Raw genomic sequence first — 144,179 nt, 5'->3', positions numbered from 1 at the left:
TGTGTCTCCCAGTCCCTGCCGCTGAAAACATCCCCACAGCATGATGCTGCCTCCACCATGCTTCACTGTAGGGATTGGTATTGGCCAGGTGATGAGTGGTGCCTGGTTTCCTCCAGATGTGACGCTTGGGATTCAGGCCAAAGAATTCAATCTTGATTTCATCACACCATTCCTTCAACCTCATGGCTTGGTTTTTGCTCTGACAACTGTGAGACCTTATGTAGACAGGTGTGTGTCTTTACAAATAATGTCCAATCGATTGAATATACCACAGGTGGACTCCAATTAAGTTGTAGAAACATCTCAAGGAAGATGAATGGAAACAGGATGCACCTGAGCTTAATTTCTAGTCTCATAGCAAAGGGTCTGAATACTTATGTAAATAAGGTATCTTTTTTTTTATTTCAAATACATTTGCAAAAATGTCTAAAAACCTGTTTTCACTTTGTCATTATGGGGTATTGTATGTAGATTGAGGGACAATTTTAATTTAATCAATTTTAGAATAAGGCTGTAACGTAACAAAATGTGGAAAAGGTGAAGGGGTCTGAATACTTGGGTGTCACTGATAGCCCATTTCATGGGTGCACAATCTCTATTTTAGGTTGTACAGTCCAATATGAAGGTTCAATATGCACAATAGGCTATAGTATAGCAGGCTGATTTCCAACAGTTAAAGTTCTCTAATAAGAGCTTAATATTTGTGTGAACTCTACACAGTTGTGTTCTGTGAGTGTCACTGTGTAAGCTGATCACCCATTTCATGGGTGCAACATCCATAGGTTAGGCTGTACAGTGCAATATGAATGTCTGACATGCTGACCAGACCGCTCGCGCGCATGTTGATTTTGTCTACCCACACCAGACACGATCAGGACACGCAGGTTGAAATATCAAAACGAACTCTGAACCAACTACATTAATTTGCAGACAGGTCTAAAAGCATGAAACATTTATGGCAATTTAGCATTTAACCCGAATTTCACTCGGTCCTCTACTCTGACAATTAATCCACAGATATAAGGGTAAACCGAGTTTGTTTCTAGTAATCTCTCCTCCGTCAGGCTTCTTCTTCTTTGGACTTTATATGCCATCTGGCAACCAACTTTAAGGTGCATTACCACTACCAACTGGACTAGAGTGTGAACCTCAGTTTATCTTTCAATCACCCACGTGGGTATATACTCTTAAAAACCAATGAGGAGATGGGAGAGGAGGGACTTGCATCGAGTCAAGCATCACAAATAGAACCAAGTTGTATTTTAGCGCCTGGCTACACAGACGCTTGCAAGCAATGTGAGTGCAATGATTGTATAACATGCATGTGTACACTTATTTTGGAACGCAAGCGGTGTGGTAAGCATGTAATACACAAAATAGACTGACTGGAAAGGTGATTTCCCACAATTTCTGCCATAAGGGTGAAGATGCTAATATTTGTGTTATCTCTAGACAGTTGTGTTCTGTGAGTGTCACTGAGTAGGCTGATTCCTCATTTCATGGGTGCAACATCAATATGTTAGGGTGTACAGTGCATGCCCCCAATGCAATTCTAAAATCAACCAAAAACATTTGTCAAATTAACTTTGTCTTTTGTTTAATTTCTAGTCCAAATATGGCATGATTCCACTATTTGTATCCGTTTGAATCACTTTCAATGGTGGACTTTTATTTTGAAGGCGAACCGCAAATTCCACTATTGTGGCTAAATCCTTGTGTGACTAGCTTCACACAGGTCCCAAATTGTGCCGCTGCATTTACGGGCTGGAAGCTGCTATAGCTAGCTGGCCAAATGTCGTGCAAATACATTTAAGGAATATGTAAGCATATTTTTTATATAGATTAGGCTACCTACGAATAACTATTTTGAGACACATTTAAGATTCTATATTCAAACGGCGTGCATGCAAAATATGCAAACTGACCATCAATCACACTTGACGTGTATTGCAACAAAGAACTTTTTGGGGCATTGCCATTGGCCAAGTGGCTCATTCACCCGTGCCTTGCAGGAAAGCAATGTTGCCTAATGACATCACCATGTTTACGAAAAAACAATGTATATTCTGACGTTGTTGGACCAATCTGTGATTGTACTTGTGCCGGGCAAGCATAGCTAAATTAATATACCAAAGTATGGCCCGTCTTTAAAAGGCGCATGCTAGTTTAAAGGGGTGTATTAGCTGCTGGCTAGTTAGCATCATCACTGGCCATTTTAGAATGTCCAGCTCGTGACAATCTGGAATTTCTCTCGTGCATCTTGGCAAAATGATGAACGCTACCTGGAGCGATAAAGTAAGTCTGTCCAGTAATCCAACATTTAACAAAATAGTAACTTACCACCCAAGTCAGACCCCCGCTTCCTGCTGCGCCGTTGGACATCTTCCTTTTGTTTCCCTAAATGTTCGTGATGCTACTAGCAGATAAAATACTGAAAAGTCCTGCATACAATATAGTCCATAAACTCAGGAATTATTTCAGTCAACGGACCACATTGAGATATTTTCTGTGTTCGTACCAGTTGAAAAATGTCTTGTCAAAATAGTTCCGGATGAGGGAGTGTACCGCGGCTATTGTTAAAATCGACGAGCGGTGGTTAGAACTAGGCCTGAAATCCTCAACAAAGCTTGCTTGCTACTTGCCTAGATGTATAATTTACTGTACAAATTCCAAACGTTAAATAGTTTCACAACATTTCATGTAGTACAAAATCAATTGAAATAATGTATAAATAAAATAGTTTTTTAATACGACTGTAATTTAATACCCTAAATGTTCATTCAGAAATAAAAACACCGCCGCCTGCCTCCATCCGGCTCCACCATCCGCACGGCGACAATCCCAACAGCGTAACCCACCAATCCGGTGCTCGCTTTTCGAGGCGCCGGTAATTCAGCGAATGAAAAAATACATGTACTTGCAATTTGTAACCAGTAGGTGGTAGTAGAAACACACCAACCGCAGTACTTTTTCTTACCAAGGCACCTATGTAGTCCAGGCATTAACTGTATGAAACCACATTTAATCTGTAAATAATACACATTTATCATACTGATTGCACAATTTACATATTTGAACAAGAACACATTAACTCCCACAACAACTTCTCCCTCAATGTGATCAAGATAAAGGAGATGATAGTGGACTACAGGAAAAAGAGGACTGAGCACACCCCCATGCTCATCAAAGGGGCTGCAGTGGAGCAGGTTGAGAGCTTGAAGTTCCTTGGTGTCCACATCACCAACAAACTAACATGGTCCAAGCATACCAAGACAGTCGTGAAGAGAGAACAACAAAACCTATTCCCCCTCAGGAGACTGAAAATATTTGGCATAGGTCCCCAGATCCTCAAAAGGTTCTACAGCTGCACCATCGAGAGCATGGTTGCATCACTGCTTGGTATGGCAACTGCTCGGCCTCTGACCGCAAGGCATTACAGGATAGTGTGAACGGCCCAAGCTCCCTGCCATCCAGGACCTCTATACAAGGCGGTGTCAGAGGAAGGCCCTAAAAATTGTCAAAGACTCCAGCCACCCTAGTCATAGACTGTTCTCTCTGCTACCGCACGGCAAACGGTACCGGAGCGCCAAGTCTAGGTCCAAGAGGCTTCTAAACAGCTTCTACCCCAAAGACATGACTCCTGAACATCAAAACAAATGGCTACCCAGACTATTTGCATTGCCCCTCTCCTCTTTTACACCGCTGCTACTCTCTGTTGTTATCATCTATGCATAGTTACTTTAATAACTCTACCCACATGTACATATTACCTCAACTAACCGGTGCCCCCGCACATTGACTCTGTACCGGTATCCCACTGTATATAGTCTTGCTCTTGTTATTTTACTGCTGCTCTTAAATTACTTGCTATGTTTATTTCTTATTCTTATCTGTATTTTTTCTTTGAACTGCATTGTTGGTTTGGGGCTTGTAAGTAAGCATTTCACTGTCAGTTCTACACCTGTGGTATTCGGTGCATGTGACATGCATTCACCACAAATACATGTAGAATACCAGTATATCCATAACCATAAGTGGATACAGACATAACTCCATAGCAAATGGACTTTAGGCTCACAGGTCATATATCTCTATTCTGTGTCAGGAGCCAGAACCTTGTTATGGCAGGGTGTTACAGCCAGGCCATACTGATCCATAGTCCCCTTTGAGGTGGAAAGCCATGGTGGACGCCATGTGCTCCCAAAGGTTCAAAGAGGATTAAGTCAAGTAAGTAACTCCTCTTTTGGCAGAGACAGTCTAGATAACAAAGGCTTTTGTGTCATACAGAAGCTGGGTCTGGGTCTCAAGACATTACTGGCAGTAAATACCCAAGCAGCATCATTACAAGATCTGTAATCAATACAAGATTATTGATTCAAGACACAGATCCCGAATGATTATTGGACTACCTTACCATCCATCCATACCCACAAACAATATCACCAAACTACTACTCCTCCGTTTATCTCATAAGCACCAAGATGCCTATGAATATACACACTATACATGACTATGAACAGCATCGGTGTATTCAAGGTGATTATCTTGAGCAAGGCACTGAGCAGAATCACTGATCTATACATCATGTTGCATCCCAAAATAACTACTCATTGCTTTATTAAGATTAGCAAACCAATGTAGTGCCTTGCTCAGAGCGATCGAACACACTCATTAAGCGTAGTCCTCCTCCATCTTGACGAGGATTTCAAATGAGGATTCCTTCGGCTCATTCAAAGCCCGCCGGAACATCTGGGAGTGTTGCCATGACGACTCTCCCTCTCCTCCGGCTAGCTCCATCTCCATGACCAGCTCCAAGGATCAAGAAAAGACCCGGAATAGAATGCATCTCCCTGTCTGTGTTCAAAAACATAAAAATTGTTTAGCTGTTGTTATATGCAAGATAAGGAAGAAAACCATGCTGATCAGTTAAGTGCACATGCAAATCAATGTTACAGCTCTCTGACTATCAAATCATAATATCTCTATTACATTTACAAATCACTAAGTACCCATTTACAATTTGCACTTTAAATTGATTTGAAAAAAGGCTTCCAACTTAATCCTGAAAGGTATGGTTCACATAAACCAGACAAATCTATCAATCATCCATCCACCTCCTGAGAACGACGTTGTGTTCTGTCCAGACTGCAGACCCTAGAGGCCAGTTCCAGAGGGAAAGGTCTGGCTGCATGTCCTGACTGAGACTGTCTTTATCTTCATCCCTACAGGAGCACAGTCCAACGTCCAACTGATGTTCCCTGACGATGAACCCTCTGTACGAGCTAGATACACCTGACAGGACATAACGTGTATTTACTGACAGGAAAAAGACAGCATAAATATGGAAACATTTACAGTTGATATACACATATCCTATAGAAGCAACATATCCAAAGTTTGGATACATTGATAAATTCTCAATAAATAATTGATTATTATTTCTGCTAAAAAAAAAGTAATGACCTTGCTTTAACAATCACAAAGACTGACCAATAGAAAAAAGACAGAAAAGCAACACAAATATCCCATTGATGTGTCAATATAAGAACTGCATTGAATCATTAAGAGCATTGCATCTTAATCGTTGATGACATGGATGAAAACAAACCATCTGCCAGTCATTCTTCAGCTTCCTGAACACAGACTCTTTCCTCCATCCCTGGATGTCCTCATTGTCACTGGACACCCTGCAGTAGTGATCCCTGGTGGAGTTGTACCGCAGAGGAAATACTCTCCCACTCTTCACCTTCTCAGTCGGAACAAACACAACCTCTGCTGCAGCAGCCTGGGAGAGAAAGAGAGAGGAACACAAACCCATTGTTTTAAAAAAGCAGGTGTACCCATTGAACCCAAAGTTCAAAGACTCCAAGGACCATTAAAGTGAATAATAAGATACAGTAATAATATATGCAATTTACACTATCATCCAAAACTACTATAGTCAAAGTGAATACAGTCAAAGTGAATACAGTCAGTGACTACAGTCAAAGTGAATACAGTCAAAGTGAATACAGTCAAAGTGAATACAGTCAAAACGACTACAGTCAAAGTGAATACAGTCAAAATGACTACAGTCAAAGTGAATACAGTCAGTGACTACAGTCAAAGCGAATACAGTCAGTGACTACAGTCAAAGTAAATACAGTCAAAGCGAATACAGTCAATGTGACTACAGTCAAAGTAAATACAGTCAAAGCGAATACAGTCAAAGTGAATACAGTCAAAGTGACTACAGTCAGTGACTACAGTCAAAGTAAATACAGTCAAAATGACTACAGTCAAAGTGACTACAGTCAAAGTGAATACAGTCAAAGTGACTACAGTCAAAGCGAATACAGTCAAAATGACTACAGTCAGTGACTACAGTCAAAGTGAATACAGTCGAAGTGATTACAGTTAAAGTGAATACAGTCAAAGTGACTACAGTCAAAGCGAATACAGTCAAAACGACTACAGTAAGTGACTACAGTCAAAATGAATACAGTCAAAGTGAATACAGTCGAAGTGATTACAGTCAAAGTGAATACAGTCAAAACGACTACAGTCAAAGTGACTACAGTCAAAGTGACTACAGTCAAAGCGAATACAGTCAAAGCGACTACAGTCAAAGTGAATACAGTCAAAGTGAATACAGTCGAAGTGATTACAGTCAAAGTGAATACAGTCAAAGTGAATACAGTCATAGTGACTACAGTCAGTGACTACAGTCAAAGTGACTAGTCAAAGTGACTACAGTCAACGTGAATACAGTCAACGTGAATACAGTCAACGTGAATACAGTCAAAGCGAATACAGTCAAAGTGAATACAGTCAAAGTGACTACAGTCAAAGTGAATACAGTTAAAGTGAATACAGTCAAAGTGAATACAGTTAAAGTGAATACAGTCAAAGTGAATACAGTTAAAGTGAATACAGTCAAAGTGAATACAGTCAACGTGAATACAGTTAAAGTGAATACAGTCAAAGTGAATACAATTCAAAGTGAATACAGTTAAAGTGAATACAGTCAAAGTGAATACAGTCAAAGTGAATACAGTTCAAAGTGAATACAGTCAAAGTGAAGTGAATACAGTTAAAGTGAATACAGTTCAAAGTGAATAAAGTGAATACAGTCAAAGTGAATACAGTTAAAGTGAATACAGTGAATACAGTGAATACAGTCAACGTGAATACAGTCAACGTGAATACAGTCAAAGTGAATACAGTTAAAGTGAATACAGTCAAAGTGAATACAGTCAAAGTGAATACAGTCAAAGTGAATACAGTCAAAGTGAATACAGTCAAAGTGAATACAGTCAAAGTGAATACAGTCAACGTGAATACAGTCAAAGTGAATACAGTCAAAGTGAATACAGTCAAAGTGAATACAGTCAAAGTGAATACAGTCAAAGTGAATACAGTCAAAGTGAATACAGTCAAAGTGAATACAGTCAAAGTGACTACAGTCAAAGTGAATACAGTCAAAGTGACTACAGTCAAAGCGACTACAGTCAAAGTGAATACAGTCAAATTGACTACAGTCAAAGTGACTACAGTCAAAGTGAATACAGTCAAAGCGACTACAGTCAAAGTGAATACAGTCAAAGCAATAACAGTCATGCGTGTAAACATTTTCGTATCAGTGCTCCCAGTCGGTCCACAAACATGCAATGAAGTAAGCAGTTATTTGACTTGGTAAAACAGCTGTATATCTCATTAATGGGGCAGTCCCTGGTCCTGTCCCCCGTCTCTTGAGCTGACTGGCAAATTCAGGGCCATTAAGCAAAACAAATCCAGTTAAAAAAATACATTTAACATGCCTCTTGAATGACAGTTCTTGTATGTTTACAATCTAACGTACCAGGTGAGAGGTCTCTACACACATTTCATAAGGTATATGCTCATAACAAGTGAAGCATTATACATGTTTTCACATACAGTGCATTCGGAAAGTATTCAGACCCCTTGACTTTTTCCAAATTGTTATGTTACAGCCTTATTCTAAACTGTATTAAATATTTTTTTCCTCAATACACAATACCCAATCATGACAAAGTAAAAACAGTTTTTTAGACATTTTTGCAAATTTATTAAAAATAACAAATTGAAATATTACATTTACATAAGTATTCAGACCCTTTACTCGGTACTTTGTTGAAGCATCTTTGGAAGCGATTACAGCCTGGAGTCTTCTTGGGTTTGACGCTACAATGAAATGAAACGACATGTCAATCTCGCAAATAGGCCATTTATAACGGTTTGTAGTCTTATCATAACAGCACAATTACCAGAAAATAGCCTAACATTCGTTTTTAAAAGTTTAATAAAGCTGATTTATCTTTTCTATTGCGATATATTCAAATTCCTTTATTAGTTCCATTATCTAGCAATACTAATTATTAAGATGGCAAACCAAATGTTGCTTCTTAGGTCGTTAGAAGGGAAGACGATATTCCTTCTTAACTCGTTCGACTAAGTTATTGGAAAAGGGGCCTAGTTTTCAGGCCTTATGGGCGGGTTTTGACTAGTCATTGGGCTACAAATATCAGCGGAACCTGGCAACCCTGAACAACAGCAACCGCCAATCAAGATGCCTTTGCAATGCCTGAACAAATCATAACTATTCAATAATCTAATTTACTGCAAAATCAGCTAATGATATTTAATAAAATGCACTATTTCCTTGAATCTATGTATACATTGATAATATTCTGTTATGGAAAAAATGTAATCTACATTTCTCTGCGAAATGAGAAATGAGCAGGCAATTGCATAGTATCCCCCTGAAGTGAACTCAGTTCGTTAGTTGCATGGATTTTGTGAGCGTGTGAACGAGACTTGTTTTTTATTTGCAGAGGATTTCAGAGGTATAATGACTATATTCGTAAACACTTGAGCTATCTATCATAGCGTTCACAAGGTAAGTGGCAAATAGATGATTCAAGGAGGTTTATTTCATAGTTAGACAAATTGGACGCTTGGAGTTTGTTGTCATGTGGTGAGGAATCAGTTATAAAAACAAGAGTCGCACACTATGCATCAACTCCCAGTAATTTATTGGGTTAACCCCCAACGTTTCAGCGTCACTGTGTCTTCTTCCTGGGTATTGTCGTTAATGCTTGAACCAGGTTATGTGGACAAAACAGTGCAATTAGTGCAACCAAATCAAATCAAACTATTTGTCACATGCGCCGAATACAAGTGTAGACTTCACCGTGAAATGCTTACATACAAGCCCTTAACCAACAGTGCGGTTCAAGAAGAGTTAAGAAAATATTTACCAAGTAGACTAAAATAAAACATTTATAATAAAATAACACAATAAGAATAACAATAACGAGGCTATACACAGGGGGAACCGGTACCGAGTCGGTGTGCGGGAGTACAGGTTAGTTGAGCTCATTTGTACATGTAGGTGGGGGTGAAGTGACTGCATACATAATAAACAGCGAGTAGTAGCAGTGTACAAGAGGGAGGTGGGGCGGTCAATGTAAATTGTCAGGTGGCGATTGTATTAGTTGTTCAGCAGTCTTATGGCTTGGGGATAGAAGTTGTTGAGGAGCCTTTTGATCCTAGACCTGGCCCTCCGGTACCTCTTGCCATGCGGTAGCAGAGAGAACAGTCTATAACTTGGGTGACTGGAGTCTCTGACAATGTTATGGGCTTTCCTCAGATACCGCCTGGTATAGAGGTCCTGGATAGCAGGAAGCTTGGCCCCAGTGAAGTACTGGGCTGTTTGCACTACCATCTGTAGCGCCTTACGGTCAGATGCCAAGCAGTTGCCATACCAGGCGGTGGTGCAGCTGTGGAACCTTTTGAGGATCTTGGGACCTATGCCAAATCTTTTCAGTCTCCTGAGGGGGGAAAAGGTTTTGTCGTGGCCTCTTCACGACTGTCTTGGTATGTTTGAACCATGATAGTACGTTGGTGATGTGGACACCAAAGAACTTGAGACTCTCGACCCGCTCCAGTGCAGCCCCGTCAATGTTAATGGGGGCCTGTTCGGACCGCCTTTTTCCTGTAGTCCATGATCAGCTCCTTTGTTTTTCTCACATTGAGGGAGAGGTTGCTGTCCTGGCACCACACTGCCAATTCTCTGACCACCTCCCTAATAATATGCCTTCTCGTCTGTGGTCAGGCCTACCACTGTTGCGTCGTCAGCAAACTTAATGATGGTGTTGGAGTCGTGTTCGGCCACGCAGTCATGGGTGAACAGGGAATACATGAGGGGACTAAGTACACACCCCTGAGGGGCCCCAGTGTTAAGGATCAGTGTGGCAGACATGTTGTTGCCTACTCTTAACACCTGTGGATGGCCCGTCAGGAAGTCCAGGATCCAGTTGCAGAGGGAGGTGTTCAGTCCCAGAGTCCTTAGCTTAATGATGATCTTCGTGGCACTATGGTGTTGAACGCTGAGCTGTAGTCAATGAACAGCATTCTCACATAAGTGTTCCTTTTGTCCAGGTGAGAAAGGGCAGTGTGGAATGCGATTGAGATTGTGTCATCTCTGGATCTGTTGGGGGGGTATGAGAATTGGAGTGGGTCTAGGGTGTCCGGGAGGATGCTGTTGATGTGAGCCATGACCAGCCTTTCAAAGCACTTCATGGCTACCGAAGTGAGTTCCATGGGGTGGTAATCTTTTACGCAGGTTACCTTTGCTTCCTTGGATACAGGGACTATGGTGGTCTGCTTGAAATGTGTAGGTATTAAAGACTCGGTCAGGGAGAAGTTGAAAATGTGAGTTATGACACTTGCCAGTTGGTCCGTGCATGCTTTGAGTATACGCCCTGGTAATCCATCTGGCCCAGTGGCTTTGTGAATGTTGACCTGTTTAAAGGTTTTGTTCACATCAGCTACCGAGAGCGTTATCACACAGTTCCAGAACAGCTGGTGCTCTCGTGCATGCTTCAGTGTTGCATGCCTCGAAGTGAGCATAAAAACCATTTAGCTCGTCTGGTAGGCTTGTGTCACTGGGCAGCTCGCTTCTGGGTTTCCCTTTGTAGTCCGTAATATTTTAAGCCCTACAACATTCGATGAGCGTCAGAGCCAGTGTAGCAGGATTCAATCTTAATCCTGTATCGATGCTTTGCCTGTTTGATGATTCATCGGAGGGCATAGATGGATTTCTTATTAGCTTCCGGGTTAAGAGTCCTGCTCCTTGAAAGTGGCAGCTCTACCCTTTAGCTCAGTGAGGATGTTGCCTGTATCCATGGCATCTGGTTGGGGTATGTACATACAGTCTCTGTGGGGATGACGTCCTCAATGCACTTATTGATGTAGCCAGTGAATGATGTGATGTACTGCTCAATGCCATCGGAAGAATCCCGGAACATGTCTGTGCTAGCAAAACACTCCTGTAGTTTAGAATCTGCTTCATCTGACCACTTTTTTTATAGACTAGGTCACTGGTGCTTCCTGCTTTCATTTTTGCTTGTAAGCAGGAATCAGGAGGATAGAATTATGGTCAGATTTGCCAAATGGAGGGTAAGGGAGAGCTTTGTACGTGTCTCTGTGTGTGGACTTTTTTTCCCCTCTGGTTGCACATTTAACATGCTGATATAAATTTGGTAAAACAGATTTAAGTTTCCCTGCATTAAAATCCCCGGCCACTATGAGCGCTGCCCCTGAATGAGCGGTTTCCTGTTTGCTTATGGTGGAATTCAGCTCATTGAGTGCGGTTTTAGTGCCAGCCTTGGTCTGTGGTGGTATGTAGACAGCTACGAAACATACAGATGAAAACTCTAGGTAGATAGTGTGGTCTACAGCTTATCATGAAATACTCTACCTCAGGTGATCAAAACCTTGAGACTTCCTTAGATATTGTGCACTAGCTATTGTTTACAAATATGCATAGGCCTACCGCCGTGGAGGCTGCTGTTCTGTCCTGCTGATAGTCTATAACCCGCCAGCTGTATGTTCTTAATGTCGTCGTTCAACCACGACTCTGTAAAATATAAGATATTACAGTTATTAATGTCCCGTTTGTAGGGTATATGTGCTTTCAGTTGATCCCATTTATTTTATAGCAATTGAACATTAGCTAGAAGAACGGAAGGCAAGGGCAGGTTAGCCACTCATCACCTGATCCTCACAAGGCATCCTGATCTCTTTCCGCAAAACCTAAGTTTCTTTTTTCAGCGAATCACAGGGATCTGGTCGGGTATCCGTAGTATATCCCTCGCGTCCGACTCATTGAAGAAGAACTCCTCGTCCAATTTGAGGTGAGTAATCCCAGTTCTGATGTCCAGAAGCTCTTTTCGGTTATAAGCAGCAACATTATGTACAAAACAAGTGACGAACAACGCGAAAAAACAAACAGAATAGCATGGTTGGTTAAGAGCCGATAAGCTGGCAGCCCTCTCCTCTGGCGCCATCTTGTCAGCTAATCAGCATTCAGGGCTCGAACCATCCAGTTCATAAAAGCATTTGTACTACGTACATACCATTCTGTATTGACATGATTGGTGGGATGTATGGTTCAAGAATGAGTTATGCTGCTAAACTGTTTATTGTTTTTCTCTACACCACAGGATCCACTGTGGGAGATAGCAGAGAAATAAAACAACAGCATGTCATCGTGTTGGCCAAAGCTGCCGTTATATTTGGCTTCACAGCACACAACCAGAACACTTCTCAACAAGAGCACTTGTGTTTGTTCAACGATCCCCAATCTGAGACACTACACCTGTGGAAAGAATCCGTCCAGGAGGAGAGTAGCAATCACTGGAATAGGACTTGTTTCTCCTCTCGGCACAGGGACGACTCTACCTTGGAACCAGCTGATTAGTGGTGCCAGTGGGATCGTCGCCCTTGACTCTGAGATGTATAAGACAGTCCCCTGTAAAGTGGCAGCCCTGGTGCCCCGAGGGGATGCAGAGGGCCAGTTCAAGGATGAGAGATTTGCCACGCGTGGGGAGATCAACAGTATGTCACCAGCCACTGTCATGGCTCTCGGTGCCGCCCAACTGGCACTGGAGGATTCTGGGTGGTATCCCAGCAGCCCTGAGGAGCAGCTGACCACAGGGGTGGCGGTGGGGATGGGCATGGTTTCTCTGGACGAGATCGCCAAGACGTCGGCCATCTTCCAGGCGAAAGGTTACAGTAAGGTCAGTTATGGGGTCCGCTGAAGTGTGCTGTGGTGCTTCCAATCTCTCAGATGTGTGTGTGTGGCAGGGTTGGTAGTTAGGAGTGTGTCCTATTTGCAGAGCAGGGTTGAGAACAAGATAGGTTTAATAAAAGTTGTATTGTATTTTTATTCAAGGTCAGCCCCTTCTTTGTGCCTCGTATCCTGGTCAACATGGCTGCCGGTCACATCAGCATCAAGCACAAACTGAAAGGTCCCAACCACGCCGTTTCCACCGCCTGCACCACTGGAGCCCATGCCCTCGGTGATGCAGCCAGGTTCATCGCCCACGGAGACGCCGTCGCCATGGTAGCGGGTGGGACAGAAGCCTGCGTGGGACCTTTGTCAATCGCGGGGTTTGCCAGGGCGAGGTCAGGCTTGACGATCCCAGGATATTTTTGTTGTTTGTTCGTGTTATTGTTATTGTTGTTGTTGTTAGTATAGATCTAGTCTGTCCTTTGATCAATTCTATGCTATTTGTATGTTCATGGATTTCAGTTTGTATTGACTACTATGCGAGTGTAATTCAACTTGAACTTTTACTTGAAGGGCTCTGAGTACCCACTGGAACGACCAGCCCAGGCTGGCATCGCGGCCCTTCCACCCAGAGAGGGATGGGTTTGTGATGGGTGAAGGGTCTGCGGTGGTGCTCCTGGAGGAGTGGGAGCATGCTGCGGGGAGGGGGGCCAGGGTGTATGCTGAGGTGCTGGGGTACGGCCTGTCAGGGGACGCCAGCCACATCACAGCCCCCACTGCTGATGGAGACGGAGCCTTCAGGTAGTAGTCATGGATGGGGTTTATAGCACTCTTTCACCAGGTGCTTACTATTTGTGTTAGGAGTTAAGGAACCATTGATGTACTGTAGGTTGTACCATTATCTATCAGCTTGACCATGAGATAAATATTTGTAATTTTCTTTTAGCCTGTTTCAAAATGGTTCTGACTTTTTTAAATGAAATGGTGAACATATTTGAAGTCATGACATTTTTACAGTCCATTTTCATTCCCCTCCTGATCTCTTCCAGGTGCATGTCTGCAGCACTCCGAGACGCCGGTGTGGAACCAGCCCATGTGACGTACGTGAACGCACACGCCACCTCTACACCACTAGGTGACGCTGCAGAGAATGCCGCCATCAAGAGACTGTTCCAGCAGCACGCCGCCGCCCTGGCTGTCTCCTCCACTAAAGGGGCCACGGGGCATCTCCTGGGGGCTGCCGGGGCCCTGGAGGCAGCCTTCACTGCCCTGGCCTGTTACCACAGCACTTTGCCACCCACCCTCAACCTGGACCGCACCGAGCCAGAGTTTGACCTGAACTATGTGCCCTGCACAGCACAGCAGTGGAAGACAGAGGGCAGGCGGGTAGCTCTCACAAACTCTTTTGGGTTTGGGGGGACTAACGCGTCACTGTGTCTCGCCAGTGTCTGAAAAGCTTGTCTGAAGGATTCACTTCTTACTGTTTTTTTTTATATTGATTTCACAACAGATTCTTTATAGATACCTAGTATTTCAGTTTCAAAATGTTCTCAATATTATATTGGGACATGTAATGTAAACATCGATCATACAATTCTGATTGAAGTTTCCATTTTCATCATTCAAATACAGATATGCTGTGTGTACTTGAATACAGTAGTGTGTTTATTTATCACCAGCAGGTGGCACTGTCTCACATGGAGGCTACACTGGAGAGGCTATGGGTTATTACCTTTTATACAGACGGTTCAGCTCTAGCCCCTTGGCCTTTATTGTAATAGAAGGCTGTGCTGGTTGGTCATAAAGTGTAATTTCTCAAGCTCCACCATGAGCATAAACATCAGTCACTCATTTGGGTCTCAAAAGCCTTGGTTTGTACTTTCTGTCCTCTAAAACAGGGTTTTTATTGGTGGAATTCAGAGGTTCTCAACCTGGGGTACGGATAAACCAGGGGATACTTGGGAAGACGCATAGGAACATAGGCCTACTGGTATATTGCACATGAGGGGGTACTCCCGGGTTACCCCAGGCTGAGCAAAATGTAATTGCGGATACAGTAACTAAAGAGCCTCTGGTGTAATTCTACAGCCCGATTTAGCACTGTTTATTGGAGGAGTGATGCTCTAACGTTTCCAATAATCTTCTCTCTTTCTGAAAGTACTTTAGTTTCGCTTGTAAAATCAGCAATGCATCCAATTAGGGCATTTTGTGTATTTCCTGGTAGGTAAGGGGTTCATCCATTCAGCCCTGTAAAATATATTCTAGATACTGTGGTGGCCGGTTTCCGGGAAACAGATTAAAAAGCCTTGTCCTGGACTAAAAAGAGCTTTCAATGGAGATTCTCAAGAGAAATTGTCAGGTAAAATGGCCTTCAATGTTTTGGGCTTTGTGTGAACAATATGTCATCAATACCGCAGACAAGAGAGGACTGGAGTGATGTGATCGAGGGGAAGGACATCTGGCCTTATCTATGTCCCAAATGGCACACTATTTCTCTGAGCACCCTACTTTTGACCAGGGCTTATATGTGTGTGCTCTATATAGGGAATAGGTTGCCATTTAGGATGCATACATTATCTCAAGGGAGACAGAGAGGTAATGGGTAAAACATGGGGGGATAAGCTTTCACATTTTGTTACTCCTCTTCTCCATTCCAATGTGTAAAAGCAATACACAGTGCCAGATGCTCTTCTGTGAAAAATAAAAACGGAGTTCTTGAACCAACCTGAGGGGGATGTGAAATGATTGCCGACCTGAGGGGGACGTGAAATGATTGCCGACCTGAGGGGGACGTGAAATGATTACCGACCTGAGGGGACGTGAAATGATTGCCGACCTGGGGGGACGTGAAATGATTACCGACCTGGGGGACGTGAAATGTTTGCCGACCTGGGGGGACGTGAAATGATTACCAACCTGGGGGGATGTGAAATGATTACCAACCTGAGGGGGACGTGAAATGTTTGCCGACCTGGGGGGACGTGAAATGTTTGCCGACCTGGGGGACGTGAAATGTTTGCCGACCTGGGGGATGTGAAATGTTTGCCGACCTGGGGGGACGTGAAATGATTACCAACCTGAGGGGGATGTGAAATGTTTGACCTGGGGGACGTGAAATGATTACCAACCTGGGGGGGACGTGAAATGTTTGCCGACCTGACCTGAAAAGATTGCTGACCTGGGGGGACGTGAAATGATTGCCGACCTGAGGGGATGTGAAAAGATTGCTGACGTGAAATGATTGTGTATGAAGGGTGATTTGGGGGGGGATCTCTTATCCTCTTAATATTCCCTCTGGCTCACTGGATGGGGGTTGCTCAGTCTGAGGGAAAGCTACTATAAGTGTGATTTACTTGAAGAATAGAAGCAGACGAAGACAGTCCTTTTTGCCACGTTCAAAACAACTGGGAACTGAAAAATACGAGGTCAAACATGACGTCTGAATTCCGAGTTGGATGAACGATCAAATCAATTTTTCCCAGTCAGTGCTAGTTTTTTTTTGCTGAGTTCCCAGTTGTTTTGAAAGTGGCAATAGAGAGGTAGACTACATATGAAGTACTAGTAGTGTATTCCACTGTAAATATTGACTGGTAAGAACATCAGTTAATATGAACAAATACAGGCTTTCTATCAATTTATTGGAAACGTACAAAACACTCTTCAGTGTATGAACTCACGAGTCATAACTGAAGTGAATAGCAGATGCAATATGTGAAAATAATTAGCATGATGAATTACAGGGGGATGTCTCTTTCTCAAGGCCATTTTTAGAGAGGATGTTTTATTAACTCTTAGGATGTCATCTTCCACTAATGAATAAATCAATTATTAATTTGCTTTTTAATTAGAAATAATTTTATATGGATACATGAGATGGGAAGCTTTTTTCTAGTTCGAAGGAAGGATATCCCTTGAACCTTTTTAGAGTTTCGTTTTTTACTTTTAAAACTGATCTAACCCAGCAGCAAGTGCTGTTCTCAACGTTATTTGTGGAAGTTAACCCCCTGCCCTGGCTATTGCTACATAATGAATTTGGGCGGCAGTATCTTGGAACGAGATTAGTGGAAAGTGGACATAATGCAGGCTATCAGACAAAACACAGTAAGAAAAGATTCACTGTAGGCAGTCTCATTCAGTAATGACCTGACGTCCCCCTCAACGGCTGCCATTGCATTGCCATCCATCACGTATCAAAAGTACTGACACACTGCAGTATTGTGCTGTTATGACTGATTGTTGATCAAGAGATGCTAATGATCTATTCCAAGTATAGTATAGAAATGTGAGATCACAAATATGGTTTCCAATCGACTTTCCAAAGGTCCATCTGTTGTTTGTTGTTTTTTCTGACAGAGCAGAGCTGCAGCAAGTTTTAGGTCTCCTCATTCCATTCTGCAATGCTGCTTTTTGGTGCATGAAATTGGAGATTGACATTTACTACAGTTCCATTTGTTTTTATAGCGTTATACAAAAGGCTAGCTCCTGCCTACTGCCAGAAGTAGGTGTCCCTGCCTTCCCACCTCACGGCACTGGTACTGTAATGCACTCACACTGCCAGTTATTTCACAGAACGGGAGGTGTTAAAACATTAACAGCTAGAGGGAGGACCCAGAGTATGTAAATGATCTGTGGCGTACAGTAATTTCAGCTTCCAAGGATTTCTCTGCCTAGCCTTTCTACTGTGAGTGGCAATCATCTAAGTGAACGGCTCCTCCGTTGATCTGTATGAACCCCCTCCCTCCCCACTGTCACAAGCCTCTTCTGATTCCTCCCCCTTCGCCTATCGATACTGCCACAACCCGAGCACTGCACTAGGCCAGGGACAATTGCACCCTATTAATGATGATGATCCGATTCATTTTTTTCTCTCTCTTTTCTCCTCTCCATCCATGCTTTCCAATTAGGAGACATCCAAGCTGAATTGCGCTCACCATGGCAACAGAGTCGGCATGTATTCCCTTTGATATCAGGCGGAGCAGACTGACCGTCCCACAGGAGAGCAACTGGTTTTAGTTCATCTACAGACACACGTACGCATGCTAAAATTAGAGCTTCGCTCCCCCGGCTATAACTTGATGGCCGTTCGTTGGAGCCTATTGCTGGTTTAATGAGGGTCAATTTACAGTGGCACCTGATGTAAACGAATCACAACCACAGGCAGAGCCGTTTATATTCGGGTTAAAAGGCTCTGGAATATTATGACGAACTGGACACAGGGAGGGTGGAAGACCATGCACATTCTTCAAAAGACATAGTTCAGATTATGACCTGTGTGTTAGCCTAGACATTTTTACTACAGCGTGGTAATGTATAGAGAGGAATATAAAGAATGGCCAGAGATGTGTTCCACTAACCTCATAAAGACATTAGATGAACCGGGGCCTCCTGAGTGGCACAGCGGTCTAAGGCACTGCATCACAGTTTGATGCATCACTACAGACCCAGGCTGTGTCGCAGCCGGTGGTGACCGGAGGCGCACAATTGGCCCAGCATCGTCCGGGTTAGGGGAGGGTTTGGCGGGCCGGGATTCCCTTGTCCCTTTGCGCTCTAAGGACTCCTTGTGGCAGGCCGGACTCCTGCAAACTGACTGTGGTCGCCAGCTGGAGGGTGTTTCCTCCGACACAGTGGTGCGGCTGGCTTCCGAGTTAAGCGAGCAGTGTGTCAAGAAGCAGTGCGGCTTGGCAGGGTCGTGTTTCGGAGGATGCATGGCTCTCGACCCTCACCTGTCCCGAGTCCATAGGGGAGCTGCAGCGATGGGACAAGACTATAACTACCAATTGGCTATCACAAAAAATGGGGAGAAAAAGGGGTAACAAAAACAAAAGGGTTTTACAGTATAGTGTGAGGCTTTGTTGCTGTGTCCCTGGGTAGTGTTTCCAAAACGGTGGATAAGAACCCATTGGTCTCAGCAAGTTATTTTCCTCCTTTAACAGTGGCTTGGCTACAAACTGGTTTTGTTGACTTGATTGATTTTTATGTTAAAAACACACACACAGTGCATACATTTTACATAGATGACAGGGATATCACAAACTCAGACTTATTGCCATTGTGGTCCCTGAACATTACGACATTACATAGATACATGTATAGATACAGACATTAACATTTATTTTATTGCCTGATCATTAGCCAGCTTTTTACATTATTTTTTAAATTAAGTTATGGTCTGCATGGCTTTGAGTGACTGGTATTTGTGCCACTCAACAGCGCTGGTATATTAAAAGGTGTGACTTTCAGGGTCACATGTAAACTCCAGAGGTGTTGGGTGGGTTGCTCTATTACCTCAGTGTTTCTCAATCCGTTTTGTACCAGGGACAGGCAAACTATGTAATCCTTCCTCCTTGGACCACTACTGACTTAAACTAGAATAAAGCTGGTTGAGAAACGCTTGTCTCCCTCTGCAGCTCCAATATTCCTAATGACCAGCCAATGGCGTCAGTGAGAAGTCCATATGTGAGTTAGTAGCATAAACAGTCATTCATGTCCTGCAAAACAGATTTGATTGGCCAAACAGACGGCTGAACAAACCGTGCTCTCACGGGGCTATAGTGAATAATGTCCGACACATTAATGTTGTTGAACATCTGTTGAGTAGCATTACAAAGCAATATGTTTCCCTGACGTAGACTAGGTATACAGTCTTTGCTCTTGGAGGTTCTCCAGCGAACAACCCACAACGATGATACTAAGCATATTAGTTTCCCCACGTAATGATCTGTGTTATATTTAGAACTGGACGTGACTGTCGAAGTGTTTAGTTTAACTGGTAAGAGCATCAATTAAGGGAAGTAAATTATACTGTGCATTCATTTTATGATCATTCAGTAGCTCTCTCTATCTTGTGTTCCTCAGAAACAGAGTGGTCCTTCCACCAATTCAGTGCCTTTTTGAGAAGTATAACTTGGTCATTGTTTTGTTTTGTTGATTTTACTTAATTTGAACATTCTGTCATAAAGAGCACATGTTCAACTTAATAAAACAAACATGTTTTCCCATCTCAAGAGGTTAAATAAAAAATGACTATACTACGTGCCTATTACGTGCCATATAAAGTAACATGGTTGACAATTTCTTCTTAAATCAGTCATAAATCCCCTTGTGACAGGGGAAATGGAAACTTGTAGTGTGCAACAGGGAGTGGCAATTGAATGAAAGCTTCACCTAAAAAAGGTCATTGTTAAGTCATTTCTAGCCTGTCTTTCTATGGGTAACAGGGTTGACATGTTTCGCTCAATCCTCTGTTTACCATCACAAAACACCAGAAATTGTCCAAAAAGAGTAGAACCAGCTCACCTGCTTTTACTCTATGATTTGACTATTAGATGTTCAATGTTTCTTTTCAATAAAAGTGTTTAAAAAAAATAAGGAATAGTTTCACCATATTAAAACGAGAGTTCAGTTCACATAACAGGGTTGACCTTAAAATGAGGGACAGATGCAGGGCTGGATTAAGAAATCATAGGCCCCTGGGCTTTGGTTTTTTATTGCCAGGGTAGAGGTTCCAAAACCCTTCTATGGATTATACTGTATGTCTATGGCCACAACGCAACAAGCTGTATATTTGGTGTGCATGCTGCCCAAACTGGCTTATCTAACTGTAGGCATACCGGTAACTGACAAAATAAAGGAAACACTTAAGTAAATGAGGGATACAAAGCATATGATATGGTTTGGGGTACATTTTCCTAGCATGGTTTAGGTCCACTTGTAGAATCTATGCCAAGGTGCATTGAAGCTGTTCTGGCAGCTCATGGTGCTGCAACACTCTTTTAAGAGGTGTTATGTTTCCTTAATTTTGGCAGTTACCTGTATGTGCTTGTGATAACTTAATGCGCGGTTATTTTTTTTAAACTATTGATCCTCTGTGGCTAAATTATGCTCTCTATGTATACTCCTGTCCTGTTCAATGTAGTCCTCCTGTGTAATTTGATGTAGTTTCTGTCCTCTGCATGTTCTGACAGGTTCCACTGATGGTGTTTATTTCACAGAATCAAGAAGAGTCTGTCTCCCCCTTCACCCCCATCGTCGTCGTTGTGCTACTGTAGATTACAAGGTTGTTCTAGGAAATAATACATTCAGACCTTTTCTGTGTATTATAATGACTGCATAGGAGGATCATTTTCTGAACTGATTTCTAGGAACTGCCCACAGGTTACTCCAGATGTAGGATCTTAATTTGATCACTTTGTTGCAGGAAAAAACATGTAGTGTACTTGAGGATTAAAAAGGTTTCTGAAATTTAATTTCCACTTTGAAATTTCAGACTTGATTGTCCCCTAAGAAAAATGAATCAACCCCTTCAAAAATGTCCATTAATTATCATCCACATAATAATATACATTTCCTGTTGCTGCTGTAGAAAACTGGCTCAAATTAAGATCCTACATCTGCAATTCAATCCTCTTCATTCCTATGAATATATGACTTCCACACACAAAGCTGCCCTTCAAGATATTGTGTTCAATGGCAGGCCACAGACCTCCACCTGCCTCCCCACTATTCCCCTCTGTTTCCTTAATTTGCTTCTCCACTATTCTCCTCTGTGTTTCCTTCCTTTTAGGACGGTTAATGACCTATGCTCTGTTAAGTGGCGTTATTTATAGCCTCGAGGTAGGAGGGTCCATCTCCATTCACTGATTTAGTGGGGATCAAAAAGTTCAAGTTCCACCTGAGCATTAGAAGCAATTTCCTGTCAAGCAGAAACCTCTGTTTTTCCACACCGCACAATGGCCTTTGTCTATGAAGTGTAGGTGGCTTTTCACAAGTTTCTGAACATTCAAGGTTGTTATGGTTGTACATTTCCTCTGTAGCCTTCTCAGCTCTGTTATGAAACTCTAAAATGACATATTATGGAACTTCTTGGTCAACAGTGATGTTTCTGTCTCCAAACCATGAAGTTGGAGTGCATTGTTTGTGTTCAAATATCAGACACATTGTCAGTTTTGTTATTGTTGCAATACAGCTACCATTTCTGACTTTTTCCCAAGGACAGGAAAAGGTGTTGACTCTACTTTAAGTACAAAAAAGAGGGGAGAGAGAGAGTTTCTTTAGAGGAGCAGAGCTGTTTTATTGTGTGATTTTTTTTTTTGTGTTACATTTCCTGGAAAGTGTGTTGCATCTCATTCCCTCTGCATATCTCATTCCCTCTGCATATCTCATTCCCTCTGCATATCTCATTCCCTCTGCATATCTCATTCCCTCTGCATATCTCATTCCCTCTGCATATCTCATTCCCTCTGCATATCTCATTCCAAACTTCCCTTATCCATCATTCCCATCGCTTCACAATCTCTTACTGGTGTCTCCTTTCCCGTTCAATGTCTGTCTTCATTCATTCCCCCTCTCCCTCATCTTACTCTCTCTGGGACAGTTCCAATGATTCCCTCTGTGTGTGTGTGTTGTGTGTGTGTGTGTGTGTGTGTGTGTGTGTGTGTGTGTGTGTGTGAGAGAGAGAGAGAGAGAGAGAGATGTATTCTTGGTACCTGTTGAGATGTTCAGCTCAGAGAGAGGCTGTTGTTTAGACTTGTTGCAGAGTTTGTGTTCAGTTTCAATGTGAACTGAATCATCTACAAGGACAACCTAGCTAGTTAATAATAATAATATTTTATTTGGCAGATGCCTTTTAGGACACTAGGCCTACAAGTCCAGTTCATAAAATCAAGTGCATATCTGTATGTGTAACTGTTAGGATTAGATCCCGCCAGGTCTGTCGCTGGTCAACTGACCAACAAATCACCTCCTCTACATATGCACCTAGGAAACATGATATCAGAGATTAACAGCACCTATTTCCATGCATATTCCCTCCGATCTAGCCATTGGAGATTCATATGAGATCCAATGGAAAATTTGTCCCATGGCATTTTAATGACCTGAGGCTAGAACAGCAGTGCCGGTGCTCACTGGTACAGAGTATACAGACACCCTGAGTTTTCTACGGCCTGAGTACCGGCACCTCATAGAACATTGCCACTACACCCTTTTCATTCCATCCCCAGAGAGAGAGAACAATGAGAAGTGAGAATAATTCCCAAAGAAGAATCTTGGAGCTCCTGTGGATTCTGGAGTCACAGAGTGGTTAGATAAATGTCCTCATCCCTGTTAAGTCCTTTCTTAGTTGGATGGGAACAACTTCCCGAAAAGAACTCATGGACAATTATGCTATCTCCTTAAAGATTACTGGAATCCTTCTCTCTAAAATACAAGAGTTTTCCAGAGTTGGAGTATTACCCTCAAATACCATGTTTGCTGAATATGTGAAATATGGGTTTTGACAGATGAATTTATGTAGAAATGTGGAATTACTAGCCATTTAATGAATTCCTCTGGTGGAAGGCATGAGAAGGAAATGTAATATTCTGAGTCAGAATGCTACTGGTTCTGTATAGTGGAGTATCCCTCTCCATCCATGTCTGTGGAGGCTGTATCTAGACTATGTTTTATACATGAGAAGCCTGGCTTGGATGAAGGATTCTACTTATAATGAAGAGAACATCAAAATGCTGACATTTAAAGCAGAGAGACCTTTCAAAGCCCTGCGTTCCGAGAGAGGGTGGCACGGGACTTGCAATGCATTCCAGGGAAGAGAGAGAGACCGAGACATCAACCCACTCTATCCCCGTTCCCCTCGTTGTTAAAAGAGCCCATCGTGTTTCAAACCTTACATTACAAAGAGGCAGAAAAAAACGGTGGATGAAAATGTGATGGACAATAACTTATTGGTTATCTCTCTTGGCAGAGAGAGAGAGAGACTTCATCAGACTTCTTAAAAACATACAGGAGCAGGCACATCTCCTGAGCTCAGGCAAACCCCACAACCTTCATTTTGGGATTCAATGCATGGATACACATTTTTGATCGGAGTTGATTTGCAGAAAAACAATTACATATTGTAGTTATTAGTGAGTGCAGTACTGTTTATAGTTTGATTGATTAAACAATTGTGGCAGACAGCTGTGAGGGTGAGAGACATGACCTCACTCTTGTTGTGAATAACAAAATATTGAATCTGTATTGAGCATCTGTACATTTGTTTGACAGGCAGGCAACAAGCATCTTGAGGTCTCTACTGTACATACGATCAACTGGACACGCTAGGTTAGGTCTATATGGGACCACTGGCTGCTGACACTACCGCTATTAACTCTGGTTCACTTCATTTAGTGCCATTGATATTTACATCTATAGTCAACCTCTTTCTCCTCCCTCACCTCATCTGTTCCTCCCTTCTCTTCTCTTCCCTCACCTACTCCTTCTCCTACTCCTCCATCCTCATCCACCTCCCTGGTCATCCCCCTGTCTCATCCTCCTCCTCATCCATTTTGACACCACACTCCACAAAGCAAGTCCTACAGGCTCTAGTTTCATCTTATCTTGATTATTGTCCAGTCATATGGTCAAGTGCGGCAAAGAAAGACCTAGTGTAGTTAAGCCTCAGCTGGACCAGAACAGAGCGGCACGTCTTGCTCTTCATTGTAATCCGAGGCCTGATATTAATACCACGCATGTCAGTCTCTCTTGGCTAAGAGTTGAGGAAAGACTGACTGTGTCACTTCTTTTTATAAGAAACATTGTGTTGGAAATTACAAATCGCTTGCATAGTCAATTTACACACAGCACTGACACACACTTACTCCACCAGACATGCCACCCGAGGTCCTTTCACAGTCCCCAGATCCAGAACAAATTCAAGGAAGCACCGTATTATACAGAGCCATGAGTATATGGGAATCCCATCTAGAGCGCAATTGAACAGCAAACCTGGTTTCAAAAAACAAATAAAGCAACGCCTCTCCCATCTGACCTACTTTTTGTATATATGTACTGACATGTGTAACTGATACATGAACACAAACTACATGTTAATGTTTTTAAATGTAAATTGTTAAGTCTATTGTCTGTAATGTCTTTTTTCGTTATGTGTTGGACCCCAGTAAGACTAGCTGTCTCCATTGGCTAATGGGGATCCTAATAAATCAAATGAAAATCTCCACACTCATTGACAACAGTGAGGACCCAAGGGCATACAGCTGTTGGTCAATTCAAAGACAGTAATTGGCTGATCTAACCTTGAACACATCTCAACATTGAATGTATCAGTGAATATGATTATAAAGGGATGAAAGGACTGAGGGATGGAGAGAAGGAAGAATGAAATGAGGTGGGATAGAACAAAAGGGTGTTTTTAGGGATGGGGGATGGAGAGAAGGAAGAATGAAATGAGAAGGAGGGATAGAAGGAAGGAGGGATGGATGCAGAGGGACGAGGAATGGAGGGAAGAAGAGGTAGAAGGAAGGAGTGATGGAGGGAAGGAAGGTTGAGGGAAAGGAGGGATTAAAGGAACGAGAGAGCCCAGCTGCAATTTACAGTGCACTCAGTCAATGCAGACAGAGATTACAAAATGATATCAAGGAAAGAGAACGTCACGATCCTGGCAAACTACAGAAACCGTCAAACATGACACAGACAAGTTGCTACACAAACACAGCGACAAGTGGCTACAATCTAGGGTTATGATTCCAAGGTCAGTGATTCTCTTCATAATATCCACAAGGTCCCAGACTGACAGACTGGGGATGAATATGTTTCAAATGGCACCCTATTCCCTATGGGCCCTGGTCAAAAGTAGTGCACTATAAAGGAAATAGGGTACCATTTGGGACGAAGACAGTGACTCAATCTGATGTGGCACAGAGCAGGGAGAAATAGGCCATTTGAACTGATCTAATACAAACGCAAAATGGTAATTACCTTATCCACTGAGATTAGATAGCACTCTGCCATGCAGATTAGGAGGAGAGATAAAAACTATGGGCCGTTCTATGTCAATTCAATTTGATCCTCTCTCTGGCTAATGGAGTAGATCCAGTGTATTTAATTTAAGTGTATGCTTTCTAAGTCATTAGTTAAGTTCTGTCTAAGCACTTCAAATGCTAGCTTTCAGGCTTTCGAGGAACCATGCATAGAGATTGGGTTTGTTCTTAGCTGTGCACACAGAAATGGGTTCTCTCTCCATCCTTGTTAGAAGGTATAAATTGTTGAGGTCATTCATTGAGCCAGCCACAGAGTTCTTCTCAACAGGAGTACTGCAGCCCATAGTCCACCATTAAGTAAAATTGAGATGTTTAATTTAACTAGGCATGTCAGTTAAGAACAAATTCTTATTTACAATGGACGGCCTACCCCGGCCAAACCCGGACAACGCTGGGCCAATTGTTCTCCGCCCTATGGGACTCCCAATCACGGCCGGAAGTGATACAGCCTGGATTTGAACCAGGGACTGTAGTGACACCTCTTGTGCTGAGATGCAGTGCATTAGACCGCTACGCCACTCGGGTTTAGTGAACCAAACTCACATGAATTATTTTGCCTCACATGTGAAGACTTCCCTTAGTTCTCCAAGCTAATACCTAACCCATTCTGCTGTGGCGTGCAGATCACCCAGGTTGTTGAATGGACTTGTAGAACAGTCTTACTGTACAAAACTCATCAACTCTCCCTCTACACAGATGTTCTTGCAGCTTACGCTGGCACTGGGCCTTTGAGCTGGATAGGAAAATTTGCCACATCTATAGGGTTTTTCCCCTCCCAGTGTAGAAGCATGAAGAAGAGGAATCGGTCTTTCCACTCCCTCCACATGAGGAATCATAGGACATTTCTCCAATTGTCACGTCTACTCCCAGTTTACTCATTATTACGCACACCTGCCACCATCGTTACGTGCACCTGTGCTTCATGACACTCACCTGGACTCCATCACCTTCCTGATTACCTCCTCTATATCTGTCACTCCCGTTGGTTCTTTACCCAGGTGTTATTGACTCTGTTTCTTGTTTAGTTCCGTGTTCGTTTATTTACTAAATGTTCTTGTTCCCCGATTATTAGTGTACACGTTGCACCAATAAGTTTCCCTTAGTCACTTACTATTGCTAAGTATGTATTGGCTCTACAAATAAAGTGAATATCACTCTAGATGTTTCAGATTCATTAGAAAAGTCGCCACACCAATTTCAAACACACAGTATCATCATATTAGTCTGTATCTGGTATGAAAGCCAGAAGACACTAATGGAATATGTTGTTAAACTTGATTGTGTTAACTTGATTGTGTATTAACCCATTATCACACTCTCAATGATGAGCTTCTATATTGAGTTCAAAGGCACTTAAATCTTCTGTCTTGCCCATTCACCCTCTGAATGGCACACACACAATCCATGCCTCAATTGTCTCAAGGCTTAAAAATCCTTAAAAATCTATAATGATTGAAGTGGATTTAACAAGTGACATCAATAAGGGATTATAGCTTTCACCAGGATTCACCTGATCAGTCTACAACGTCATGGAAAGAGCAGGTCTTCCTAATGTTTTGTACGTGCAGTCTATATGAAATGACAGGCTTGAGAAAATGATTTCTTGAAGGCTTAAACATTGCAATTGAGGAATTATATGTATTGGTAACCATTACATGGCAATTGAGGAATTATTGGCCCATCTCATGACATTTAAATAAACATTATCTATGTTGCGTGCAGAGTTTGATCGCTGTGGTTACCCAGAAAGGCTAATGGCCTGATAGACATGCTTAACAGGTAATATACCTAACCATTCATCCTTCTTTCCCCTCCAAATCATCCATCAGATAACTTCTTATTGGCTGGAAATAATTAAACACTCAGTATGCAAATTACCGTAACAAAACATAACCTTTTAATGGCGAAAAGGACAATGTCTCTTGTCGTGGAGGCAGCTAGACCCAATCAAATGAATCACTGGATGATTTGTGTGTGGTTGATATACCTCAGCTCATCACTAATTGCTTAATATGTGTAAAGGACTGTTGCATGTAAATACAGTGCCTTCGGAATGTTTTGACTTATTCCAAATGTTGTTGTGTTACAGTCTGAATTTCTCTCACCCATCTACACACAATACCCTAAAATGACAAAGTAAAAACATGTTTTAGATTTTTACAAATTTGTTGATTGTGAAATACAGAAATATCTCATTTACATAAGTATTCACAACCCTGAGTCAATGCACCTTTGGCAGAGATTACAGCTGTGAGCCTTCCTGGGTAAGTCTCTAAGAGATTTCCACACCTGGATTGTGCAACATTTGCCCATTATTCTTTCAAAATTCTTCAAGGTCTGTCAAATTGGTTGTTGATCATTGCTAGGCAACCATTTTCAGGTCTTGCCATAGACCTTTAAAGTAGATTTAAGTAAAAACTGTAACTCGGCCACTCAGGAACATTCACTGTCTTTTTGGTAATCTACTCCAGTGTAGATTTAGCCTTGTGATTTAGGTTATTGTCAGTGAGTGGACTGAACCATGTTTTCCTCTAGGATTTTGCCTGTGCTTAGCTATATTCAATTTCTGTTATATCCTGAAAAACTCCCCAGTCCTTAATGATTACAAGCATACCCATAACATGATGCAGCCACCACTATGCTTGAAAATATTGAGAGTGGTACTCAGTAATGTGTTGTGTTGGATTTGCTCCAAACATAACACTTTGTATTCTGGACAAAAATGAATAGCTTTGCCACATTTGTTGGAGTATTAGGGTCTTGTCTCAAACAGGATGCATATTTTGGAAAATTTCAATTCCGTTCAGGCTTCCATCTTTTCACTCTGTCAATTAGGTTAGTATTGTGGAGTAACTACAATGCTGTTGCGCCATCATTAGTTTTCTCCTATCGCAACCATTAAACTATGTAACTGTTTTAAAGTCACCATTGGCCTCATGGTGAAATCCCTGAGAAGTTTCCTTCCTCTCCGGCAACTTAGTTAGGAAGGACTTTGTAGTGACTGGGTGTATTGATACACCATCCAAAGTGTAATTAATAGCTTCACCATGCTCACAGGGTTATTGAATGCCTGTTTATTCTTATTTTTACCCATCTACTAATAGGTTTCCTTCTTTGCGAGGCATTGGAAAACCTGTCTGATGTTTGTGGTTGAATCTGTGTCATAACAAGGGGGTTGAATACTTATTGACTCAAAACATTTTGACTTCAATTTTTTATTATTTTTTGTAAACATTTCTATAAACATAATTCCTCTTCAACATTATGGGGTATTGTTTGTAGGGCTCTGGCTGGGCCACTCAAGGACATTCAGAGACTTGTCCTGAAGCCATTCCTACGTTGTCTTGGCTGTGTGCTTAGGGCCGTTGTCCTGTTGGAAGGTGAACCTTCTCCCCCAGTCTGAGGTCCTGAGCTCTCTGGAGCAGGTTTTCATCAAGGATCTTTCTGTACTGTGCTCTGTTCATCTTTCCCTCTGTCCTGACTAGTCTCCCAATCCTTGCCGTGGAAAAACATCCCCACAGCATGATGCTGCCATCACCATGCTTCACCGTAGAGATGACATTGGCCAGGTGATGAGCGGTGCCTGGTTTCCTCTTGACGTGATGCTTGGCATTCAGACCAAAGAGTTCAATCTTGGTTTCATCAGACCAATGAATCTTGTTTCCCATGGTCTGAGTGTCACACCCTGACCATAGTTTGCTTTGTATGTTTCTATGTTTTTTTTTTGGTCAGGGTGTGATCTGAGTGGGCATTCTATGTTGGATGTCTTGTTTGTCTATTTCTATGTCTGTCCTGATATGGTTCTCAAACAGAGGCAGGTGTTAGTCATTGTCTCTGATTGGGAACCATATTTAGGTAGCCTGGGTTTCACTGTGTGTTTGTGGGTGATTGTTCCTGTCTCTGTGTTTTTCACCAGATAGGGCTGTTTTTGGTTTTCCACGTTTATTGTTTTTGTTAGTTTATTCATGTCTAGTGTCTTTATTAAAAAACATGAATAACCACCACGCTGCGTTTTGGTCCGCCTCTACTTCACCCCGGGAAAACCCTTACAGAATCACCCACCACAACAGGACCAAGCGGCGTGGTAACGGGCAGCAGCAGGAGCAGCGTAATAAGGATTTCTGGACTTGGGAAGAAATCCTCGACGGGAGAGGACCCTGGGCAAAGCCAGGGGAGTGTCGTCGCCCTAAGGTGCAGCACGAGAAACGGCAGCAGGAGCAGCGAAAGGAATGGACATGGGAGGACGGTTTGGACGGCAAGAATATGGACTATACTACTTGGGAGGAAATAGACAGGTGGGCGGTCGACCCAGGGAGAGTGCCGGAGCCCGCCTGGGATTCGATGGAGCAGTGCGCGGAAGGTTACAGGAGAATGAGGTTGGCGAAGCAAGCACTGCGGCGTGGACGGAAGCCCGAGAGTCAGCCCCAAAAATTTCTTGGGGGGGGGCACAGGGGGAGTGTGGCAGAGTCAGGAGTCAGACCTGAGCCAACTCCCCCCGTTTATCGTGAGGAGCCAAGGAGGAGCTCAGAACCAGAGCTGGTGTTGGAGGTGAGCGAAGCAGAGACTGTGAAGGAGTTAATGGGGAAATTGGAGGAGAGAGATATGAGGGAGTTGCTGGTTTGGTGCATGAGGCACGACATTCGCCCGACGGAGCGTGTCAGGGATTTAATGGCACCTGGGTCAGCTCTCCATACTCATCCTGAGGTGCGTGCTAGGGGTCTGGTGAAGACTGTGCCAGCCTCACGCACCAGGCCTCCTGTGCATCTCCCTAGCCTTGCACGTCCTGTGCCATCTCAGCACTACAGTGCTCCTAGCAGTGCTAACCGTGGCGGGTGTGGTGCTGGTCAGGCACCGTGTTATGCAGTGGTTCGCACGGTGTCCCCAGTACGTGTGCTTAGCCCGGTGCGCTACACCCCAGCTTCCCACATCTGCCGGGCTAGGGTGAAGATCCAGCCAGGGCGGTTGGTGCCAGCCCTGCTCTCAAGATCTCCAGTACGCCTTCACGGTCCGGTCCATCCAGTGCCACCTCCACATACCAGCCCTCCGGTGGCAGCTCCCCGCACCAGGCTTCCTGTGCGTGTCCTCGGCCCAGTACCACCAGTGCCAGCAACACGCATCAGGCCTACAGTGCGTTCCACCTGTCCAGCGCTGCCGGAGCCTTCCTCCTCTCCAGTGTTGCCGGAGTCTCCCGCCTGTCCGGCGCTGCTGCCGGAGTCTCCCGCCTGTCCGGCGCTGCTGCCGGAGTCTCCCGCCTGTCCGGCGCTGCTGCCGGAGTCTCCCGCCTGTCCGGCGCTGCTGCCGGAGTCTCCCACCTGTCCGGCGCTGCTGCCGGAGCCCCTCAGCCCAGAGGCGCCAGAGCCCCTCAGCCCAGAGGCGCCAGAGCTTCCGCCCCTCTGTCCCGAGCAGCTGCCCCTCTGTCCCGAGCAGCTGCCCCTCTGTCCCGAGCAGCTGCCCCTCTGTCCCGAGCAGCTGCCCCTCTGTCCCGAGCAGCTGCCCCTCTGTCCCGAGCAGCTGCCCCTCAGTCCCGAGCTGCCGGTGTGTCCCGAGCTGCCCCTCTGTCCAGTGGGGTCATTAAGTAGGGTCGCCGTGGCTAGGAGGCCACGGAAGCGGACAAGGTGGGGGACTAAGACTACGGTGAAGTGGGGGCTACGTCCAGCACCAGAGCCGCCACCGCGGACAGATGCCCACCCAGACCCTCCCCAATAGGTTCAGGTTTTGCGGCCGGAGTCCGCACCTTGGGGGGGACTGTCACACCCTGACCATAGTTTGCTTTGTATGTTTCTATGTTTTGGTTGGTCAGGGTGTGATCTGAGTGGGCATTCTATGTTGGATGTCTTGTTTGTCTATTTCTATGTCTGGCCTGATATGGTTCTCAATCAGAGGCAGGTGTTAGTCATTGTCTCTGATTGGGAACCATATTTAGGTAGCCTGGGTTTCATTGTGTGTTTGTGGGTGATTGTTCCTGTCTCTGTGTTTTGCACCAGATAGGGCTGTTTTTGGTTTTCCATGTTTATTGTTTTTGTTAGTTTATTTATGTCTATTAAAAAACATGAATAACTACCACGCTGCGTTTTGGTCCGCCTCTACTTCACCCCAGGAAAACCCTTACACTGAGAGTCCTTTAGGTGCCTTTTGGCTAACTACAAGTGGGCTGTCATGTGCTTTTTACTGAGGAGTGGCTTCCGTCTGGCTACTGTACCATGAAGGCCTAATTGGTAGAGTGCTGCAGAGATGGTTGTCCTTCTGGAAGGTTCTCCCATCTCCACGGAGGAACACTTGAGCTCTGTCAGAGTTAGCATCTGGCGGCCACCTCTCAGAAGAGTATTGGTGGTTCCAAACGTCTTCCATTTAAGGCCACTGTGTAGTTGGTGACCTTCAATGCTTCAGAAACGGACACTTCCCTTTTGCTCTGACATGCACTGTCAACTGTGGGACCTTATATAGACAAGTATGTGCCTTTACAAATCATGTCAAATCAATTGAATTTACCGCAGGTGGACTCCAATCAAGTTGTAGATATATCCCAAGGATGATCAATGGGAACAGGATGCATCTGAGCTCAATTTCGAGTCTCATAGCAGAGGGTCTGAATACTTATATAAATAAGGTATTTCTGTTTTTGTTTTTTTATACATTTGCTAAAATGTCTGAAAACATGTTTTCGCTTTGTCATTATGGGGTATTGTATGTAGATTGATGAGGAAAAACATTTATTTAATCGATTTTCTAATATATATGTATATAATAATACGTAACCATATGTGTAAAAAGTGAAGGGGTCTGAATACTTTCCGAAGGCACTGTAACTCTAAATGTAATTTTAAACTCTACATATGCTTGCCTGGCCAGGCTATGACCAAACTCAGAAGTCACTTGATGTCATGTGGTGTCTGGCCCCCAGGGAATCTCTAGGGCCCCACATGTCATCGTCACAGTTGGGTGTCTCCAGTCCTGACCATCCAGTGAGTGAGTGCCTGCCTGTTATGTGAGAGAGGGAGGGCGATCCTGCTTGGCCAACATGGGCATGGTGGCTGGTGGCCACCATGGGCATTTTACATATACAGTTCCCTTCAGATTCCCCTGACAGTCACGTGGCAGTGTGACAGCTTCATGTGACAGCTTCATGTGACTCATAAATACCATGGTAAATGTGGGTTACACAGTAAGTACCATGGTAAATGTGGGTTACACAGTAAGTACCATGGTAAATGTGGGTTACACAGTAAGTACCATGGTAAATGTGGGCTACACAGTAAGTACCATGGTAAATGTGGGCTATACAGTAAGTACCATGGTAAATGTGGGCTTTACAGTAAGTACCATGGTAAATGTGGGCTACATATTAAGTACCATGGAAAATGTGGGCTCCTGATCACATTATGTAGGCTACCTGTAGGCCACTTGCTGTGTGAGCAGACTCATAGTCACAGAAAGTCTTTAGTTATATGCGGACCAATGTGATAGACTACAATTCAAACGTGAATCACCGAAAGAGCAATATTTTGGATAATATTTTGGATAATATTTCTACCATTGACTGATTGAAGTGTTATGCAGAGAGAGTGGGATGACTGACCGTGGACACAAATCAAATTTTATTAGTCACATGCTTCGTAAACAACAGGTGTAGACTAACAGTGAAATGCACCAACAATTTGTCTTAACTCAACAGCTCCCCTTTTAGTTTTACGACGATGCAAAAGACCGAACGTATCTGATGATATATTACAAGTGGATTGAATTAGTCAGACGAACCCAACAGACACTGAGGCAACACCTATTGTCTGACTGACCGTTCATCCCCGCGCGCGCTCCGGGTGAACACTGTCGCCTTCAGTGCTCGTCTCGCAAACCCCTCCCTTGCCAGCTTGAGCTCAGTCACACTCCTTTCACGTTCAATACCGAGCAGCAACAAGCAATTGTAAAAATGTGAATTTCAACTGCGCTATTCCAACATTTTTGACGAGGATAGGAAACTACTGGAGAAGGAAGATTGCGTTGGAACGATCCGTTTAGAATGTTAAAGTCGGAAATTGAGAGACTGATGGTTGTTTTTATTGCAGGTGAGAATGGAAACATATGTCGCCTGTTGCTCCGCAGCTCCGCTACACGCGCAGCACACACACATACGTATGTATGAGCTAATTTTCATGCTGGCTTTCCACCTTTCTTTTTCTTTTCAATTGGTGATTGTTGTTAGTCAGATTATGGGGGGAAAAAAGAAAATAGATGGGTTTGGGGTCGTTATATATATCATTTTTTGCGGTTATTTCAAAATCCACCATGTTTTAAATTAATATTATTATTCATGTGTCATGTGACGATTCAATTTGTTGCTTCACAGCTACATTGATGTTCTCTGATCACTCAAATATTGTTTATTGTAGGTAGGTATATCGAATGTATTGTTATTACTCTATTAGAATAATGGTAGTATAGGATACCTGCAATAACATTGCTGTTATGTCCTTGGTAAATACTTGAACATGACATAGTTCCATGGATGACATCTTTACATGAATGCCGCAATGAAATACTGTAGTTTAATCATGGCAGTGATTTTTTTTACATGTAGAAAATAACAGCTGCGCGGGTCAGAAAAGGGGAGCCGGGTACCCTGTAGTACGTCGCATTCAGGCGCCGAGCTCGAGAGCAGGGTTAACGGTTGATGTTTGAGCCACGGAGTGCGCTATAGGAAGAAATTCACCTTGATGACGAGCAGGCTCACACTGCGGGGTGTCCTCCTTATCATTAGTGTTCATATGGAAATTGTTCAGCAGATGTTCACTCATGATATCATATCAAAACTCATACTATAATAATATAATCTAGGAATATCATAATGATAATATATAACCGATAAACTAAAGGCATACATGCATACCTATAGGCCTACCTAAAAAAGTTTACAACTTTGTGTATGCTTGGCTACTCATAAATCATATACTTTACCATGGGGCATGGTTTATTTGTTTGGGAAATGCTATGCCATGCCGTTTATAACACTTGCAGACTATTTTGTTTGAGGAATAGCTTGGCTATTATTTGCTCAGGCCCATTTCTATGTTAATTCGAAATCCCCAGATCCAGCTCAAGACTATTTGCATAAATAGTTAATCCTTAATAATGATGTTTATTTAATTATCACAAAATGTATCAAGTGATGTAGGACTATATGGGTCAAGAAAACACAGTAGGCAAGTCCGCTTTAGGTCTAAATTTGCATCCCAAATTGCACCCTATTTCCTATGTAGTGCACCACAGCTCTGGTAAAAAGTAGTGTACTATGTATGGAATAGGGTGCCACTTTGGATGCATCCACATCTTTGTTGAATTTCATGTTGATGCTATCCCATAAATATGGCCTTGACAGGAACATGCAACTTAAGTAATAGAATGGCCATATGCTATGATAAATGATAGAAATAGGGCCACGTTGTGTCAAAAGACATTTCAACTCCAAGTCTTGGACCAATCAAATTACTCTGCCTTTTAATACAATGATGGTGTACATCACATTTCTCTAAGACCTGTGTAGTAGCACTAATTATTACAGTAATAACATTGATGTTACATAATATTCTAGTGATTCTTTTGTAAATGTATAGTACAATTGACATCATTTATTCTCTGACCTTATGGTAGGGTCATATCCAAGAGATATCTTATTGAACTTTGGACCATTCATTTGTCTTCAGGCTAAATAGTTCCAGTCTGACAGTGTTTTGCGATGGATTACTTTATGTTTCTTTACTACATGATTCATCCTTACTGCCATGTTGAGATTTGTCATAGGAAATAGCCTCACATGTAAGCTTTGGTTGACATCCCTGGAAGTCAAAGCTCTTACAAATCAAATCAAATGTTATTTTTCACATGCGCCGAATACAACAGGTACAACAGGAGACCGCATTGTGAAATGCTTACTTACAAGCCCATTGGGGAGAAAATTATTGAGCAGCCACTACCTAGCCTAAGTGCTATTTACAAAGCCCATGCATGATTGTAGTTGATTGGGAGTCCATCCCAGTTCTAGAGTGCGTGCTAGATTGTGATTACAGACCAATTTACACTGAACAAAAATATAAATGCGTCATGTTTACATTTTTGTAATTTAGCAGACATTCTTATCCAGAGTGACTTACAGTGGGGCAAAAAAGTATTTAGTCAGCCACCAATTGTGCAAGTTCTCCCACTTAAAAAGATGAGAGATGCCTGTAATTTTCATCATAGGTACACTTCAACTATGAAAGACAAAATGAGAAAAATAAATCCAGAAAATCACATTGTAGGATTTTTTATGAATTTATTTGCAAATTATGGTGGAAAATAAGTATTTGGTCAATAACAAAAGTTTATCTCAATACTTGGTTATATACCCTTTGTTGGCAATGACAGAGGTCAAATGTTTCATGTAAGTCTTCACAAGGTTTTCACACACTGCTGCTGGTATTTTGGCCCATTCCTCCATGCAGATCTCCACTGTATGTTTCCCCCATACTGGCCCCCCATGGGAATTGAACCCACAACCCTGCCATTGCAAGCGCCATGCTCTACCTACTGAGCCACACGTGACCTTTTTTCATGCTTTGAAACAAAAGATCCCAGAAATTGTCCATATGCACAAAAAGTGTATTTCTCTACAATTTTGTGCACAAATGTGTTTATATCCCTGTAAGTGAGCATTTATCCTTCGCCAAGATAATCCATCCACTTGATAAGTGTGGCATATACAGAAGATGATTAACCCCCTAGAGTCGATTGACGCACCGGTATGTCAATCTAAGTTACATAACAAAAAAATCCCCATCAAAATCCATCAGTTTAAACTAGAGATATATGCTTTTATTGCATTGGATGCATCTCAATCCACAGCATCCACCAGTGTAACACTTCCTCATCTGTGGTGAAAGGTGGCAGAGCTAGAGCGGTGTTTGTCAGACCATGAGACATCCCGAAAATTGGTAAATCATGTAAACGACCCCCACAAGTGTCACGGGACTCATCTGAAGGTAACCGGTACCGGTTTTAAAAAACGAATGGAAGTACAGTGCATTTGGGCAGTAATTCAGACCCCTTGAATTTTTCCATGTTTTGTTACATTACAGCCTTTTTCTAAAATGTATTCAATCGCTTTCCCCCTCATCAGTCAACACACAATACCCCATAATGACAAAGCAAAAATTTTAGAAATTTTTGCAAATGTATTCAAAATAAAAAATTGAAATATCACATTTACATAAGTATTCAGATCCTTTACTCAGTACTTTGTAGAAGCACTTTTTTACCAGCGATTACAGCCTCAAGTCTTCTTGGGTATGACGCTACAAGCTTGGCACAACTGTATTTGGGGAGTTTCGCCCATTCTTCTCTGCAGATCCTCTCAAATTCTCAGGTTGGATGGGGAGTGTCGCTGCATAGCTATTTTCAGGTCTCTCCAGAGATGTTCGATCGGGTTCAAGTCTGGACTCTTATCCCGAAGACACTCCTGCGTTTTCTTGACTGTGTGCTTAAGGTCGTTGTCCTGTGGGAAGGTGAACCTTCACCCCAGTCTGAGGTCCTGAGTGCTCTGAAGCAGGTTTTCATCAAGGATCTCTCTGTACTTTGCGCCATTCATCTTTCCCTCGATCCTGACTAATCTCCCAGTCCCTGCCACTGAAAAACATCCCCACAGCATGATGCTGCCACCACCATGCTTCACCGTAGGGATGGCATTGGCCAGGTGATGAGCGGTGCCTGGTTTCCTCCAGATGTGACACTTGGCATTCAGGCCATAGAGTTAAATATTTGTTTCATCAGACCAGATAATCTTGTTTTTCATGGTCTGAGAGTCCTATGGGTGCTTTTTGGCAAACTCTAAGCTGGCTGTCATATGCCTTTTAATGAGGAGTGGCTTCCGTCTGGTCATTCTGCCATAAAGGTCTAATTGGTGGAGTGCTGCAGAGATGGTTGTCCTTCTGGAAGGTTCTCCCATTTCCACAGATGAACTCTGGAGCTCTGTCAGAGTAACCATCGGGTTCTTCGTCACCTAACTGACCAAGGCCCTTCTACCCCAATTGCTCAGTTTGACCGGGTGGTCAGCTCTAGGAAGAGACTTGATGGTTCCAAACTTGGAGGTGGAGGTCACTGTGTTCTTGGGGACCTTCAATGCTGCAGATTTGTGCCTCAACACAATCCTGTCTATACACACAACACAATGCCTCAAGTTGAATGTCTCAAGTTAAATGTTAATTTCTCTACCATAAGTTGCCTAAAACATAGTTTTAAGAGAATTTGGCAGTATGTCCAACCAGCCTCACAACTGTAGACCACGAGTAACCACACCAGCCCAGGACCTCCACATCCAGCGTTTTTGCATGTGGGATCGTATGAAACCAGCCACCCAGACAGCTGATGAAGCTGTGGGTTTGCACAACCAAAGAATGTCTGCACAAACTGTCAGAAATCATCTCAGGGAAGCTCATCTGTGTGCTCGTCGTGCAGTTCGGCGTGGTAAAAGACTTCAGTGGGCAAATGCTCACCTTCGATGGCCACTGGCATGCAGGGGAAGTGTTGTCTTCACGGATTAATCCCGGTTTCAACTGTACTGGGCAGATGGCAGACAGCGTGTATGGTGTCGTGTGGGCGAGCGGTCTGCTGAAGTCAACGTTGTGAACAGAGTGCCCCATGGTGGTGGTGGGGTTATGGTATGGGCAGGCTTAAACTACGGAGAATGAACACAATTGCATTTTATCGATGGCCATTTGAATGAGATACCGTGACGAGATCACCTCATGTTTCAGCATGATAATGCATTGCCACATGTCGAAAAGATCTGTACCCAATTCCTCAAAGCTGAAAATGTCCCAGTTCTTCCATGGCCTGCATACTCACCAGACATGTCACGCATTGAGCATGTTTGGGATGCTCTGGAGAAACATGTATGACAGCGTATTCCATTTCCCACCAATATCCAGCAACTTCACACAGCCATTGAAGAGGAGTGGGGCAACATTCCACAGGCCACAATTAACAGCCTGATCAATTCTATGTGAAGGAGATGTGTCGCGCTGCATGAGGAAAATGGTGGTCACACCAGATAATGACTGCTTTTCTGATCCATGTCCCTACCTTTTTTTAAGGTATCTGTGACCAACAGATGCATATCTGTATTCCCAGTCATGTGAAATCCATAGATTAGGGCCTAATTGATTTATTTTAGTTGTCTGATTTCCTTAGATGAACTTTAACTCAGTAAAATCTTAGAAATTGTTACATGTTGCATTTATATTTTTGTTCATGGGTAATTGCATTTAAAAATCAGATTTTTGTAAAGGATTGCTCTTTTTCCAGTAATGGTAAAAAAATCCATTGCCCAGCCTCCACCCCTTAAAATCGTATGATGACAGATATTTATTTTACAAAAATCCAAGTTGACATTGATGACATGATACACTACATGTATGGACCTCACTTTGTGCACGGTAGCATTGTCATGCTGAAACAGGAAATGGCCTTTTCCAAACTGTTGCCACAGAGTAGGAAGCACAGAATCATCTAGAATGTCATTGTATGCTGTAGCATTAAGATTTACCTTCACTGGAACTAAGGAGCCCGAACCATGACAAACAGCCCCAGACCATTATTCCTCCTCCACCAAACTTTACAGTTGACAGTATGCATTCGGACAGGTAGTGTTCTCCTGGCATTTGCCAAACCCAGATTTGTCCGCCGGAATGCCAGATGGTGAAGCGTGATTCATCACTCCAGAGAATGCGTTTCCACTGCTCCAGAGTCCAATGAAGGCAAGCTTTGCCCGGTAGTGAGTGTTGCAACCGAGGACAGACGATTTTTACGTGCTAGGCGCTTCAACACTCTGCAGTCCCGTTCTGTGAGCTTGTGTGGCCTACCACTTCGTGGCTGAACCGGTGTTGCTCCTAGACATTTCCACTTCACTATAACAGCACTTACAGGTAACCGGGGCAGGTCTAGCAGGTCAGAAATTTTACAAACTGACTTGTTGGAAAGGTGCCATCCTATGACGGTGCCATATTGAAAGTCACTGAGCTCTTCAGTAAGGCCATTCTACTGCAATGTTTGTCTATGGAGATTGCAAGGCTGTGTGCTCAATATTATACATCTGTCAGCATCAGGTGTGACTGAAATAGCCAAATCCACTCATTTGAAGGGATGTCCACATACCTTTGCATATATAGTGTAATTGGTCAGATTTTCCACAATTTTCAAAACCATACTGCTAACCAATATGATAATAGAAAGACTGCATGTATAAAGTAAGCACTTTATTCAATTTATGAACGTTTTAATGGTTCCACTGAATCTGAATAACAGGGCAATCATGTCCTTCTTAATTTGTGAAATGAAAATGTAATTGGTGCCAAAAATAGAAATGGTCGCTGCCTCGCGGCTGAGTTCACAGGGGCCTATTTTAACCCAGAATGTGAACAACCTTGTACACTGTGACCAGAGACAGGAGAGGGCCACCAGCTGAATTCAGCCAGGCTGAATTGAAAATGATGGTAGGACTTCAGTCAGTCATTGGACTTGAAAGGACTCAAAGCTCACACACTCCCAGTGACACAGCCTATATTCTCCCCTCCAAGGGCCTCTGAAGATGATGCATTCAAAATCCCTAGTCACTGTGGATACCAACTGTCACTTGTGTTGCTTTGCCATTTTTCTACTCGTCGATGATGGATGACATGCCTGCATGCAATTCAGCTTTTTGGCAGTTGACATTTGAACCTAGACTCACTTGAGCCCCTGTGCCTGGTGCTCACGGGGAAGACGGCCTCATACAGACAACACAGATGCTTCCCAATCTCCATCACTCTGTCTCTCTCTAAACCTTTCTCTCTCTTTCTCTCGCTCTCTTTCTCTCGCTCTCTTTCTCTCTCGCCCTCTCTCTCTCACTCTCTCTCGCTCTTTCTCTTTCTCTCATCATCATAGGCTCTATTAAACAACACAGGCTGTGGGGAGAGACAGGGCTGCTCCCTCAACTTACATAGGTTATTATTATTTCTATGGTTATCAGTATCTCTTTTTCCCAGAAATGGGCAGACGCCCATGTCCATTAACAATCACTGCATTCTAGAGCATCCTACAATGCCTCCCATCAAGCTGCTGGGCAGTATAGGAAAGCTGTACATAATCTGATGCAGAATTGATCATATGCCTTAAGTGGATACATTTTTCACGATCTTATCCTGTTCGAGCTCGGTAATTAATGTGTTTTTATCAACACCTCAGGGAGATCTGACAGACACATGTTAGCAGTGCTTAATTTGAGCCGGATCCTGCCAGAACAGGATCCGGCACCTCTCAGATTTGACTTTGTTCATTCCGGCACCTATTTGCCCAGATCCGGTACCTCTCACAGCATGATTTATTAATTGTTTCACTGTTCGCACTGTAAACATTCTATTAAATCAAGTTGCCTTGTTATTTCTCCTGCCCCCCAGAAAGACCATCATGTAAAAGCGTGGTGATCCTTCTGTGTCATCATCCTATCCTGCCACACTGATTCCAGACCTTCTCATAGAGGTTATGGGGAGGCCGGTGGAGTAAGTAACTGATCTTGACACAGGTCTGGGTAGTGGTGGTCAACTAGTGAAGAGGTCCCTACGTAATCACGTCACGTAGCCTAGGCTAGTTGTCTCCCTACTGAATTTGAAACATGGGAAAGACAAATAAAAAAAATGATTAAAAAAGGCAATCAAGTTTGATGACATTTTTCAAGTCCAAAAATCCAGAGAAAGATGGTGAATCGAACCCAGAACGAGCCAGAGAACTGTCAGTGCCGGAGAAGAGGAGTGAGGGGCAAACTGTTCCTGATGGTGATGCCTGAGCTAGCAGCGTTGCTAACCCCGCCAGTTCAGCATCACCACCGGCACCTCCACTACCTAGTAGGCCTACTAGCGAGTGTGACTCAGCGGGAGAGGGAGACGGGGAGCTGGGGGGGACAGTGCATCCCCCGACGAAGTGCTCGAAGCAGGTGCAATTTGCAGTTCAAGAACAACAAACGTATAACCAAGGGCTTGTCATGTAGAATTCAAAGCTAGGCTGTACAACATGCAAAAAGGTAGGGAGCCTGAGTCTAGAAATGACTGGAGGGATTCAACTAGCTAGCAAAAGAGAGGGTGGAATGTACAGTAACATCCTCTGCCTTTGACATAAAAACAATAACAAAGAGCCCTCAGAATTATATATTTTTTTGAATATGCCTGAACCAAGGCGCATCTGGTGGCAGCAAGCCTTGTAGACGAGGCTAAAAAGGACACCCAGGTTATAGATAACCCTCAAAATGAAAAAATAGACACTACAGCCAGAGTCTTCACAACAGCCTTAGAAGGAGGCTAAACGTCACAGCCACAGGCCCGCTCATGGCTTTGAGCAAGAAATTGACTGTCAGGAGTTAAATGAACTTGACATGGGGAGAGTCATTGTGGGAGGTTTTGAAAACTAAGGTAGGAAAATTGTTTTCCTTTACAAACTTGTTCAGTACTGTGAAGGTAATCTGAACATGTGCTTCATATTATCACATAGGCAGAAGGCCTATATATGTGGGTTCTGCTGAGTCTACAGTAATGCATTTTATTTGAAGTTATATTCTGATATTGTGATATTTGTTCTACTGCTACATTGATGTCTTGAAAATGACATTGGGGTCTTGTGAGCCCCACAGCTGACTATGTGCACATTTGCATGCTTATTTTATCTTTATTTAACCAGGCAAATCAGTTAAGAACAAATTCAATGACTGACTAGGAACAGTGGGTTAACTGCCAGTTCAGCAGCAGAATGACAGATTTGTACTTTGTCAGCTCAGGGGTTTGAACTTGCAACCTTCTAGTTACTAGTCCAACGATCTAACCACTAGGCTACCCTGCCGCCCCATGGTGGGTGTTCTGCAGTGACGTCTAAAATGTTGCTGTACACTGATTCTGACTTGTGTAAGCCCCGCAGCTACACTCATATATGTAGGCATACTGCAGTGATGTCTAAAATGTTGCTGTACACTGATTCTGACTTGTGTAAGGCCCGCAGCTACACTCATATATGTAGGCATACTGCAGTGACGTCTAAAATGTTGTTATACACTGATTCTGACTTGTGTAGGCCCCGCAGCTACACTCATATATGTAGGCATACTGCAGTGACATCTAAAATGCTTTGAATAAATCAGCACCTTGGAGAGTGCTGTCCGTTTAACCACCACAGACAGTAGGCTACATGGCTGTTTACTCTGTCTGCTGAGCTGCCACATTGTGTTCGTCACTTTATTTCTCAATGTGTTCCAGTACCTTAGAGCCCCCTGGGTAACCCCCCCTCTTGCGCTCACTATGTGTTCCGGGACCTCCCAATTTACAAATTAAGCACTGCATGTTAGCATGTGTTTATAAACATGATAGGCAGGATCTCGATATGGGGAAAGTTATGCGACAGAAAATAATTGCATAGCATTTTTATGATTGAATAGGGTTGTATTGTACAGTTTGGTTAATGTAGAGTTCCTGTACTGTTATGAGAAGGTGACATTACAGTGTGACAGAGGGAGAATGAGGGGGGTTTGATGAAACCAGCCTGCTGCATTCCACTGTACTTAGCATTTATCAGATCGAGGCCCAAATAGCACCCTATTCCCTATGGACCCTAGTCAAACGTAGTGCACTACATAGGGAATAGGGTGCCATTTCGAACCAATGTGGCGTTGTTATCCACAGTACACAAGCTTACAATAGAGTAGGTGTGTGTTTGTTTTACTAACGATGCCAATCATATGTCATGAATGGGAACATAAATAAACATTGCTTCGCTTTTCCTATCTAACTGCCCATTACTGTGTACTTACTATATTCTCACTCTTACATAGAAAATAAAATGTACATGTTTGACAGGTCCTCATTGTAAATAAAAATCTGTTCTTAATTGACTAAATAAACAACATAGTTGTAGCTGGTTAGTGTTTGATTGACAGGAGGATTCACAGGTCCATGCTTATTGTCAAGTCTCAGTACAGAGTGTGTGTTCATAAGGATGTGTTGTTGTAGCCCTTTCCTGCAATTAAACCACCCTCTAGTGGCCTCATGGGTGGAATTGTATTAATATTTTTATAATTTCATAATGAATGAATTCTTAAATAAATGCAGAAAACCCTGTGTTTCTATGTCAAACGGTTTTGTTTTATATTTCAGTCTTCTGTGATGACCAACAGTATGTGGACACCTGCTCAGCAAACATCTCATTCATGAGCATTAATATGGAGATGGTCCCCCACTTTGCTGCTATAAGGAGAAAGGAGAAAATAATTTCAGTTTTGCGCTGCACTCGATATAAGCAGTGGCCTGAAGATTGAAATGGAACAATTCACTTTCTAGTGGACCAAACTAATGCACAGTACACTGTGGCCTGAGCCAGTTATCACTTTGTTTTCTATTCTTTTTAAAAACGCTTTTAAAGCCGTATCAGGGTCACAAAACGTGAAGATTTAATTGAAAAACACTCTGATTCCTGCGTCTTAGTTGGAATACTTAAATATTGTAACCAGCCTCTTCTGGGAAGCCTTTCTACTAGATGTTGGAACATTGCTGCATAGACTTGCTTCCATTCAGCCACAAGAGCATTAGTGAGATCTGGCACTGATGTTGGGCAATTAGGCCTGGCTCGCAGTCTGCGTTCCAATTCATCACAAAGGTGTTCGATGGGGTTGAGGTCATGGCTCTGTGCAAGCCAGTCAAGTTCTTCCATACTGATCTCCACCTACCTTTTCTTTTTTTCCTTTTTTTTACCCCTTTTTCTCCCCAATTCCATGGTGTCCAATTGTTTAGTAGCTACTATCTTGTCTCATCGCTACAACTCCCGTACGGGCTCGGGAGAGACGAAGGTTGAAAGTCATGCGTCCGCCGATACACAACCCAACCAAGCCGCACTGCTTCTTAACACAGCGCCATCCAACCCTGAAGCCAGCCGCTCCAATGTGTCGCAGGAAACACCGTGCACCTAGCAACCTTGGATAGCGCGCACTGCACCCGGCCCGCCACAGTAGTCGCTGGTCCGTGATGAGACAAGGATTTCCCTACCGGCCAAACCCTCCCTAACCTGGACGACGCTGGGCCAATTGTGCGTCGCTCCACGGACCTCCCGGTCACGGCCGGTTACGACAGAGCCTGGGAGCGATCCCAGAGTCCTAGCGATCCTAGTGATCCCACCCGGGAGGCTCCACCAACCTTTTCTGTATGGATCTCACTTTGTGCAAGTGGGCATTGTCATGCTGAAACAGGAAAAGGCCTTCCCCAAACTGTTGCCTCAAAGTTGGAAGAACAGAATCATCTAGAATGTCATTGTATGCTGCTGCATTAAGATTTCCCTTCACTGGAATTAAGGGGCCTGAACCATGACAAACAGCCCCAGACCATTATTTCTCCTCCACCAAACTTTACAGTTGGCAGTATGCATTCGGGCAGGTAGCGTGCTCCTGGCATCCGCCAAACCCAGATTCGCCCATCGGACTGCCTGATGGTGAAGCGTGATTCATCACTCCAGAGAACACGTTTCCACTGCTCCAGAGTCCAATGGCGAAGAGCTTTACACCACTCCAGCCTGCACTTGGCATTTCGCATGGTGATCTTAGGCTTGTGTGTGGCTAGTCGGCCATGGAAACCCATTTCATGAAGCTCCGGCTGAACAGTTCTTGTGCTGATGTTGCTGATGTTGCTTCCAGAGGCAGTTTGGAACTCGGTAGTGAGTGTTGCAACCGAGGACAGATGATTTTTACGCACTAAGCGCTTCAGCACTCGGCGTTCCCGTTCTGTGAACTTTTGTGGCCTGCCAATTTGTGGCTGAGTTGTCGTTGTTGCTCCTAGATGTTTCCACTTAACAATAACAGCACTTACAGTTGACCGGGGCAGCTCTAGCAGGGCAGAAATTTGTCTTATTTGAATGGTGGCATCCTATGATGGTTGAAAGTCAATGAGCTCTTCAGTAAGGCCATTCTACTACCAATGGCTGTGTGCTCGATTGTATACTCCTGTCAGCAACGGGTGTGGCTGTAATAGCCTAATCCACTCATTTGAAGGGGTGTCCACATACTTTTGTATTTATAGTGTATATAAAGTGTAATATTGGGATGCAAACTCAAAATTTAATACATTTCAACTCTGACATGGTACAGGTGTCTTCTTTTTCTAAGCCCATAACCATGTCTGTGAGGTGTATACTTTTGTTTCAAAACAGTCTGTGTGACCCTGATTTAGCCTTACTGCAGTAAAAGTTTATTAGGGTATTAAGGACAGTGATTCATCTAACCTAGATTAACCTTATCATGTAGCCTAGTATGCCATAAATATAACAAGTTGTGTAATATCATTTATATCAAACGGAACTCGGTTATGATGATTATGATGATGTGAATATGACAGAGTGGTTTATTTTCACTTACACACCATGGTGCTCCTGTTTTGTCTTTTTGACTTCAGCTAAAACCGAAAGTTCCACACTAAAAAAGTAGTTCAAAGAACTTACAGTACTTCATTAAGCAGTTTTTATATTGTTTAATGCTTCTATCTGTTTTATTTCAGGTGTGATTACAGCATGAGTCTAACTGGTGACAGGCCCTGTTAGGCCTGAACAGACGGTGTGTGTTGGTGGAGGCTCATCAGTCTCCAGTATGGAGTGTTTGGTATGAGCCGTGGCCTGTCTGTTGCTTCTTGGGTCGGTCCAGTGGTGTGGTGTCCCTGTCTCTTGGCGGGATGCTGAGGGCTGGTGGTCCCCACCAGTATGACTCCCCTGGACATGTGGCTGTCCCGCTCCATCCCCATGTGCCTGCTCCTCCAGAGCCTGGTCCTCATGGCCCTGTGCTTCCCTTCCGCCTCCATGTGTCCCAAGGGATGTGTCTGCCAGCGGGCCCGACCCGACCCTGGCCTCCACCTCGGCCCGGGGCCCCTGGGGCTGCTCCTTGGCCTCAACGTCACCTGCACCGGGTCCCGGCTCAAAGAGATCCCCCCGGACCTGCCTCCAGACACCGCCGTGCTCCGCCTCGACCACAACCAGATCATGGCCGTCCCCGACCACGCCTTCCGGGGCCTAAGGCTGCTGCGGGAGCTCAATCTGTCCCACAACGCTGTGGAGACGCTGGGGGAGGGCGCCTTCAGTGGCGTGGAAGCCACACTGCAGGTCCTCGACCTCTCACACAACCGCATCACTAGTGTGCACAAGGATGCGTTCGCCAGGCTCAAAGCACGTGTCCTGGTGGACGACAACCCCTGGCACTGTGACTGCACGCTGCAGCAGGCACTGGGCGGCATGGCCCACAACCACGAGGCGGCTGCACGCGTCCTCTGCCGGAGCTCCGAGCTCCAGGAGCAGGAGGGACGCCATTTCCTGGCGGTGGACACAGACTTGTGTAACCTGGCCAAGAGGACCACGGACTACGCCATGCTGGTGACGATGTTCGGCTGGTTTGCCATGGTCATCTCCTACGTGGTGTATTACGTACGGCAGAACCAGGAGGATGCCCGGCGACACCTGGAGTACCTCAAGTCGCTCCCCAGCAAGCCTGTGAAGCCCAACGAGGTGGAGGACATCAGTACTGTGGTGTAACATGATATCATCACTACTGGACACTATAGGACATCAGTAGTCCGGTGTGACATCCCTATAGTGAGAACTGACTGTATACCATAGAATTAGATTGTCTAATTAGTTCTAGAATTAGAATGACTAATTGGTTCTAATTCTATGCATGAACAGCAGATGTTCCGACCTAAACCCGGAGATAGGACCCATATTTCTAGTGTTTTACAACTGGTTCCAAATTTCAAGATGGATGTAACGTCTTCTGTAGTGAAAATGTTTTTATTTTGTCCTACCTGTGGTGTACTTTTAAAAAATCATGATAGATTAAACCTGGATCCTTGTATTTGAAGCTTCACACTCAATATGTGTAAATTACAAAAGTAAACATTGAGAAAACCCCATTTTTAAAAGAGGAGAAATGCTTTAAATGTTAGCGTTTGTCTGTAGGCATCAATCTAAAGTCAAGCATTTTGGAATGCACAGCGTACATGTCAGAATATAGACACCGGCAGTTAGTTCATATCAGAGTAACAGAAAGGTATAGACTATGGGTGTAACACAGATGGCTTCATTGAGATCTGTTCTGAGATCTGTTCTGAGATTGTTTTAAAAAATCTGAATCTCAGGTTAAAATTTTGATAGGTTGATAAATCTTTTTTAGAGCCAAATCTGGAGAAATGGTTTGTTGGACTAAACTTTTGTAAGGTAATCTGAAGAGTGTTCTGTGTTTGTGCATCCAACTGCATACTTTGTTTAATTTTATTTGAACAAATAACGGGCCCCAACATCAATCATGAAAATGACCTTACATTTTCATATGTGAAATAATGGAATCAATGATTTGTTAAAATGACCACGACATCACACTGTTGAAAGACTACTGATGTGTTGTAAAAATACTACAAATTTCTTCATTCGCTTTGTCAAGTCCCTGTACTGTATGTTGTTGTTGTCTTGAAACGACAAACTTGATACATTGCATCTTAGTAGATTTGTAATGGTCAGATAACGTAACACAATGTTTTTTGGGGTAGATATCAAATGACCCACAAGAGGCTCGGTAGATTCAAGTGATTTGTATGTGTGTCATGTGATTTACCAGTACACTAGTAGTGTCCAAGTTCTCATGTCCTGAGTCCGAACAAGCTTTTTGTGTTACATGTTAACACAACAACACCCCAAAACAATACTGTGCATTTGGTTTTTCTATAAAAAACAAACATTTGCTATGATTTTTTATGACTCAGTCTATGCTTCCTGAAATAGAATACATATTAATATTCAGAGGAATGTATCTCACACAAAGCTTCCTCTCTCAGCCAAAATGAAGATATAGTTGGTGTCCCAAATGCCAACCTATTCCTTACATAGTGCTTTATGCACTATGGACCCTGGTGGAAGTAATGCACTGTCGGGAATAGGGTACAGATTGCGACGCACCCTCAGCGTCACAAACCTGGCGATGGGAAGACTAATAATTTCAACACATACATCCCCTTTCTATTCAACCTCATGCTGCGTTCAGAATGCAGATAGAAGCATGCATCATTTACCTTGCCTTTAATAACACTGTGTGTACAGTTATACCCCCAGCAAAGTGAGAAGAGCAAATTGCAGCTGTCATTCATTAAAATGGATTTCACTTCCATCACAGTGACAAGGGTTCACTAAAACATCCCACAGAGAGAGAGATGGAGAGAGGGGCGGGGGAGGGCTGGTCAGAGAGGGAGAGAGAGGGCGAAAGTGAGAGATAAAGAGATAAGTGAGGGTAGGAGCGATATGTGCAGGAAAGTGAGAGAATGAGAAAAGTAAAAGATTCTTTCCATATTCAATGCGGATAAAAAAATTATGTATTTTGAAAAGGAATGTTTACAAAGTTGAGTTTTTTCCCCCAGAGCTGCAAGGTGGTCAGTTCATTTGGGAGGATTTTATGATACGATGAGCACAGGTAGTTACAACAGGTAGTTACAACATGTAGTTACAACAGGCTGTTACAACAGGTAGTTACAACAGGCTGTTACAACAGTAGTTACAACAGGTAGTTACAACATGTAGTTATAACAGGCTGTTATAACAGGTAGTTATAACAGGCTGTTATAACAGATAGTTATAACAGGCTGTTATAACAGATAGTTACAACAGGCTGTTACAACAGGTAGATAGACACACAAGTAGGCCTAGTCACATCAAACTAAATGCAAAGAGGTACATTGTTGTTGTGTGTGAGAAGGAACTTGAAATCCCTTTAAATCGTTGTATTTGAATGTTGTGCTACTGTACAGCATTTTGCACTGTCTTGTCCTGTAGAGCGTAGGCCATGAGTTCATGCCTCATGGATTTGTAATGGGTTTAGGAGACTTTTTCTTTCAATACATGTACCGTACTGCAAATGAAGAAAGCACAGTGTAGCCAAGCCAAGGAGTCTGGAAGAATATTTAAGTGCCTGAAATTCTTATCTCACATTTTCTGTTTCTCATTTTAACCAAATGATTTCACATTCAGAGTCGGTTCCTGGACATGAAAGAAGAAAGCATAGCGTTTCACAGACAAAGGCGTACGTGTTTTGGAATCCTTTCATGTCCAGGATAGTGTATATAGAACCAACACAAAGGAGAAATGAACTCTTTATTGTTTGCTTTGAAAGAGCTGATAGAAGTGAAATGTACTTTGATATCCTAGTTTTCCACTGTCTCACTCAAACGAAGACGTGAAAGTAACATAAAACACAGAGAATGTGGTTGTTGTCTTTCTTCTCTGCCTGTCAATTTTCTTTTCTTTAGGGATAAAAGCTGAAGCTTTGTGATAAAACTCAAGACCTAGCACTCATAAAACCATCCATACATTGTAAAGGCATGTCATAAATCGAAATAAAGGAAATATGGACACTCCTCGTGATTTATTGTCATTTAGCTTTGGATGGTCACCACCGTTCAAAAGTTTGGGGTCACTTAGAAAAGTCCTTGTTTTTGAAAGAAAAGCTAATTTTTTGTCCATTAAAATAACATCAAATTGATCATACAGTGTAGACATCGTTATTGTTGTAAATTATAATTGTAGCTGGAAATGGCTGATTTTTAATGGAATATCTACATAGGCGTACAGAGGCCCATTATCAGCAACCATCACTCCTGTATTCCAATGGCACATTGTGTTAGCTAATCCAAGTTAATCATTTTAAAAGGCTAATTAATCTGTCACGTTCTGACCTTGGTTCTTTTGTTATGTCTTTGTTTTTAGTATGGTCAGGGCGTGAGTTGGGTGGGTTGTCTATGTTATTGTTTCTATAATTTGGGATTTCTGTGTTTGGCCTGGTATGGTTCTCAATCAGAGGCAGCTGTCAATTGTTGTCCCTGATTGAGAACCATACTTAGGTAGTCTGGGTTCACATTTGAGTTGTGGGTGATTATTTTCTGTTCTGTGTTTTATGTATGCACCGTACAGGACTGTTTCGGTTTCATTTCGTTCTCTTTGTTGTTTTATTATTTAGTGTTCTTGTTACGGTTTTCTGTATGGCAAAGTGAGTCGGACCAAAATGCGGCGTGGCTATTGAGATTCATGTTTAATAAAAAACAAAGTAAACACGAATCTAAATACAAACACTACAAAAACAATAAACGTAACGAAAACCGAAACAGCCTATACTTGTGTAACCTAACACATAGACAGGAACAAGGACACTAAGGACAATCACCCACGACAAACTCAAAGAATATGGCTGCCTAAATATGGTTCCCAATCAGAGACAACGATAAACACCTGCCTCTGATTGAGAACCACTCCAGACAGCCATAGACTTTGCTAGATAACCCCACTAGCTACAATCCCAATACATACACACCAAAACCCCAAGACAAAACACACCACAATACAAAAACCCCATGCCACACCCTGGCCTGACCCAATACATGAAGAAAAACACAAAATACTTAGACCAGGGCGTGACAGAACCCCCCCCTAAGGTGCGGACTCCCGAACGCACCTCAAAACAATAGGGAGGGTCCGGGTGGGCGTCTGTCCATGGTGGCGGCTCCGGCGCGGGACGTGGAACCCACTCAGTCAATGTCTTAGTCCCCTCTCCTCGCGTCCCTGGATAGTCCACCCTCGCCGCCGACCATGGCCTAGTAGTCCTCACTCAGAAACCCACTGGACTGAGGAGCAGATCGGGACTGAAGGACAGCTCGGGACTGAGGGGAAGCTCGGGAGTGAGAGGAAGCTCGGGAGTGAGAGAAAGCTCGGGAGTGAGAGAAAGCTCGGGAGTGAGAGAAAGCTCGGGAGTGAGAAAAAGCTCGGGAGTGAGAAAAAGCTCGCGAGTGAGAGAAAGCTCAGGAGTGAGAGAAAGCTCAGGCAGGTAGGTAGATCTACCAGATCCTGGCTGGCTGGTGGTTTCAGCAGATCCTGGCTGACTGGCAGATCCTGGCTGACTGGCGGATCCTGGCCGACTGGCAGTTCTGGCAGATCCCGGCTGACTGGCGGATCTGGAAGAGTCCCGGTTGACTGGCAGATCTGGAAGAGTCCCGGTTGACTGGCAGATCTGGAAGAGTCTGGCTGACTGGCAGATCTGGAAGAGTCTGGCTGACTGGCAGATCTGGAAGAGTCTGGCTGACTGGCAGATCTGGAAGAGTCTGGCTGACTGGCAGATCTGGAAGAGTCTGGCTGACTGGCAGATCTGGAAGAGTCTGGCTGACTGGCAGATCTGGAAGAGTCTGGTTGACTGGCGGATCTGGAAGAGTCTGGCTGACTGGCAGATCTGGAAGAGTCTGGCCGACTGGCGGATCCTGGCAGACTGAAAGATCTGGCTGCTCCATGCTGACTGGCGGCTCTGGCTGCTGACGCTGACTGGCGGCTCTGGCTGCTCCATGTAGGCTGACAGCTCTGGCGGCTTCTTACAGACTGGCAGCTCTGGCGGCTCCGTGCAGACTGGCAGCTCCTTGCAGACTGGCAGCTCCTTACAGACTGGCAGCTCCTTGCAGACTGACAGCTCCTTGCAGACTGACAGCTGCAGACCGTGCAGACTGGCAGCTCCTTGCAGACTGGCAGCTCCTTGCAGACTGACAGCTCCTTGCAGACTGACAGCTCCGTGCAGACTGGCAGCTCCTTACAGACTGACAGCTCCTTGCAGACTGACAGCTCCTTGCAGACTGACAGCTCTGGCTGCTCCATGCAGACTGACAGCTCTGGCTGCTCCTTGCAGACTGACAGCTCCGTGCAGACTGGCAGCTCCTTGCAGACTGGCAACTCCTTGCAGACTGACAGCTCCGTGCAGACTGGCAGCTCAGTGCAGACTGGCAGCTCCTTGCAGACTGGCAGCTCCTTGCAGACTGGCAGCTCTGGCTGCTCCATGCAGACTGACAGCTCTGGCTGCTCCATGCAGGCTGGCAGCTCTGGCTGCTCCATGCAGGCTGGTATCTCTGGCTGCTCCATGCAGACTGGCAGCTCTGCCTGCTCCATGCAGGCTGGCAGCTCTGCCTGCTCCATGCAGGCTGGCAGCTCTGCCTGCTCCATGCAGACTGGCAGCTCTGGATGCTCCATGCAGACTGACAGCTCTTGCTGCTCCATGCAGACTGACATCTCTGGCTGCTCTATGCAGACTGACAGCTCTGGCTGCTCCATGCCGGCTGGCAGCTCTGGCTGCTCCATGCAGGCTGGCAGCTCTGGCTGCTCCATGCAGGCTGGCAGCTCTGGCTGCTCCATGCAGGCTGGCAGCTCTGGCTGCTCCATGCAGGCTGGCAGCTCTGGCTGCGCTGAACAGGCGGGAGACTCCGGCAGCGCAGGAGAGGAGAGAGGCTCTGGCTGCGCTGAACAGGCGGGAGACTCCAGCAGCGCTGTAGAGGAGAAAGGCTCTGGCTGCGCTGAACAGGCGGGAGACTCCAGCAGCGCTGTAGAGGAGAAAGGCTCCGGCAGCGCTGAACAGACGGGAGACTCCGGCAGCGCAGGAGAGGAGAAAGGCTCCGGCAGCGCTGGAGAGGCGAGGCGCACTGTAGGCCTGATGCATGGTGCTGGTACTGGTGGTACTGAACCGAGAACACGCACAGGAAGCCTGGTGCGGGGAGCTGCTACCGGAGCTGCTACTGGAGTGTGGAGGTGGCACAGGATGGGCTAGACCGTGAAGGCGTACTGGAGATCTTGAGAGCAGTGCTGGCACAGGACGTGCAAGGCTAGGGATGTGCACAGGAGGCCTGGTGCGTGAGGCTGGCACCAACTTCACCAGCCGACTAACACGCACCTCAGGACGAGTATGGAGCGCTAACCCAGGTGCCATCAAATCCCCGACACGTTCCGTCGGGCGAATTCCATGCAAAAAGCACCAACACAGCAACTCCCTCATTTCTCTCTCCTCCAATTTCCCCATTAACTCCTTCACAGTCTCTGTTTCGCTCACCTCCAACACCGGCTCTGGTTCTGGTCTCCTCCTTGGCTCCTCACGATAAACAGGGAGAGTTGGCTCAGGTCTGACTCCTGACTCTGCCACACTCTCCCTGAGCCCCCCCCAAGAAATTTTTGGGGCTGACTCACAGGCTTCCTTCCGAGTCGCCGTGCTGCCTCCTCATACTGGCGCCTCTCCGTTTTCGCCGCCTCCAGTTCTTCTTTGGGGCGGCGATATTCTCCAGGCTGAGCCCAGGGTCCTTCTCCGTTTAGGATTTCCTCCCATGTCCAGAACTCCTTATAGCGCATCTCCTCTTTGGGCTGCTCCTGCCTGTTGACACGCTGCTTGGTCCGTTGGTGGTGGGTGATTCTGTTACTGTTTTCTGTATGGCAAAGGGAGTCGGACCAAAATGCGGCGTGGCTATTGAGATTCATGTTGAATAAAAAACAAAGTAAACACGAATCTAAATACAAACACTACAAAAACAATAAACGTAACGAAAACCGAAACAGCCTATACTTGTGTAACCTAACACATAGACAGGAACAAGGACACTAAGGACAATCACCCACAACAAACTCAAAGAATATGGCTGCCTAAATATGGTTCCCAATCAGAGACAACGATAAACACCTGCCTCTGATTGAGAACCACTCCAGACAGCCATAGACTTTGCTAGATAACCCCACTAGCTACAATCCCAATACATACACACCAAAACCCCAAGACAAAACACACCACAATACAAAAACCCCATGCCACACCCTGGCCTGACCCAATACATGAAGAAAAACACAAAATACTTAGACCAGGGCGTGAAAGTTCTGAGTTATAAACAAATACAAGGAATACTTACCACGCTGCGCATTGGTCCCCCGATCCTTCATCCTACTCCTCCTCGCCAGAGGAGGAAGACGAAAACCCTTACATGATCATTAGGAAACCCTTTTGCAATTATGTTAGCACAGCTGAAAACTGTTGTCCTAATTAAAGAAGCAATAAAACTGGCCTTCTTAATTAAGGCTAGTTGAGTATCTGGAGCATCAAATCAAGTCAAAGTTTATTTGTCACGTGCACTGAATACAACAGGTGTAGACCTTACAGTGAAATGTTTACTTACAGGCTCTAACCAACAGTGCAAAAAAGGTATACCTATGAACAATAGGTAAGTAAAGAAATAAAAAACAACAGTAAAAAGACAGTGAAAAATAACAGTAGTGAGGCTATATACAGTAGCGAGGCTATAACACTAGTAAGGCTACATGCAGGCACCGGTTAGTCGGGCTGATTGAGGTAGTATGTACATGTAGATATGGTTAAAGTGACTATGCATATATGATGAACAGAGAGTAGCAGTAGCGTAAACGAGGGGTTGGGGGGGGCACACAATGCAAATAGTCCTGGTAGCCATTTGATTACCTGTTCAGGAGTCTTATGGCTTGGGGGTAAAAACTGTTGAGAAGCCTTTTTGTCCGGGACCGCTTGCCATGCGGTAGTAGAGGGAACAGTCTATGACTGGGCGGCTGGTGTCTTTGACAATTTTTAGGGCCTTCCTCTGACACCGCCTAGTGTAGAGGTCCTGGATAGCAGGCAGCTTAGCCCCAGTGATGTACTGGGCCGTACCCACCACCCTCTGTAGTGCCTTGCGGTCGGAGGCCGAGCAATTGCCGTACCAGGCAGAGATGCCACCAGTTCTCGATGTTGCAGCTGTAGAACCTTTAGAGGATCTGAGGACCCATGCCATATATTTTTAGTTTCCTGAGGGGGAATAGGCTTTGTCGTGCCCTCTTCACAACTGTCTTGGTGTGTTTGGACCATTCTAGTTTGTTGTTGATGTGGACACCAAGGAACTTGAAGCTCTCAACCTGCTTCACTACAGCCCCGTCGATGAGAATGGGGGCGTGCTCGGTGCTCCTTTTCCTGTAGTCCACAATCATCTCCTTAGTCTTGGTTACGTTGAGGGATAGGTTGTTATTCTGGCACCCGGCCAGGTCTCTGACCTCCTCCCTATAGGCTGTCTCATTGCTGTCGGTGATCAGGCTTACTACTGTTGTGTCATCTGCAAACTTAATGATGGTGTTGGAGTCGTGCATCAGCATGTGGGTTCGATGACAGGTTCAAAATGGGCAGAAACAAATAACTTTCTTCTGAAACTCATCAGTCTATTCTTGTTCTGAGAAATGAAGGCTATTCCATGTGATAAATTGCTAAGAAACTGAAGAACTCATACAAGGCTGTGTACTAGTCCCTTCACAGAACAGCGCAAACTGTCTCTAACCAGAATAGAAAGAGGAGTGGGAGGCCATGATGCACAACTGAGCAAGAGGACAAGTACATTAGAGTGTACTTTTTGTTTGAGAAACAGATGCCTCACAAGTCCTCAACTGGCAGCTTCATTAAATAATACCCGCAAAACACCAGTCTCAACGTCAACAGTGAAGAGGCGACTCCGGGATGCTGGCCTTCTATGCAGAGTTGCAAAGGAAAAGCCATATCTCAGACTGGCCAACAAAAAGAAAGATTAAGATGGGCAAAGAACACAGAGACTGGACAGAGGAAGATTGGAAAAAGGTCTTATGGACAGACAAATCTAAGTTTGAGGTGTTGGGATCACAAGGAACATCCGTGAGACGCAGAAAAAAACTGAAAATATGCTGGAGGAGTGCTTGACGCCATCTGTCAATCATGGTGGAGGCAATGTGAAGGTCTGAGAATGCTTTGGTGGTGGGAAAGTGGGAGATTTGTACAGGGTAAAAGGGATCTTGAAGAAGGAAGGCTATCACTCCATTTTGCAACGCCATGCCATACCCTGTGGATGGCTCTTAATTGGAGCCAATTTCCTCCTACAACAGGACAATGACCCAAAACACAGCTCCGAACTATGCAATAACTATTTTGGGAAGAAGCAGTCAGCTGGTATTCTGTCTATAATGGAGTGGCCAGCACAGTCACCGGATCTCAACCCTATTGAGCTGTTGTGGGAGCAGCCTGACCATATGGTACATAAGATGTGCTCATCAAGCCAATCCAACTTGTGGGAGGAGCTTCAGGAAGCATAGGGTGAAATCTCTTCAGATGACCTCAACAAATTGACAGCTAGAATGCCAAAGGTCTGCAAGGCTGTAATTGCTGCAAATGGAGGATTCTTTGACAAAAGCAAAGTTTGAAGGACACAATTATTATTTCAATTAAAAATCATTATTTATAACCTTGTCAATGTCTTGACTATATTTGCTATTAATTTTGCAACTCTTTTCATGTATGTTTTCATGGAAAACAAGAACATTTCTAAGTGACCCCAAACTTTTGAAAGGTAGTGTCACATGTGCTCCCTCTCCGGCTTCTAGGTCACCAGGCTGCTCGTTATGGCGCAGGCCTGACACCATCGTTACCCGCATCTGCGCATCGTCAGACTCACCTGGACTCCATCACTTCCCTGATCACATATGTCACTCCCTTTGGTTCCTTCCCTATATATGTCACTCCCTTTGGTTCCTTCCCTATATGTCACTCCCTTTGGTTCCTTCCCTATATATGTCACTCCCGTTGGTTCCTTCCCTATATATGTCACTCCCTTTGGTTCCTTCCCTATATATATCACTCCCTTTGGTTCCTTCCCTATATATGTCACTCCCTTTGGTTCCTTCCCTATATATATCACTCCCTTTGGTTCCTTCCCTATATATGTCACTCCCTTTGGTTCCTTCCCTATATATGTCACTCCCTTTGGTTCCTTCCCTATATATCTCACTCCCTTTGGTTCCTTCCCCAGGCGTCATTATTTCTGTTTCTTGTCGGTGTGCTGTTAGTGTTTCTTGTTTTGTATTATGGTTTGTTTATTTTTTTTAAAACACTCACTCCCTAAACTTGCATCCCGACTTTCAGCGCATATCGTTATAGGTAGTGTATGTTGTAGCCTTTCTTCCCAATACTAGGAGAGAGTGGAGAGGGTACCCATATCCCTGTGAAGTCAAGTCAACTTTATTTAAGTGTATTGTCATAAGGTTTCAATACACTTTACAGAGGGACAGTTGCCACATGCTGATAACATTTTCACACAACATGCAACCTACAGTGCTTCATCAATGACTCGTTCACGTTTTAGCTAAACAAAATGTTTCTCTTTGAATAATGAGCTTCAATATTCATACAGTATGTTTATTTGCATTTGTCCTTAAAGCTGGAATCCTTAATGGTGAAACAGCCGTGTCCATTTGTCCTTAAAGCTGGAATCCTTAATGGTGAAACAGCCGTGTCCATTTGTCCTTAAAGCTGGAATCCTTAATGGTGAAACAGCCGTGTCCATTTGTCCTTAAAGCTGGAATCCTTAATGGTGAAACAGCCGTGTCCATTTGTCCTTAAAGCTGGAATCCTTAATGGTGAAACAGCCGTGTCCATTTGTCCTTAAAGCTGGAATCCTTAATGGTGAAACAGCCGTGTCCATTTGTCCTTAAAGCTGGAATCCTTAATGGTGAAACAGCCAAGTCCATTTGTCCTTAAAGCTGGAATCCTTAATGGTGAAACAGCCGTGTCCATTTGTCCTTAAAGCTGGAATCCTTAATGGTGAAACAGCCGTGTCCATTTGTCCTTAAAGCTGGAATCCTTAATGGTGAAACAGCCGTGTCCATTTGTCCTTAAAGCTGGAATCCTTAATGGTGAAACAGCCGTGTCCATTTGTCCTTAAAGCTGGAATCCTTAATGGTGAAACAGCCTTGTCCATTTGTCCTTAAAGCTGGAATCCTTAATGGTGAAACAGCTACGTCCATTTGTCCTTAAAGCTGGAATCCTTAATGGTGAAACAGCCGTGTCCATTTGTCCTTAAAGCTGGAATCCTTAATGGTGAAACAGCCGTGTCCATTTGTCCTTAAAGCTGGAATCCTTAATGGTGAAACAGCCGTGTCCATTTGTCCTTAAAGCTGGAATCCTTAATGGTGAAACAGCCGTGTCCATTTGTCCTTAAAGCTGGAATCCTTAATGGTGAAACAGCCGTGTCCATTTGTCCTTAAAGCTGGAATCCTTAATGGTGAAACAGCCGTGTCCATTTGTCCTTAAAGCTGGAATCCTTAATGGTGAAACAGCCGTGTCCATTTGTCCATTTGTCCTTGTCCAAGCTGGAATCCTTAATGGTGAAACAGCCGTGTCCATTTGTCCTTAAAGCTGGAATCCTTAATGGTGAAACAGCCTTGTCCATTTGTCCTTAAAGCTGGAATCCTTAATGGTGAAACAGCCAAGTCCATTTGTCCTTAAAGCTGGAATCCTTAATGGTGAAACAGCCGTGTCCATTTGTCCTTAAAGCTGGAATCCTTAATGGTGAAACAGCCGTGTCCATTTGTCCTTAAAGCTGGAATCCTTAATGGTGAAACAGCCGTGTCCATTTGTCCTTAAAGCTGGAATCCTTAATGGTGAAACAGCCGTGTCCATTTGTCCTTAAAGCTGGAATCCTTAATGGTGAAACAGCCGTGTCCATTTGTCCTTAAAGCTGGAATCCTTAATGGTGAAACAGCCGTGTCCATTTGTCCTTAAAGCTGGAATCCTTAATGGTGAAACAGCCGTGTCCATTTGTCCTTAAAGCTGGAATCCTTAATGGTGAAACAGCCGTGTCCATTTGTCCTTAAAGCTGGAATCCTTAATGGTGAAACAGCCGTGTCCATTTGCGATATTACAACAACAAAGAAATTACTGCAAACAACAAACACAGTTTTTTTCCCCTCTGACCGCGATAGAAGAGCACGATATGTACTGGCATTTTTTTTAACCATGCTGCATGTTGCTCCGTTGCTAGGCAACAAAAACAATAGCAATGGTGGGGTCGGCCAGTGGCGCTGTTTCCCTCTACTGCGGATTCCATCTTTAAATGCAAGGTATGACTGATCATGATAAAGGCATGTTCAGAATACACACACACACACACACACACACACACACACACACACACACACACACACACACACACACACACACACACACACACACACACACACACACACACACACACACACAGGGAGCAAATCAGGGATAAATTTAAACAGACAAACAGTGTTTGAAGTTGAGACTAGAGGCGGCTTATCAACGGTTTGCTAAAAGCACAGATGAACAAACGGTGACTGCCATACATGAGTGCTCCTATCTGTCTCAAAACAATTACTCACTTCTTTCCTCCCCTCGACACCACGGCTAAATCTGTTCAATGGCTCTCCCCTCCCTCCCTACATCCTTCCATCCGTCTGTATTTAAGGCTGGGATAGGATGGATGCCCAACTGTTCTGAATTGTCTTCTGAATTATAAACTGACACAGACTAAAATTTGATCCTAAATTAGATCTATTTTTAAACTCAAGGTAGAGTAATACCTCATGGTCTCTGGCAACACTCCTCAACTGCAACCTCTCCCCACCAACCAACTCCTCCGAGCTGTCGCCCGACCATCTGCACCCAGCTACACCCCAACTCTCCCAGCTACACCACCACACTCCCAGCTACACCCCACACTCCCAGATACACCCCAACTCTCCCAGCTATACCACCACACTCCCAGCTACACCCCCACACTCCCAGCTACACCCCACTCTCCCAGCTATACCCCCACTCTCCCAGCTACTCTCCCAGCTACACCCCCACACTCCCAGATACACCCCAACTCTCCCAGCTACACCACCACACTCCCAGATACACCCCAACTCTCCCAGCTACACCCCAACTCTCCCAGCTACTCTCCCAGCTACACCCCCACACTCCCAGCTACACCCCACTATCCCAGGTACACCCCACTCTCCCAGCTATCCCCACTGTCCCCCCACTCTCCCAGCTACCCCCCACTCTCCCAGCTACACCCCCACTCTCCCAGCTACACCCCCACTCTCACAGCTACTCTCCCAGCTACACCCCCAGTATCCCAGGTATACCCCCACTCTCCCAGCTACACTCCCACTCTCCCAGCTACACCACCACACTCCCAGCTACACCCCCACTCTCACATCTACTCTCCCAGCTACACCCCCAGCTACACCTCCACTATCCCAGGTACACCCCCACTCTCACAGCTACTCTCCCAGCTACACCCCCACAGTCCCAGCTACACCCCCACTATCCCAGCTACACCCCCACTATCCCAGGTACACCCCCACTCTCCCAGCTACACTGCCACACTCCCAGCTACACCCCCACTCTCCCAGCTACACACCCCCACTATCCCAGGTACATCCCAAGTCTCCCAGCTACACCCCCACTCTCCCAGCTACATCCCCACTCTCCCAGCTACACCCCCACTCTCCCAGCTGCACCCCATTTTTTTAATGACCGGTATACACGCAAATCATTCTGTTGATGGAATACGCCCACACCATTCTGTTGATTGAATACGCCCACACCATTGTCATGACGTTGACCTGGGGGGTAGGTTTATGACAGTCATAAATACCTCCCCCCTTTTTCCTCTCTCTAGCCTACTGATGTTACATTTGCAAACCCTTGGTTAACATAGAGATTCTGGGAACATCAGAAGGTGGGGGGAAATGAACTATATGCTGGTAATCTGACCAATTGAACATATGCGGTGGTACTTAATGAATATGATGTCAGTTCGGTTGTCATCTGAGACATTCTCATCAATGATAAGATGACATAAACTCTACAGTGGAAAGTCTACACATCAGAGTTATCGGATTCACATGGAATTGTTGTTCAATTTAAATGTTTGAATATGAAATTATTTGTGATGGGATGAAATGTGATAGGGTTCTGCTCAATCAGTGGCCCGTGCCTGTAAAAGCCCTTGACGACAATATAACCTCCTGTTCCGAGGACGTGAGGACGACGGTCCGATGTCAGAATGGTTCAGATAAAAACTACAGAACGAAGCCAACATCAGTGGGAGCTTTGGTTGCGAATGGTATGAACTTTGAACTCTTATTCACTACAGAAGTGATACCTCCTAGCCATTAAGTTAGCAACAGCCACTGCAAACGAGGGTTAGGAAGGAACAGACAGAGTATCCGGTCCATCACACAACGATGTTGCTACAACGTATTCAATTTACCAGCAGAGACATTCTTCAAAGGACGAAGGACTCAGTTGGGCAACACGGCCTTCCATCTACCACCAACCTACCGAAGCGCAGCTCAGAGTAAATATTTATTGCATTATCCTTTTCCAAATGGGTGGTAATTTAGAATGCATAAGATACTGTATTTACGATAACACAGCTTCACCCTTTGTTCCTCAGTCTTCCCGCTCTTTCACTCAAACCCAGCTCCTTTTCTTTTGTGTAACAAGCTTTCATATCTGTTCCGCACGCTAGGGACGTTTGCCTTTATGACGTAATTTGTAATCAAGTTATGATTTAATTATGTGTATCTGTAATTCTGTGTGATTAGGTAGGTATTTAGTAAATAAATAATTAAACCCAATTTTGTATTGCTGGTTCAACTTGTTAGCCAGGGTTCATGCAGATAACCAAGAATTTACAACTTTCAGATGAGTCTGAATTAAGATGACGATTAATATTGACTGCTATTGATGTTAAATATTACTAGGTCTTTAAGAGTTTATTCGGAAGATAACAGTGTTACGGAGTCTAGTTGATAGGTATTCGACTAGCCGGACTGTTCCCCGGACTCCCCTTGTAGGAATTTTTACAATGCACAAACAAGGCTATTGAACTTGACATTGGTGTCTGTATTATTCCTTTATCCAACATATCATACAGAAACATGGTATCAGAAGTGGCTCGGAAAACACACGTTTGTTATTTTTGTAGCTAAGTATAGTATAGGCGCAGTTGCGTTCCATATAAGAACACAAGCCGTTTCCTACTCACAACACTGATCAACTCGTTGTTAGCTGGCTAGCTAGCATCACTACCTACCTCGATGACTGAAGGCAAAGAAATTTCCTATTCCATTGCTATGGCAGTGAACATTCCGCCACCAAATCCCATGGTTCTCACAGGGGACTGGAATACTAATTGGGACAGCTTCAGGGATGAATTCGAGGACTATGTGCTGGCGACTGTTCTACATGAGAAACCCAACGAGGTACAAGCTGCAACTCTGAGGAGTTTAATGGGCAGGGAATGCAGGCATATATACCGGCACAATCTCACCCTCACAGCACGACAACAGTGTGATGCAAAGGCTATATTGGATGCATTGGAGAATTACTTCAAAACCGCAAGAAATGTCCTTTACGAGCAGTTCGTTTTTGGAAGCTGCAAACAGGAAGAGGGTGAGTCAGTACATCACTTTGTAACCCGTTTGAGAGAAAAATCTGCCACTTGTGAATAAGGGGGATTGAAAGATGAATTGATTCGTGACAAAATAGTACTGGGAATTGCAAATGAGGATACGCGCCGGCGTCTACTGAGAGAGAGAGGCTTAACATTAGTAACTGCCATCTAAATGTGCCGCACTGCTGAAGTCACTGACATGAGAATGAAAGCAATGGAAATCGAAACCCACGCTCCAGCGTTGATACTGTTCACGCTGTTGCTAGGCAGACATTCAGACAAAACCAATCGAGGCAGAGTAATTCACCACGAACGGTGAACACAGAGAGCCCTATAGCATGTAAATACTGTGGGAATACACACACACATGGCAAAGAGCACTGCCCTGCCTACAGAAAACCATGCAGAGCTTGTGGAACTAATAATCACTTTGCAAAAGTGTGTCTCAAAAGCAAAAGAAGGGTGAGTGAGGGCAATATTCTTTGTGTTGATGATGTCACTCAATGTTTAGAGCTGAACAGTGAAAGTGACATTTACATGCATGAATCCATTGGGGCTGTACACTCAAGATGGAAGAAATAGTTTGTGACACTACGATTACACAACAAGCAACAACAATGTCAAAAGGAATCCGGTGCTACATGCAACGTAATGACCTACAAAGACAAAATCAATCTGGCACCTGACACATCTATTGCCCAGCGATACTAGACTAAAGCTGTACTCAGGAGAGCTAATGAGCTCTATGGGCACCTTTGAGACCGAATGTGTTATTCGGGGACGCAAACACAAGCTGGAGTTTGAGATTGTGAAAACCAGTCAACATCCTCTCCTCTCCGGCTCTACTTGCGAACACCTGGGACTGATGCAGTTCACTGTACCAAATGACCTGTACATTGTGGATCATGTCCAGCATGGACCCCTGTCCAGAGAACAACTACTCGGCAGATATAACAATGTATTCAACAGGCCAGTTGAATCAGTGCCTGGGGAGGTACACTTTGAAGTGGATGAGAGCATCACTCCAGTCCAGTGTGCTCCTCGCAATGTGCCCATTGCAATGAAAGTGGCTGTGAAGGCTCAGCTGGACAAGTATGAGGCCGATGGCCACATGACATCTGTGACTGAACCAACTGACTGGATCAGCAATATGGTCATAGTGAAAAAAAACAGAGAAGCTGAGAGTCTGCATCGACCCAAAGCATCTGAACCAAGCACTGAAACGATCCCACTACATCATGCCGACGCTAGAGGATGTCCTCTATAATCTTCCCAAGGCCAGTATTTTCACCTTGTTGGATGCCCGAGATGCATTCCTTCAATGCAAGCTGGACGAAGAAAGCAGCTTCATGACTACCTTCTGGACCCCTTGGGGTCAGAAACGCTGGCTCAAGCTCCCGTTTGGTGTCTCAGTGGCGCCTGAGGTATACCAATGCAAGCAGCACGAGTTACTGGCTGGGCTCAAGGGCATTGAACCCATCGCCGATGATGTCCTGATCGTAGGCTGTGGTGACACAGACGAAGAAGCAGAACGCGACCACGATGTGAAGCTCCTGGCACTGATGGAGCGCTGCCGATCAGTTAAGCTTCGCCTTGGCCTGAAGAAGCTGCAGTTCAAGGTGAAAGCCGTCCACTTCCATGGCCACATTCTCTCGGCAAAAGGCCTGAAGCCGGACCCAGACAAGGTCAGAGCGATCCTCGACATGCCAAACCCGTCTGATGCAAAAGGAGTACAGCATCTCATCGGTTTTGCAAACTATCTTGCAAAGTTCATGCCACACCTATCAGCAGTCTGTGAGCCTCTACGCCGGTTTCTGGACAAAGACACTCCATGGCACTGGCTACCCAAGCACGAGGTCGCAGTGCAGGAGATGAAATCTCTGGCTTCATCCATGCCAGTGTTGCGCTACTATGACGTCACGAAGCCTGTCACAATCCAGAGCGACTCCAGCCAAAGGGGACATGGATGCTGCCTTATGCAGGAAGGCCAGCCCGTTGCGTTTGCCTCAAGAGCGCTCACCCCCACCGAACAAAACTATGCACAAATTGAGAAAGAGTGCCTCAGCATCGTCTTCTCTTGCCAGCGATTCCATCACTACTTATATGGTCGAGAGCTGGTCATCGCTGAAACTGACCACAAACCACTCATTGCCATATTCAGTAAACCTCTCCTCAACGCGCCCAAGAGGCTTCAAAGCATGCTCCTGACTCTGCAAATCAAATGGCAAGGCAGAATCAGCTGCCAAGATTGAAAAAAACCTGTTAAGCAGGGCCTTGCACGACAGCAATGACCTATGGAAAGCGATCTTACAGTGGAGGAACACACCCACCGAAAACATGGACAGCAGCCCAGCACAACGCCTTCTGTCCAGACGTCTGAAGACTACCATCCCCGTAGCTAACAAGCTACTTGAGCCCTGCGTCATGGTTGGCGTCACAGACAAACTGCGTCACAGAAAACAGCTCGCTAAGTGCTTCTACGACCGGACTGCTCGAGACCTACCTGAGCTGGAGGTGGGTGAAACGATAAGGATGAAACCGCTGCCGGGAGACCACACAGGACTTTGGAGGCTGGGCACATGCCTGCAGAGAGTTGCACCACGTTCTTACCTGGTGGATGTTGGTGGCTCCCTCTATTGTCACAATCAGGTGGATCTGCGCGTAGCAGAGCAGACAAACTACTGTCTCAGATGTGAACTTGGACAAATTCAAAGAAGGACTTCAAAAGATACAGAGAAGTACTGTCTCTCCAGAGGGGTTGGGTTAGACACTGGGTCCCAAGGTGAATCCTGACTTCCACTTAGCCTAACACTGACATCAATGCTGACAAGGTACAAATCTGTCGTTCTGCCCTGAACAGGCAGTTAACCCACTGTTCCCAGGCCGTCATTGAAAATAAGAATGTGTTCTTAACTGACTTGCCTGGTTAAATAAAGGATAATTTTTTTTTTTAAATGCGTGACTCCATGAACATTGAACATTTGCCTTTGCCCTTTAGTGATTGGATCAGCTGTCCCTTGACAATCAAAATACTCAGAGAAGAATGTCCCTATTTAGCCTGGTCCCATACTGAAGGCTATGTGTTGTAGCCAACTCTTCTATCATCGTCGAAGCATACACAAAGGCATCTTTGTTAAGGCAATTGGAACACAGAGAGGAGTTGGCTTATAGCACACACAGGACCACCAGGTTATAGTGCCTGTCCATCCAGTGAGGCACCAGGCTTGTAGCACCACAACTCAAACAGAGACCAGAACAGACTGAGCCTGTTAAAACAGACCGCGAGCCAGCTAAAACACTGCCTGAGGGTGACGTGTTTTAATTTCCTCCTGGTGTCTGAGGGAGGGAGCTGGCGATGATTTCTTACCTGTCTCTGCATATTGCTCAGCATTAGCCATGCAAACAGTACTAGGTGGACCTGCAGTTATCACACTTAATCATTCTCCTTCAGACAAGACTCATCTTAAGTTTATAAAGTCAGAGCCATTGAAAGTGATCTTTAGGGGCATCAATTTATGGTAATTCAAGGTACTGTCCTCAGGGACAAGATCTCGAGTGTTATACAGAAAACATCAAGGGATAATATCCCAGACTCAGATTAAACCTCCAACTGAAATAAAAACGGTATGGAAAATCTTAATTGAAAGTGCCCAGGAATAAGCTTTATCAGCTTCATATTCTCGATAACAAATATTTGATTTCTGCTTTGGCAATCAGAAACATTGTCCCTCCATTTTCTGTTTCGGCTAAATGATTTCCTCCTGTATTAGACTAATCCTGGTATCTCCTTATGGTTATTACAGAAGATTCTGTATCTCTTGTCTTTCTGTTTTATCATAATAGTCTGGTCTACCATCGTCTGGTCTGATATGGTTGATTAATGGGCCTGTTGCCGATGTTCATTATTGAATTGAGTTTGAATAAACTAAGAGATTAATATTGAATGATAAAATGGGGACTCGCTCTCTCTCTTTCCCTCTTTCTCTTTCCCTCTCTGTCTTTTCCTTTCTTTGAACACACAATAACATACAACAGACAGACAGTGTATCCCACACTGTTGTGATTTGTTTACCTTTCTCAGGGTGCACCTGCAAACACACACGCACGCGAACGCGCACGCACACGTACGCATATGTACGCACACGTACGCACAAACCTCCTCAGAGCATCGCGTGGCATTCACACGACCGGTTCACTGCCATCACCTGCGTGCCTAGTGAGCCCATGACCTTTGGTTGCCATGGTTTCTTTCCTGGGGTTGCCTTGACTCTTTCTCTATCAGTGGAGGCTCCTCAGAGGAGGAAGGGGAGGACCATCCTCCTCAGTGAATTTCAGATACTACTATACTAAATATATTCATGTCACCAAATAATTTATTAAAACAGACTGCTATTAAGGTCTACAGTAGCCTCAGCAGCACTCTGTAGGGTAGCACAAGGGTGTAGCCAGAGGACAGATAGCTTCTGTCCTCCTCTGGGTACATTGACTTCAATATAAAACCTAGGAGGCTCATGGTTCTCACCCCCTTCCATAGACTTACACAGTAATTATGACAACTTCCGGAGGACTTCCTCCAACCTCTTGCAGCATGAACTGACATGTTGTCCATCTGATCAAAGGATCAGATAATTAATCTAGTACTGAAAGCATAAGCTACAGCTACATAGAACTGCAGTGCATAAAATGAGGTGAGTAGTTGACTCAAAAAGAGAGAAAGACAATAGTTGAACAGTTTTGAACAAATATATTTCTTCCAAAATGAAGGTGAAGCAAACACAACCCAAACAAGTCGCACTGCTTCTTTGACACAATGCCCACTTAACCCGGTAGCCAGCCGCACCAATGTGTTGGAGGAAACACTGTACACCTGGCGACCATGTCAGCATGCACTGCGCTGAAGCAATAGATCGAGGGAGAAAGAGAGAGTGAGAGAGAGAGAGAGAGACAAAGCTATATTTCATAGTATATCTTTTTTTACTTTAACTTTCACTTAGCTAGTGTCAAATACAGCTAGCTAGTTTAGCCTACACAAACACCCAGCTCAAACAGAGAGGGATGCTATGTTAGCTAGCTGGCTACGGCTATCCAATACAGGAACTCTTCCAAGTCAAGGTAAGCTTTTGGTTTTATGAATTTTTGCAACTAGGGCCACAGGTGTAACTGGTAAACTGATTGCTGCTAACTACTGTCACATCTGCTCCTGCTACTTCCTCTGGTGTTCATCCGGTGTCTTCTTCACTCCCCCTGTACACACTCTCTCTCTCCCTCTCCCTCTCTGTGCGATTGTGTGGTTGGAGACAGGTGTGCTGGAGTCAGAGCAGATTCCTACCAGCTGCAACTCGTTCCATAATAAAGACCTCTACAAATACTCAGTCCTGCCATTTCCACTCTGCCAGATCGTAATCTCTGCTCAGTCAGTTCATGATTCTAGCCATTTATGATTATTTAAGATCCTATTACTCTGCTGTGCCTATTTCCCTACCTGACACCGTTTATCCTCTCATTGCAGTTACCGCTCTGTCTCTGGCTCCTGTCTCCTGTTCTACATCTCACCACCCAACTACATTGCTCTGGATTTTACTCACCACCACTACCTTGGATTCCCCTCAGGACCTGTTTACCCTGTTCTACTCAGCTAACTCCAACCTCAGTCTCCACATGTTTTTTTCTGCAACTCATCCGAGCCTCCCCGGATCTGCACTCTATATCTCCCTGTGTAACAATAAATATTTTGGTTCATTCATCCCTGTTTCCTCATCTGAGTCTGCTCTTGGGTTCCTCTGTGTCACTTCGCTTAACTACACTGCACTGAATGATTGTACCAGGTTTACTAACCACAGTTAATTCTAGTAGCTATGTTGACTATGATGTGACAACGATGTAGGCTGTGTGTAGCGGTTAGCAGGTTTGGCTTGGAAACTTTATTTTCCTGGTCACAGATAGCTGATGTGTTGTGCACTGAAGTCCACAAGCAAAGGGAAAAGTTGAGGGGAGAAGATCACGTACATAGATGCGAGAAGGAATTATATACACAAGGAGCTGTTTGTATGTGTCTGGTATGGCAGTGAACTTTGTTAGCGTTTGATACATTGTGCCGATTCTGAAAAACGTTTCTCAAACGGAACAAACTATTGTTTGCAACTAGATTAATGATTACACCCTAGATCAGCTAGATGCAGGAAAAAGTGTGCAAGGCAGTATTGAATGTCACTGTCACCTTGATTACTCAAAATTCCTTTGACCTGTGCTCTTACACTGTAAACTTTTCATAGGCTAGGTTGTAGCAACCTCATGATGAGTACAGGGAAAATTAAAGCATGTTGTAGCCTAAACTTATTGATGTTATATTGAGCTGGGAGAATGGAATATGAATGACAGTCATCCAATACGCTGTAATAGAAATAAGGCCATGTTCATAATCCTCCCTCATCTTATACGCCACCTACCGCCACTGCTTTCTATATACAGTGGTGGCCAAAGGTTTTGAGAATGACACAAATATTAATTTCCAAAGTTTGCTGCCTCAGTGTCTTTAGATCTTTTTGTCAGATGTTACTGAAGTATAATTACAATCATTTCTGTCACGCTCGTCATATTGATGAGACCAAGGCACAGCGTGATATGAATACAGTCTTCTTTTAATAAAGGAGAAAAAACCAACGTGACGCTATATAGAAAGAGTGCTGACATGCAACTACACATAGACAATAACCCACAAAATACCCAAGGATTATGGCTACCTAAATATGGTCCCCAATCAGAGACAACGATAAACAGCTGCCTCTGATTGAGAACCAATCTAGGCAACCATAGACATAAAAACACCTAGACCAGATACAACCCCATAAACATACAAAAACCCTAGAGAGGGCAAAAAACACATATATCACCCTCGTCACACCCTGACCAACCAAAATAATAAACAAAACAACGAATACTAAGGTAGGGGCGTGACAATTTCATAAGTGTCAAAGGCATTTATTGACAATTACATGAAGTTGATGCAAAGAGTCAATATTTGCAGTGTCACGCCCTGGCCTTAGTTATCTTTGTTTTCTTTATTATTTTGGTTAGGCCAGGGTGTGATATGGGTGATTTATGTGTTTTAACTTGGCTAGGGGTTTTTGTAGATTTATGGGGTTATGTTCTTTTAGGTGTCTAGGTAAGTCTATGGTTGCCTGGATTGGTTCTCAATCAGAGGCAGGTGTCTATCGTTGTCTCTGATTGGGAGCCATATTTAGGCAGCCATATTCTTTGGGTATTTTGTGTGTGATTGTTTCCTGTCTTTGTGTTTTATGCACCAGTTAGGACTGTTTCGGTTTTCACGGATATTGTTTTGTAGTGTGTTCATGTTAAGTGTCTCTTAACCATGAACTTCAACCATGCTGCGTTTTGGTCCGCCTCTCCTTCACAGGAAGAAAGCCGTGACATGCAGTGTTGACCCTTCTTTTTCAAGACCTCTGCAATCCGCCCTGGCATGCTGTCAATTAACTTCTAGGCCACATCCTGACTGATGGCAGCCCATTTTTGCATAATCAATGCTTGGAGCTTGTTAGAATTTGTGGGTTTTTGTTTGTCCACCCGCCTCTTGAGGATTGACCACAAGTTCTCAATGGGATTAAGGTCTGGGGAGTTTCCTGGCCATGGATCCAAAATATTGATGTTTTGTTCTCCAAGACACTTAGATATCACCTTTTCCTTAAGGCAAGGTGCTCCATCATGCTGGAAAAGGCATTGTTCATCACCAAACTGTTCCTGGATGGTTGGGAGAAGTTGTTCTCGGGGGATGTGTTACCATTCTTTCATGGCTGTGTTCTTAGGCAAAATTGTGAGTGAGCCCACTCCCTTGGCTGAGAAGCAACCCCACACATGAATGGTCTCAGGCTGCTTTACTGTTGGCATGTCACAGGACTGATGGTAGCGCTCACCTTGTCTCCCCCGAACAATCGGAAAGGGGATTCATCAGAGAAAATGACTTTACCCCAGTCCTCAGCAGTCCAATCCCTGTACCTTTTGCAGAATATCAGTCTGTCCCTGATGTTTTTCCTGGAGAGAAGTGGCTTCTTTGCTTCCCTTCTTGACACCAGGCCATCCTCCAAAAGTCTTCACCTCACTGTGCGTACAGATGCACTCACACCTGCCTGCTGCCATTCCTGAGCAAGCTCTGTACTGGTGGTGCCCCGATCCTGCAGCTGAATCAACTTTAGGAGATGGTCCTGGCGCTTGCTGGACTTTCTTGTGCGCCCTGAAGCCTTCTTCACAACAATTGAACCGCTCTCCTTGAAGTTCTTGATGATCCGATAAATGGTTGATTTAGGTGCAATCTTACTGGCAGCAATATCCTTACCTGTGAAGCCGTTTTTGTGCCTCGTCTTCGTCAACACTCACAACTGTGTTAACGAGAAAATCACTGACATGTCAGCTGGTCCTTTTGTAGCAGGGCTGAAATGCTGTGGAAATGTTTTTGGGGGATTCAGTTCATTTGAATGGCAGAGAGAGACTTTGCAATTAATTGCAGTTCATCTGATCACTCTTCATAACATTCTGGAGTATATGCAAATTGCCATCATACAAACTGAGGGAGCAGACTTCGTGAAAATTAATTAATTAATTTGTGTCATTCTCAGAACTTTTGGCACAGCTATACAGTACCAGTCAACAGTTTGGACCTATTCACACCAGGATTTTTTCTTTATTTTGACTATTTTCTACATTGTAGAATGATAGTAAAGACATCAAAACTATGAAATAACACATTTGGAATCATGTAGTTAGCAAAATATATTTTAGATTCTTCAAAGTAGCCACCCTTTGCCTTGATGACAGCTTTGCACACAGTGTCAGAGTATCACAGAAGAGATAATCCTTCCTGAAACCTCATCAGAGGACTCTGACCAGGAGGTTGATACGTCAAATGTTCCCCCTCCATGGTTAAATTGGTCCCCTTTGACACTCTACTTCCCCCTGTGAACAATGTTCAGTTTCATAGAGACAAAATTAATTAACACTGCGGCACAAATGGCACCCTATTCCCCACATAATGCATTACTTATGCCTAGGGCACATTAGGGTGCCATTAGGGGTGCATACTGGGACTACCGGTAGAGGAAGTCCTTATTTTAGCCCAAAGCCGCTTCTTATGGATGGAAGTGCACCTCTCATGATCAGAGGTACTGGAGAAGGTTAAGTGGTTGGTTGGCTCATACGACAACCATTACTGTGGCTTTGGTCAGGATTATGGTCATATAAAATAACACAATCCAGCCACCAGACAAAGCTTTTTAGACTTTCGGAGTGGATTTGGTGCAGGTTTAATGTCTTAGGCCAAACCATCAACAAAACATTACACTTCTCTACCTGTTTTACCCAGCATACAGCTATTTCTGATGAGGCTGCTTTCCTTTACAATGTACAGTATGTATGATGATATCAAATGAGGATCTCATGTCAATCTGTCTTCCTATGATTATTATTATATCATTTTACTCAAGCTATTAGCTCATCCACAGTCTAAATTGCTAATTTAACAACGCTTAATAAAGCAATGTGTTCTTGTGTGCTATTGTAAATGAGGAAATAAGACAAAAAAACATTGAAGCCATCAGGCTAATGTAGGGATTTATCTGTAATGTGTGTTGGTAGACCCCTACTGTTCTTTACCGTAATTAAGTCTTTGTTATGTTTTCATTTATTGCTGCAAATTGGGAATGTTAAAGTAATTTCCCCTGTGTTTGGTTTCGATTCCTAACATAGTTATTTTTGTTCAAGTCCACCATTTTAAAATAACACCAGTAAGACCATAACCTAAGATGGATGTGCCATCTACAAAGCATATACAGAGGTTTTATAAACATAACAAATCATGAAAAAGTAATTCACAGATCATGAGTTAACTTTTATTTAAGCAATGAATAACATCATATATCTTGCTAAAGAGTGAGACTGATAAATGACTGCTGTCCATGTGAAAATGTCACACATTATAGTACTCAGACAGTCCTTTATGGAAAAAAACATACAAAAAAATGATCAAATCTGAGTTATTAACGGTCGTTATTACACCTTTGATAGCAAAGCCAGTAATGCATTGATGAGACCATAGGACAATTATTTCACTTCCTGTGTCATCCTCTGTGATGCCAGTGGCCCGGTCCTGTGATTATCAAAGGTCGAAGGTCACAATGAAGGCCAGAATGGTCATCAAAGAAAACCCTATATTTTTTTTGGTCCAAACATAGCAATAACCCACTCAATGACACCACAAGTTATGTTACCTGGCCATTTTCAATTTCTCTTTCTGTCTATTTTACTAATGTAACCATGCAAGGTGTATTAGGTATTAGGTATGAACCAACACAGCCATTAAGCTGATGATAACACAGGCAGTGTGAGCGTAAATAAAACCATAGGCAGTGGCGGTTGGTGCCGTTTAAGATGAGGGAGGACGCACATTTTTCTTTGTGCATGACCTTATTTCTATTACAGCATATTGGATGACTTTCGTTCATATTCCATTCACCCAGTTCAATGTAAGATCGATAAATTTAGGCTACTACATGATACTCGAATTTCCCTATACTCATCATGAGGTTGAGAAGTTGAGATCATTTTTTTGTAATCAAGGTGACAGATAGTAACACATTCAATACCGCCTTGCACACGCGTGCCTGCATCTAGCTGATCTAGGGTGTAATCATTAGTCCAACAGTTGCAAACAAGAGTTTCTATTGGACAAATTCAGGTATGTTTATACCCGTTTTGCTCCGCTTGCTTCCGATTAAGAAAAGTTAACAGAATTGGCGGAAAAAATACACCCATAATCAAGCTCAAACACAGTTCACTTTCATAGCAGCCACATACTGTACAAACAGCATGGCCACTTTGCTCATTGTAATTCCTTCTCACATCTACACACTCTCCTCCTCCCTCACCTTTTACCTTCGATTGTGGACTTTAGTGCACAACACATCAGCTATCTGTGACCAGGCGATAAAACCTTTCCAAGCCAAACCTTCATATCATAATCGCTAACCGTTACACACAGCCTACATCATTGTCACCATATTATGCAACGTCATCGTCAACACAGCTAATAGAACTAACGCATTTGTAAACCTGCTACAATTATGCAGTACAGTGTACAGTCAACAAGCACTTGAGAGGTTACATCGGCCTCCAATTAATGTATAAAAAAATAAATGTATAAAACTAAAAGCTTATCTTGGCTTGGAAGAGTTCCAGTGTTGGATAGCCATAGCCAGCTAGCTAACATAGCATCCCTCTCTGTTTGAGTTGGCTAAACTAGTTAGCTAGCTAGTCAACTAAGTAAGTGAAAGTGAAAAAAATACTACGATATATACAGTGGCTTGCGAAAGTATTCACCCCCTTGGCATCTTTCCTATTTTGTTGCCTTACAACCTGGAATTAAAATAGATTTTTGGGGGGTTTGTATCATTTGATTTTCACAACATGCCTACCACTTTGAAGATGAAAAATATTTTTTTATTGGGTAACAAACAATAAATAATTTAAAAAAACAGAAAACTTGAAAGTGCAGAACTATTCGCCCCCCTCTTGGAGTATGTCCCTATAAGCTTGGCACATCTAGCCACTGGGATTTTTGCCCATTCTTCAAGGCAAAACTGCTCCAGCTCCTTCAAGTTGGATGGGTTCCACTGGCGTACAGAAATTTTTAAGTCATAATATAGATTCTCAAGTTGATTGAGGTCTGGGATTTGACTAGGCCATTCCAAGACATTTAAATGTTTCCCTCTAAACCACTCGAGTGTTGCTTTAGCAGTATGCTTAGGGTCATTGTCCTGCTGGAAGGTGAACCTCCGTCCCAGTGTCAAATCTCTGGAAGACTGAAACAGGTTTCCCTCAAGGATTTCTCTGTATTTAGCGCCATCCATCATTCCTTCAATTTTGACCAGTTTGCCAGTCCCTGCAGATAAAAAACATTCCCACAGCATGGGATGGTGTTCTCGGGGTGATGAGAGGTCTTGGGTTTGCGCCATACATAGCGTTTTCCTTGATGGTCAAAAAGCTAAATTTTAGTCTCATCTGACCAGAGCGCCTTCTTCTATATGTTTGGGGAGTCTCCCACATGCCTTTTGGCGAACTCCAAACATGTTTGCTCATTTTCTTCTTTAAGCAATTTTTTTCTTCTTCTGGCCACTCTTCCGTAAAGCCCAGCTCTGTGGAGTATACGTGCTACGAATCCCTTTGGCCTGGCAGTCAAGGGGGAATGGTATCGAGACATGTAACATAACTCATGCAAAGTGTAATAGTGACAAAGTAATGGTGAGAATGAAATAACCACAGACAACTAATATCTACCGTCAAGTATTGTTATTGTATTTGCAAACACACGGTAAAGGGGGGGGGCAGGAAAAGGGGCTGAGCTGGACCCAAGGAAAGAAACAAATATCCAAAAACACCCCTAAGCTAGCCTACTACTATACAGCTAACTAACCAAAAATATAGTGGGTGGTCCGCCCAGTTCTATCTAGTGTTCTTAGACAAAGTAGTCCTATGGGTAGTGTATGCCCATGGGCAACTTGTCTTGGTTCCCCCTTTTCCCACCGTCAAACAAACACCATAACAAATACAATAACAATACTCACAGGTGGGGACAAAGTGACATGTAGTTTCAAAAACCAAACAAGAGATCTGCAGACAGATGGCATTGACAGAGAGATTGAGCTCCTGAGAAAACAACTGACAAGGTTTTTAAACCAAGGGAAAGGGAATGTGATTGGGTAATGGAAACAGGAGGTGTGTCTTCTGATTGATGACTGCATGGTGACTGATTGGGGAATGATGATTGCCACCTGTGAGGAGGGGAGAAGGAGAGAAAAGAAATACACACACACAGGATACCTGTATCCGTAACAGTATGGCTTAAAGTGGTCCTATGGACAGATACTCCAATCTCCACTGTGGAGCTTTTCAACGCCTTCAGAGTTATCTTTGGTCTCTTTGTTGCCTCTCTGATTAATGCCCTCCTTGCCTGGTCCGTGAGTTTTGGTGGGCGGCCCTCGCTTGGCAGGTTTGTTGTGGTGTCATATTCTTTCAATTTTTTAATAATGGATTTAATGGTGCTCTGTGGGATGTTCAACGTTTCTGCTATTTTTATAACCCAACCCTGATCTGTACTTCTCCACAACTTTGTCCCTGACCTGTTTGGAGAGCTCCTTGGTCTTCATGGTGCCGCTTGGTTGGTGGTGCCCCTTGCTTAGTGGTGTTGCAGACTCTGGGGCCTTTCAGAACAGGTGTATATATACTGAGATCATGTGACACTTAGATTGCACACAGGTGGACTTTATTTAACTAATTATGTGACTTTTGAAGGTAATTGGCTTCATAGCAAAGGGGGTGAATACATATGCACACACCACTTTTCTGTTTTTAATTTTTAATAATTTTTTGAAACAAGTACTTTTTTTCATTCCACTTCACCAATTTGGACTATTTTGTGTATGTCCATTACATGAAATACAAATCCATTTAAATTACAGGTTGTAAAGCAACAAAATACAAAAACACCAAGGGGGATGAATACTTTTGCAAGGCACTGTAGCTCTCTCTCTCTCTTCCTTCTCCTTCATTTTGAAGACATTTATTTGTTCAAAACTGTTCTACTATTGTCTTTCTCTCTCTTTGAGTCAACTACTCACCACATTTCATGCACTGCAGTGCTAGCTAGCTGTAGATAATGCTTTCACTACTAGCTTCATTCTCTGATCCTTTGATTGGGTGGACAAAATATCAGTTCATGCTACAAGAGCTCTGATAGGGTAGAGGACGTCTTCTGGAAGTTCTCATAATTACTGCGTAAGTCCATGGAAGGGGGTGAGAACCGTGAGCCTCCTAGGTTTTGTATTGAAGTAGATGTACCCAGAGGAGGTGTCACGCTCTGACCTTAGAGATCCTTATTATTCTCTATGTTTGGTTAGGTCAGGGTGTGACTCGGGTGGGAAATTCTATGTCTTCTCTTTCTTTGTTTTTGGCCGAGTGTGGTTCCCAATCAGAGGCAGCTGTCTATCGTTGTCTCTGATTGGGGCTCATACTTAGACAGCCCTTTTTCCCACCATTAGGTTGTGGGATCTTGTTTTCTGTTTAGTGTCTTAGCCTGACAGAACTGTGCGCTTTCGTTTTCGCTTTTGTTATTTTGATTGAGTGTTTTTAAAAATAAAATAATCATAAAAGAACACTTTCCACGCTGTGCTTTGGTCTACTCTTCCTACCACCTACGAGAGCCATTACAGAAGATCCCACCAAAAACGGACGAAGCAGTGTGGCCAGGAGGAGTGGACATGGGAGGACATCCTGAATGGAGAAGGACCCTGGACGCGGGCCGGGGAGTATCGCCATCCAAGGGATCAGATGGAGGTAGCGAGAGAGGAACGGCGACGATACGAGGAGGAAGCCCGAGAGGCAGCTCCAAAAAATATTTTGGTGGGGGCACACAGGGAGATTGGTGGAGTCAGGGTTTAGACCTGAGCCAACTCCCCGTGCTTACCGTGGGGAGAGTGTAACTGGTCAGGCACAGTGTTATGGGGTGATACACACTGTGTCTCCAGTGCACATTCACAGCTCTGTGCCAGCTCTTCACATTTGCCGTGCTAGAGTGGGCATCCAGTCAGGACGGATTGTGCCGGCTCAGCGGTCCTGGTCTCCAGTGTGTCTCCTTGGTCCAGGATATCCTGCGCAAGCACTACGCACGGTATCCCCAGTTCGCCAGCACAACCTAGTGCGGCCAGTTTACAGCTCCCCGCAATTGTTGTGCTACAGGGGGTATTCAGCCAGGACGCGTTGTGCCTGCTCTACGCTCCAGACCTCCAGTGCGCCTCCACGGCCCAGTATATCCTGCGCCGGCTCTACGCACTATGCCTCCAGTGTGCCTTCATAGCCCAGTGTGTCCTGTGCCAGCTTTCCACATTCACCGAGCTAAAGTGGGTATCCAGCCAGGACGTGTTGTGGCAGCTCCTCGCACCAGGCTTCTAGTCCGTCTCCTCAGTCCGGTGAGACCTGTTCCGGCACCACGTACGAAGCCTCCAGTGATGATCCATGGCCCGAAGCCTCTAGTGATGATCCATGGCACGAAGACTCCAGTGATGATCCATGGCACGAAGACTCCAGTGATGATCCATGGCCCGACGCCTCCAGTGATGATCCATGGCCCGACGCCTCCAGTGATGATCCATGGCCCGAAGCCTCCAGTGATGTTCCATGGCACAAACCCTGCAGTGAGGAAAAGGAGCCTCCATCGACGGTCCCCAGTCCGGAGCCTCCAGCGACGGTCCCCAGTCCGGAGCCTCCAGCAATGGTCCCCAGTCTGCAGCAACGATCTCCAGTCCGGAGCCTGCAGCGACGGTCCCCAGTCCGGAGCTACCAGCGACGGTCCCCAGTCTGCAGCGACGATCTCCAGTCCGGAGCCTGCAGCGATGGTCCCCAGTCCGGAGCCTTCAGCGATGGTCCCCAGTCCGGAGCCTGCAGCAACGGTCCCCAGGCCGGAGGCCCCGGCGACGATCCCTGCACCAGAGGCGCCACCGAGAGTAGATGCCCACCCGGACCCTCCCCTATAGGTTCAGGTTTGTGGCCGGGGTCCGCACCTTTGGGGGGATACTGTCACGCCCTGATCTTAGAGATCCTTATTATTCTCTATGTTTGGTTAGGTCAGGGTGTGACTCGGGTGGGAAATTCTTTGTCTTCTGTTTCTTTGTTTTGGGCCGAGTGTGGTTCCCAGCTGTCTTTCGTTGTCTCTGATTGGGGATCATACTTAGGCAGCCCTTTTTCCCACCATTAGGTTGTGGGATCTTGTTTTCTGTTTAGCCTGACAGAACTGTGCGCTTTCGTTTTCATTTTGTTATTTTGTTTGAGTGTTTTTTGAATAAAAGAATCATGAACACTTTCCACGCTGCGCTTAGGTCTACTCTTCCTACCACCAACGAGAGCCATTACAGGAGGATGGAAGCTAACTGTCCTCCGGCTACACCATTGTGCTACCCTACAGAGTGAGGTTGAGACTATTGTAGACCTTCATTGCAAAATGTTTTAATCAATTATTTGGTGACATTAATATTGTTATTAGTATTGTTTTATCAAAAAAATGATAGTTTTTAAAAATGTTTCACTATTTTTATTTGTATTAAATTAACTGAGGAAGATAGTCCTGCCCTTCCTCCTCTGAGGAGCCTCCACTGACTGCAGGGGAAGTTGGTGGGTGGAATTAGGAGGAGAAAGCAACAGACTATTAATTGACGTTAATACAGTTGAAGTCGGATGTTTACATACACCTTAGCCAAATACAGTTAAACTCAGTTTCACAATTCCTGACACTTAATCCTAGTAAAAATGTACCTGTCTTAGGTCCGTTAGGAACACCACCTTATTTTAAGAATGTGAAATGTCAGAATAATAGTAGAGAGAATTATTTCTTTCAGCTTTTATTTCTTTCATCACATTCACAGTGAGTCAGAAGTTGACATACACTCAATTAGTATTTGGTAGCATTACAATTAAATTGTTTAACTTGGGTCAAACGTTTCGGGTAGCCTTCCACAAGCTTCCCACAATAAGTTGGGTGAATTTTGGCCCATTCCTCCTCACAGAGCTGGTGTAACTGAGTCAGGGTTGTAGGCCTCCTTGCTCGCACACGCTTTTCAGTGCTGTCCACAAATTTTCTATAGGATTGAGGTCAGGGCTTTGTGATGGCAGCTCCAATATACGTTGACTTTGTTGTCCTTAAGCCATTTTGCCACAACTTTGGAAGTATGTTTGGGGTCATTGTCCATTTGGAAGACCCATTTGCGACCAAGCTTTAACTTCCTGACTGATATCTTGAAATGTTGCTTCAATATATCCACATAATTTTCCTCCCTCATGAAGCCATCTATTTTGTGAAGTGCACCAGTCCCTCTTGCAGCAAAACACCCCACAACATGATGCTGCCACCCACTTGCTTCACAGTTGGGATGGTATTCTTCAGCTTGCAAGCCTCCCCCTTTTTCCTCCAAACATAACGATGGTCATTATGGCGAAACAGTTCTATTTCTGTTTCATCAGACCAGAGGACATTTCGCCAAAAAGTACAATCTTTGTTCCCATGTCCAGTTGCAAACCGTAGGCTGGCTTTTTTATGGCGGTTTTGGAGCAGTGGCTTCTTCCTTGCTGAGCGACCTTTCAGGTTATGTCGATATAGGACTCATTTTACTATGGATATAGATACTCTGCAAGGTCCTTTGCTGTACTTCTGGGATTGATTTGCACTTTTCGCACCAAAGTATGTTCATCTCTAGGAGACAGAACACGTCTCCTTCCTGAGCGGTATGACGGCTGCGTGGTCCCATGGTGTTTATACTTATGTACTATTGTTTGTACAGATGAACGTGGTACCTTAAGGTGTTTGGAAATTGCTCCCAAGGAAGAACAAGACTTGTGGTACCCCACAATTTTTTCCCTGAGGTCTTGGCTGATTTCTTTTGATTTTCCCATGATGTCAAGCAAAGTGGCACTGAGTTTGAAGGTAGTCCTTGAAATACATCCACATGTACACCTCCAATTGACTCATGATATCAATTAGCCTGTCAGAAGCTTCTAAAGCCTTGACATAATTTTTATTTATTTTTCAAACTGTTTAAAGGCAGTGTCAACTAAGTGTATGTAAACTTCTGACCCACTGGAATTGTGATACAGGGAATTTTAAATGAAATAATCAGTCTGTAAACAATTGTTTGTGTCATGTCCTAACTGACTTGCCAGAACTGTAGTTTGCTAACAAGAAATTTGTGGAGTGGTTGAAAAATGAGTTTTAATGACTCCAAGTGTATGTAAACTTCAGACTTCAACTGTAATCCCTTCAAATGGCAAGGAGATGAAAGCCACAGTGTAATACGTCGACAGGACCGCTCTCTGTCTGTGTGTGTGTGTGTGTGTGGTGTGTGTGTGTGTGTGGTCAGGACAGCTCTCTTCTCCACCTTATCGGAGTGAAGCAGCAAAGGCTCAGTTTTGCTAAACCAACCTAGAAGAGACGTCACATGAACCTGTATGTGTTTGAAGACAGGTGTAGTGTAGGTGATTACAAACCTGCTTTGGGTAGCCCTGTAAACCAGCTTGAACCAGGTTTTACTGTACCTAGCTAGGTTCTGAAACCTGTGTGTTTACATGAAGCCTCATTCTGGTTGCAAATGTAGCCTCGTACCAATGATTTTCCTGGCATGGTCAGACAGACCTACCCAATGCTAAATACTACAGTTTGTGAGTGAGTTTTATATTAATCAGGAATCAATAAACATTTAGCTGGGAGTTCCTGGGATTCTTGATAACTTTAGTCATATCAAACCAGACCCTTGAAACTCCAAATTCATACCACGATCCAGTTCTAGGGTCAGACACCCCTATACATAGAAATAAACCTTACAGGAGCAGTTAAAATGACAGTCATGTATGCGTAGCAACATATTCCCTCTCCACAGGACTGGATATACACAATAGTATATGCTTCTTTGTCCACAGCTATAGAAATATCACAAAGGCCCAGACTCTCTTTTCTGCTTAAATACCAGACTCCTTTTGAAGAGTTTTTTGTTGTTGTCTGGATACTCAGAAATTCGTACTGGAGTTATTGTCTTCTCTCACACCATGTTCCCTCCTTCCTTCAGTCCTTCCTTCCATCCCTCCAGTTATTGTAACTCTGTCACTTACCCTAAAATCCCCAGCTCACCACAAATGTTGCAAATTGCACAAATCTCTTGCAGGCTACTTGTAAGGTGAAGGCATTGCCTGCTTTTCAGGGAGTACATCTTTTAATCTTTCTTATGGTTCACTGAAAATAAAAATATGTCTTCTCTCACACCATGTTCCTTCCCTCCCTCCCTCCCTCCCTCCCTCCCTCCCTCCCTCCCTCCCTCCCTCCCTCCCTCCCTCCCTCCCTCCCTCCCTCCATCTCTCCTGGTTTCTTTCACCCTCCCATGTTCATGTTCACAACCTCTCCCCAAGGCTCTGGAGGAAATCAAAGGTGTGAAACCTCATTACAATAATCAGCTCAATTTAGCATGACGGAGATGGTACTCTCAAGGTGGTGCTGTGCTATAGGAGAAAGCAAACATGAGAAAGCGAATGACCATTCACAACCATATGATGGTCCTTGCTGTATGTAGAGATGCTGACAACTATAAGGTACGTGATTTATATGGAAAAGAGATGTGTATGGTGAATTTGGCAAAGAGGAGAGTCTAAGGTAAGTTTTGGAGTTCCTCAAGGCTCTGTTTTCGGACTACTGTTCTGATGATATACACTGATTATACCAAACCTCAGAACAGCCTCAATTCATCAGGGAATGGACTCTACAAGGTTTCGATAGTGTTCCACAGGGTTGCTGGCCCATGTTGACTCCAATGCTTCCCACACGTGTGTTGGGTAGTGGACCATCCTTGATACATACTGTTAAGCAGTGAAAAACCGAGCAGCGTTGTAGTTCTTGACACAAATCGATGCGCCTGGCACCTGCTGCCATACCCCATTCAAAGGCACTTTGACATCAATAAGGGATCATAGCTTTCACCTGGATTCACCTGGTAAGTCTATGTCATGGAAAGAGCAGGTGTTCTCAATGTTTTGTATTCTCAGTGTATGGTGCTACCTCTCTCTCACTGACTTCTAGGATCTTGTATCCTTCGGGAAACTCGTCAGCTGATCTATTATGGGGTATTTAGACTTGATCTTCTGGAACATATTGAGTTGAGGTTTTTAGTGCTAATGAATGCCTCAAAGCACCATCTATTCAGTTTCATTTTGTTTCACATTTTCAAACCAAACACCATTCCTTCAAACACCATTACTTCCCTGTGAAGTAATTTATATCAGATAATGCTATTTTAAAGCGTGGAACAGGTGGTGGCAAAGTCAGTAGAAGCCTCAGTCTCAGTCTTTCTCTCCCTGAACAACATTAACAAGGTTCAGCCTCTTACAAAGTTATAGTGACATGGAAAATGCCAATTCCTCTCCTATTTGAAAGCAACATATAAGATGCATTTCCCATTACTGGCTCTGATAATGTTTCTGACAGCTGAACGCTATCCTCCTCAACATGTGGACAAGACTCAGATATTCTTCTTTGTAGTTTTTGTGGTCTCGTTTCAGTGTGTTGATCATTAGTTTCTCGGCAGACTTTAGGGTCTCCTCTCATCCAGAGAGGCTGGAATATGTAAATGCAGCCAGCTAGCTAGGGCCATGGTCTGTCTGTTTGCTTTTATGTGTGATTTGGGCTTGTTAGCGGAGTAGAGCTTACACATCACAAAATAAAACCTTGGCAGGCAGTTGGCAAAGAGGTCTCTCTGACAATACAAGGGCTTTTTGCTTAGGAACGGAATTCTCATTCTGATTATTTTCCCTATACTGGGTTTATTGTGTTGAGTTGTGTCTTCTTTGCTGTCTCTTGTTTGGAAGGGAAGCCACGGTTAGTTATTTCTCAATGACAAGTAGATGTCAGCCTCATTAGGAAGGTAAATGTAAAACATTTGGGAGTTTGTCATGTATAACACTACGTCAGGGTGACAAGAGAGCAGACAACAAGGGTACAACAATGTTAGATGTGAAGACATTAAATCAATTAAATTAGCTGTCTACCTCCATATGCAGGCTTTACATGTGTGACACTGTCGATATTGATATTAGCATACTGCCTATTGACAATGTCATCTATTTGTTTTTTCCTCATCATTTGATGTCTCTAGTCTAATCCATTTGTATGTTTTTCAAGGATGTATAGACAGCAAAGAAAATACAACTCAACACAATGAACACAGTATCAACTAATGGGGATCCAAACAATTGAGAAATATTACTGTAGTAGCACATAGCAGACTAACATCCAGAAACGTGTCTCCTATAGGCGCATACCCCTCTCCCCTGGTCTGCAACTCTCTCTGTTGATGCACATGAGAATTCTCTTCTTTGTTAGGTTAGGATAAGGGTTACGGTTAGTAGATAGTTAGTTGAAATGTTACTGATTGTCTGTAGATAGTCTGTCGAGCATCTACAGATGAACTATCCAAATGAAGTATTACCAACTTACTACTAAAATAAAGGTTAGAAGAACCCTTGTGTTCAGTTTGTGTGAACAAACTGATTGCACTCCTCATTACCATACTCACATGACTTCCTCTCATAGGGCCAAATGAGACATGTGTTGCCTATGTTTCCTATAAAAAGGATCATGGTAAGCTGTGTTTCTCCATGGAGCTCATGCCCTGATGCTATCTCTCCTCTCCCATGTAGGATAGGGGCCAGGGGAGGGAGCATAGGCCAGGCTGCATGAAGATAGTCAGTTCTCCAGAGAGAGAGAGAGAGCGAGAGAGAGAGAGACTAAACCAATGTCCTGTTTGCTCATACAAGGGATAAAGACAAACGGAAGAAAATAAGACTCAAAAACACAGGCAATGTTTACTTACTCTTTGTGGAGGGATAGCATGGCAAAAATGTCTTTATATGTTAAGTTGTCTTAAACATGTGTAGCTATTGGTGCCAGGGCTTCACAACTCATTTGGTGTTGGATATGAGGAGGGCCTTAGCAATGCAAAGAAAAGAGTTACTTTTTCACTTGGATGGCCTATAACCCTAACTTTCCAGAATCCATGCCCATCGATGGCTTACAGGCCCTCTCTCCCGACCCACTGCACCCCCTCAAAGCGTCTAAAAAGGTATTTAATTCAGATGAAGAATGGTTATATGCGATTGTTCTTTAAAGAAGATCTGAATATGCTAATGGTTTTCCCAGGCCACCTCTGGGTCTTTAATCATACTGAAGAATGTGGAATACCCCTGGGCATCTAGGAACTATGTCTTTCCTGCAACACCTCCGGGTATCTAGAATTCATGTCTTTCCTGGAACACCCCCGGGCATCTAGGATTCATGTCTTTCCTGCAACACCTCCGGGTATCTAGAATTCATGTCTTTCCTGGAACACCCCCAGGCATCTAGGATTTATGTCTTTCCTGCAACACCTCCGGGTATCTAGAATTCATGTCTTTCCTGGAACACCCCCAGGCATCTAGGATTCATGTCTTTCCTGCAACACCCTCAGGTATCTAGGATTCATGTCTTTCCTGCAACACCCTCAGGTATCTAGGATTCATGTCTTTCCTGCAACACCCTCAGGTATCTAGGATTCATGTCTTTCCTGCAACACCCCCAGGTATCTAGGATTCATGTCTTTCCTGGAACACCCCAGGCATCTAGGATTCATGTCTTTCCTGCAACACCCTCAGGTATCTAGGATTCATGTCTTTCCTGCAACACCCCCAGGTATCTAGGATTCATGTCTTTCCTGCAACACCCCCGGGCATCTAGGATTCATTTCTTTCCTGCAACACCCCGGGCATCTAGGATTCATTTCTGTCCTGCAACACCCTTAGGTAGTATCTAGGATTCATGTCTTTCCTGGAACACCACTGGGCATCTAGGATCCATGTCTTTCCTGGAACACCACTGGGCATCTAGGATCCATGTCTTTCCTGGAACACCACTGGGCATCTAGGATCCATGTCTTTCCTGGAACACCACTGGGCATCTAGGATCCATGTCTTTCCTGGAACACCACTGGGCATCTAGGATCCATGTCTTTCCTGGAACACCCCCAGTCATCTAGGATTCATGTCTTTCCTGCAACACCCTCAGGTATCTAGGATTCATTGTCTTTCCTGGAACACCCCCGGGCATCTAGGATTCATGTCTTTCCTGCAACACCTCCGGGTATCTAGAATTCATGTCTTTCCTGGAACACCACTGGGCATCTAGGATCCATGTCTTTCCTGGAGATTTTCATGTGAACGCTGCCTGGGTCTCGTGACTCCCATAGTTAAGTTAGTCCATGGAAGGTATTGGAGCACAGGATCAGACACATCTCAGCTTACTGTAACTACAATGGTTAAATGTCACTATTATGACATACAGTATTCTAATGAGAACATGTTGACAGGATAACTATGTTGTGGTTGTGACTGTATGCTATTTGAAGTCCATGGAAGTAGTGGAGTATAACTGTATGTTACTGTTGTCACTGAATGCTCCTCAGTCATGTGCCAGCCTACTGTCGCCTGGAAGATGGCACATAAAAGAAGCCTCAGCCTTGGGGGGGATCAACGTCTTAACAGTGTATGAAGCACCAAAACTCCCACGGATAAAAATCAATAATGACAACAGGATTGTTTTATGTCCAACTCAAGGGAAACTTCAAAGCCAGCGAGGATGCTGGAACCAGGTATACAGAAGCCAACAAGCTGCTGCAGTGACAGAGACAAATGTATTCACATATAGACAAAGTGGTGTCACATGTGATGGGAACAAAACAGAGCATATTTTTCTTCCAGAAAAAACTATGTCTACGTGGAAAAACACCTGCAGGCCCCAAAACAATGCTTGTTCTCTCTCCATTAAGACTCTCATTTTGAAAAACTTGATTGGTTTTCTCATGCAGCTTTTCAAGTTGACACTTCTGAGAGATCCAGGAGGATCTTGCTTTGTTATTATGGAGGACAACAGACAAACACACCGACACACAGACACACACAAGGACACGTGTTGGAATTAACAGTGTACTGTAGGCCTATCACTCCCAGTGCCCAGTCCTCGGGCAGCAGCTTATTCAAATGAAGCTTCTCAGAAGGCATAGTGGGGTTTGATTCCCATACAGCCCTTTCTCCTGGTATAATAAGCAGGGCTATGTATATCTCGTCAACAGGACTACTGGCAGGCTCCATAGCTTCCTTAGTCATGGTCTATCTGTAGCATTTCCATACATTAAAACACTCTGTAGGATGGACACACAGACCACACACATCATAGCTACCAAAGTACCAGTTCGCTCCTGGGCAAAGACACCCACTTTCTTTCTCTCACTTTTCTTTATCTTGAGCTGGGAGCTTTCTTTCTTTAGGCTCCCTAATGAGCTATGGCTTCTATGGCTAAAGAAGACAAGCAGTGAATCTCATGGTGTTACGTCCGTCGTTAGAAGGAGACCAAGGTGCAGCGTGGTAGGTGTACATTTTTTCTTCATTTTTCAAATGACACCAAAAAACAACAAAACACGAAACGAACGTAAAGCTCTGTAGCGCTAAACAGCAACTATACAAAGACAAGATCCCACAACACAAAGGTGGAAAACAGGCTGCCTAAGTATGATTCCCAATCAGAGACAATGATAGACAGCTGCGTCTGATTGGGAACCATACCCGGCCAACAAAGAAATAGAAAACTTGAATGCCCACCCAAATCACACCCTGACCAAACCAAATAGAGAAATAAAAAGGCTCTCTAAGGTCAGGGCGTGACAAATGACTTGTATTATAATACACACAAGCACTTGCACACACACACACACCCCATGTTCATGCATGCATTACACCGATATACACGCCCACGCTAACGCCCACCACATAAATCCATATTCAGAAGAGGATACATGTTTCCTGATTTGATTTGACAATTTAAAATACATAAACATGTCACACCCGGCAACAGATATTGTACATGTTCACTAGGAAGGCAACTGCTCTAACCATCACTACACTGGCAATAGTGACATTGGTTTGTGACAAAGGAGGGTATACAGTAGAATAATTATAGACTAAGACAGTTTTGCAAGGGCAGGTACACACATGACATGAAGGACATGCATGCTCTGAATATCATTATTTCACTGACTACCAAAATTCTGTACTTCGTTAACTTAAATCTCAAAGTCAGTTTAAATAACATAGGAATGTAGCATACATTTACAACTTGCAATAAACTTGAAACTAAATAAATGAAAGGGTCCATATGAAAGAATGAATGAATGAGCAATCGCCTCTCAGTTCTCTCTCTATGAATTTTTTTACCTTGATTTAACTAGGCAAGTCAGTTAAGAACAAATTCTTATTTTCAATGACGGCCTTGTTAAAAGTGGGTTAACTGCCTTGTTCTGGGGCATAACCACAGATTTGTACCTTGTCAGCTCGGGATTCGTACTTGCAACCTTTCGGTTATTGGCCTTTCGGTTATTAGGCTACGCTGCCGCCCCAATGAGGGAATATAAACCTTATGGAAATCATATCTATATAAACATACACACACACACACACACACACACACACACACACACACACACACACACACACACACACACACACACTGTAGTTAGCATTCAGATGTTTTAGAACTACTATGTGAGTGGAGGATATTGACTGAGCTCTGCTATGAGATGGTGTAAAGGGTTTCAGAAGAGTCTGAGTCATTACAGTCATTACTGCACTTAGATCAACTGTGAATGAATGGCGATTCTCTTTATGACTCAGACATAAACAGTCCTCTACAGGAGAGCCCATTCCCAGGGCCTAGATCTGATTATAGAGACAATCCCACTGCTGTTCACTGCTATGAGAATACATACTGAATCACATGGCCGTATGGTTGCATTTGATTTCACCAACACTGACACCTTGTGGTCGTTTCATGCCATAACTAAAACTGTTTAATTGAGTGCTATATTCACTGAGAATATGTAATATGCAAAACACAGGGTGTGTCTCTCGAGGCAAATTATAATGTGTGATAATGCAAAAGAAAAATACTGTGTAGCTAACCCAATACCTTTAACAAGTAATTCCTCAATTACATCATTGGGCAGCCCTGTCATTTGTCTGTTTTCTCACAGTAATAGACTCAGACTTCTCTATAATTGGTCAGAGTATTTGTTCATTTCCATGCCACAATAATAACACATACGCAGGTGGAGCAAAGTCAGTCATTCCCCCGATCATCTCTTTCATATCAGATATGTGAAGCGACATTCTCATTCCCTCATCCCATTTCATCTCAACACAGAGGTTGTCATGTGGTTAGTTGGTGTATTCAGGGTTTCAAGGCTGTTTAGGGCTCAATGTTACAGTCCAAATTTCCTCCTCTGTGTTGGTTATGATTTTAACAAAAGCCTGAGGGACTGTGGCATCATCCCAAGGCTGCCACCAGTGTAGATAATGTGTGGGACTTAGAAGGAAGTAGGCAAGATGCTTGATCCAGTGACACTATGGTGATAGGGAAGGCATGCTATCTCGTGTGCCATAGATGTTAAGATCTCTTGGACGAAGATCCTGATGTGTTTATCGCAACGTCCTTTCAATAAAGATGGGCCAGTTTGCCTCCTGATTATGGTTTAACTTTCATACTGTAACCGCTAGGTGGCACCATAGGTCATATGATCAATCCATGAACGAATCATTCCATCATTTTGAAAAATGGTCACAGTTCCAGTCTGCTTAAGGATTGGCTCTCCCATAGGCACCAATGCATTAGCAACTGGGTCTGGTCTGTTTAGTTCATTGACTGTATATGAACCAGAAAAAAGGAGCGAGTGAGATGTCTTGCTTCCTTATCTGTCTCTGAGCACACTGCTCTGAACTTAGTCACCGTCACTAGCCGGATACCACCTGGTTACTATTGCTGTACATACAGTTGAAGTCAGAAGTTTACATACACCTTAGCCAAATACATTTAAACTCAGTTTCACAATTCCTGACATTTAATCCTAGTAAAAATTCCCTGTCTTAGGTCAGTTAGGATCACCCCTTTATTTTAAGAATGTGAAATGTCAGAATAATAGTAGAGAGAAAAAAGGCTAATTTATCATTAGGAAACCCTTTTGCAATTATGTTAGCACAGCTGAAAACTGTTGTGCTGATTAAATAAGTAACAAAACTTGCCTTCTTAAGACTAGTTGAGTATCTGGAACGTCAGCATTTGTGTGTTCAATTACAGGCTCAAAATGGCCAGAAACAAATAACTTTCTTTTGAAACTCGTCAGTATTCTTGTTCTGAGAAGGCTATTCCATGTGAGAAATTGCCAAGAAACTGAAGATCTCATACAACGATGTGTACTGCTCCCTTCACAGAACAGAGCAAACTGTCTCTAACCAGAATAGCAAGAGGAGTGGGAGGCCATGATGCACAACTGAGTAAGAGGAGAAGTAGATTAGAGTGTCTAGTTTGAGAAACAGACGCCTCACAAGTCGTCAACTGGCTGCTGGCCTTTTGTATTTCTGATCAATATGATTTTTTTTAATGCACAAAAAAATGTGATTTTCTTTCAAAAACAAGGACATTTCTAAGTGACCCCTAACTTTTGAACTGTAGTGTGTGTGTGTGTGTGTGTGTGTGTGTGTGTGTGTAAATATATATACATACACACACTTCGGACTTATTGCTCGATATTACTGCACTGTTGGAACACAAGCAATAAAACCTGATAAATATGTGTATGCAACCAATAACATTTGATTTGAGTCGGAATATATTTTATTTTGTAGTTTGTGTGGATTAATGTTATTTTTCCCTTCCCTGTATGGAATTTAGTTGCATTTTGTGATTTATTTTCACCCTTGTCCAGTTGGTGGCGACAAGACACTTGCGTGTAGTTCACCATAAAACCTCAGCGAAGACGAAGTCTTTTGGGGACTAGAGTCCTCTATCTATTTCTATGTCTCCACCACATGCAGCAGACAGTGGACATTTTTGACATTACGCGAAATAAGTTGGGTACGACCTTTACAGTTTTGTGGTCTCCCGTGAGTACGTGAAAGGGAATGTCGAACGGTGCAAGATCGGTTACTGAGGTGCATCGGAACGGCAATATTATGGGTGAGTTCTCTTACTCTGTCCGTTTTAATTCATTCGGGAACTTTTGCTATCGTTTATTTGCGTCCTAAAGAACTTTGTCAGAATTAGCTAACTAGTTACCTAGCTAGAAAAACGATAGTTAAGTTGGCTCATTGAAATACATTCACACACCGCTGGAGAATGACCGCGAGTAACGTTACTTTGGCATTTCCTTTGTTGTTTTTTCGACTGAGTGGCTTTGTTACCTGGCACACAGGCGACTAGTACAGTACCAGCAAGCGATAGCTAACATTAGCTACCTATCGTTAACATGTTGAGATGCAGTCAGAGCAGTTCATTACTGGCTAAATAATATGCTGTGTGAAGAATGTCAAATGAGTTTAGTTACTTCTTCAGATGCTAGTTGTGATAAATTGGCAACCCCAACAAAAGCGCATCATAAATAGTTTTGTTAGCTAACTAGAAACGTAACTAACGTTACCTAGTTAACTACTAGCGCAGAGAACAATTACGTTATAAAAACCTTTTACTACTAGCTAGGTAGGTTGTAATGGAATAGTTGACGTCGCTTGCTAAGCTGTGAATGGCTGCTATTCCAGAAAGTCGACGTAGCTTGCTTAGTTTCAGATGTCAGAAACTGGCAGTGTTGATCACATAACTAGTCATTAGTTAATTAAAGTGGATTGAATCAATGCGGGGGAAACCTGGAGCAAAGTTGTTATGAACCAAAACTTCCTCAAAAACACCTAGCAAGATACGTCATCATTCGTTTGTCTGTCAAAATGTCAATCAAAAACCCATCTGTTTTACTTGGATTGCAATATCTCCTTTAGAAAACGAAGTCCTGTATTGGTTCACATGAGACTGGATTAATACTGTGGTAATAATGTTGTAAATGCATGGTGGATGTTCTTACTGAGTTACTCTGCCTGTCAGTTATTCCCCTGTGGCCTGTAGCTGTAGAATCTGTCGTGAAATGGTTTGCTGTGAGTATAGAGACCGGCATTGATCCTCACCCTAGCCATTCAAACCCAACAGTCTACCTACCGACAGACCATGTGAATGTTCTCTCTAGTCCTTATGGAATGCATGCAATGTTATTACTTTATTTTGAGTAAATAAATTGTTTTCCACCTTCTCTCTCAATTGTTATTGAAGAATTGCTGTCTCTCCATTTATTGCTACTAACTTTTTGTGGGGTTTGGGAATGCCAGGATGTCTGATGACACAGCTGACTAAGACAGCCCATAGCCTGGGCAGAGTTTGTTTAGGTGCCCATAAAAGTCCCATTTTGGATTATTCCCCATCTTGGTGTAGCTTATTTGTTCACTCCCCTTCAATGATTTAAAAGCATTGGATTGGTGTGTGAAATACGGTAGACACTCAGTGGGAGAGAATGGGAATTTGGCCTCAGATGAACTGGGTATGTAGTGAAGGGAGCTTTCCATGTAGACCACTGATTGTTCTTCACCTCACTCTCAGGACTGTTTTACTCACAGACTTAACATTATTCCTAAATTACAGTTTAGTAATAAAAATGGACTGATTACAACACTAAAGCATGTGTGGCAGACACAGACAGACTGATGGAGAGCTTTACAAAACTGTTAGTCTGATAAAGAACGATCTGGGAAAATGAAGAAAGGTCGTGGGAGGGGTCAGACTTTCTGAAGTAGAGCAACATTCTCTACCGTGTATCCTCCTCTAGTATTTGCAAGATGACATCATTGTACTGTGCTAGGCCTTGCTCTGGGGTTAGCTGAATACTCCTCTTTCTAACCTCAGGCTCTCTGAGGCAGACTAGCCTCAATCCCACCACTTCTCTTCCGGCAGTTTACCAAACACCAGCAAAGAAGAATAACGCATCTACTCTGCTTGAAGGGAGCATGTAGCAATGAGAGCAGACACCTACTGTATCGAAGCATTGGCCAAGAGTGGTGGTAGGGCCTAAAGGAGGAAGCAAAGCTGCTTTCCTGGCGGTATGTAGTGGCATTTGTTAAAGCCACTGTGTAAAGGTTGAGGTGAACATCCAAGACACAGATGTCCACCACGCTGGGCCCTCTCTCCAACCTTGACAATGGTATTAGAAATATGTCATTGGTGTTGCCTTGAAAAATACCTGACTGACTTAAGTAAATTCAACAAGCTGCTTATGCCTGCTATGAGTCAGGATGTTGCAGTAGATGTAGCATATGTTTCATAAGCTGATGTTAACTTTTATGACCTTACCCTTGGACTAGTGGAAAAGTAGGGAAGGCTCTGAAGTGCACATCAAACGTTTCTCTCCTCAGTGGGAGCTAGCTAAGAGTTGAGCGTTATGATCATGATGCTGCTGTCTCAGCTATGTGCTGTGGTTGCCATGAAGTGTCTGATCAGCGACAGGCACCACTGACAGTCGTACTGTGTACGTGACAGATGCTTCTGCTCCAGAGCAGACTGACAGACATAACATCAGGAGGAAGTGGCTTGGGCGGTGATGCATGCTACATCTGTCTACTTCTACACCCCCCACACACACACACACACACCTGGCTTTTGAACATTGAAACCCTCAAAGACGATGAGCTTGAGTGAAGGCTAGGTGGGGCAGATCCTCTGTGGAAGTGGTTCGTTAATAGCCAATGAGCTGAAAAACTATCTGTCTGAAGCTGCTGGAAGGAACAGCCTCTTGCTATGAGTTGTGCTTTATCGCCAAAAATTTCTCCTCCGCTTAATAATCACTATTTTTGGCCAAACTTTCAGGGTCTGGGATAGCCTGAGTGAATGCTTAAATTCTTGCCACCCTATTGGTGGCTTTACGATTTTGGGGAGACAACATTATAGGAATCTGCTGTTTGTCAGTGTGAGGACTGACTCTAGCTACTGACTCAGGATTATCTGCCGTTCTTCAGTCTCTCCAACACTGAAAGCTGTGGGAAGAGGCCCGCGGGGCTGTCAGCCAATGAGATTACACGACTGGGTTTGTAGCCAATAGGATTTCATTTTCACATCAGTCTCTGAAATTATGTACCAACACCTCTAAACTCCTGGATTAACCAATGACAGCTCTCCTATACAGATCTAAAAAGCTGTAGGAAGTTTGAGTTAGTTGTAACTCTTCAAACTGAAGCTCAAGTGAGTTTTAGGATTGAGGATTAGGCCACTTGAATGCTAAATAGGTTGATTTGCTGAATTATAAGTATAAATTTGCTGTCTTATTGCTTTAGCCTAACTTGTTTGTCATTACAGTTGGCAAGTACATGATTTTTCTTCTCTGAACTGAGAACATTGTTTGGCTGCTGACTCCACACTCCTCTTCAGTAATGGCTGCTATCCTATTTAGGGAAAGACTCATGTGAGCTCTCATGGCACTTTACTGGCAGCCAGAGAGCTGTAAAAGAAGCTGAGGCTACAACCCCGTTCCAGACTAGACTGCTCGTAAATCTTGATTCATCTGTGTTGTTCACCCTCCGAGAGCTATATACATACATACATACCTACACACACACACACACACAAAAGGATATCTGAGACGTTTATGCATGGGTTTGACGACAAATAACCTAGCCCTATAAAACAGGTAAAATCCCTTCAAGTAGAATGAAGAAACTGAGTGAGAAAATACTTTTTCATACCTGTGGCGGATCGTATTGAATTTTTGGTGAAAGATGCAGGAACTAGCATTAACCAAGCAAACCAAGTATGCATACCACCACCAATCATCTTATCTGATTGAGTGATATAGAAAAAAAATTAATAGCAAGACCTATCAGTACACTGTAAAGGCTAGAAGTTACACAAGTAAGTTAAACTGTACCTCAGAAGCTATGCCTTTCTGACTACTAAATGAGTAGGCATATTTCTTGGTCATGATGGCACTTGCACATTGAAACGGCGTCAAAGTGAGTTAGTCCTTCTGGGCTTTTATCTGCAGGCAGACATGAATGTGTTATTCTGACATGATGAATGGTGGACTCATTTGTCTGTGTTAGCTGATTTACTGTATTTCTCATTTCTTTCCTTTATGGTGTGGTGCTCGTCCTGTTTACCGCGGACTGTGAATCATTCTGCATCTCCCCTCTTCCACCACCACCTCACTATCAACCATCCTGATTTGCACTCTCCAACTAAGCTGTAAGTATTATTGAGACTGATGGCCTAGCGTCAGTCCACTGTACCATACCTTTTAGGCTATAATATTTACTTATTTGATGATGTTAGGAGATGAGAATGTTAGATTTGGCATATGAATTCAATCGATTATCTGATGAATGATTGGGTCCATGTTGTAGGGCTGGGCGGTATACCGTATTTGACTATATTACTGGTATTGATGCACAGACAGGTTTGGGTTTATAATTTACCTTCTATAACGGTATTTGAATGTTTGGTTTGTTAAATGTGATACGCCGTGTGTAATATCCATTTTTATAGGTTACTCAGCTACTTGAGTCATCTCAATTCAAGGGGCTTTATTGGCATGGGAAACATGTTAACATTGCCAAAGCAAGTGAGGTAGATAATTTACAAAAGTGAAATAAACAATAAGAATGAACAGTAAACATTCCACTCACAGAAGTTTCAAAATAATAAAGATATTACAAATGTCATATGTATATATTTGCAGTTTTGTAACGATGTACAAATGGTTAAAGTACAAAAGGGACAATAAATAAGCATAAATATGGGTTGTGTTTGTTTTTCACTGGTTGACCTTTTCTTGTGGCAACAGGTCACATCTTGCTGCTGTGATGGCACACTGTGGTATTTCACCCAGTACATATGGGAGTTGATCAAAATCGGGTTTGTTGTCTAATTCTTTGTGGATCTGTGTAATCTGAGGGAAATATGTGTCTCAAATCTGGTCATACATTTGGCAGGAGGTTAGGAAGTGCAGCTCAGTTTCCACCTCATTTTGTGGGCAGTGTGTACATAGCCAGGTCTGCCTACGGTGGCCTTTCTCAATAGCAGGGTTATGCTCACTGAGTCTGTACATAGTCAAAGCTTTTTTCATCTCTCTCCGTCTCTCTCCATGCTGCTTTCCACACAGATCTAGCCCTGCCCCCTGTCACTCCAGGAGCACATTTGTTGTTCGTCAACCACAATACACTTAAGTTCAATCTGCATGGTCAATACAACAATGTTGATCACAACGATGCTGTTTTCACTTTACTTAATATAAATCCACTAGCGTTCTTTAATTACACTTTTAGTTTGTTTCTTACATCTGCCATCAGCTAGTTTGTCTTAGCAAGTTGCTTGTAACTAGCTATACAGCCTGGTAATACCAGTGATTTGTATAGACCTAAATCAGCATGTTTGTGCAACAGTATCTTCTAAATCAAATAGGAATACGCAAAGCATGAGTATGTTAGCTAGCTAGATGAAGTAGCTAAGAGCGAACATTCAATGTAGTCAAAGATTATAGATCCCCTAGGAAACACTTAACACTTTGTTTCCTACCCTGTCACAATAATGTATATTCTAACTATAGAATTATAATAATCATTCCATTTCCATTATTCCAACAGTTCACCTAAGTGTGTTGCTCGAAATTGCAAGTCAAATCGCAATTGCCACATTTGGTTTAAAATAACGCTTAGATTGTTTGCCCTTAACGTGCAGCCCTACCTGGCAGTGTGGAAATGATCTCAAATGAGTGCAGGAAATGGATAAATGCTAAACATTATTTTTGGTTGAATGGAACAGCATAAAACAATCAGAATGGAGAAATACCCATTGAAATCAGTTAGAATGTACACTACACATTTTTGAACTATTTTCTACATTGTAGAATAATAGTGAAGACCTCAAAACTATGAACTAACACATGGAATCATGTAGTAATAACCATGCTACAAATCAAAATATATTTGAGATTCTTCAAATAGCCACCCTTTGCCAGCTTTGCACCCTCTTGGCATTCTCTTAACCAGCTTCATCTAAAATGATTTTCCAACAGTCTTGAAGGAGTTCCCACATACGCTGAGCACTTGTTGGCAGCTTTTCCTTCATTCTGCAGTCCAACTCAGCCCAAACCATCTCAATTGGGTTGAGGCCAGGTGATCGTGGAGGCCAGGTCATCTGATGCAGCACTCCATCACTCTCCTTCTTGGTCTAATAGCCCTTACACAGCCTGGAGGTGTGTTGGGTCATTGTCCTGTTGAAAAACAAATTATTGTCCCACTAAGTCCAAACCAGATGGGATGGTGTATCGCTACAGAATGCTGTGGTTAAGTGTGCCTTGAATTCTAAACGAATCATAGACCGTGTCACCAGCAAAGCACCATCACACCACTTCCTCCATGCTTTACGGTGGGAAATACACATGTAGAGATCATCTGTTCACCCACATCTCACAAAGACACAGCGGTTGGAACCAAAAATGTCCAATTTCGATTCCAGACCAAAGGACAGATTTCCACCGGTCTAATGTCCATTGCTCGTGTTTCTTGGCGCAAGCAAGTCTCTTATTGGTGTACTGTAGTTGTGGGGTTTTTGCAGCAATTTGACCATGAAGGCCTGATTCATGCAGTCTCCTTTGAGCAGTTGATGTTGAGATGTGTCTTTTACTTGAACTCTGAAACATTTATTTGGGCTTAAATTTCTGAGGTATGTAACTCTAAGGAACATATCTTCTGCAGCAGAGGTAACTCTGGGTCTTCCTTTCCTGTGGCGGTCCTCATGAGAGCCAGTTTCATCATAGCGCTTGATGATTTTTTTTGCCACTACACTTGGAAGAAACTTTCAAGGTTATTGAAATGTTGCGGATTGACTGACCTTCATGTATTAAAGTAATGATTGACTGTCATTTTTCTTTTCTTATTTGAGCTGTTCTTACCATAACATGGACTTGGTCTTTTCCCAAATAGGGCCATCTTCCGTATACCACCCCTACCATGTCACAACACAACTGATGGCTCAAATGCATTAAGAAGGAAAGAAATTCCACAAATGAACTTTCAACGTGGCACACCTGTTAATTGAAATGCATTCCAGGTGATTACCTCATGAAATTGTTTGAGAGAATGCCATGAGTGCGCAAAGCTGTCAAGGCAAAGGGTGGCTACTTTTAAGAATCTCAAATGTAAACTATATTTGGATTTGTTTAACACCTTTTTTTGGTTACTACATAATTCCATGTGTTATTTCATAGTTTTAATGTCTTCACTATTATTCTCCAATGTAGAAAATAGTAAAATAAAGAAAAACCCTTGCATGAGTAGGTGTTCTAAAACTTTTGACCGGTAGTGTATGTGTTGCCACCGTAGGGTCACCCACTAAAGCAAATTTACAACTTTTATTATTAAAAAACATAATAGTCACACCGTAATTATCATTTTAAATACAATGATATGATATTTTGTCCATATCGCTCAGCCCTAACATGTTGCTATTTTTTGATATCCTGTACCTGTCAATTCATTAACTTTTAAACAGTTTTTTTTATAGGCCAGTGATATCATAGCTACTGTGGCGAAGTCAACAGTATATCCAGTCTTTAGCGTTGTTACCTGCCCGGACAGTTGGGAAGAGCATTCATGTTTGGTTTTTGTTTACAGCAAGAGAAGCTCCTGGAAGGTTATGTGGGCTTTGCCAATCTCCCAAACCAAGTGTACAGAAAGTCCGTCAAGAGAGGCTTCGAGTTCACTCTCATGGTCGTGGGTGAGTAGAGATATTTGCACCTCATTTTATGTCCTTTTTTCTAAATAAGACCCCACAGATCAGAAAAAAATGACCTGTTATTTATCTGGGAAAACAGATGGAGGATTTACTGCTGTGTAAAAAGCTGTTTGCATATTACTTTATGAATCAGCGAAATATGCATGAAAATTGCCGTTAGAGGCTCCACTGCGTCCCAAATAGCACCCTATTCCCTCTGTATTGCACTACTTTTGACCAGAGTGTGTAGTATGTGGGGAATAGGGTGCCATCTGGGATGCAGTCCCTGTTTGAATGATGTGGACACATCTGTGTAAGAAATGTATGTGGATATGTAATATAGCCTACATATGGCTGTCTGCCATAGATGTTCATGCTTCCAGTCCAGCAGTATTACATTTCAGTCAGGAACTTTATCATGCCACAGTGCTGGCAGTTGGCTGTTAAAATGCATAAGCAATGCTTTCTCTTGAGTTAGGATAACTTGCCTTGCACGTAAAGCGGGACTCAAAGAAACCATATTTTAAACAAATGTGCTTCAGCAATGGAGGCTAGTCAGGGTTTATTTCCTCCATGATGTGTGTTTGTGTGTGAGTGTGGTGTGCCTTTTGGATTGTGGGTGGGAGGTTTCCTGTAATTCCATTCATGCAGCCAAAGTTGGAGCCTGAACAGCTGAAGGGAGAGCGGGATAGAGGGAAAGAGAGAGACGGAGGATGCAGGCACCATTACATCCCTGCCATTCTCCACTCCACTGTTCTCTCTGTTCCATAAGTCTTGGCCAGAGTACAGTGCAAACTGGCTCTAACCAGAATAGAAAGAGGAGTAGGAGGCCCCAGTGCACAACTGAGCAAGAGGACAAGTACATTAGAGTGTCTAGTTTGAGAAACAGATGCCTCACAAGTCCTCAACTGGCAGCTTCATTGAATAGTACCCGCAAAACACCAGTCTCGACGTCAACAGTGAAGAGGCGGCTCAGGGAACCAGTTTGGATTGTTCTGTGTAGGAAGCAGTACACAACGCTGTACCAGATATTCAGTTTCTTGGCAATTTCTCGCATGGAATTGCCTTCATTTCTCAGAACAAGAATAGACTGACGAGTTTCAGAAGAAGGTTCTTTGTTTCTGGCCATTTTGAGCCTGTAATCGAATCCACAAATGCAGATGCTCCAGATACAAGGTGAACTGAGTCAGGTTTGTAGGCCTCCTTGCTCGCACACACTTTTTCAGTTCTGCCCACAAATACTCTATAGGATTGAGGTCAGGGCTTTGTGATTGCCACTCCAATACCTTGACTTTGTTGTCCTTAAGCCATTTTGCCACAACTTTGGAAGTATGCTTGGCGCATTGTCCATTTAGTAGACCCATTTGCGACCAAGCTTTAACTTCCTGACTGATGTCTTGAGATGTTGCTTCAATATATCCACACAATTTCCCCCGCTCATGATGCCATCTATTTTGTGAAGTGCACCAGTTCCTCCTGCAGCAAAGCACCCCCACAACATGATGCTGCCACCCCCGTGCTTCACGTTTGGGATAGTGTTCTTCGGCTTGCAAGCCTCCCCCTTTTTCCTCCAAAGAACATTTCTCCAAAAAGTACAAGCCTTGTCCCCATGTGCAGTTGCAAACTTTAGTTTGGCTTTTTTATTGAGGTTTTGCAGTAGTTGTTTCTTCCTTGCTGAGCAGCCTTTCAGGTTATGTCAATATAGGACTCGTTTTAATGTGGATATAGATACTTTTGTACCTGTTTCATCCAGCATCTTCACAAGGTCCTTTGTTGTTATGCTGGGATTGATTTGCACTTTTCGCACCAAAGTACGTTCATCTCTAGGAGACAGAACGCGTCTCCTTCCTGAGCGGTATGGCGGCTGCGTGGTCCCATGGTGTTTATACTTGCGTACTATTGTTTGTGAACGTGGTACCTTCAGGCGTTTTGGAAATTGCTCCCAAGAATGAACCAGACTTGTGGAGGTCTACAATTTTTTGTTCTGAGGTCTTGGCTGATTTTTGTTTTGATTTTCCCATGATGTCAAGAAAAGAGGCATTGAATTTGAAGGTAAACCTTGAAATACATCCACAGGTACACCTCCAATTGACTCATGATGTCAATTAGCCTGTCAGAAACTTCTAAAGCCATGACATAATTTTCTGGAATTTTCCAAGCTGTTTAAAGGCATAGTCACCTTAGTGTATGTAAACATCTGACCCACTGGAAATGTGATAAAGTGAAATAATCAGTATAAACAATTGTTGGAAAAATTACTTGTCATGTAAAGTAGATGTCCTAAACGACTAGCCAAAACTATAGTTTGTTAACAAGAAATTTGTGGAGTGGTTGAAAAATGAGTTTTAATGACTCCAAGCTTCCAACTTTGAATATAACTAAGATGTTTCGTGCAGAATTTCTCAAGTGAAAAAAAAATGTTGAATGACGACAAACATTTAATTGAAGAATCCCATCCGTAGTTCCCACTCCAAGGAGTAGCACTGTTGACCAATCACAACGAATGTTCGTAGATTGGGCGTAAAGCAAACTTTTGTATACCATCCACTGTGGCAGGTAGATTAAAAATAAAGAATCTACCAGCCCAAATATTTTTGTGTTCTGTAAATACACAAAGAAATACAAACTGAGCATGCTTAAGAATTTTTCTAAAACAACACATGTATTACTAGTCTGAAGTAATGTGGTATATTGCTCAATTTAAGATTCTGTGACCCTGAGTATTTAAAAATAAATACCAGAAACAAAAAGTTTAGTTGCCCTAGGGTTGTACATTTTGGGGAATATTCAGAGTGGACACTTTAAGTGGAAATTAGCGGGAATACAGTGGCACCTCTCTTTCTGCATAAATTGGTCATAATCTGATCTTCATCTTGGTCACAACCATCAGTCTGATTTAATCTAACACACAAACAATTATACGTTTTATGTCTTTATTGAACACACTGAACCCTTGGATTTAATAACCGGTTGACCCTCCTTTGGCAGCAAAAACCTCAACCAAATGTTTTCTATAGTTGCGGATCAGACCTGCACAACGGTCAGGAGGAATTTTGGACCATTCCTTTTTACAAAATTATTTCAGTTTAGTAATATTCTTGGGATGTCTGGTGTGAACCAATCTCGAGGTCTTATCACAGCATCTCAATGGGGTTGAGGTCAGGACTCTGACAGGCCTTCTGGGGTGGCCCAATTTTCTTCTTTTGAAGCCATTCTGTTGATTTACTTCTGTGTTTTGGGTCGTTGTCCTGTTGCATCAAGTGGTGGACAGATAGCCTAACATTCTCCTGCAAAATGTCTTGATAAACATGGGTATTCATTTTTCAAACCATGATGCTACCTCCACCATACTTTACAATTGTGATTAGGTTTGGATGTTGGTGTGTTGTTCCTATTTTTCTCCACACATAGTGTTGTGTGTGTTCCAAACAACTTTACTTTAGTTTAATCTGCCCACAGAATATTTTGCCAGTAGCGCTGTGGAACATCCAGGTGCTCTTTTGTGAACTGCAGACGTGCAGCAATGTTGTTGTTTTTTGGACAGCAGTGGCTACTTCCGTGGTGTCCTCCCATCAACAGAGATGTTAGCATGTTCTAGAGATTTCTGTAAGTCTTTAGCTGACGCTCTAGGATTCTTCTTAACCTCATTGAGCCTTCCTGCACTGTGCTCTTGCAGTCAACTTTGCTGGACGGCCACTCCTAGGGAGAGTAGCAACAGTGCTGAACTTTCTCAATAATAGACCATTTGTATTACCGTGGACTGATGAACATCAAGGCTTTTAGAGATACTTTTGTAACCCTTTCCAGCTTTATGCAAGTCAACAATTCTTAATCTTAGGTCTTCTAAGATCTTTCGTTCGAGGCATGGTTTACATCAGCCAATGCTTAATGTGAATAGCAAAATCAGTGTTGTTTTTTTTTATATTGCAGGGCAGCTCCAACCAACGTCTCCAATGTCGTCTCATTGATTGGACTCCAGGGTAGGAGACTCCTGACCCCAATTAGCTGTTGGAGAAGTCATTAGCCTAGGGGTTCACATACTTTTCCCAACCTACACTGTGAATGTTTTTAAATTATGCATTCAATATAGACAAATACCATTTTGTGTGTTATTAGTTTAAGCATATTGTTTGTCTATTGTTGTGACTTAGATCAAGATCAGATTACATTTATTGACCAATTTATGCAGAAATCCAGGTATTTCCAAACATACTTTTTCTTGCAACTGTATATGGGAATTAACGGAAAAATATGCAAATTAATATTAATACCATTTAAATGTAGATTTTTACATTGGAAATATTATATTTGCCATATCATATGGAGACAGAAACATAAACCTTGTACCTTAATAATAATAATAATAATATGATTAAATCTTTCCAATAGAAATATATATATTTTTATTTAGTTACGAATTGACCTTTTTAATTAAATGAGATGACTCTTCACATGGGATGATCTTCACTGTCACTTTCCAACCTTGTTGAGGATGGCTTGTTGTCAGGCTCAAAAAGCCAAACATTTGCCCTGATGGCCACCAATTTTTCAACCCTTGTGTTGGTCAGCCTGTTGCGTGCTGAGGTGGCTGATGTTGGTGGGATTTGGAGGATGATGGAGACAACAGGGGAAAGAGCCTCAGATCCACAAAGTCCCTTCCACCAGGTGGCTGATGAGATATGTTGGCAAGACTGCCATATTGCAGCTCCATCCCAAAGCCCTTGCTTGGAAGTGTACCAAGAACCTTGCCCTCATCCAGGCCAATGTGGCGAGATACGGGAGTGATGAAGCATAGGCCTTGTTGATCTCTGCACCAGACAGGATGCTCTTGCCAGCATACTTGGGGTCCAACATGTACTCTACACACTTCACACTTTTTGATGCATTTCAGAACTGCTGTTTCCTCTGCTTGGAGCAACAGTGAAGTGTGCAGGGCAGTACGGATTTCTTCTCTTACATCTGAAAGCAGAGTCTGAACATCAGACAGGATGGCATTGTCTCCCTCAATCTGTGCATAGGTTTAGGTTTCAGGCTGCTTACCACTCTCTCCCAAAATAAATAATCCAGGAGGATCCTCTTGATGCGGCTGTCCATATCGACAGACTGTGATAAGGCCATTTCTTTGAGAGACACCTTCCCCTCCAGGAGACTGTCAAACATGATGACAACACCACCCAACGGGTTTTGCTGGGCAGCTTCAATGTGGTGCTCTTATTCTTCTCACTTTGCTTGGTGAGGTAGATTGCTGCTACAACTTGATGACCCTTCACATACCTAACCATTTCCTTGGCTCTCTTGTAGAGTGTATCCCTTGTTTTCAGTGCCATGATGTCCTTGAGGAGCAGATTAATCTGTCTGATTCATCATTTTCACCTCAAATAGAAGTAGAGGGACTTTTGTCAGAGGTTGCTTGTTGTGTGCGCTGAGGGAACTTTATGCACTTTGCCAGATGATTCTGCATCTTTGTTGCATTCTTCACATATGATTTGGCACAGTATTTGCAAATGTACACATCATTTCCTTCTACATTAGCTGCAGTGAAATGTCTCCACACGTCAGATAGTGCCGTGGCATTTTCCTGTAAAGATTTGATAGAAAGTGTAAAAAAACAACAACAAAAAAAAAATACAATTCCATGTACAGATAAATATTTAAGCAGTTAGATTAAACAACTCCTTTGTAAGATAACTGTCTTAAAATGAAAGATGTATGGAAACAGGTGAATTAACACTCCTCAGTTAGCAGGCTCAAGCAAGCTAAAACCCACATGGTAGCAAAAAACTAACTTGCAGAAATTGTTAACAAGTTAGAATTTATTTAAACACACTTTGCTGTAGGCTACTATTTACTAGGTAACAAAAAATCATGCATGTGATATAAAAACTATTCACCCCACCCAGTATTGTAATCAAAATTTATCAGAAAGCATGTAGTCCTTGGCTCAGACAATGTAGTAGTGTGGGCTCAATAGCATCTCATTAGTGAGCAAAATCTTGAGAATCAGCTGTACATGTGATGGAAGAATGCACTGTGTACATGTACTGCTGTACATGTACTGTGCATGCAGAGGGTTGATTGAATTGGGGATAGTTTAACCAAAATATGCCACAAGACCTAGAATTGCCTTGTGTATCCCACAAAAAAGGTTCACTGTTAACTTTTTTCCAGAAATTTACTGTAAAGTTTCTGACCCTCAGCTGCTCTTTTTAAGACTACCTTGGTAACAGGGCCACTTGGGTCATCACATGTGCCTGTGAGAATGTCTAGTAGAGGTCAACAATGTCCCCTTTTTCTAGCATTGGGAACAAACTCAAACATTGAAAAGCAACCTAGCTTTTGAACAAAACAATGTAAATAGCCAAGAAACATGAGGACAATATCTCACTTTAGTAGACTTTCCAGTAAATCAGGGCACCTTTTATGACTGTGCGCATTGCTTCTAAAAACTGATCTTTCAGCAGTGGTGGAAAAAGTACCCAATTGTCATACTTGAGTAAAAGTAAATATATACTTTTTTAAAATTGAAAATAACTCAAGTTAAAGTCACCCAGTAAAATACTACTTGAGTAAAAAAGTATTTGGTTTTAAATATACTTAAGTATCAAAAGTAAATGTAATTGCTAAAATGTACTTATTTCAAATTCCTTATGTTACGCGAACGGCACAATTTTCTACATTTATTTTATTTTATTTTAAATTTAAGGATAGCCAGGGGCACTCTCGAGCACTCCGACATAAGTTACAAACGAAGCATTTGTGTTTAGTGAGTCCACCAGAATGGTGGCAATAAGGATGACCGGGGATGTTGTTTTGATAAGTGCATGAATTTGCCCATTATTCTGTCCTGCTAGCTATTCAAAACATAACATACTTTTGGGTGTCAGTGAAAATGCATGGAGTAAAATGTACATAATTTTCTTTAGGAATGTATTGAAGTAAAAGTAGTCAAAAATATTAAAAGGAAAGTACAGATACCCCAAAAAACTACTTAAGTAGTTTTACTAAAGTACTTTTCAGCACTGTCCTCCAGACAGGCAGTGTTGCTGGGCAAGGTGGGATAGCTATAACTTTAGGATTCAAATTTATTTGTGCATTACCAGATATTAAACAAAATGGCAGAAATACTTTGAAAACAACTATAAATTATAGCTCTCACTTGTGCCCATACTTGACCATTTTGATTAAATTCTCACACCAGGAGAGTTACCACACGCCAACGTGGCTGGTGAATTCAACATTCTTACCCGGCGGTGCCAAAATCTACCCACGTTTGGCATGTGGCGGGTGTTTTATTTTAGGCCCTGGGCGTACTTTCGCTACCAAACTTCGACAGCCCAAAAATGAAAATGGAACCCTGCCAAACACCTAAATTAACAAAAACGTCTCAACTTTGTCTTAATATATGCTCAAACTGTTTCAACTTGGAAGCAAAGCGTTCGAAAGGCGAAAAGCTCTCTTGGTCAGAACTGATTGTCGGCAGCCAAGTTAGTGACAGTGGGCTGCAGCAGTCGGACGTTTGCGTCAGTCTATAAAAGTAAATATTTGCCAATGATTTACCGCGTTTGCCCAGGATTGACCTTGATCTTGGCTAGAATGGCTACCGCAGCAAACCCTAGTTCAGCTCATTGTGCCTCGGTTACATACTTTTTAATGCATTTCGGATTTGATCTTCTCTGGAAACTATGTCCCTCACATAAACACGTAGGATTTCAGGGTTTTGACTCGCTCTCTGACTTTCTAAAGGAAATTGATGCGTTCGCCACAAGATATTTAAAGATTGTCACGTGGTAGCCAGATGTTTTTATAGTCATTTTTTTATGTATTCCGTATTTGAAGGGGAAATAACCCCTTTTTCAATACACACACACACACACCACACACACACACACACACACTTTACCTGCACGTTAAATACAGTGAAAGCAGAATGTTAACCTCAGCCAGTTGCTACTGTCCCCCTCCTAACAGAACAGAACCACTCTTCATTTCACCAGTCGGTGCACTATTTCCTGCCCCATGTCACTGCAGTAGAAGGCAGCACTGTCAAATGAACTGTCTCCCCTCTCAAATACAAACTTTTTCCTGCTTCCCCCTTCTAGCCCCAGCTAGCCCCTCATCTCCTTGCATGCAGAGCAGTGTAAAGCTCCTCTGAATAAGCCCCCATGGTTTACACAGCTGCTGAAAATTTCCTTTAAAGGAAGTGTGCTGCTGGCTGGGCTGGTCACTGACCGAGTAGGGCCACTGGCAGGGATGGGCCAGGCAAGACTGCACCGAGAGAGGGCCATGGTCATGCTCTGGTCTGGTGGAACTTATGAATTCTACTTTCTAGGACGGGTCACATAAACCAGCTTAGCTTCCGTTTCTAGCTGTATGACCCTGAGACTGACCCTTCACCTACTACTGTTAACGGAAGTTTGGTCTGGCTCCATATTCCCAGTAGCATCCATACCAGTGCTGATGATGCCATCCCAGTGTAGGGAGATCCCTTCCCAGTCCCCAGCTACAGGCCTGTACTACCAGTGTAGGGAGATCCCTTCCCAGTCCCCAGCTACAGGCCTGTACTACCAGTGTAGGGAGATCCCTTCCCAGTCCCCAGCTACAGGCCTGTACTACCAGTGTAGGGAGATCCCTTCCCAGGCCCCAGCTACAGGCCTGTACTACCAGTGTAGGGAGATCCCTTCCCAGGCCCCAGCTACAGGCCTGTACTACCAGTGTAGGGAGATCCCTTCCCAGGCCCCAGCTATAGCCCAGTATAGGGATATCCCCCATTATCATTTCCATGACATAAGGATTTAAGAGGCCTCTCTCTCTGCTAACATTCTGCAACTCCAGCTCTGAATAACCTACATCAGCTCTTATATCCCTCCCTCACCCTTTTCCCCTTCCTTTCTTCATCTCTCCCTCTCCTGCAAAGAAGCAAACCCGGCTCTGTAGTCTGACTAGCCAACTGGTTCGCTGGCATCCCGCCATCCTTCTTTCTCCTCCCGCCATCCCTCGCATTCCCTTCCTGCCCTCTATTCCTCACTCCATACTCCCAGGAAGAGAGATGTGTAATGTTGTGACCAGAGCTAAGCTTCCTCTGCTCATCATTGCTGCTGCTTCGGACTCTGTATCTGGACCAGCTTTACATACATTGAGTGCTGAATCCCAACTCACTGTATCCGCTTGAGCCTGCCATTCTGTCAGCTTATAGTTTCCCTCATGCAAGCTGCCATTTTTTTAAGACAGGCGTATTTCAGTTTGCTGTTTTCACAAGACCACAACCCGCCCCTTCACCACCCAGCTCTCAGCGAGAGGAGTAGGCCCTAAATCCTGTCTTGCATCCTGAAGAAATACCCACATGGATGATCATATCCACCTCATTCCTCATAGCAGCCTGACCGCTAAAACATTTCCATTGTGAGGTCAGTGTGGCTCTAGCCCTGGCTGGAAACATTTACCGTGTGTAGAGAACCTCTTTCGAAAAGGTTTGAGGGAGAAAGAGGGCTCTCCTTTTGTGTGGTGCACACAAAGCGTTTAGTAGCTGGTTAATTGGCAGTAGTGAGTGGTGGATCGATGCTGGGCTGAACAGCACGGTCGATGCGCACACACACAGCAGTGAGCTGCGGTTCTCTGTGCCAGCCCAGCATGTGTCTCCAGCCACGCCCCGTTCCATCACACTGTTCCCTTTGTTCAGCCTCTCTCATTGGCCCCCCGTCCCTACGCCAACCGTTGCTATGTATACTTTTGATGGTGTTGCGTTACCTAGAGCCACCTGGGATTGTTCTCTGAAAATCTGAATCTTTCCATGAGAGATTATTGAGCTGCTATTTTATCCAAGACAAATTTCCTAAATTAGTTTGTGGTGAGACGGTCGCTGTAAAGGTATGATGACTATGCCAGCCTTTTAGGCTTTCCTTATCATAGTCCCTGATTTAGATTCCTGAAATGCAGACAGGAAAATAATTTGACTTGGGAAGAAAGATATTCAGCCCCACTCGTCCTCGCCTGTCTCTCTCCATCTCATGTTAAAGCTTGTCACTTCTCTTGAGGCAGCTCAGATGGATTGATTTCCTGTTTGAAAAAGCTTGAATGTGAAACATTTTAAAGAATTCTAAACATTGTGCAGGGCTTAGGACTACATCTAGAGATGCCATGTTGCGACTGTCTAACAAAGATTAGAAAGACCAGTACAGTGTGAAATACACCTCTTGAAATGAATCTCTCCCTTTCTCTCCCTCGCTCTCCCCCCACCTCTTTCTCTAGGTGAATCTGGTTTGGGGAAGTCTACACTGATCAACTCCCTCTTCCTGACAGACTTGTATTCACCTGAATACCCTGGACCCTCCCACAGAATCAAGAAGACAGTACAGGTAAAGACTACGATACCCTATTGAATTGGTTTATTTGAATGGGAACAGATAGAAACACAATGAATAAAGGATCATCTGATGTGCTTGTTGCACCATAGCTGGAGCTCATTGTCATCACCCTACTTCTTTCTCTCTTGGAATACACTATCATACTTCTGTCCCTTTTGTAACCTTAAACAAATGAGTAGGCTCACCCCTTCCCCTCCCTTTTAACAGGAAATCGCCTTTTTATTTTCCCAAAGGAGTGAAATATTTCAGTTCACTCGCCACATTAAACAAGCTGTTTCCCCAATCTGTTGCTTTAGGTGCAGGGTGATAGCTAGGTAATGTGTCTCCATCCTGTCTGACTACCCATAAGTCCCTCTGTTGGCCACAGAACTGCCCTCCTAGTCTGGTATATTATCTGATGTTGAGGCACTCTGCCAAGTCAGCCGTATTTATTAATGCTGGAGCCTAAAGGAATTCATACCAGTAGGTTTGGCCATAATCTGTCTGACGCAGCGCTGGGTCATGTTCAGCCATGACATAGTAGATCCTTGTTTCGGACCATTTTCTTCTATCTGAAAGCTCCTTCATTTTCCGTTGTAAAACATTTTGCTACTGTGTGCCCTAATGAACACGGCCCTGTAATAGATGTTTCTCTGGGCTCTACTTGAATCATTTAACCCTGACATTGGGCTGGTTAACTGCTGGTGCCCCAGGCTGTGGTATCACAGGTGTGCCACAGCCAGCTCCCACCCAGTCCTTTTGTGTTGTTTTGGGTTATTGATGTCACAGCCCTGGCCCTCCCTCTATTACATCCCGGCTCTCTGACATGCTGCTGGTGAGGCTTCAGGCCACTCTTAAGAGTAGATGCACTGACAGGATAACCTGTTACCACCACTGCCCTGTCGTCTGTCTATGAATAGCAAGACACCTGCAACCAGTTTATCTACTTAGACTAGGAGGAATGTCTAGCACTGCTGAAACCATACAGAATATCAGGTGTGGGCGACTGACTCATCGACTGGGAAAAGCAACTGTGTGCAAAACAAATAGCAACAGGGAGTTTTTGGCTGGAATAGAGAACTAGTACTTGACTGGAGTCATGCTCCTCTCCGTGGGTGTACTGACTACTGAGCCAGAAGTTAATGTTCCGGTCAGGGGAAGTGCACTAACTGGGCCCCGCTGCCTGATGGCCGCTGCTGTTACACTAGCCAGAGGCGCACGCGCACACACACACACACACACACACACACACACACACACAGAGCTGTAAAGGTGCAGAGCCAGGGGTTGACGTATTTGTTTTCTAGTCTGCAAGGAGGAAATTAGTCCACGCTGATGATGGATGAGCCCCAGTCAATCTGGGAAATCGTTTGACAACCAAGGGGTTCACAACCAGAACACCACACTACCTGTGATTTATGACACACTCACAGTGTCATTCTCATAAAGAGAAGCAGTGGAGGGGTTGAGAGAGATTATAACAGAACATCTGCTATTAGGGAGTTTCCTATACTTGTGCTGTATGGCCCAAACCAGTGTGTTTCTACTGGTGTGGTGGTAGTGGTATTGACAGTAGATATTCCCTCTACTACTTTGTCTAACCTCTATATTCTCTTTACAGGGTTAATATTCTGTAGTATCTGGTTTAAGCTACTATGGCAGAGGGTTGATCTAGTTGTAGCTATGGGGGTGAACTGTAACACCAACCAGAGCCGTGCTGTGTGACTGAGCCATCTGCTCTGCTCTCACCGCTATGAATCTCCAACCAGGAGAGAGACACTACCACCTCCTCTCACTACCACCTCCTCTCACTACCACCTCCTCTCACTACCACCTCCTCTCACTACCACCTCTCATCCAGGGCTCTCTTGAAAAAGAGATTTCAATCTCAGTGTAACTTCGCTGGTAAAATAAAGGATACATCCAATCCCTTCTCCTTTTAGCTAATCCTTGGTTCCCTCAGTGTTTCCCTCTGTGAACCCTTCAGTCCTTAAGAGCCCTTAGTCAGGCTTAGTGTTGACCAAGCCTTAAAGTCTTGACTCACAGAACCAAGGCATTTCACCAGGCCCGGAGTCAGAGTTAGAGGACAGCTCTCCAACCTGCTTCTCCCACGCTTGCTTGGCCGTCTCCACTCGCTGACACTGATTTCCAAGAGGAAGTTGTGCTGTACATGTAGGCTGAGGTGTCACATTGATTTGTTTTTGAAAAAGAGAGGGACTAAAGCAGGGGTGGGGAAACTACGCCCTGGGGGCCAGATTCAGCCCCCGAGCCCATTCAATCCAGACCAATCTAGCTAAGGAATCATGTGTTGGGCTTCTGAGTGCCTTTTTAGAATGGGTGAGCATATGAGTCTGTCTGTCTGTGTGTGTGAGTGATTTATTTGAGGGGCATGTGAGCATAGATTAGTTTTTTTGTGTGTGTGTGTGTGTGTGTGTATACTGTACATGGGCCAGGTGTGTGAGAACTCTGTCACACAGAGGATTAGGTTGTGATGGACTGGCTCCCTGGCCGGGGACGACAGCAGTATAGCAGAGAGAGACTGAGCCTGCCAACACCTCATGTCTTGGAACATCTCCGCACCGCAGTATTTTTGCCCTAGTTCAGCTCCATCAGTGATAATGTTAGCACTGGAGAGACTACAGTGGGCTGGGTAACCGCCCTCTAACGGCCCTGTTAGATGGGGTGGCCTCCTCAACCATGTTGAAAAATACCTTTCTTCTCACATCCAGTTTTATCACTGACACTGTCATGTTTCTGGATATGGAATATTCAAACATCTGTGAAACAAGTGTCTCTAAAACATCCGTTTTGCAACATGTCTACTCCACTGCAGACATCTATTTGTAAAGGCCTGTTTTGCTGAGAGAGCTGCCTGTTATGTTTGCTGATCTGAGCCCAGGTTTCAAAGAGACAAATGTTAATAAGAGGATTCCCAATAATGTCCCGTCCTGTTGGTTTATTCTGTTTGGCTTGCAGCTGCTGAATGAGTTACCCAACTCTGGCCACACACACACTGGCTGAAGAGCTCGGTCTGTCGTTGGATCTCATTTAATGTGTCAAGTATGGCCTCCAGGCCAATTCCTGGTGTTGAAAGCCCAAAACAGCCTGCAGTGCGTGTTCGTTTGTGTGTGTGCCAAAGGATTGGCCATGCACACACAGCGCAGAGGGGTGCTCCAAACAGACAGTTTCCTGTGATGATTGAACAGGTGATAAAACCATGGGTCTCTTATCAGAGCTGGACTACATGCCTCTGAGACACACACAGTTCCAAATATTATGACGCCACACCTATCCGATGACAGATCACTATTAGTCACACGTTCTACCTGGCTTGAACGTTTCTCAATAGGAGAATGATTAGTCATTGATGACAGTTTGTAATGTTGTGTACAGGCCAGAGTGGCGTAGCCTGGGGGCCAGTCTCTATCATGCCAGCAATTCCATAAGGCGTTGGCAGGCGAGCAGAAACAGACAGGCACCCAAGCTAAGGTAGGTGAGGATCATGTGTTAATAGTGCTGTAATGATGTCATTGGGCTGGTCCTGGCGTGCCTGTGGAGGCTGTGAAGGGTAAGGCGTGCCAGGATAATGTACTCCTACCAGCCTATTGCTTCAGAGCTGTGGAATCCTCAGTGTACTGGTGAGTCAGTTTTAGTATTGGTAGTATTTGACAAGGATTCCCATTAGCTGCTGCTTACGCAGCCGTTACTCTCCCTGCAGTCCACATAAAACATGACAGAACATTATGGACCATAACTCAAGGACCGAGCTACATTGATTTAAAATATGAATTGACACTTTCATACACGTAAGACTTAACAGTCCATTCTTAATAACATTACACACAGGCCAGCACGTACATACTCTTTAGTTAATCTAACATGTTAGAAATACCACCCGGTGGGTCTCTTGTGGTATAATGGTAACCTTGGTGGAGTTGTTCGTTTTAAAAAAGGAACATAGTCACACAGGATTGGCGCCGTTCACCCAGGGAATGGAGTCCCATACATATGTTGCCTCAGCAACCGTGACAGCCTTGGCTTTTTGTTATATTTTACTCACCTCCAGATATAGTGGGTTGCAGTGAAGTTAACTTAGTGGTGCTGAACATAGTCGGAGCCATTCATGAAATGGAAAAGGGTCCCGTACATAAAATACTGGACTTTCGTTATACGTTATAGTCACCACCAACTGTGACTTGGTGGAGCTGCATAAAAAATGAAGAGGCACACCGGGGCGGGGCCATTAATAAAGGAACCAGGGTACATCAGTTTCTTCCAGCTAAAGCCTCCTCTAGCTAGCGTCATGTGGTAAAAAAGACCGAGACCTAAATCTAAATATCTCTGTTCTTTTCTCTCCACTGTTTCTCTTAGAGCCTGTTTGAGTTCAGTGCCATGGAAACATCTTATCTTTAACCCAAACACCAGATGTTCTCGGAATGGAGAGGAGTAGATTTATTTATTGGACTATTATTTGGTCAGTAAGGAGAGGTTTTGTTAAAGCTAATTTTGCTGATTTGCTTGAGTGATTTTGAGATGGCAGGAAGTTCCACGCAATCATGGCTCGATATAATACTATGCCTGGCATTGACCTCGTTTTTGATTTTGGGACTGTGAAAGAGACTTGATGGACGTCTCATAGGGTACGACTGTCTGTCCGAACTGTATGTTAGCTGATTGAATAGACACTTTGGGAATTTTTAACACATGAATATTTCTTACAAAAACAAGAAGTGACACAGCCAACCTCTTCTCTATTCCTGGGTTGACTTCCCAGAGTTCTTTGTTTGAAAAGTCCCGAGTCCTTACTAAGGGCTCTGGATCTGAAGGTTGAGGGAGGAATAGGGAGGATCTGATCTCTGAGCATCACTACCACTACATGCTAGCATGCCAGTTGAAGAAGAGGAAGTAGTCAGAGCAGTAACAGGAAGTAGTACTGAAGGTGCTAGACTTGTGGTTTACCATCTCATGAAGACGACATGACTTGATCAATGGTTAGCCATCTACTTTGACCTGCTTCCTAGAAACATCCTCCATGGAGGATTAACCACATTGTATTGTACCTCCCTTTTTGAAGTTGCATGAAAGTGATCCTGTTTCTGTGATTCACTGCCAATAGAAACATCGCCTCTGCCTCATCCCTCCTCTGCCTGTGTGTGTGTGTGTGGTATTCTATGTAGCTAACTTACACCCACAGAAGCTTGGGCATTTTAAGGGGCTTCTCTTGTTTCATCTCTCGTGTGATTCCTCTCAACACTACAGTCTAAATCTCCACTAAGCCCAGCACCCACCAATTTGTTTACCTGTGCATTACACATCCTTAAGTACTTAAAGTTTAAACGAGATTAGAGCGTGTGAGTGTCTGTGTTTTCTCTGCATCGTTTGGCTTCACATTATTCCAGAGGTTTCCTGATAAACTTGGCTGGGTCAGGATCCCAGAAGGGAAGAGTTGCTGGTGGGAACTCTACGCTTGTTTATCCTAGAGGGGAAGAAAGGAAGAATGAATAACGCCTTCTTTTTTCCATTTTTCTTCTCTCCAGGAACCACAAACTGAGCTTTCACATAATTGTGGTGTCTTTTGTTTCCCAGTCGAGCCAGAGTGATGTGATGAAACCCAATGGAATGCAATGGTTGGGTAATGAACAACACACCCTCTGGGATCCATCCAGATCTGTTTGGTGGCTTGAAGACCTTGGGGTGATGAGGGCTATGCTATATTGTTTGTGTTGAAGGGACTGGGCTAGCCTGGTCCCAGATGTGTTCGTGCTGTTCAGCCAACTTTAGTGCTCATTGCCACTGACCGTCATAGGAATTGGCTGAACAAATCTGGACCAGGCTAGGGCAGGCGTCTGTGTGGGTAATTAACAGATGTAGAGGGTACGGGAGGAGGAGACTAGGCAGATGAGGCTAGCGCTTAGCATGCTAATGTCTGTCTGTGCCAGCCTAATGTCATATGACACAGCTGAGCCAACCAACCGTAGCAGAGAGAAGTGTGGCGGAAGCGGTCAGGCCTCTTCCATGTCTGTCTGTGAGATCATTGTGGTCAGTCGCTTAGAGGCATGACTCACAGTTAAGGAGAGAGTGAGGTGGGGAGCGAGAGAGCAGGGGGATAAGAGGGGGTAGGGAGAAGGAAGAGAGGAGGGAGGGATTAAAAGTCTGTGTGCAGATTCTTTACTAGCTGTTTACTCAGCACTGATCCTTCTCCTAACATTACACTGTTTAGTACCATCTCTAACTCATTCCAGACAGGGAGTGGTCCATGTCGGTTGTTTTATCCATTCAGCATCTCACACTAGCATCTTTCATGACACTGTAAAGGGTGCAGTCGGTTGAACAGCATGAATTAAACTTTTATTTTTTATACCACTGTCAGTCGATGCTATGGTGGTGCCTAAGAAGATATTTGTAACCTGTTTTAGTTACAACAAGACAGACTAGAGGGGCGTGAGTGAGAGAGCGAGAGAGAATAGGGAAGGAGAAAGTCCTACTCTGGTGATTAGAGGACCTGGTTGAGGTTTATGTATCTCCGCCAGTAGCCAGCAGCAGCTGGGGTTAGAAGTCAGAGGTCAAGAAAAGAGATGGGAGGATCTCAATGTACCGTCTCGATTCCTGTGACAGAAGGTCACGGAGCTCAGGGACCGCAGCGCGCATGCACACACACACACACACACACGCACACAGTGTGAACTGGAATGAACAGCTGCGTTTTAGCAGGGTTTAATGGATGAGGAGGTCAACGTCTCACACACTGTAAAGAATCCTCTGGCCCACCAGCTCCAGGTGTCAGTGTCTGGCTAGGGTGGGGTCGACAGATGTGTCATCACGCTGCCCTATAAAAAAGCTGTGTGCATTCCAGCGCTAACGATTGAGTGACGCTTGTCAACCGACTCTTCTGTAGATTTATTGCTTGGACATTTATATTTTCAAACCATTAAAATTTTTTTTTTTTTTTTTACCTCATCCCATTGTTTTCCCTGCAGTTGGTAGTTCAGCTGTTCTTTGGCTGGAACATACACACAGTGGTTCACACACGCAACATATCAGGCCTCTACACTGACCTTTTTTACAAGGAGCACGTGTGCACCTAAGTTGACACATGTAGGTGCACGCAAATAAACATACTTGAGATACTAACCCTCACGTTTTTCTAGATGCACTGGTGCTCCTAAATTCACATTCCAAGTTGTACAGTCAAATATTTAGGAGCATATGCAAAAGAAAAATGATCGTACTGCATATCATCAGTGTTTTCAAAACATACTTAAGAAGAATAATGTGTCCCTGAACAAAGGGGGGGTCAAAATTAAAAGTTACAGTCAGTATCTGGTGTGGCCACCAGCTGCATTAAGTACTGCAGTGCATCTCCTCCTCATGGATTGCACCAGATTTGCCAGTTCTTGCTGTGAGATGTTACCCCACTCTTCCACCAAGGCACCTGCAAGTTCCTGGACATTTCTAGGGGGAATGGCCCTAGCCCTCACCCTGGCCCTAGCCCTCCCAGACGTGCTCAATGGGATTGAGATCCGAGCTCTTCGCTGGCCATGAAAGAACACTGATATTCCTGTCTTGCAGGAAATCACGCACAGCACGAGCAGTATGGCTGGTGGCATTGTCATGCTGGAGGGTCATGTCAGGATGAGCCTGCAGGAAGGGGACCACATGAGGGATGTCTTCCCTGTAATGCACAGCATTGAAATTGCCTACAATGACAACAAGCTCAGTCCGATGATGCTGTGACACACCGCCCCAGACGATGACGGACCCTCCACCTCCAAATCGATCCCACTCCAGAGTACAGGCCTCGGTGCTAAGCTCATTCCTTCGACGATAAACACACATCCGACCATCACCCCTGGTGAGACAAAATCGTGACTCGTCAGTGAAGATCACTTTTTGCCAGTCCTGTCTGGTCCAACGACGGTGGGTTTGTGCCCATAGGCGACGTTGTGTTGTCTGGTGAGGACCTGCCTTACAACAGGCCTACAAGCCCTCAGTTCAGCCTATTGCGGACAGTCTGAGCATTGATGGGGGGATTGTGCGTTCCTGGTGTAACTAGGGCAGTTGTTGTTGCCATCCTGTACCTTTCCCGCAGGTGTGATGTTCTGATGTACCGATCCTGTGCAGGTGTTGTTACACGTGGTCTGCCACTGCGAGGAAGATCAGCTGTCCGTCCTGTCTCTCTGTAGCGCTGTCTTAGGTGTCTCACAGTACGGACATTGCAATCCATTGCCCTGGCCGCATCTGCAGTCCTCATGCCTAAGGCACGTCTGTAAGCTGTTAGTGTCTTAACAACCGTTCCACAGGTGCATGTTCATTAATTGTTTATGGTTCATTGAACAAGCATGGAAAACACTGTTTAAACCCTTTACAATGAAGATCTGTGAAGTTATTTGGATTTTTACAAATTAACTTTGAAAGACAGGGTCCTGAAAAAGGGATGTTTTTTATTTTGCTGAGTTTAGTAGATCATCTGCATACATTGACACTTTGTGCTCTTCACCAGCTCGGTGGATTCCAGTGAATGATGGTGACAGTTTTAAGGCCAAGGAAAGCGGTTCTATTGCAAGAGCAAAAAGGGGGAGGGACATAGGGCACCCTTGACAGGTCCCTCTGGGGAGGGGGAAGTATTTTTGAAGGTTGAGAGTTGGTGTGTACGATAGCCGTAGGAGCAGAATAGAGCAGACGTATCCATGAAATGAAATTGGACCCAAAACGAAATCTTCCCAAAATCTTAAATAATCCCAATCCACATCAAGAGAAACAACAATTTGGGGGTGATAATGTTCAAAAGCTGTCGTACATTGGAAAACAGTTGTCGCCCTTTGATGAAACCCATTTGATCATCAGATATGACATCCTGAAGGCAGGGTTCCAACCGGCATGCTAGAACCTAATTACTTAACATCAGCGTTCAAAATTGAAATGGGCAGATATCCACCGCATTCCGCTGGATCTTTATCTTTCTTAAGTATAAGTGAGATAGAGGCTTGGGTTAGCGTTGGGGGAAGAGTCCTGTGATAACGAGTCGGTGAACATATCTAACTGTAATGGGGCGAGTTGATCTGAGAATGTTTTGTAAAAATCTACCGGGGAAGCCATCAGGGCCAGGGGCCTTGCCATCAGGGCCAGGGGCCTTGCCATCAGGGCCAGGGGCCTTGCCACTTTGCATTAACTTTAGACCCTTTGTTATCTCATCAAGATGCAGAGGGTTGTCCAGAACTTTACTCATGTCCATATCAATGGATGGGATATCCCAAGTTATCTAAAAAGTTGTCCATAGCCGTATTATCTGATGGGTTGGATATCCTGGCTCAGAATCCTCTGGCAGTCCAATCACGTGGATATTCTGGCGTTTTGAATGTGAAATCAAATCTCAACTTCGGCCAGTGTGAGATGCCACAGAACCCCGGATGGTTTCCACGGTTGCCTGAATTGGATCCAGTGCAGCCGCCAGGGAGTTATTCAGCAATTCGGTGAGTTCTGCTGCCGAACTTTCACGCGATTTCGCTAGCTCTCTGACAAGGATCTCCAGTGTTATCGGGTTAGCCATATCACCCGGAGTGGCTATTGAAGCCTTCAATGAAGGTGGAGTGGTAGCCATTTTAGCTGAAGCATGTGAATGGTTTGCTCATGCCAACTTAGGTACGCTCTATTACTGGGTAATTAAAATAACTTTTGAAGTCATGAGAAGTATGAATTTAGGCGAAATTGAGGATTATTTACAAAAGTTGTCGGAGAAGAGACATCGTGCGACTTATTTCTACATTGCTCAACCGGAAGCCCGAATTGGTCATATTTTAATAAGGTGCATGCATAGGGATGTCCACGTCACCCAGAGATATGCCCATGCTATAGAGATACACCTAGCAGACTGAAACTTCACTGTTGTAGGCATAATACAGCTAGTGCTATCTAGACTTGTGCTGGCAAACAAATCCATGACATTAGCTACCTAAATGTGAAGTAAACTCAACTGAGGAGTAACAGACTTTAAACCTGAAAACGTGCCGGATACCTCTCCGGTTTCCCAGACTTTTTTTTTAATATACTATGTTATGCTTGTTCGCGTATCACTCTTCACAGGCCACTGTACATTTGTTTGTTAGTGAGATGAATCTGACCAAACTCAAAGGTATTATTGTAGGTCAGAATTGCAACACAATATTTGTTAAAAATGTTATACCATATTTTTAAAATGGTGTTTATGTTCACAGATTAAATTTCACTTTTCCGTTGATCTTTGTTAGCCAGCCAGGGGGTGGCCAGCACACAGTGGGGCTGTGTGGGGGAGAAGAAGCCTTTAGCTGGGGCCCAGCGGGTAGGTTGGAGGTAGAGCAGCCGTAACCCAGCCTCAGGCCTAAACCACAGGCATTCTACGTGCTTTCTAAGTGGAAGGTGACGGCTAAGTTTAGCTGCTGAGGTTAAACTCAAATGTGCTGCTCTTTGAGAAACTATGGGCTGCTGGCTGGGCTGGCCTTCTCAAAATGGTCCTACAGCAACGAAGTATGTCATTAAGTAAACAAAAGGATGGTGAAGGCTGTTTATATCACCAAGTACATCCGTGTGTGTGTGTGTGTGTGTGTGTGTGTGTGTGTGTGTGTGTGTAAACAAATGAGGTATAGTAGTGTTTTATGTTGGTCTGTGTACAACTGCTGAAGCAGAGCTTGCTTACTGTACACAGAGCTGCTTTAACACACACACAATGCCTTCCATTGTGATCTGAGCGGAACACTGCAGGCCTTCATATGTTCCTCCTGATTAAATCATTGAAGTGCAGCTCATCTGCTAATCACAAGGTTTGGTCTGGACTGCCTGCTGGTTAAAGCTCTCTGGTCAGCTAAGAGGCCACTCTGCAATCTGCTATGTACACCCTGTATTGGACACTCCAGGTAGGCAGCCAGATATTACTAGAGCTCTCTCTGGGTCTAAGGTCAAATATCATCCTCAGTCTGCCTGGATGTCAACCCTCAACAAGTGTATCTCTATCTGTGATTTATATTTGGCAAAACCACATTTCTTTTCACCTGGGCTTTTGTAGTTTGATGGTTAGCTATCTTCTCCAAACAGATACTCCTTTCCTTTCATCTTTATCTAGAAAGTATGTTAGACCCCCTAACCAAGCCCCTGAATCTGAGCCCATCCCCTCAACAGAGGAGTGCTCGGAGGTGACGAGACTGCAAACTGTCATGATTAGCGCAAGTTATACACACACTATGGTGCAACGCACCGGAGGATTATTTTTCAATGCGTCTGTTTGTACATGTCCCTATTCAAATGAACCGTAAATGGAGAGAAACTGATGTCATGGTGTTTTTTTTTATAGTTCACTGTGATTCTGTGCTGAATTTCTACATGTCTTTGTTATAATTATTTTGTGTTTTCTACAATCTCAGGTGGAGCAGTCTAAGGTGCTGGTAAAGGAAGGAGGAGTTCAGCTGCTTCTCACCATCGTTGACACGCCAGGGTTCGGGGACGCTGTCGACAACAGTAACTGGTACGTCTGACTAGGTGGCTGGCTGACCGACTGATGTGCTTGTTGGCCGACTGACTTGCCAACTGACTGGCTAGCCTAGCCTGCCCTATATCTCTATCTGAATGTGTATATTCTACATTAAATATAGAGTAATTGAGTAATGTCTGTGCTCTGCTCTCCTATAAAGCTGGCAGCCAGTCATCGATCACATCGACAGTAAGTTTGAGGATTACCTCAACTCAGAGTCCCGGGTCAACAGACGGCAGATGCCTGACAACAGAGTGCACTGCTGCCTCTACTTCATTGCCCCCTCTGGACACGGGTAGGTACTGCAGCTGGAATGGCGCCATTCTTGAAACACTATAATAATTCAAATTTAGTCCCTGCCGCTTCTCAACCTGTGAATAATTGTTCTCCACGGGGGAAGAAAAGTGTTTTCCTCCACTCATTTGAGATTGAACATGTTCTTGATGCTCTTGACTGTTCCCTGTCAGGGCAGACTAGACGGGGTATTGGTCACGGGAAGAAATCAGTAGTACAACTAACGTGTAGCCTAAGACTGTTTACATAATGCTAGCAGGTCATCCACCCTCCTGCCCCAGGTGAGGAGTACAGCTGTCAGTTTTCATTTAGGCCTAGCTGCCCCTCCCCTCTACTGGGGCTGCTGGGACGCACACTGGGACAACATTTAGGTATCTCTCTTCTCCTGGGTTCACTTTGTTGGAGGCTGTTTCTCATCTCTGTATTTCCTGTCTGTCCTCTGCTCTGCTCCACACAGCTGGCCCTGCTGTTGCATCTCTGTGGGCTGCGCTGTGCTCCCCATAATCAAAGGGTGATTTGACAGGCCTGTGCTCTCTCCATTTGGATGCCGGTGTTCCTCACTGTCTTGGCCCAAAGTGTGCCTGTATCTCTGACCAAGTCCTTGTTCTGGTCTCTATTGTGCCTGGCTGGCTGGTAGCAGTCTGTGGTCATCCAAGACGACTAGCACCGTATGGCTCCATTGACAGTTAACATGTGTATGTGTGGGCGGGCCGTGCATGTGGGCGGGCAGTGTGTGTGTGTAGGCAGGCCGTGTGTGTGTGTGTAGGCAGGCAGTGTGTGTGTGTGTAGGCAGGCCGTGTGTGTGTGTGTAGGCAGGTAGGCCGTGTGTGTGTGTGTAGGCAGGTAGGCCGTGTGTGTGTGTGTAGGCAGGCAGGCTGTGTGTGTGTGCAGGCAGGCAGGCTGTGTGTGTGTGTGTGCAGGCTGTGTGTGTGTGTGTGTGTGGGGGCAGGCTGTGTGTGTGTGTGTGTGCAGGCTGTGTGTTTGTGTGCAGGCTGTGTGTGTGGGGGGCAGGCTGTGTGTGTGTGGGGGGCAGGCTGTGTGTGTGTGGGGCAGGCTGTGTGTATGTGGGGGCAGGCTGTGTGTGTGTGTGGGGGCAGGCTGTGTGTGTGTGGGGGCAGGCTGTGTGTGTGTGGGGGCAGGCTGTGTGTGTGTGGGGGCAGGCTGTGTGTGTGGGGGGCAGGCTGTGTGTGGGGGGCAGGCTGTGTGTGTGGGGGGCAGGCTGTGTGTGTGTGGGGGCAGGCTGTGTGTGTGTGGGGGCAGGCTGTGTGTGTGTGTGGGGGCAGGCTGTGTGTGTGTGGGGGCAGGCTGTGTGTGTGGGGGCAGGCCGTGGTGGGGCGGGGGGTGGGTGTGGGGGCAGACTGTGGGTGTGGGGGCAGGCTGTGTGTGTGGGGGCAGGCCGTGGTGGGAGTGTGGGGGCAGACCGTGTGTGTGGGGGCAGGCCGTGGTGGGGTGGGAGTGTTGGGGTAGGTCGTGGGTGTGGGGGCAGACCATGTGTGTGGGGTCAGGCTGTGTGGGGGCAGGCCGTGGGAGTGTGGTGGCAGGCTGTGTGTGTGTATGTGTGTTTGCGTAAGCTGATCTTTCAAAATGGAGACTGAAACACAATCATTTTTCAAAGTGTGATGATTCATGCTGCTCTCTTGATCTAACTTTCTGAACATACAGTTGAATCCAGCCACAGCCAAGGCAGAGCATAGACTTGTACATGTTGTCTGTGTGCCAGGATTTAACGTTGTTTAGATATCCCAGGATCTACTTTTACAGACTGGAATCTGTAACTCTGTATGAAATACCAACTTGATGGCTGTTTAAATGAAATTGTTTTCAGGCAGAACAGAAGAGAGCTGTGCTGCTCAGTAGATTTACAGTGTATTGTGGGCCAGATGCTGCCATGGAGCGGGAGATTCATTCTGAACAGGAAATTGTTTTGTTTTTAGTCCCAAGGTCAGCCAAGCTGTGAATCTGAGTTTTTCTACCCCTCTTCCCTCTCTCCATCCCTCTCTCCATCCCTCTCTCCTTCCCTCTCTCCATCCCTCTCTCCTTTCCTCTCTCCTTTCCTCTCTCCTTCCCTCTCTCCTTTCCTCTCTCCTTTCCTCTCTCCTTCCCTCTCTCCTTCCTCTCTCCTTTCCTCTCTCCTTCCCTCTATCCCTCTCTCCATCCCTCTCTCCTTCCCTCTCCCTCTCTCCATCCCTCTCTCCATCCCTCTCTCCATCCCTCTCTCCATCCCTCTCTCCTTCCCTCTCTCCATCCCCCATCTCTCCATCCCCTCTCCATCTCTCTCTCCATCCTCTCTCCATCTCTCTCTCCATCCCTCTCTCCATCCCTCTCTCCATCCCTCTCTCTCCTTCTCTCTCTCCTTCTCTCTCTCCTTCTCTCTCTCCTTCTCTCTCTCCATCTCTCTCTCCATCCCTCTCTCCATCCCTCTCTCCATCCCTCTCTCCATCCTTCTCTCTCTCCATCCCCTCTCCATCCCTCTCTCCATCCCTCTCTCCTTCTCCCTCTCCTTCTCTCTCTCCTCCCTCTCTCTCCTCCTCTCTCTCCTCCTCTCTCTCCATCCTCTCTCATCCCTCTCTCCTCTCTCCTTCCTCTCTCTCCTCCCCTCTCTCCTCTCTCTCTCCTCCCCTCTCTCCTCTCTCTCTTCTTACCTCTCTCCTCCTCTCTCTCTCCTTCTCTCTCTCCTTCTCTCTCTCCTTCTCTCTCTCCTTCCCTCTCCCTCTCTCTCTTCTTACCTCTCTCCTTCTCTCTCTCTCCTTCTCTCTCTCCATCCTCTCTCCTTCTCTCTCTCATCCCTCTCTCCTTCTCTCTCCATCCCTCTTCTTCTCTCTCCATCCTCTCTCCTTCTCTCTCCATCCCTCTCTCCATCCCTCTCTCCTTCCCTCTCTCCATCCTCTCTCCTTCTCTCTCCATCCCTCTCTCCTTCTCTCTCTCATCCCTCTCTCCTTCTCTCTCCATCTCTCTCCATCCCTCTCTCCATCCCTCTCTCCTTCCCTCTCTCCTTCTCTCTCTCCATCACTCTCTCCATCCCCCCTTCTCCTCCATCCTCTCTCTCCATCCTCTCTCTCCATCCCTCTCTCCTTCCCTCTCTCCTTCCCTCTCTCCATCCCTCTCTCCATGCCTCTCTCCTTCCCTCTCTCTCTCCCTCTCTCCATCCCTCTCTTCTTAGCTCTCTCCTTCCCTCTCTTCTTACCTCTCTCCTTCTCTCTCTCATCCCTCTCTCCTTCTCTCTCTCCATCCCTCTCTCCTTCTCTCTCTCCTTCTCTCTCTCCATCCCTCTCTCCTTCTCTCTCCATCCCTCTCTCCTTCTCTCTCCATCCCTCTCTCCTTCCCTCTCTCCATCCCTCTCTCCTTCCCTCTCTCCATCCCTCTCTCCATCCCTCTCTCCTTCCCTCTCTCCTTCCCTCTCTCCTTCTCTCTCTCCATCCCTCTCTCCTTCTCTCTCCATCCTTCTCTCTCCATCCCTCTCTCCTTCCCTCTCTCCATCCCTCTCTCCATGCCCCTCTCCTTCCCTCTCTCTCTCCCTCTCTCCTTCCCTCTGTCCTTCCCTCCGGTGTAGCGCCAACAAGCTTCACCTTGACCATGTTAAATGAAAGGAATTTGTTGAAACTCAAACCTCTCTCTCTCTCTCCAGGTTGAAGCCTCTTGATATAGAGTTCATGAAGCGGTTACATGAAAAAGTGAACATCATCCCCCTCATCGCCAAAGCGGACACAATGACTCCTGAGGAGTGCCAACAGTTCAAGAAGCAGGTGTGTGTGTGTGTGTGAGCACTGTGTACACACCATGTCCTGTGTGTATGTCTTTCTCTGAATGCAGATGTAGACTGTGATATTAGTAGTGTATGCAAGCTTTTCCTGTGGGAGAGAACACATGCAATAAATGAGTGATGCACAGTTGTTGCATGTGACTCAACGAGTGTGTGTACGTGCTGCGCACAGTTCCCTCATCCTGTGTATTGACTGCCCCTTCAGCCTGAGTGAGTATTGATGTTTGTGGCTCGTTGGCCTAGATGGATACATAACCAGAGGGAAGCACGACTCACATTAACTCTACCACTCTCCCCCCTTTCTCTCACCTCTCTCTCTCACACACATTTCTCTCTCTCTCTCCCCTCTCTCTCACACATTTCTCTATCTCTCCCCCTCTATCTCACCTTTCTCTTTCTCTCTCCCCCCTCTCTCTCACCTTTCTCTCTCTCACTTTCTTTATAGATCATGCGAGAAATCACAGAGCACAAAATCCAGATCTACGAGTTCCCAGAGACCAACGATGAGGAGGAGAACAAGATGGTCAAGAAGATCAAGGTTTGGATCCCACACACACACACACACACAGCTTGATTTCTCCACACCAAAGCTGGAATTGAAGAAAAAATAGTAGAAAAAAACTTGACAAACATGAACACAACACTGTCTTTATCCTGATCATGAAATGTAGTGTTTACATCCCTGCTGAAGACATAACATAAAAGAAAGAGAAACCACTGAGTGGGTAGTTGGCTACCACTGCCACTGAGTGGGTAGTTGGCTACCACTGCCACTGAGTGGGTAGTTGGTTACCACTGCCACTGAGTGGGTAGTTGGTTACCACTGCCACTGAGTGGGTAGTTGGCTACCACTGCCACTGAGTGGGTAGTTGGCTACCACTGCCACTGAGTGGGTAGTTGGTTACCACTGCCACTGAGTGGGTAGTTGGTTACCACTGCCACTGAGTGGGTAGTTGGTTACCACTGCCACTGAGTGGGTAGTTGGCTACCACTGCCACTGAGTGGGTAGTTGGCTACCACTGCCACTGAGTGGGTAGTTGGTTACCACTGCCACTGAGTGGGTAGTTGGCTACCACTGCCACTGAGTGGGTAGTTGGTTACCACTGCCACTGAGTGGGTAGTTGGTTACCACTGCCACTGAGTGGGTAGTTGGCTACCACTGCCACTGAGTGGGTAGTTGGCTACCACTGCCACTGAGTGGGTAGTTGGCTACCACTGCCACTGAGTGGGTAGTTGGCTACCACTGCCACTGAGTGGGTAGTTGGCTACCACTGCCACTGAGTGGGTAGTTGGCTACCACTGCCACTGAGTGGGTAGTTGGTTACCACTGCCACTGAGTGGGTAGTTGGTTACCACTGCCACTGAGTGGGTAGTTGGCTACCACTGCCACTGAGTGGGTAGTTGGCTACCACTGCCACTGAGTGGGTAGTTGGTTACCACTGCCACTGAGTGGGTAGTTGGCTACCACTGCCACTGAGTGGGTAGTTGGTTACCACTGCCACTGAGTGGGTAGTTGGTTACCACTGCCACTGAGTGGGTAGTTGGCTACCACTGCCACTGAGTGGGTAGTTGGTTACCACTGCCACTGAGTGGGTAGTTGGTTACCACTGCCACTGAGTGGGTAGTTGGTTACCACTGCCACTGAGTGGGTAGTTGGCTACCACTGCCACTGAGTGGGTAGTTGGCTACCACTGCCACTGAGTGGGTAGTTGGTTACCACTGCCACTGAGTGGGTAGTTGGTTACCACTGCCACTGAGTGGGTAGTTGGCTACCACTGCCACTGAGTGGGTAGTTGGCTACCACTGCCACTGAGTGGGTAGTTGGCTACCACTGCCACTGAGTGGGTAGTTGGCTACCACTGCCACTGAGTGGGTAGTTGGCTACCACTGCCACTGAGTGGGTAGTTGGCTACCACTGCCACTGAGTGGGTAGTTGGCTACCACTGCCACTGAGTGGGTAGTTGGCTACCACTGCCACTGAGTGGGTAGTTGGCTACCACTGCCACTGAGTGGGTAGTTGGCTACCACTGCCACTGAGTGGGTAGTTGGCTACCACTGCCACTGAGTGGGTAGTTGGTTACCACTGCCACTGAGTGGGTAGTTGGCTACCACTGCCACTGAGTGGGTAGTTGGCTACCACTGCCACTGAGTGGGTAGTTGGCTACCACTGCCACTGAGTGGGTAGTTGGTTACCACTGCCACTGAGTGGTTACCACTGCCACTAGTGGGTAGTTGGCTACCACTGCCACTGAGTGGGTAGTTGGCTACCACTGCCACTGAGTGGGTAGTTGGCTACCACTGCCACTGAGTGGGTAGTTGGCTACCACTGCCACTGAGTGGGTAGTTGGCTACCACTGCCACTGAGTGGGTAGTTGGTTACCACTGCCACTGAGTGGGTAGTTGGTTACCACTGCCACTGAGTGGGTAGTTGTCTACCACTGCCACTGAGTGGGTAGTTGTCTACCACTGCCACTGAGTGGGTAGTTGGCTACCACTGCCACTGAGTGGGTAGTTGGCTACCACTGCCACTGAGTGGGTAGTTGGTTACCACTGCCACTGAGTGGGTAGTTGGCTACCACTGCCACTGAGTGGGTAGTTGGCTACCACTGCCACTGAGTGGGTAGTTGGTTACCACTGCCACTGAGTGGGTAGTTGGTTACCACTGCCACTGAGTGGGTAGTTGGTTACCACTGCCACTGAGTGGGTAGTTGGTTACCACTGCCACTGAGTGGGTAGTTGGTTACCACTGCCACTGAGTGGGTAGTTGGTTACCACTGCCACTGAGTGGGTAGTTGGTTACCACTGCCACTGAGTGGGTAGTTGGTTACCACTGCCACTGAGTGGGTAGTTGGCTACCACTGCCACTGAGTGGGTAGTTGGCTACCACTGCCACTGAGTGGGTAGTTGGCTACCACTGCCACTGAGTGGGTAGTTGGCTACCACTGCCACTGAGTGGGTAGTTGGCTACCACTGCCACTGAGTGGGTAGTTGGCTACCACTGCCACTGAGTGGGTAGTTGGCTACCACTGCCACTGAGTGGGTAGTTGGCTACCACTGCCACTGAGTGGGTAGTTGGCTACCACTGCCACTGAGTGGGTAGTTGGCTACCACTGCCACTGAGTGGGTAGTTGGCTACCACTGCCACTGAGTGGGTAGTTGGCTACCACTGCCACTGAGTGGGTAGTTGGCTACCACTGCCACTGAGTGGGTAGTTGGCTACCACTGCCACTGAGTGGGTAGTTGGCTACCACTGCCACTGAGTGGGTAGTTGGCTACCACTGCCACTGAGTGGGTAGTTGGCTACCACTGCCACTGAGTGGGTAGTTGGCTACCACTGCCACTGAGTGGGTAGTTGGCTACCACTGCCACTGAGTGGGTAGTTGGTTACCACTGCCACTGTTGGTTACCACTGTGGGTAGTTGGCTACCACTGCCACTGAGTGGGTAGTTGGCTACCACTGCCACTGAGTGGGTAGTTGGCTACCACTGCCACTGAGTGGGTAGTTGGCTACCACTGCCACTGAGTGGGTAGTTGGCTACCACTGCCACTGAGTGGGTAGTTGGCTACCACTGCCACTGAGTGGGTAGTTGGTTACCACTGCCACTGAGTGGGTAGTTGGCTACCACTGCCACTGAGTGGGTAGTTGGTTACCACTGCCACTGAGTGGGTAGTTGGTTACCACTGCCACTGAGTGGGTAGTTGGTTACCACTGCCACTGAGTGGGTAGTTGGTTACCACTGCCACTGAGTGGGTAGTTGGTTACCACTGCCACTGAGTGGGTAGTTGGTTACCACTGCCACTGAGTGGGTAGTTGGTTACCACTGCCACTGAGTGGGTAGTTGGTTACCACTGCCACTGAGTGGGTAGTTGGCTACCACTGCCACTGAGTGGGTAGTTGGCTACCACTGCCACTGAGTGGGTAGTTGGCTACCACTGCCACTGAGTGGGTAGTTGGCTACCACTGCCACTGAGTGGGTAGTTGGCTACCACTGCCACTGAGTGGGTAGTTGGCTACCACTGCCACTGAGTGGGTAGTTGGCTACCACTGCCACTGAGTGGGTAGTTGGCTACCACTGCCACTGAGTGGGTAGTTGGCTACCACTGCCACTGAGTGGGTAGTTGGCTACCACTGCCACTGAGTGGGTAGTTGGCTACCACTGCCACTGAGTGGGTAGTTGGCTACCACTGCCACTGAGTGGGTAGTTGGCTACCACTGCCACTGAGTGGGTAGTTGGCTACCACTGCCACTGAGTGGGTAGTTGGCTACCACTGCCACTGAGTGGGTAGTTGGCTACCACTGCCACTGAGTGGGTAGTTGGCTACCACTGCCACTGAGTGGGTAGTTGGCTACCACTGCCACTGAGTGGGTAGTTGGCTACCACTGCCACTGAGTGGGTAGTTGGCTACCACTGCCACTGAGTGGGTAGTTGGCTACCACTGCCACTGAGTGGGTAGTTGGCTACCACTGCCACTGAGTGGGTAGTTGGCTACCACTGCCACTGAGTGGGTAGTTGGCTACCACTGCCACTGAGTGGGTAGTTGGCTACCACTGCCACTGAGTGGGTAGTTGGCTACCACTGCCACTGAGTGGGTAGTTGGCTACCACTGCCACTGAGTGGGTAGTTGGCTACCACTGCCACTGAGTGGGTAGTTGGCTACCACTGCCACTGAGTGGGTAGTTGGCTACCACTGCCACTGAGTGGGTAGTTGGCTACCACTGCCACTGAGTGGGTAGTTGGCTACCACTGCCACTGAGTGGGTAGTTGGCTACCACTGCCACTGAGTGGGTAGTTGGCTACCACTGCCACTGAGTGGGTAGTTGGCTACCACTGCCACTGAGTGGGTAGTTGGCTACCACTGCCACTGAGTGGGTAGTTGGCTACCACTGCCACTGAGTGGGAGTTGGCTACCACTGCCACTGAGTGGGTAGTTGGCTACCACTGCCACTGAGTGGGTAGTTGGCTACCACTGCCACTGAGTGGGTAGTTGGCTACCACTGCCACTGAGTGGGTAGTACCACTGCCACTGAGTGGGTAGTTGGTTACCACTGCCACTGCCAGTGGGTAGTTGGTTACCACTGCCACTGAGTGGGTAGTTGGTTACCACTGCCACTGAGTGGGTAGTTGGTTACCACTGCCACTGAGTGGGTAGTTGGTTACCACTGCCACTGAGTGGGTAGTTGGCTACCACTGCCACTGAGTGGGTAGTTGGCTACCACTGCCACTGAGTGGGTAGTTGGCTACCACTGCCACTGAGTGGGTAGTTGGTTACCACTGCCACTGAGTGGGTAGTTGGCTACCACTGCCACTGAGTGGGTAGTTGGCTACCACTGCCACTGAGTGGGTAGTTGGCTACCACTGCCACTGAGTGGGTAGTTGGCTACCACTGCCACTGAGTGGGTAGTTGGCTACCACTGCCACTGAGTGGGTAGTTGGCTACCACTGCCACTGAGTGGGTAGTTGGCTACCACTGCCACTGAGTGGGTAGTTGGCTACCACTGCCACTGAGTGGGTAGTTGGCTACCACTGCCACTGAGTGGGTAGTTGGCTACCACTGCCACTGAGTGGGTAGTATTGATTAGGTCACATGTGCTCTGCTGGTCCAGCACACTATGCACTTGTCTCACACACACAGGGGCGAACAATCAAACACACACTCACTAAAGGTACACACGGAGACACACACACAAACCACTGTTCTCAACTGTCACTGCCATTAGAGTTGCTGTGTTCCCAATGCACTATTTTATCTCCAGTCAATTTTCCATCCAATTTTAAAAAAGGAGTCTTGGTAAACATACTTCACCGCAGCAGAATGTGTGTGCATAGCCTTGTCTAACAGGTTATTTGAATGAGTTGTGTGTCTGCTGTGTAATGTTTTATCTCCCTCCCCTGCAGGATCGCTTGCCCCTGGCTGTTGTTGGTAGCAACACCATCATCGTGGTCAACGAGAAGCGGGTGAGAGGGAGGCAGTACCCCTGGGGCGTGGCGGAAGGTGAGAAGCCATGGGTCAGAGGTCACAGTCAAGACACTGACCTGGATACACACACAACAGCCTCTGGGTGTTATTTGATATTAGCTCTAAGGTTTCCCCACACGTCGATTTATTTAACTTTGAAAGGTTTACGTGTGGAAGTAATACAATCTCTCACCCTACTATGGGGGTCAATATATTATCCGGGCAACTGTGTGTTGGGGAAGTGCGTCTGCAGGTCATGTTTGACTTAGAATGACCGTTATGCTTTTTCTCTTCGGCCCTCTCTGTATCTCAGGCCCTCTCTGTATCTCAGGCCCTCTCTGTATCTCAGGCCCTCTCTGTATCTCAGGCCCTCTCTGTATCTCAGGCCCTCTCTGTATCTCAGGCCCTCTCTGTATCTCAGGCCCTCTCTGTATCTCAGGCCCTCTCTGTATCTTAATTAAAATGCTGACATTTCTAGTCCCATCTAGTTGGGACTTGCCTGGTTAAATCAAATAAATCTACATTTCTAGTTTCAGCTCAAAAAGAGTATTAAAATGTAACATTATTCGACACTTCCTATACTAAACATTATACAACTAGAACCTGGGGAGGTTCAGTAGCCTCCTGCCCAGCAGTTGACCTTTAGTTATGTTGTGTTATAAACATTCACTTGCTATGTTATCTCTGGCCCTGAGTGATGTGTGTGTTCCTGTCTGACCAGTTACGGCAGTCCGGTATATACTCCACTTTATCTACTGGTGACTTAATGACCATGGAATTTTCTTAACAAATAGAGTAGTACTTAGGTCATTTTGCATACGACAAACATGACATTTGTTAATGTCTTAACAAAGGAAAAGCTTAGAGATGAAATGACCATTGCTATGTATCAACTTGGCATATAACAGGCCCTTTTAGATGGAGGGTGTGTTTTGAGGAGAGTCCTGTATGTAACAGACAGACATGTTCTATTCAACAGGATATGTGTTCATTTCTCTTTGATGCCAGACAGACCGACAGGATATGTGTTCAGTTCTCTTTGATGCTAGACAGACAGACCGACAGGATATGTGTTTAGTTCCCTTTGATGCCAGACAGACCGACAGGATATGTGTTCAGTTCCCTTTGATGCTAGACAGACAGACCGACAGGATATGTGTTCAGTTCTCTTTGATGCCAGACAGACCGACAGGATATGTGTTCAGTTCTCTTTGATGCTAGACAGACAGACCGACAGGATATGTGTTCAGTTCTCTTTGATGCTAGACAGACAGACCGACAGGATATGTGTTCAGTTCCCTTTGATGCTAGACAGACAGACCGACAGGATATGTGTTCAGTTCTCTTTGATGCTAGACAGACAGACCGACAGGATATGTGTTCAGTTCCCTTTGATGCTAGACAGACAGACCGACAGGATATGTGTTCAGTTCCCTTTGATGCCAGACAGACCGACAGGATATGTGTTCAGTTCTCTTTGATGCTGAACAGACAGACCGACAGGATATGTGTTCAGTTCGATTTGATGCTAGACAGACCGACAGGATATGTGTTCAGTTCTCTTTGATGCTAGACAGACAGACCGACAGGATATGTGTTCAGTTCCCTTTGATGCCAGACAGACCGACAGGATATGTGTTCAGTTCCCTTTGATGCTAGACAGACAGACTGACAGGAGATGTGTTCAGTTCTCTTTGATGCTGAACAGACAGACCGACAGGATATGTGTTCAGTTCTCTTTGATGCTAGACAGACAGACCGACAGGATATGTGTTCAGTTCTCTTTGATGCTAGACAGACAGACCGACCGGATATGTGTTCAGTTCTCTTTGATGCTAGACAGACAGACCGACAGGATATGTGTTCAGTTCGATTTGATGCTATACAGACAGACCGACAGGATATGTGTTCAGTTCTCTTTGATGCTAGACAGACCGACAGGATATGTGTTCAGTTCCCTTTGATGCTAGACAGACAGACTGACAGGAGATGTGTTTAGTTCCCTTTGATGCCAGACAGACCGACAGGATATGTGTTCAGTTGTCTTTGATGCTAGACAGACAGACCGACAGGATATGTGTTCAGTTCTCTTTGATGCTAGACAGACAGACCGACAGGATATGTGTTCAGTTGTCTTTGATGCTAGACAGACAGACCGACAGGATATGTGTTCAGTTGTCTTTGATGCTAGACAGACAGACTGACAGGAGATGTGTTCAGTTCCCTTTGATGCTAGACAGACAGACTGACAGGAGATGTGTTCAGTTCCCTTTGATGCTAGACAGACAGACCGACAGGATATGTGTTTAGTTCCCTTTGATGCCAGACAGACCGACAGGATATGTGTTCAGTTCTCTTTGATGCTAGACAGACAGACCGACAGGATATGTGTTCAGTTCTCTTTGATGCTAGACAGACAGACCGACAGGATATGTGTTTAGTTCCCTTGGATGCTAGACAGACTGACTGACAGGAAGCTGCTTTAGCACCACTCCCTCTAAATGATTCTCGACTCTACAGCACTTGTCTTAGTAGAGTGGACCTGTATGAAGTTTAGCTAGCTATTTTGAACTTTAACCTCATGACCCCAGAGCTCAGGTCATGTGTACACACACGAGAATACACTCCAACCCCAGAAGTGAATGAATGTCCCCTCTCTGCTCCCCACTGTTTTGTACCGCTGCAAGAGAAGATGGGAAAGTCAGCTCTACTCTAAACTCTACCATTCAGATACAGCTCTGTATCTCTGTCTATGACCAGATTATAAGTCAACATCTTTGGTCTGTAGTGTATGTGAGATGCTGTAATTTTGGTATGAGATAGTAAAGTTGTGTTCTTTCGACTGGATGAACTGTGCGGTTACTACGACTACAGTACCTCTGTGGCGGTTGCATGAAACCCGCCCATGGGGAATGAGTTTTGGATGACCAAAAAATGTTTCCGGCACCGTGTACGTGTATAAATATAGAGAGGGAGAGGGGAAGGCCACACTTCAGCTATGTGATCCACTCCCTACACACAGCAGTCAGGCAGAAACCTCAGGGGAACTAGTGTATGTGGGAGTATACATGGTGTCTGGCACCACACTGTGACTGCTGACAGTATTACACCCAGACTCTCCTTCCTGTCTACTCCACGCAATCTCTAGGGGAAGATCTTAATTGCATACTCCTCGCTTCCTATCTCCTCGTCCCCTTCTCAAAACTTATTGGATGAGAAAGCCAGAGGCCCCTCCCCTGTGACCTTCTCCGATGGGTTACGAGGAGTGTGGACGTGAGGTCTTCCCTTCAGCAGTGACTAAATCAAATCAAAATCAAATTTTATTTGTCACATACACATGGTTAGCAGATGTTAATGCGAGTGTAGCGAAATGCTTGTGCTTCTAGTTCCGACAATGCAGTAATAATCCAACAAGTAATCTAACTAACAATTCCAAAAAAAAAACTACTGTCTTATACACAGTGTAAGGGGATAAAGAATATGTACATAAAGATATATGAATGAGTGATGGTACAGAGCAGCTTAGGCAAGATACAGTAGATGGTATCGAGTACAGTATATACATATGAGATGAGTATGTAAACAAAGTGGCATAGTTAAAGTGGCTAGTGATACATGTATTACATAAGGATGCAGTAGATGATATAGAGTACAGTATATACGTATACATATGAGATGAATAATGTAGGGTAAGTAACATTATATTAGGTAGCATTGTTTAAAGTGGCTAGTGATATATTTTACAAAATTTCCCATCAATTCCCATTATTAAAGTGGCTGGAGTTGAGTCAGTGTGTTGGCAGCAGCCACTCAATGTTAGTGGTGGCTATTTAACAGTCTGATGTCCTTGAGATAGAAGCTGACTAGCTCTCTATCTCCCTCCTGTGACTGTCACACCCCCTTGTGGTAACTGACAACTCTCTCTCTCTCTGTCTCTCTCTCTGTCTCTGTCTCTGCCTGTGTGTCTGTCTCTCTCTAGTGGAGAATGGAGAGCACTGTGACTTCACCATCCTGAGGAACATGCTCATCAGGTACTGTTCCATCACACACAAATACATTCCTCTGCATGATGGTCATGCACCACTGAGTGTCCTGTTTTACACTCTGCATGAGCATCGGCAGAGACATTATGGTGCCAGTTCTCAGTGCCATGTCGTTCCTCACTGCTCTCTCTGACTGTTTAAATGTCTTTTAGTGTCACCGTTTTTCTTTACTGTAAAGTTTATTGCTGTGGTTAATTTTAGTTTAAATAAAGTTTTATTTGAGTTGTTCTGTCTTCTTGTTCCAGAACCTACATGCAGTTTAAATAAAGTTTTAATTTGATTTGATCCAGAACCCACATGCAGGACCTGAAGGATGTGACTAACAACGTCCACTATGAGAACTACCGCAGCAGGAAGCTAGCAGCCGTCACATACAACGGAGTGGACAACAACAAGAACAAGGGACCAATGACCAAGTTAGTACTAACCAACAGTCGACCAAAGGTGTTTGTAAGTGGTTATGTTTTTAATTTCTCTCCATTGCAGTTCTGGATCAGTGTGGAAGAAAGGATTGAGACAAGGCCCTGCACTACTGCAATCCTCTCCCCTGATCACAGGGACGAACAGTCACCCAGACACACAGCCCAGAATCTGGGCTGGATCTAACAGTCACCCACACGCACAGCCCAGAATCTGGGCTGGATCTAACAGTCACCCACACGCACAGCCCAGAATCTGGGCTGGATCTAACAGTCTAATGAGCCTTAATTACTGCTAATTCACAGCCAAGCACAGAGAACCTCACTAAAATAATGCACCGTAATGTCACAGTAACCACCAGCATTCGTTCTCATTAGCTAGCTAATAGCTCTCTAACGCATGGTCATCATATCAGCATGGTCATCATATCAGCATGGTCATCATATCAGCATGGTCATCATATCAGCATGGTCATCATATCAGCATGGTCATCATATCAGCATGGTCATCATATCAGCATGGTCATCATATCAGCATGGTCATCATATCAGCATGGTCATCATATCAGCATGGTCATCATATCAGCATGGTCATCATATCAGCATGGTCATCATATCAGCATGGTCATCATATCAGCATGGTCATCATATCAGCATGGTCATCATATCAGCATGGTCATCATATCAGCATGGTCATCATATCAGCATGGTCATCATATCAGCATGGTCATCATATCAGCATGGTCATCATATCAGCATGGTCATCATATCAGCATGGTCATCATATCAGCATGGTCATCATATCAGCATGCTAAGTGTGTGTTTCTCTTTTTTTAGATTTGACACAAGTGAAGGCATGTAAGTGTCATTTCAGTTCTTCAACTTGGCTCCGTTTCTACTTCCTCTCTGTTTTTCCATCTGCCTCGTACATTCCCTGTGTTTGTATAGAGATGCTGTTCTTTATTAGAGGCTGGAGGCCCCTACCAGGTCACAATATACATGAAATCATTCTACAGCATTAGCAAACTGCCCAGAAGTCTTCATTGAATACTAGTTGGTAGAATAGTCTTCCTGGAAAGTCATTTTTGTCCTATGATTAGGCTCTTGCTTTTTTTGTGAGCTTCACTTAGCAACTGTACCAATAGAGCTTTTGGCGGCTTGGCGTTCACTAACTCAGCGACGCAATGGCTTTGCTTTACTAACAGAATTTAATATTATCCTCTCATTGAATTGCTCTGTCTTCCACATCCAAGGCCTTCCTCTCCCCTCCTCCTCCAGGCATAAGTGTATGCAGGAGAGATCGTCACAGGAATTTCCACCCTGGCCCAAAGTCTGAGTTTGACTACTCTGGGCTAGAGCTGGGGTGTAAGGCCTCCAGACTGGTGGATGATGTGTGTGTGCCTCAACCCCGCAGGAGTCCCCTGGCCCAGATGGAGGAGGAGCGGAGGGAGCACGTGACCAAGATGGAGAAGATGGAGATGGAAATGGAGCAGGTGTTTGAGATGAAGGTCAAGGAGAAGATCCAGAAGCTCAAAGACTCTGAGCTAGAGGTACAGGAACCTAACAGTACACCTTCACACCACTAAAACTCACTCACCCCCCTTGTTTATTTATTAATGGAGCAATCTCACTTAAAAAAAGACACCAGTTTGAATGGTTACATTTGTATGTTTTAATTAACACTGTATTCATAGAAAATAGATGCATCTAACACACTCACACAGACACATGAATATATCTCTCTCACACACACACACACACACACACACTAGACACCAGCCATGCAAAGGGTGCAAACTGTCCTGTCTGCAGCTCCAGCGGCGCCATGAGCAGATGAAGAAGAACCTGGAGGCCCAGCACAAGGAGCTGGAGGAGAAGAGACGCCAGCTGGAGGACGAGAAGCACAACTGGGAGGCACAGCAGAGGGTGCTGGAGCAACAGAAACTAGACGCATCCAGGTACAGCACGCTGCTACAACTCACATGAAGAAGATGGCCAACACATACATTCCTATAGAACTATATTGCATGGAGTCAACCGTGAACAATTATTCAACCTGTTTTTCTCAGTGTCATATAATGCAGTATGTGTTTTTCTACACAAATCAAAACTAACTTTTTGTCACATGCGCCTAATACAAGTGTAGACCTTACTGTGAAATGCTTACTTACAAGCCCTTAACCAACAATGCAGTTCAAGAAGAGTTAAGAAAATATTTACCAAATAAACTACAGTAAAAAGTAACACTATTTTAACAATAACGAGGCTGTATACAGGGGGTACAGGTTAGAGGTAATTCGTACATGTAGGTGGGGGTAAAGCAACTATGCATAGTAGATAATAAACAGCGAGTAGCAGCAGTGTAAAAACAAATAGGTGGGGGGGGGGTCAATGTAAATAGTCCGGGTGGCCATTTGATTAATTGTTCAGCAGTCTTATGGCTTGAGGATAGAAGCTGTTAAGGAGCCTTTTGGTCCTAGACTTGGTGCTCTGTTACCGCTAGTCGTGCGGTAGCAGAGAGAACAGTCTATGACTAGGGCTTTCCTCCTCACCTCATCCTGTACCATCATAGAATATGATGGAAGGTTATTATTTTGGGAGAAACAAATGTGTCTCAAGGGTACACAGCGCAAGGGTACATAAACAAATGTGTCTCAAGGGTACACAGCGCAAGGGTACATAAACAAATGTGTCTCAAGGGTACACAGCGCAAGGGTACATAAACAAATGTGTCTCAAGGGTACACAGCGCAAGGGTACATAAACAAATGTGTCTCAAGGGTACACAGCGCAAGGGTACATAAACAAATGTGTCTCAAGGGTACACAGCGCAAGGGTACATAAACAAATGTGTCTCAAGGGTACACAGTGCAGCATATACTGCATACACAGCTCATTATAAAGAGCTCTGCCTCATAATCAATTTAGTAATGTCCCTCTCCATCTCTTTTCTCCTCTCTCTCTCACGCCCCTACAGAACCCTGGAAAAGAACAAAAAGAAGAAGATATTTTAAAAGTATTTCAGCAAGACCACCGTGTGACAATGTACTAGTTGCCAATTTACCAACCTGGACTGTCATTTTGTCTGTCGACCAACAACCTGTTACTGTGTGTATGCATGGAGGAGCAGTGTGGTATGTCTGGGGGAAGTGGGTTCTACCTGGGGTCCTACATTAGACCCACTGTCACAGACATGCTCAGTCCTGGAACGTGTCTCCTTTCTGTTCTCTCGCTCTCCTCCCCAAAGACCTTTCTTATTCTCTCTGAAATGGGCATGTTCGACTGTTGTACAATCATGTTTTTTGGTTCGCAGTTCTCAAGCACACGCAGTCGCACACAACAAAACACACAGGTATGAGCTATTTCATGATTTCAGAGACGATTCCCTTTTCTTTTTGAAACCCAGAATGCCACAAGACTTGCTTTCTTATCCTCTTTCTAGTTAGATGACCTTGGAGACTGACTGCACTGCTTTCCTCTTTCTAGTTAGATGACCTTGGAGACTGACTGCACTGCTTTCCTCTTTCTAGTTAGATGACCTTGGAGACTGACTGCACTGCTTATCCTCTTTCTAGTTAGATGACCTTGGAGACTGACTGCACTGCTATCCTCTTTCTAGTTAGATGACCTTGGAGACTGACTGCACTGCTTATCCTCTTTCTAGTTAGATGACCTTGGAGACTGACTGCACTGCTTATCCTCTTTCTAGTTAGATGACCTTGGAGACTGACTGCACTGCTTTCCTCTTTCTAGTTAGATGACCTTGGAGACTGACTGCACTGCTTTCCTCTTTCTAGTTAGATGACCTTGGAGACTGACTGCACTGCTTATCCTCTTTCTAGTTAGATGACCTTGGAGACTGACTGCACTGCTTATCCTCTTTCTAGTTAGATGACCTTGGAGACTGACTGCACTGCTTATCCTCTTTCTAGTTAGATGACCTTGGAGACTGACTGCACTGCTTATCCTCTTTCTAGTTAGATGACCTTGGAGACACAACTTTGTTGTAGTGTTCTATTTAACACCAAATGACCAAACTGCGGAGTAGGAAGCTACACACCAAGCTACACACCTCAGGCGTTTTTCTTTTTATAACAATTTTTGTTTTTTAGTTATTTAGTTATCGTTGTTATTTTTTGGCCCTCATCCAAAAATGTTATCCTCTTCCAATTCTTGTCATTTAAATCATCTAGCCATGGACCGCTGTGTATAACTTCAGTCATATTAGAACCTTTCATTGCTGGTTATTTTGTCCTTTTTTTCCTCTCTATTATATTGGCCCTGCTACAGTAATCGTTACATTTTTAATTTTGTGTTTGTAGGCATTTCTCCATTCTGGTCTTTGAGGTTTACTGTGCATACTGAATTTCACTCCAGCTGCTACACAGTAGGCCCCCTTGACCAGGCCTGGGAAACCCTGTTTTAGAAGACGGTGGGGGAGGAAAGTTTGGTTGTTAACTCAACCCGTTAACATAACCCTGATGTAGTTTACTTACAATGACCAATGACTGTAAACAGGTCTGTATTGACTGTAATAAACAACGATGGGGTTCCCTTCCCTTACATCACATTTAACTCTGTTCATGTAAGGCATCTCTTTATTTTTTATTTTATTTTTTATTGTAGTCATAATAAACTTGTGATGATACAACCCCAGTTGGTTTTATTGAAATAAGTGGAATCAAAGAAGCTTTTTGTTGAGATGGAAGTGAATTAGTGTGGTATGATGCTGCTTAGCTTGCCTTTGATTCCAGTTACAAGCCAAAAGCTGTCGTCGGCGTTATGTCCTCCACACCAAAGATGCACGCTATATTTCACCAGCAGGGGGCAGTGAATAACTACTGACTCCACCATATCCCTTTCAACAGGGATCATCAACTACATTCAGCCACAGGCCCAATTCTTTTAGTTTTTTCTTGAGCAGGTATTCGGGGGTCCGGAACATAATTAGAAATAATTTGCAGTCTACAAATTGACCACAAGAAGCCCAAAGAGATATTTGACATTATTTCAAACCTTTCTTACATTTTGTATACGATCACGTATCTACTATGTGTGGGAATAATTGGAACAGAATTCCACAATTTTAAATCACTTGGAGCTGATTTCCTGGTGTTTTTAGTCTTAGGTTCCAACAACGATATGTATATATTTTTTTATTATAAAATATAACGGCTCAGAACTTGGGGTGGCCAAATAAAATGACTGGGCTGTCAGTTGGGGAACCCTGCCATGCAGTCATAGGGCATATCTCAGGAGTTTACAGGCTGATTGATCAGTCTTATCACACACACTCTCTGTGCCCCGTGAACATTCTGCTCTTTAGACCTGATCATCTTGTCATGGTGTACTCCAGACCTGAATCCTCCTGAATAGACAGATGGACTCGAGAGTTCATTGAGGGAGATGGCAGATTACCTTTGATGCCTTTTACCCACTTCAGGTGAAAGAGACTGAAGGTAAAAGTAGGTAGGCTCTCACCTGATGTAAGTGGCAAGCAAGAATTCCTTGGTCGAGGAAATATAGTGCTTACTTAGCACATACTAATAGGCCTACAAGATAAAAATCAGTTGTGACTTGGACTAAATCTCGGGCATCTGAATAAACTTCGGAACCATCCTGTTGGGATGGATGATTTTGAGACAAAATAATGAATCATTGGTAAGGTTTGACCTAAAATGGAGCAAGAGACAATGGTGATCTAGGAATTAGCTGATCGTAATAGTTCATCAGTAAAAGCCTGTCAATTGATATTGGGTCAACTGCGGACCGACACCCTTTGACACAGAAAGCTGTGTTGGCGTTGGTCCTTGGTGTCTGTCTGACCACATCATCCTAGCCAAGTCAAACTGGACAATGATCAAGGTTAATTTCCTCACTCTGTGCTCAGCACCCCTGGAGCCATGCGGTCCAGACTGAACATCCCTACTAACCAGGTTTTTAGTAATGGCCATTGCACTAAGGGTACCGCCCAATTACTCCACTCAAAGTCATTGGATATAAGTTCAGTTGTGCCATAGTGCATTTTGATCACATACAGTATTGACCTGCTAGGGAGCTATGAAGAAACTGACAGATCTTCCTCAAACTTTCTATCATCTCTATTTATTGTCACCTTGAGGACCATTTAGTATAAGACTCCCTAAATATTTACAGTGCCCCATTCAGCTCTGCCTCAGTGGAGTGGTTACTAATGCTAAACCAGTCTCATCAGCAGTCTCTTGCTGCCTGGTCCATGGGAAACTGGATCCGATCTTTCTTACATAACACTACGACGCTTATTTTCGCTGTCCACACCGCTCAGTGCTTTTCTCTAGTCTATCACCCCTGAGACCTCCTTCCTGCCAAATACTGTTCCATAGCTGGTGAAACACAGGAGGCTCTTGCTAAATGCAGTCCTCTGACTTGGCTTGCAGTGTTTGTTCTGCTAAATTAGCAATTTGACGATGACCTTTGTGTTTTTGGAGCTCTGTGTGTGTGGTGTGCTGGAGTGGGTCCAAGCAGACAGCCTGCGGAGGGAGAAGATTTCACACTGTGGCTGTCAACGTGTTTTGGCTTTTTTCTCTGTGTGGCTTGGACAAGGCAACACAAACACACACTGTGTGACACATGCACAGTACACACATTTGTACATATTACATTTTAGTAATTTAACAGACGCTCTTATACAGAGCGACTTACAGTTAGTGCATTCATGTTAAGATAGCTAGGTGAGACCCACATCACGAGGGGGTGCTGTGTGGATTATTTAACCCCTAAAGTTGATGTCTGTGCCACAGTGGAAATCTAAATAGCATTTTTTTTAAATCCCCATAAAAATCTTTCAATTTAAGCTAGAGATGTTTTTTGTTGTTGTTGCTTTGTATGCAAAAGTGCGACATCAGCCTACAGTATGTTGCACTTCCGCACCTGCGGTGAAAGGTGACTGAGCTAGAGTGGTGTTTGTCAAACCATGGGACATGCCAAAAATGTGGTCTTCTCATAAAATCGTATGTAGCGTCCGAACGGTTTGGCCTACAAACTACACTGAACAACAATATAAACACCACATGGAAAGTGTTGGGCCCATGTTTTATGAGCTGAAATAAAATATCCCAGAAATTGACCAAACCAACAAAAGCTTATTTCTGTCAAAGGTTTGTGCACAAATTTGTTTGCATCCATGTTAGTGAGCAATTTTCCTTTGCCAAGACAATCAATCCACCTGACCAGTGTGGCATATCAAGAAGCTGATTAAACAGTATGATCATTTCACAGGTGCCCCTTGTGCTGGGGACAATAAAAGGCCAATTTAAAATATGCAGTTTTGTCACACAACATAATGCCACAGATGTCAATTATGAGGGAGTGTGCAATTGGCATGCTGACTGCAGAAATGTCCACTGAAGCGGTTGCCTCCAACGTAATTTTAGAGAATTTGGCAGTACGTCCAACCGACCTCACAACTGCAGACCACGTGTAACCACGCCAGCCCAGGACCTCCACATCAGGCTTCTTCACCTCGGGATCGTCTGAGACCGGCCACCCAGACGGATGATGAAACTGTGGATTTGCACAACCTGATGAATTTCTGCTCAAACTGTCAGAAACTGTCTCGGGGAAGCTCATCTGCGTGCTCGTCGTCCTCACTAGGGTCTTGACCTGACTGCAGTTTGTCGTCATAACCAATTTCAGTGGGAAAATACTCACCTTCGATGACCACTGGCAAGCTGGAGAAGTATGCTCTACCCAGATGAATCGTGGTTTCGTGTGGGTGAGCGGTTTGCTGATGTCAATGTTCTGAACAGAGTGCCCCATGGTGGTGGTGGGGTTATGGTATGGATAGGCATAAACTACAGACAGGGAACACAATTGCATTTGACAATTTGAATGCACAGATTACTGTGTTGAGATCCCGAGGCCCATTGTCGTGCCCTTCATCCGCCACCATCACCTCAGGTCTTCCATGCCCTGCATACTCACCAGACATGTCACCCATTGAGCATGTTTGGGATGCTCTGGATCGACATGTACGACAGCGTGTTCCAGTTCCCGAGAATATCCAGCAACTTCTCTTAGCCAGTGAAGAGGAGTGGGACAACATTCCTCAGGCAACAATCAACAGCCTGATCATCTCTATGTGAAGGAGATGTCGCGCTGCATGAGGCAAATGGTGGTCACATCAGATACTGACTGTTTTGCTCTAGGACACCCACAGGCCTTACAATACTCGTCTGAAGGTCCCCCGGTACCATTTGAAAAAATGGATGGAAACTGTTTACTGCCAAAAATAAGGGTTCAAATACGTCAAGATGTTTTAATGTTTCCTCATCTTTCTTATATCTATCAGATATTGGACATATACTTCAGAACAAACTTCCTTTAGATGTTTTTGGGGGGGACTATCTGTTGTTCCATGTAGGGAATATGTTATTCAATGTGTTTGGATGGGCTAGCAGCAGTAAGGCCAAAAAACATTTTTCATAAAATATTTGTATTATATTTTCGGGATACGTCAAGTGGTATTACAATTCTAAATCAAATAGCTAAATGATCATTGGTCTGACCTTCTTAAAACAATCCCATATAGCTTAGTATACCCCCCCAAAGGTACTGTCCCACCTATGCACTCACACTGGTCCCTTCCAGTGCTGGTGGCTTGTCATCCAGTACATAGGGAAGATTAGGGTTCTGCCCAAACACTAGCTGGCATGGGCAGTGACTCTGCTGTCCTAGCTTCAGGGGGAAGCTGGGCAGTGACTCTGCTGTCCTAGCTTCAGGGGGAAGATGGGCAGTGACTCTGCTGTCCTAGCTTCAGGGGGAAGATGGGCAGTGACTCTGCTGTCCTAGCTTCAGGGGGAAGATGGGCAGTGACTCTGCTGTCCTAGCTTCAGGGGGAAGATGGGCAGTGACTCTGCTGTCCTAGCTTCAGGGGGAAGATGGGCAGTGACTCTGCTGTCCTAGCTTCAGGGGGAAGCTGGACAGTGACTCTGCTGTCCTAGCTTCAGGGGGAAGATGGGCAGTGACTCTGCTGTCCTAGCTTCAGGGGGAAGATGGGCAGTGACTCTGCTGTCCTAGCTTCAGGGGGAAGCTGGGCAGTGACTCTGCTGTCCTATCTTCAGGGGGAAGATGGGCAGTGACACTGCTGTCCTAGCTTCAGGGGGAAGCTGGTTACACCATTGAGGTTCCAGGACAGAGAAGAGCTTTGACTGGGCTGAGCGGGAGCTGCCCTCTCGTAGGTGTGGGAGGGCCAAGAGACCAGAGGTGGCAGAACGGAGGTGCTCGGGTTGGGTTGTCAGGTTTTAGCATAGCCAGAAGGTAGGGAGGGACAGTTCCTCTTGCTGCTCCGTAGGCAAGAACAGTGGTCTTGTAGTGGATGCGAGATTGGAAGCCGGTGGAGTGTGGAAGAGTGGGGTGACATGGGAGAACTTTGGAAGGTTGAAAACCAAGCGGGCTGCAGCGTAAGTGCAGGGGTTTGATGGTACAAGCAGGGAGCCCAGAAAACACACACAGTGCACTCGCTAGGTGTGCCACACTCTCG

General features: G+C 44.5%; 4 protein-coding genes and 1 long non-coding RNA gene across 13 annotated transcripts in view; 3 read left to right on the top strand and 2 right to left on the bottom strand.

The window, feature by feature from the left end:
- LOC112264600 (DNA topoisomerase 2-beta-like) overlaps positions 1-2,848 on the bottom strand; it is a 30,223-nt gene extending 27,375 nt beyond the window's left edge. For all 5 annotated transcript variants that reach the window (XM_042295461.1, XM_042295462.1, XM_042295464.1 and 2 more), the window contains exon 1: positions 2,341-2,848. In XM_042295461.1, coding sequence (XP_042151395.1) covers positions 2,341-2,382 — 42 coding nt within the window. In that variant the 5' untranslated portion in view covers positions 2,383-2,848. The remainder of the gene's footprint in view (positions 1-2,340) is intronic.
- A 1,073-nt stretch (positions 2,849-3,921) lies between these two features.
- Positions 3,922-5,893, bottom strand: LOC112265897. The gene is made up of 3 exons (XR_002955836.2): positions 5,609-5,893; positions 5,115-5,292; positions 3,922-4,854 (listed from the first exon to the last, which is right to left on the bottom strand). It is a non-coding gene; the product is annotated as an uncharacterized LOC112265897 (long non-coding RNA).
- Positions 5,894-8,747: 2,854 nt separating this feature from the next.
- oxsm (3-oxoacyl-ACP synthase, mitochondrial) lies at positions 8,748-15,802 on the top strand. Of its 3 annotated transcripts, none has more exons than XM_024441316.2 (6): positions 8,748-8,899; positions 12,105-12,200; positions 12,510-13,085; positions 13,241-13,473; positions 13,652-13,879; positions 14,128-15,802. In XM_024441316.2, exons 3-6 carry the CDS (start codon positions 12,549-12,551, stop codon positions 14,528-14,530), a joined length of 1,401 nt encoding a protein of 466 aa, XP_024297084.1. In that variant the 5' UTR covers positions 8,748-8,899; positions 12,105-12,200; positions 12,510-12,548; the 3' UTR covers positions 14,531-15,802. The 3 variants fall into 3 exon arrangements, with proteins under 3 accessions (XP_024297084.1, XP_024297085.1, XP_024297083.1); XM_024441317.2 differs by having other exon boundaries at positions 8,750-8,899; positions 12,118-12,200; XM_024441315.2 differs by having other exon boundaries at positions 8,750-8,899; positions 12,006-12,200.
- A 17,920-nt stretch (positions 15,803-33,722) lies between these two features.
- Positions 33,723-50,421, top strand: LOC112264598 (leucine-rich repeat-containing protein 3B-like). 2 transcript variants are annotated; one of them, XM_024441313.2, is made up of 2 exons: positions 33,723-33,956; positions 46,470-50,421. In XM_024441313.2, exon 2 carries the CDS (start codon positions 46,669-46,671, stop codon positions 47,488-47,490), a length of 822 nt encoding a protein of 273 aa, XP_024297081.1. In that variant the 5' UTR covers positions 33,723-33,956; positions 46,470-46,668; the 3' UTR covers positions 47,491-50,421. The 2 variants fall into 2 exon arrangements, with proteins under 2 accessions (XP_024297081.1, XP_024297082.1); XM_024441314.2 differs by having other exon boundaries at positions 33,723-34,023.
- A 40,093-nt stretch (positions 50,422-90,514) lies between these two features.
- LOC112264597 (septin-7) lies at positions 90,515-139,239 on the top strand. Of its 2 annotated transcripts, XM_042295459.1 has the most exons (15): positions 90,515-90,729; positions 91,286-91,287; positions 98,250-98,352; positions 108,595-108,701; positions 120,080-120,180; positions 120,347-120,481; positions 124,106-124,223; positions 124,686-124,778; positions 130,138-130,234; positions 134,178-134,229; positions 134,532-134,657; positions 135,498-135,518; positions 136,075-136,210; positions 136,473-136,618; positions 137,637-139,239. In XM_042295459.1, exons 1-15 carry the CDS (start codon positions 90,675-90,677, stop codon positions 137,671-137,673), a joined length of 1,329 nt encoding a protein of 442 aa, XP_042151393.1. In that variant the 5' UTR covers positions 90,515-90,674; the 3' UTR covers positions 137,674-139,239. The 2 variants fall into 2 exon arrangements, with proteins under 2 accessions (XP_042151393.1, XP_042151394.1); XM_042295460.1 differs by lacking the exon at positions 135,498-135,518.
- The last annotated feature ends 4,940 nt before the right edge of the window (positions 139,240-144,179 follow it).

The sequence above is a fragment of the Oncorhynchus tshawytscha genome, linkage group LG13, assembly GCF_018296145.1.
Source record: "Oncorhynchus tshawytscha isolate Ot180627B linkage group LG13, Otsh_v2.0, whole genome shotgun sequence".
Taxonomy (NCBI): Eukaryota; Metazoa; Chordata; class Actinopteri; order Salmoniformes; family Salmonidae; genus Oncorhynchus; species Oncorhynchus tshawytscha.
This window is presented reverse-complemented; position numbering and strand designations above follow the sequence as displayed.

What these genes read in the sequence shown, in the direction of transcription:
- oxsm (XM_024441316.2), top strand. Translation starts at nt 12,549, where the DNA reads ATGTCATCGTGTTGGCCAAAGCTGCCGTTATATTTGGCTTCACAGCAC. An exon ending in GCGGGGTTTGCCAGGGCGAG is followed by an intron (nt 13,474 to 13,651) that starts GTCAGGCTTGAC and finishes TTTTACTTGAAG; the next exon opens with GGCTCTGAGTACCCACTGGA. An exon ending in GATGGAGACGGAGCCTTCAG is followed by an intron (nt 13,880 to 14,127) that starts GTAGTAGTCATG and finishes GATCTCTTCCAG; the next exon opens with GTGCATGTCTGCAGCACTCC.
- LOC112264598 (XM_024441313.2), top strand. Translation starts at nt 46,669, where the DNA reads ATGACTCCCCTGGACATGTGGCTGTCCCGCTCCATCCCCATGTGCCTG.
- LOC112264597 (XM_042295459.1), top strand. Translation starts at nt 90,675, where the DNA reads ATGTCGAACGGTGCAAGATCGGTTACTGAGGTGCATCGGAACGGCAAT. An exon ending in GTTCACTCTCATGGTCGTGG is followed by an intron (nt 98,353 to 108,594) that starts GTGAGTAGAGAT and finishes CTCTTTCTCTAG; the next exon opens with GTGAATCTGGTTTGGGGAAG. An exon ending in AGATGGTCAAGAAGATCAAG is followed by an intron (nt 124,779 to 130,137) that starts GTTTGGATCCCA and finishes CCTCCCCTGCAG; the next exon opens with GATCGCTTGCCCCTGGCTGT.